Genomic DNA, 144,179 nt, shown 5'->3' on the forward strand with positions numbered 1-144,179 from the left:
GAGAAAGCTTCAATAAGTTACTTATGCTTTCTTAAAGCCAAGCAAGTGACAGTCACTGATGCTCAACACTACATTCCATGCAGTGTCCCTCTATTCTCTTTCATCATGGGATCCTGGTCAGTGACAATTTGAACACAAGCCAGCAGTGCCCTGGCAGCCAGGAGGGCCAACCCTGCCCTGGGGACATCAGGGACAGCATGGCCAGCTGGGCAAGGGAAGGGATTGTCCCACTCTGCTCTGTGCTGGGGCAGCCTCACCTCGAGTGCTGAGGGCAGCTCTGGGTGCCACAATGAAAGAAGGGCATGAAACTATTGCAGAGTGTCCAGAGGAGGGCAACAAAGATGGTGAAGGGCCCTGGGGGAAGGCGTGTGAGGAGTGACTGAGGTCACCTGGCCTGCTCAACCTGGAGAGGAGACTGAGGTGAGTTACAGCTTCTTCATATGAGGAAGAGGATGGGCAGGCACTGATCTCTCTGGTGTGGTGACCAGTGACAGAACTCAAGGGAACAGCCTGAATTGTGTCAGGGAGGTTTAGGTTGGATATTAGAAAATGGTTCTTCACCCAGAGGGTTGTTGGGCACTGGAACAGGCTCCTCAGGGAAGTGGTCACAGCACCAGCCTGACAGAGCTCAAAAAATGTTTTGGGCAATGCTCTCAGGCACAGGGTGTGACTTGTGGGGATGGTGCTGTGCAGGAGCAAGAGTTGGAGTCTGATGATCTTTGTGGACCCTTCCTGATGTTCTATTATTCTATGAACCTTGTCCCTTGCAACTCAGGATATTCTAAGATTCTAGGATTTCTTGAGTGACTCCCATCTGCAGGGCAAGACATTTACAGCTTTTTTTCAGAGTAGGTTCTTCTGCTCGAACTTCCTCTCTGGCTGCAGAGATCCTGCAGGATCACCTATTTATTTTGGCAGGAAATCTACTCTGGCACTCAGTTAAATTAATCTTTTCCTGAATCACCTTGCAAAACTGTTGGAAGATATGCAAAGAGAAGTTATCCGAAAAATTCACATTTTGTTCCTCCATATAGGCTTTTAAATTCTGCTACAAGATGCAAAGGGAACCATTACTATAAATTACTATACTACCATCTTTCTGCAGGAGTGAGGATCCCATGTGATTCTTGTCTGAGAAAGTGACTCTGGAGGATGTCAGTCAGAACAACCTTAAAAGGCAAAGAACCTCTGTGGAGAGGAGCCATACATTTGTATATTTGGTAAAAATTAAAATTCTCTTCATATACATTATAAAGCCCTTTAAGCCATGCAGATCTTTGCAGAATATTCACACTTACAAAACAGAAGCTACAAAAGTGATAAATATAGTCCTTGAGAGACAAACTTCAGGCAGGTGTTTAGCAAAAAGCATTTCTAGTTTCACTGACTTCTAGAGAAAAAAACATTGCAAAGATGATTAGGAAAAAGAAGGACATACAGAAATATAATTTCTTAGAAGAATAATGTAATGAGTTAAATGTTTCCTTCCCAATTAAACAACCTGGAAGACAAATTTCCAAGGAATGTTTGAAAAAAATAATTCTCATCTTCAAAATCAGAGGACCTTAACACCTCTAGTTCTTAACAAAGCCCCTTTAACTTTCAGAGCCTGCAAAATTCTCATATAGCCTAAGTGGAAAGGGAGCAGAAAGGAACTTGATATAAAAAACTTACTGATCTCTTTGTGCTTAAGTTCTGCCATGTACTCTCTCTGTGTCTCCAAGAAATAGGATGATTACCTCTCTGTCCAAATCAGATACAGACACTTAAAAGTCTTGTAAAGGAATGTATCCTTTTTAATTAATGTGTGAGCTGCTGGGTTTGTTGAAAATTAAAAATGGGATCAGATCTTCCTTCTTGTGCACAGTGTAGTGCTTCTAGCTGTATTCCTACTGTAAATTCTTGACTAGGCTTTCATTTTCAACCTCTCAGCTGAAAAACTATATTCTAGATTTAAGATCAGCCAATTCTGGGTTTCAAATTTTTGGACTTTGATCAAATCTATTGCTGCAAAATTTCAAAAAAACAATGGTTTAGAACAAAAAGCAATCTGTGGAGCCAAAATTACAAAAGGCATCAGGATTTTCCACAAAAATAACAACAAAGAACTTAATTCAGGATTCAGAAAAGAAACAAACCCCCACATTTTCAAGATCTCAGAATCAAGTTGGTGGTTCTAGAACTGCCAGAGAAAGGAAGATAAATCGTGGAGAATTTCTTACTTGTCCTCTCTGTCTCTCTAGCTCTGTGCTCTTTATGTGTTTTTCTTCCCATTATAGGGGTGTCACTGCTGAGGATGATCTGATAATGCTGAGAATGGTATGATAACGGTCTGATAATCCCTTATAAATAGTTCCTCACAGTTAGGAAATTTTCACTGATGCCAAGAGAAATTCCACAATAAGGCTGTGAAATGTTCTTGGAATTAGATGAAAAAGGTAGAAGAATAAGGCCAGGTTTCCACCCAAATGTGTAATACCTACTGAAACACATATCTGGAGAGTTCCTCCCATGCATGATGAGGACTAATTCCTAGCCTGACGGATTCCTTGGTGTCTGACAAACACAAGCCTTTTTGTTTGATAAGTACAGGACATAGCTCTGTGATGAGAGGTAAGATCTGTTCAATACTTGAAGTGTCTTAAGATGCAAAATCTCCTCCAAAGCCCTTTCTGCTGAAGATTATTACAAAGAATTTTCTACTCTGTACATGGTTTGTTGTTGAAAAAGGCAGTTTATCTTTAGGGAGCACATTCTACAAGGATCTTCTTTCTACTTGACTTTGATATCTTGCTGTGAGCTGGGCAAATCCCAAGTCTGCAGGCTTTTACAGCATTCCTTCTGAGGCTGCTGGTGTCTGTGGTTCAGTCACCTTCCCTGGAAGCATTTGAAATGCAAACACATATGGCACTTGGGGACATAGTTTATAGTGGACTTGACAGTGTTATGTTAATGGTGGACTTGATGGACTTAGATGTCCTTCCTAATCCAAGTGATTCTCTGGTTCTGGGACAGGGAGCAGCAGGGATGAAGGGGTTGGAAGGAAAGTTCCTGAGGATGTTCCTGCTCAGTCATTCTCTGACTGGTCTGGCACCATTACTCATGCTCCTTTATGTGGCCACAGTCTCCTGTGGGAAGACTAGCCATGTCTTGTGCAAATGACAGGGAAACAAGGTAGGATTCTGCACAGCAGCATGACCATGTATGGATGAACAATTAGATTAGATAAATTTTGTAAGAACTGTAAAACAAAGGCAGGAATTTTGAGATAATTTTATTTTTAAAGAATAATTTGAGTCAGATCCAAGGACTATTGGAATCTAAAAAGTTACTCCCAAGAGTTGCAGGTCTTGCCTACAGAATACCTATTCCTTACTGGAAATGCTCTGTGTGATTGCTTTCCATTTATGTATTTAAAAGGGTATTTATTAAACTAGAATTTCTTTTTTAAAGGCTTTTTGATTCACTCTCTTACAAATGTCCATTTATTTGAATGAGTTTGATTTTGTTAATGCCTCTAAGGACTTTCAAAATTCCAGCTGTACCTAATTTTAGTCATCTGCTTCAAATGACAAAATAACTCACATAGGGCTATCAAAATTGGACATCCAAAATCCTTCACTTCATGCAAACTACGGATGTGCAGCAAATTTGGGGGAGGGTTGGTTAGTGACCAGCACACAGCAACCCAGCTATGACCCAGCATTTATTGTGTGAGACCAGAAGATAGCATATGAGCAGACAAAGCTGTGTTTTTCTTTCAGCTTTCTCTTTTTTTCTCTTTTCCATTTGTAATATCAGTTAAAAAGCAATAACTATGCTTATTACTTTTGTAAGATTGCTATGAATTATTTAGCTAAGAAATAATTGAAGGAGGCATGGTTGGGAAAATTACCCACAAAGCCAGCAAAACTGCAAGTCAACCTGCTGTCATTGGGCACACAATCATCATTAATTTTAATGAGATGGGGGAGTTTGCAGTTCAGCAGGAGGAGGAGAATGCAGGCACTTCTCAAAAACCTGCCTGGCATGGAAGGCTGGAGGAATTTTACTAGCACTCCAGATCGATAGTGGAGACAGCAGTCAATATTAGTAGACCTCACAATCATCATTAATTGAAATCTCTCAGCCTTCACTTTGCATAACAAAACAGCTGGTGCCCTAATGAAGAATGTAATATCTTGCAATTCTGACCCCCTGAAACTTCCTCAAGGACTATGATGGCTGAAATAGAGGCTGTACCCTCTGCTGCTGTAAACCTCTCTCTGTATCTCCACTGCACACACGTGCCCCACACACATGTATGCATGCTCCTCATGTGTCAGCGTTATGTAGGCAATTAAATAATACCTGGAAATTAAGTATCTGAATTCAAGTAAAGTGAGTCAAGAAACTTTAAAGTGCAGCAGCAGAAGCAGGGAAAATAAACTGCCAAAGAGCCTCATTTTAGTTAAAACTGAAAGTATGGGTATTAGAAAAAAATTTTAAAAATGTGTAATAAAGTAATTTTCAATTAGAAAAAGAGATCGAAAAGTTGGAGATAAAAAAGAGATTTTGAACTGGAATAGCTCATATTAAAGCAAATTTTCTGGTTTGGTTCTTATTTCTCTCTCTCTCTCTCTCTCTCTCATGAAGAGTCATTTGGAAAAGATCAGGGAGGCTAAGACATAATAAGAATCATTTGCTAGTTTTCAGCCTAAATGTGAAGATGATTGAAGCCTGCAAGTGTTCTGTCCTGCCATATGTTAGTGTCCGTGTAAAAGAATCTGATGAAGATGATGAGATAACAATTTTCTGGCTGTAATGAGTAAGGGGACTAGGAAATTGCTGGGGAAATTGTGGGATTAAGGCCCATTTATGCCAGAAAATTGCAAAGAACTCTCAGAGCAAATGCAGGAAGGTAGTGGCTGAAGTATTTATTGATTCCACAAATCAGTCTTTTTTAAAAAGCCTAGCAAAAAAAGTCTTACAAGTCTTCCAGGTCTTACAATGTAAATCTATACTCACAATAAATGCATTAAATGTTAGTTAATTTCACCACAACACTTTCATTTTCCCTATTCTCCTCATGAAGAACATTATTGAGTAAAATACTCAGGAATAAATATCTTTTGTATTCCTGTTTACTTAACTACTTTCTGCTGTTATTTCATATGAAAAAAAGAAGGTATAATGTCCCTTCCAAGTTTCTACCATCTCTTGTGAATGATTATATTTGATAGTTATAATCACATATACGTTCTCATGACACTAGTTTGGAAACCTGAAGACAAATATCTGATTACAGAACCAAAGATAAAAGTCCAAATTCAAAAGGCTGCAGTTTTCCTTTTTTCAAATTTTATATCTTGCTTCTTGTCTTCATGCATTCAAGCCTTCCACAGCTTTTCCTTTTCTATTTCAGCATTTCTTTTTTTTCTGTTTCATCCATTCTTTATGTCTCTATGTCTCTCCTATAGATTCTTCTGCAGTGGTTTCTCACTTATGCAAGATTAAATATGAGAAATAGCAGACACGATTTTCTTGAAGCTGAGTTAACAGAATTGGGTTTACTCAGATTGAAAAATTGTTTTCAACTGCTATTGTTTTTCACCTTCTCAGCACAAAAATAATCCTTGCATTACTTTTCTGCAGAGAAACCAAGAAAGCTGCTATGCCTAACTAGCCAATACCCCAGCAGATCAGGTGCTCAGTGAAGTTGATCTGTGGGAATGAAACAACAAAGTGAATTCAACCTAATTTCAATGACTTGAGGCTTAACCTTCTGATAAGAAAATTGATAGTTCAGCAGTTTTCTCTGATGTTTCTTTATTCTAGATTTGACCTGGTACTACTAAACTTAGAATTTTTCCTAATCAGTTATATACATACTAATTCACAAATATATCTAATACTTTTTCCTAAGGTTATCAGTAAATCAGCACTGAGTAATGGAAAATTGATTTTGATGACACATTTTACCTGAGACTCAAAAATTACCTTGGCATTTTTCAGGGATGCTAAATTATATTCTTAATATCCTTCTAATTTCTGTATAGTGGGAGAGAACTAAAAAACCTAAAAACATGGGAAAATTTATATAAGACTGACTTGATTTTCCTCATTTGGAAATTTCCTGCTAGAGCAAATAGCTTCATTAATCTAGAACAGGGCAGCCCTCTTGTCTCTGTGGACATGAAGCACCATGATCCCAGGCAGACTTTGGGGAGGAGGAACAAGCTGGCATTTGTTCAAATATGCATTAAAGCAGGGCTGCCAAAAACTGCAAAATTGCAGAATCTACTCTAAGGGTAATGATAAGGATAGGAATTAACCATTTTAATTCTTTATTATTCTGCCAAAATGATGTAATTCATGTCCTTTCCATGTTTATGTTGAGAACAAATTCATGTATTCCCATTTTTGTTCCTTTTGGTTCTTACTTCAATCTTCAGTCACAGAAATGAAGTGAGATAAAATTGTAGTGACTAATATGGTCCCAAAGAAAAAAGCAGGCTGTTGAACTGGTTTGGGGAATGTGAATTTCTTTTCATTGAGAAAATTTTATCTTTTTATAATTTTTCTTGAATAAACTGTAGGCACCAGTTACTTCCATTTTGCCAACAAAATACAGTTTTGTTAGCAGTGCTTTAATTTCTGTGAAAGAAGATCATGGAGTCAAGGACAATATCCAGCATTACTGCAGAGTGCTGTCAGCTCTGGAGAGGGAATCAGGCTCTAGAAGGAGTCCAGGCAAAGATTATTATTGGATGTAGTTATAGATTTTTGCCTGAAAACCCTTTTTTGACACCCTTTTTTTTGTAGTAAGGTGATTGCTGACTAGGTTTCAAAGAGACTGTTAGTTTTCCATAGCAGTTTTTTATATTGAAAAACAAATAGAAAATTTGTATTTTTTTACATGTCCTCTGTATGTTACATATCTTCATGTGCTCAGCTTCAGAGGCTTGAGGATGCATTCATGACCTACTTTTTTCTTTTCCCAATGAGTCATGCTAACTACAGTGTGCAGTGGGGCTGAAGGATCTTGACCTCCATGAGATACTTTTTACCCTCTGAATTCATGAGATTACATGAAAGGTCTGCTCAAAGATCCTGACCTGCCTGGAAAACAGGTAGTTTATTATATAAATAATCTATTTTACTCTCCTTTTAATACAGATTTTTTGGGGTTGAAAATATTTTTGTTCTGGACTAATGTTTATGTAAGATTAAGATTTTTTCCCAGCCTTAATCAATAATTTCTGATATGCAAATTTAATCTGCAACTACTTCTAATAGAAAGTTTATTAAAATAGGCTGACTAAAGAAAGAGAGATAGCTCAGAATAAGTGAAATAACAAAAAAAAAAAAAAAAAAAGACAAACTGCTTAAGATGACTCTGAGCAAAAAAGAATTTTTACATAAACTTCCATGAAGACATCTATGATTAATATTATTTTTTGTCAGTGACTAGATGTAGTACTTACTCCACCAATTTTAATGTTACTTCCTCCATTATCCAAAGCTCTGGCAAAAGTTCTGAGAGGGTGCACCAACATATTACAATTATGATCATGATATTGGCAAAATGTCACTAATAAAATGAGTTAACATTGGTGAACACAAACATTTTTACATTTCTGCATGATCCCATATTACTTCACTGAGGGCAAGCTTTTTGTGTCAGAGCTACTACACATTAAGATGTGTTCAAAATTTGAAATGAGTGTGCCTAATTTTAGCTTTTCTATTTTGTTCCTCTCCCCCCACCCCCCTTCCAAATATGACTAGTTATAGCTACAAGTAACTTTTGGTTAAATTTGCTGGCAACCTTTATAGAGGAAATTACTATATTATTTTAATTTGATTTTACTAAAAAAATTAATATTTCTTAGCCTTGAAATTTGCCTGATCAAGGCTTTCATATGGGAATTTATTTAGGTTTTAAAACACAGTCTTTCACTGGACTGTATAGGCTGATAGGTGCAGCAAGCTACATACAAGGCTTATGGAATGAGCAGGTGCAAAAGCAAAATAGGATCAGAAGGAAAAAGTGCACTAAAGCCCTCAATGCATGGAGCAAGCAGTGGTCATTGCACAGACATTTTCAGCAGAGGTCAGCCCATTTGTTTGCTACTCCCTTCTCCTTCCTCTCTTTCTTAGTAAAAAGTGCAAATTGCACTCTGTCATCTGTTAGGAGATAATCTGCATGCACACAAGCCAGCTCTTTGGAACTGTGTTTCCATTATTTTAATCTCACTTTGCTCACAGAGCTTTACATTATGCTCAATACCAGTTTCCTTTTTTCTACTCAGCACAAGAGCTGTAGGGCTGGTAACTGCTAGCAAAACACTGAATGAGAAATATTTGTCATCCAGTATTCTGCACATGCTGTAACAAGAAAAAAGAAAAAGAAGATACACTCACTGGAAAAAAAGCATACATCATTAATGAAGGCTCTGAAGGACTTTGAAAGGGTTGCTTTGCCATTTTTCTTTTTAAAAACCCAATAACAGGATTCCAACAAGCACACAATTATCAGGTTTTGTCAATAAAGTTTCATGAAAACACGGTTTCATCTTATGACATATTAAAAGTGTTCATCATTCAGTGTGTCGGAACCTACCTCTGAAGAGAAATATAGTTGTATTTTTAGACACATTAGTTAATTAAGATTTTCCTCCAGAAAACGTGAGGTTTGATAAAGAATATGTCACATCAGTTGTGTATCTAGTGAAAAAGTTTTAGTAGCAGAAAAGATAATTTGCAGCAATCAAAGCAATAAAAGTATGTAGCCAGCAGTTTTCATTGTTTTTCTATAAAGTGTGGCAGCAAGATTAAAACTTTCATTCATAAGTATAATGCAAGGATTGGTTTTGCCTGCCATACTGGCTCTTCAAATTTTAAAGAAGAGGTTTTATAAATGATTTTTTTTTTAAGGCAGACGCGATAAAAGATTAAATAGATGTCTGTTCTGGATTCAGAAGGGTCACTGTTTTGAAAATGGAGCTGCCTGAAAGTCCTCAAAATTTATTTTGATTCTTTGACATTTTTGCACTCAAGGTGAAAGGAAGCTATGATGCCAATCCCATTTGAGATGCAGTGATTCTCCACTGCATCTGACATTAATTAATTCTCTTTTTAGCAGGGTCACCAATCAGAACAAAGACTAAATAAGTCAGGAGTATCTTTGTGAAAATCAATGAATTGCATGGAGGAAAATAAGCATGAGAGCAGAAAGAACCCAAATAAATGTAGTTCATTATTCATTTCACTTAATTGCTGTGGAAAATAAGTGCCTTTGAACTTTCTAAGCCATTAGCAGAAGACACTCAACTCCCATCTCAAAGAGAAGGGTGATTAATACTTAAGTGTTTCTCTGTATCCTGAAGATATATGAAATGATGGTCCCACCACTGGGAGCTTTCACCACTGGACTGCAATTGAACTGTTTCAAAAGGATCAGGTGGCCATGAGGAAAAGACATGTTTCCTGGAATTCAGAGTTAAAATAAGGCTTTAATTTTTCAATTAGTTTGCAAGATACTAAAAGACCCTGCAAAGGAATATCTAAGCTGAAAATAAATTCAATTAGCTGTTACTGCTCCTCACAACTGAACAATTTTTCTACCTGTAAGGAAAGTCTTGTCCTTCTCCTCACTACCCCTGACTCAGGTCCACCTTTGCCATTTGCCACAGGCTGGGGCAGACCTGATCCTCAAGCCATGCAGATCTTCTTAGACAGACCTGGACCCTTGAAATAAGGTCTCTCACATTCTGCAATCAACATGCAACTGCAGATGACAAGACACTACATATCGTTATCCAGTGCTATCTTTAAAATCTGGGACACGTTATAATGAAGATATTCCAAGTTACTGATGAATCTAGACTCTGAAGAAAATTTGTTTTCAAATCAATGCAAAATTTAGGCAAGTTCCTTGTTATTTCATGTGGATAACAAAATATTTTTAAGTAGAAATGAACTGCCCTTTATATGGAATTGCCACCAGTATGAAGTTGAGGAGATCGTTTTAAACTATTTAATTTGATTTCTGATGTCCCTAGTCTGGTTTTATGTTCTTTAAGTTTTCCAGATGATTTAATTGAAACTATTTTAAATATTTTAAAATTAATAATGAATGTGTGTTTGGGTCCATAAAATCTGAATTTGCAGCTGAATGTCTGTCTTCAAAATTCTTTAATGTTTCTTTGCATCTGAACGTCTTTAAAATGTCTTTAAAATTAAAACTATTGTTCTACTTCTCTACTAGGAGTTATTCAATCCATCTAGATAAATACAAAATGCTTCTTGATTATTCATAAAAACTATAATTTGTAGATGCAACACACTCATCTTAGGGAAATTAAAAAGGTCATAGGCAGAAATTTTTCAGAAATGAAAATTTTCCAATGCGTTAAAAATATCGCAAGTCCACTGCACGTTATCAGTGTTAATCCACAGTTTATAAGAACAACAAAATTTAATAGCCATTTATGGCAATTAAAGTATTTAATGCAGCATTTGACAATCCACATTCACCCTTGGTCTGTCAGAGGGCAAACCAGCAGAGAACACAAGAATGTTCAGGGACATCTACCTGTACTGCAGGACACAGCTTAGAGAAGAACAGTGATACATGTGCACAATTAGTAATGTAATTTCTTTGTTTTACTTCCAGTAGTAGAAACAATGACATAGACCATCTTGACCAAGCAAAACTTAATTTTTGAATTACTTTTCTAAATACAAAACATGGGAGTTAATAAATAGCTGAAAGAAGATGGGAAAAGATGGATTACAATGCCCAGCTGTCTTCTTTTCCTGCTGTATTGGTCTGTTTGAACACCAGCATAGCATGAAGGTATAAATCAACACTTTTTGACCACTGTTTACATTAAGAAGCTTATGTGCCTTAAACTATGAAAAAACAATAATTTTCTTCAAAAAAACCCCCACAGAATGATAAAATCATACCCCTGTTTAAAGAAGGGTCACCTAGAGCATGACCATATCTTGCTCAGGACCATATCTGGTTAGGTTTTAAATAGCCCTGAAGATGGAAACTCCACAGCCTCTCTGGGCAAGCTTTGCCAATGTTTGATCATGCTTACAATAAAAAACCTTTTTCTTATGATTAAATGGAATTTCCTGTATTACAGGAAATAGCTGCATTTGGGATAATGCAATGGAGAAAGGAATGTAGAAAGATTGTTTTCTAAGAGGAAGTATTTTTTGGACCAGGATATAAGCAGTTTGTAAAAGGAAAACCATAAACATATCTGTGATTCAAGACTGATATCTGCTTGTGGTTATGGATACTTGTAAAACATCCATTATAATATCTTTTAAGTGTATGTGTGTCTACACTATCATAAAAGTCAGCTCCCTTCTTTATTTCAATCTCTTGGTCATGCTCTCTGTGTACGTACTTCACACCTAAGCTCTCTTTCAGAATAAAGCAGTTAGACCTTTCTGGGATGAAAGTTGGTGGCAATTTCAAGAACATTTGCTCTGTTGGGCTGTAAAACACTTCTCACATAATTCCAAACATCTTGAACTAGGAAAACAAACAAAAAGCCAGACAACCATTCAACCAAAACAAAGAAACCAAACCCCAGCAGGTGGGCTAGCAGAAATGGCTCAAATAGTGCACACTTTAGATGCAACCAGTCTGCTCTTGTAGCAGTTAGCAGCAAGGTTCATGGCTATGAGCCATTCAGAATCACAGAGTTTGGGGATCAAGGACTGGGATGAATGTCCCAAGCAGTGTGGGTGTAGCTGTAGAAATATTAGATGCTCAGAAAGCTTTGAGATCAGGTATTTATCTCTTACGAGAGTAACAACTCTTGCTGAAGTCAAGGATTTTTTCAAACTCTTATGTTCTGTAGGGGAAGACAGACCCAAACAGGATGAAGGTAAAGTCCTTTGTGCAAACTGGCACATCCTGTGGGGTGTATGACCAAAGCAGTAAAATAATATAAAAAATTGAGGAGGAGCAGTTTTGATATACAATTCAAGATAACTCTGTTCCTATGCTTGGGAAACTCCTACAGGTTTCCCAAGGATTATAACATTTAGTTTAATGCAGTGATTGTTTAAATGTCTTCTTTACCTAAGTAACATTGCCAGTGAAATATTGCTAGGTTTCAAAGAACTTGAGACTCAACAGTTGTTAGTTGTGGTTACTGCTGACCCATTTGTGCATGGACTTTACTGTCAAAGACAGGTGGGTTCTCATTTAGGAGCCATTAACACGCTTGGACTGTTCCAGAATAAAGACAAATGTGAAGGTGAGACACCAAGATCATCAATGTTACACTATACCTCAAACTCTTGTTGCGTGATTGATTGTAAAAAAAAAATTAAACCATGTCTTTCCAGCTGTTTTGCTTCAGAGCAAGGCAATATGCCAGTTGCTCAAAGTGGAAAACAAACCTTTTGAGCAGTGAGCTCAAGACTTATGTCTGTAGAGTTATCAAAGTGCTACACTTGCAAAGTCATTGCAGCACATAATAATCATCTGATAATGCATCCTTCTCTATTCCCTGAATTCTGTTGCTTCAAAAGCTTTTTCACAGAGATGTGAAAGGTGGCATTGTCACCTGAGAAGTTTTGGAATGGCCTGGTTTTCCTAAACTCGGAATGTTTCAACCTGGCCTTCACTGTTTGTCTGAGGCTAAGGATGGAGCTGGTTGGGTTTGCCAAACAGTCAACAGAAGTAAGCACTGGAGATCTTCAACCTGCATAACTTTCTTGAAAGTGTTTTCTCTTTTGCTTTGCCTCTATGAGATTAGTGGAGAACATCAGTTAAGTGTCTGCAATTAAATGCAATTGCAAGCAAAACTTTGGAAGGAAAGGTGTCAAGAGGATGGACCAGGCTCTTCTTGGTCACACCAAACAATAGGACAAGAGGCAATGGGCAGAAACTGGTGCACAGGCAGTTCCACCTGAATATGAGGAAGAACTTCTCTACTGTGTGGGTGACTGAGCAACAGAAAAGATTGCCCAGAGGGTCTGTGGAGTCTCCCTCTTTATTCAAGAACCATCTGGACACAATCCAGTGCCATGGGCTCTAGGGTGTCCCTGCTTGTGCAGGGAGGTTGGACTGGATGATACACTGTGGTCCCTTCCAGCCTGACCCACTGTGATTCTATGATTCCAGTTCCCCCAAACAAGAGCACTCCATTTTATAATCTGTCCATTCTTTCTGGATTGAAAACTCTCTAAAATTACCTGCATGTTTTCCTCAATGCTAGAAGGTGAACAAACTAGTGAAGTGGCAGTGCAGAAAGAAATTTAGGAAAACCTATCAATGTGCACCCTCTTGCCAAAAAGATGATTTTTCAATAAAAAACAATAGAAACTATCAAACTTCCTAAGTGATTTTGAATTAAAAGAAAAATAATAAAAACAAAACAAAACTGAACTTGTAGAGAAGTTGTGGCTTTTGGTTAATTACATAACAAAACAGTACTTTCTTTAGACAGAATTGCTATTTATTACTTCTAATAAAATTGTTTATTGGGGACCAAAAAATTTCTGCTTTTACTTCTGAGAAAAATGAGTGAAAGAGATCACTTTTCAAAAAAAAGAATTATTTTGTTTCCCTTTTATTTTAATAACAAGAAATTGTGAACAAAGTCTGTATGCTTTGGTGATTCCTACATCCTTTCTGTGTCCTTGCCTTAAGCCAGACTAGCAAATCAGAGTTAAATAAAATTTATCCCATTTCTTGTCATGGCAGATGAAACAGGAGCCACTGCCAGTTCTAGCGTTAACAGCCAGACTAAAATCAATGTGAAAAGAGTGGGAGTATTTTCATTCACCTGTGTAGGCACTAGGTGGTGATTAGGATCCACATCTATCCCAGGCTGGTCCCTGGTCCATATGTCTCCTTCCAAAGCTGTCCCTGTCATCTGTGTATCTTCTAGTACTGTGTCGAAATCACAGCAATATCTCACTTCTAACTTCATGTTGAATCAAACAAAACAAAAATTGCCCAAAGTGGAGAGCAGCACTGAGCCAAAGCCAGTCTCTCCAAGTGTGGAAACAACTAGCTCTATAACCCGGTGCCCTGCTTGGTGCAGTCTGTGTGTTGAGGGTGCTGGGGAAGGCTGAGCAGCAGAGGAGCTGAGAGTGCACTCTGCCACAAGGAACTGTATTTCCAAATGTTTGCTAACAGGGAGAAATTCTGCTTGCCCAAAAGAACTAAGAATGTTTTGAGTCTGAAGTGCTGTTTAAGAAGTTAAATTCCCTTCAGGTTCTGAGTATTCTCTTCACTGAATCTCATTTCCTAAGATGTGGTATACACACAAAAGGACTAGATGTTTATACATAGACTGGGAGCAATTCTAGTCTAGCACCACGTATGGCCTAATTGTCTAAAAGGTAGTTACAAACATGTGCAAGAATTTCTCCAGATTCCCTAAAACCTGTCTGTACCACTTGGATTTAAACAGAATAAGAATTTAAAAAGTGCAAATTCAAGGAAACTCAACTTTCAGCTTTCCACAACTCTGCAGAATGAAGTATCCAGGGGAGTTTCTCAGAGGAGTTTCAAAAGACTCAGAACTGCACATTCATATGTTTTTTCTATTTCAACCATGCCCTGAAGTCTTCACAAAAAACTGGGATCCTGCAGAGTCTGGTATTGAAGAACCTGACAGGAAGGTATAGCTCATACACTGTATTGTTCTGTCTGTCCAGTCTGTAATTAGCTGTTCAACTCACCTACTAGTACTTAATACACCAACAGGTTTTTTGATTCCTACATGTTTTTAGAATTGCCATGATTGCAGCAAAGGCTGTGTGAAAGAAATCCTAAGAAAAAATGAAGCCAAGTGTCCTTTTGAGCTCATTATCAAATCTCAGAGTAATACTAAAAGCTCTAAAATCTCACAGAACAATGATGTCAACAAAAATGTTCTGTAAACCCTTTACTGACTCTTTGTGGCTACTCATAAGAGTACAGAATGATGCATCATCATTTGTTATTGCTTGGATTTTAGAAGAACCCACAATGTGCTAAAAGCTTCTGCTGTGCAGGTAACAACACAGTCCTTATGCAGAAAAGAGGGAAAGGACTAAAAGAAGAGAAAAAGACAAAGCAAATAGTGTGAGATATTTTACTTATTCTTGAATAACTCCAATACTACCTGGACAATCTGTTACTTTTCTTTCCCATAGAGTCTAAGACACTTTCACTGGCCCCTTTTTCACTAGTATTCAATCTCTTTTTTCAACTTGTGTTCACTCGTGGGATAAATGAAACCAATAAGCAAAATGGATTAAATATCATGGTCTGAACTCCACTGAAATCAATAAAAGACTTTCTGCTAAGTCCAGTTGGCTGCAGACTATGGTTTAATGAGCCAGGTGCATTTAAGTGTCACCATTTCCTTTAAATTAATTTTAAATACAGATAAAGAAAATTATCATAATTGGCCCAGATTCTATTTCTGGGAAATCCAATCTGAACACTACAGACTGAAATACCTCCCTGAAAAGAGATGAGGTTTTTGTGCATGGGGAAGAAATGGGAATCAGACAAGCATATAGTTCTGCTGATACTATTAAACTTTGTGCAGTAATATTAGCTATCTGTCTCTGAATTCTTCAGTCTATTAACTGCTTGTCCCCATGCACTTCTAAAGCAATTACTACTTTCCTGACACTTTGAATTATTAATATTATATTTGTTATTAATACATTTCCAAATAGTGTCAAAACAAATTTGGTGTCCTTCATACAAAAAGTGAGGTGTGGGCTTTTACTGTCACCAGTGGAGCCCTTTGCTGTGTTTGTGATTTGAAGTGTAGCATTGATACCAGCACAAATACCAACAGCAATGCTGCTGATAATTGTTGTGATGGGCAAGTGTCACATCTGACAAGTGAGAGTAGACCTTAGCTCTGCACATAGAAGAGCACATTATTTAATGAGTTATTTCATGTACTCTGTGAGGCTGCAAAATCATAACTGAGCTGCATGGAGAAAATGTGCATCACCTCTGCATGCACTCTATGGAAATCCTTCAAAAGACAGGAAGAAGCTTTAAGATCCTTAGGACTAAGGGAATTTCTGAACTAATAGAACAAGTAAAAAAGGCATGTCATCCTATCTCATTCTCATTCTGGCTAAAAACCACTAGAAACTCAAAAAGACTGGATCCTTGCCACCTTCCTTTCCTGCCTGGAAGTACTATAGGCCAGTCAGTCCACATCATAAAATATATTTTCTCAGAAAGATCAGAAACAGACATGAATGTCTGCAGTCCTTTGGGAATCAGAATTATATCTGACAGATTTTCCTCTAAAACAATCTATGTGTGGTGTGCTAGGAATCAGATATCTTATTTACTTTTTTCTTTATGGAGACAGGAGGTTACCAATATGCTTTTTACTTTTCAGCTTGATCATCTTTATTTCTTGTTTTTTGCACCAACAATGATATTTTTACTCAGTCTACATCTAGAATAAAAATTCCTGTATGACTTCACTTCAAACCATGACCAGGATGAATGATGGATTCTCATATTGCCAATAACATACACAGATTAACATATCTATCAAATGTCATATTAAGATCCTACAAATAATAGTTTTTTCTTCTTGTCACTCATAAAGCCAGCAACTATGGTTTTGTATTAGTAAGTGTTCTTCCTCTCCTCCTCTGCATGCTCCTCATCTCCTTTTGCTTTGGTGGGACAGGCACAAAAGTCTGAAGGCACAAACCATTCAATTTTGCACTCTCTTCTGTCTCATTCTGGAAAATGCATCAAGATGCATTTTGCACCTTGGACCTTCTGTCTATCTCATCTGAGGATCATTCCAGCTGGGAAACAATGACTCTTATAGAGAAAGAGAAATTGAATGTTCTATATGTGGAATATAGGGGATATAACAATATTAGCCCACTGTCACTGTTAAGTCCCCTTGCCTTTTTGAACAGATAGAGTCAGTGTCTATCTGGGATGGATGACTCAAGCTCAGTGGGTGTGCAGATGACAGTTCAGGCTTATGTGCACAAAACACCTTTTATTCCATGATTCAGTTCATCTCCGGTCTGCCAGTGTAGCTGTGGCTGCAGATTCTGTCACATCCTTCCCCTTAGATGATTTCCCCTTATGAGGTCATGCTGCTTCTGTTTAAAAAGAGATATCACAGAGAGATGTCTTCACTCTTTCTGAAGTCCCATCTTGGCCTGTGTTTGCTCTTAAAGTCCTCACAAACTGTAAAAAGGGCTTCAATTTTCAGAAAAACTTGTGCATGCAGGAATCCACTCTGGAAACAGGAGGCAGTGCCATCTTTATCTTGACCAGTCACAGCAGTCTCACACGGGCTCCAGGTAGTCTCTGTCATTGCAAGGCAATTGCTGACAACCATTCAGTGAATTTATGGTCAAATAGGAGATGGCCACTGAAGTCACCGGGGCTGATTCATGGTAAGACTGGTGGCCAGTCACTGATTTGTCCTTTAATGAGTCAAACCAGTTTCAGCCAGAAGGTGGTTTGTAATTCAAGGCTAGCCTGCAGAGGGAAATCTTCAAAACTTCTCAGTCATCATTTTTTAGGCTACTAGTGTCATCTTTAACAGCAGTGAAGGAACTTCTATGTTAAATATTATGGCATTAAGCAGAAACTTCTTATTTAAAGATGCTTGCCTTGTAAGCTGCAGGCAAGGGGTTTGCCAGTGGTATCTGGTACTCCCATGACTGACCAGGAATATAACCCTGTAGACAGATGTCCCACAGACAAGTATTGAATTACCCTACTACCGTCTGCCTTTTTAATGAAACATTCGCAACTTTGGGACCAGACAAATTTTATCCATGATTACTTCAACACAGGTCATATGAAGAAAGTAAGCTGAAAGACAGAAATATGTTTTGGTATTACTTTTAATTCCAGAAAAATACATCTATGCTAACCAGAGAGGTGCCACCCAGGGAGATGTTCACATCACGTGGGAGTTCATACACCAAACACAAGAATAATGGGCTCACATTATGAGTGCCAATGAAGCACTCTTCACTTTCACTCTTTCATGCCAAGGACTAAAAGCACTGGCTCTTCAATGGTAAAGCTGAAGCTACACCATTCCTTATCTGCAAAGGTTTACTCCTGTGGGATTTTTCATAGATTATATCACTGATTCATCAAACAATCTGTTTAGCTTTCTCCTTTTCATGTTATAGTAAAGGGCTTAGCCTTTTTCTCCTCACACGGGCAAAACTCATAATTTGCATGTCTACGTATATGGCACCATTGCTCTGCAGAGCATTTTCATCCTGCTTCTGATGAAGCACTAAACAGAAAACGCTTCTCTGAAACAAATGAGTACTGGCTTGGTTATAAGAAGTGACATTTCAGTCTACCCTGGAAAATAGACCAAGAGTCAGTCTAGTGTCAAAAAAATAGCAAACTGCATGCCTATATGAAAGGTTTTTAGTTTTGTTTTCCTTCAGTGGTAGGCAAGCTGGCTGAAAGTTTATCTCCACCATGAAAAAGGCCTCTATTTTGTCTTATTAAATGAAAGCTGAGCTTATCACTGACATCACAGGCTAGCCCTAATGGCTCTTACAATGGCCTTAATGGCCAGCCTGAGAGACTCCCTGGGCCACATTCTCAGGCCCTGTAAACTAATGAACAATCAGACCCTGCATTTTTAGTACTTCTTTTCCTCCACATGCCATTTTCCACCCAATAGTAAGCTACAACATATTTTCCACCCAATAGTGAGCATACAACATCTGAGATTTGGCCCCACAATTTTCATACAGTTATTCATTTTTAAACAAGTTCCTGCTTGAAATCTCCAACATCCAGGTTCAGAAGGCCAGATTCAAGGTGTTCATGAGTATAGCCTGAGCTTCCTACTCACCTTTGCCTACACCTGTTTGTAGGGCTGCGCCTGAGTGTGATTTAGGAATTTTCTCCAACAGCTTATCATTGGTTTTGTGGAACCCAAATTACCTTCATTTTCTTTGAATTTTATGGAAAGGAAATAAAACACAATAAAATATTGTTCCCAAAAGAGCAGTTGTGTAGTATAATCTGCATTTCTCTTCTATTTCAGGCTGCCTCATGAGGACAGTATGTTGCTGAGGTTATACAGCTATAATCATCATGTATTTATGCAAAATAAGAACTATGTGATAGTGCAACATTAAACATGACAAGATTATTTTCAAAAGGAGAATACAAATGAACAGAAGCCTTTTCTTCTAGTACTTCCTTTTTGTAGGAGTTCAAAGAGAAGCTTTAGCCGAACACCAGCATGTGTCCATTTCTTTATTGCTTTACCAGTGTTGACAGACTATGGCATTTAGTGTCTTTGCATATCTATCAAATATATAAATTTTTAGGTCACAAAATGCTCTTTGTGAGAAACTCAAATAAGCTCTAAAAGGATCTGTATTTTACAAACACACAGTGGTCAAGCATTCAAGAGGTTATAGCTGGAACCAACCACACTAAAACTATTGTTTGGATGGATAACCCATGTGTGCAGTATCTCCTAAAAATATCAAACTCCCTTAGCTTCCAATCAGTTACAGAACAGAGCACTTGACAGTTATCTTACTCCCTAAAAGCTCTTCCTGTACAGGGAAGGAGGAGGACCAGACTGCCAGATTCACTGGTTCCCACCTGTGCTGGCTCTGGGGACAGGGAAACACCCCTCTCTGCTCCCTAGCTCGGGATGTGGGTGCAGGTCCACACTACTCTTTTGTAGGTACAATGGAGATGCTGCCTTGTCCTTGTTGGAGCATAACAACATGTAGGACCACAAGGGCACCTCCCAATTTAGATAGTTTTGTAGTGCTGCAGAACATCAGAGCAGGTGTGCTGAACAAGGTCCAAACCCATCCTGCCTGCTATCCCACTCTGGCAGTGACAGGTGGCTGCCTGGGGCAGTACAGAGGAAGGTGGAGGCATGCATTGATATTTCCCCAAACACACTCCACCAGCTGAACCTCAGAGGCCTCCTGTGCCAAGTTTGCTTTCTAGGTGTTTCCATTCCTAGATTTATCTTCCTTGTTCATTCTCTCCTAGAATCTAAGAGAGCTCTGAGCACCAAAAACATCCAGCAAGCAGCAGCAAGTTCCCCTCCTTGGTTACATACAGTGAGAAAATGTAATTTTTTTTCTTTGTATTCAGCTTACATTTCACTCATTTTGGTGAGCCACTATTTTTTTACTGGGATGAAATGGTGAGGAAATCATCCTTATGTACCATCTCAACAACACTCAAAATTTCTTAAACACTTCTCCTACCCCTCTAGAATTTTTCCCTTTCCACAGTGTTGTCACCTATTTCATTTTCTTCTCACCTCCATGGAAGCTTTATACTCCTTTGGTTATCCTTTTTGCTCCTTTCTAATTTTTTTCCTCTTTTTTCTGACACCTGTTTTCATATGGGGAAGAACAGAACTGCTTTTGTAAGTAGAATATAAAATCTGCCAGGCCTCAATGCTCCTGAGAACAGAAAGTGAGGAATCAGCCCTTGTACAAGTCTCAACATCTCCATACAGGTTCTGTCTGAATCTGTTATCTTATGTTTCCAAAAGCAGTAGTTATGCAACAGATTTGGTTGCCTTTAGTCAGGCGTAACGTGATTCCTGAATGTATATTACTCCACACACCCAAGAAACCAGACTGAGACACCACATTATAATTTTTCATGTTGCAAAGCCAGTTTAAAAGCAGTCTTCCCCACCTGTGTTGGTAATCAGATGTGGCAATTCAACTCTCTGGATGACCATACTAAAAATTGGTTGAGTGGAATGATCTAAGCTAACAGACACTCTCTCCCACCCTTCTTCACATATTATTTTTCTTTGTTTATTAGCCTGCATCACTCCAGCTGTCAGCAGCAATACCAATGACACCATTACCCTTGCTGAAGGACTGATTAATTCCCCCACCAGAGGTGGGGTAGCAGAGAAAGGAATGAGCAGGTGAGAAGGAAAAAAGGGGATGAAACTTCTTAAATTGACTTCCCACCAGCAAAATCCTTATGTTAAACCATGGTCTCAGAGGTGATGGGTAGCTGCACTGATTTTATTAATTGTGGTTTTCTCAGGGAGGGATTCTACAGATGGGGGTGGGGGGGGGGGATTTGGGGAGTTCTTGGGTGAAAAAGTTTTATGTTTGTGCAGGCAGTGATGCTCTGAATTCTTTGTGGTTTCTCAGGTAAAGGCCCACTGCCCAAAGCAGCTGCCTTACAACATCAACAACACAGCATACCCCTCTATCTCCCCCTTAACAATAAAAGTAAATGAGCAGATTGACAGATAGAGCATGGAAAGATGGATAATATGGGGATGTTAAGGAGCAGTGAAATTGGAGGCTGCTTTTGGGACAGCAATCAGAGTTTTTAAAGTACCAGTCAGGAGGTTTAAAAAGATAGCACTGGAGAAAGCAAAACAGGAAAATGCAATTCCAAACTCCCAGTGACACATTTAAGTAGATTCTGCCCTCTTTAAACTTCGGATTTGCTGCAGTTTACATCACTAATCCTCACATTCCTTAAATGCCAATCTGGCCTCTCAAGGGGGCACTTGGGCAGGGAGGTGGTCTGGGACTTGCCATTCCCGATAAGCAGCAAGTACTTGCACAGATATTGGATCCAGTGTGCCTTTGTGGCTGTCAGACAAACAGCAGCAAGTCCTCAACCTAATGTGCTCAGCCAGGTCCTCTCCAAGTGCCAACCTTTACCTCAACTGAAACGAATTTATGCCAGGGAAGTTCTGGTCAGATAAGTTTCCAGTTTCCTCAAAAATTCTTCAGTATACAAACAATATTTTGAAACACTTCACTCTCAGAAGATGGTTGAGCTATTTTCTGGCATTTTTCATGAAAATTTCTGTCACAGTTTAATCTGATTTTTTTTTTTAATTTTCATGTATAGCATATATATCACATTTTTTTGAATTTAAAAAAAAGTCACAGAACTGCTAGCTCATTATTTATTTCAATACAAAAGCTCTCAGTATAGGCACATACAGAATCAGTTTATCTATAGGAATATTCATGTTAATACTAGACAATATCAAAAGAAATTAAAGAAAGAACACTTAAAGGTAGCCTTAACACTCCTTTATAACCTACCAAGCTAAAATTGCAGTGAACTTTGATTTGTTAAGAAATTTTAATAACCAAATATTTTCCTTGCAAGCACATGTTCTTTGAGGAAATATATCAGGTTTAAAGAGTTTGTGTTAAAAAAAAGACATCTTAAACAAAGGTTAAAAATTACACCATGAAAAATGAGATCTTTCTGGAGACCAGGTAACTAAATATCACAGGAACATGTTATCTTCATGGAGAAAATCTGAGTTTTAAGTGAAACCAGAGGGGAGCGGGTCAGGCGGCGTGACCCTGCAGGCATGCTAAACGAGCCTAACTCCATTTCAGACTCGTCAGTGACTGCTGCAGCGAGGTGCTTGAAATGGGGCTCTGTAGCTCGACAGTATTGTTTTTCCGTCTCCATTTTTCACAGGGAGCCCAGATGAAACCTCAGCACAGAAAAATATAAGTATTTGCACTTAGATTTTTTTTTTTTCCTCTTCTGGAATTAACTATCTGAATGTTTGGTGTTTTGATAAATCACTGCAGCCACTGTGCATTAGTATCTGTTCATGCTGATTAGTTCAATTAGATCTAAAAGTCTGCATTAGTTGTTGTAGTTAGTAGATTTTAAATTATAAATTTATTCTTATATATTTTAATAACCTTTATGTTTCTTTATTCCTACATGTTTCTCATATTTGTATTTTATTTGGTTTTCTTTTACTTTGTGGTTAGTACGATTTATTCCTTCATTTTGAAAGTTTTTTCCTAAAGTTTATTTTAGTTACTTATTTTATAGTTATTTGCCTTTCTTTTTTCTGTTTTATGTCAAATCTGCCTAGAGTTAGGGAAGGAATCTTTTAAAAACAGTGTTTGTAGCTCAAAACAAATATTTATTTTAAACATTTATTTTATTTGTAGCCATCTGTGGGACTGAAGTAAAACAATAAATTGTATACAATACCTGAATGTAATTTTCCAGAGTTCACTGTTAGCTTTGCCAAGATTTTGAGGATATTACTCTTTTTTTTTTTTCAAATTGCTTTATGAACGTAGCAAAAGACCAAAGACACTTTATAGCACATTAAAATGTTTTAAATTTAGATGTACATCAACATCTATCTTTGTTGTATGTGTCTTGTGAAGAAAAGTTATGAGAAGAGAGAGTGAGCATAGGTAGTCAGAGCAGCCTGCTGCGTTGTACACATGGGTGCAGATGTAAGGCTGGATACAAACCCATGTGGCCAGGAATTCTACATTTTGCAGAAGACAACTGCAAAAATGGAGTCACTGTGTTTTACTAAAGGCACCTCTAAGGTGTAGGAGAGAGTCTCTAAGAGAATTTAGAGCTGTTGGGGTTGCAGCAAGGTAGCAGCTCAAGGCAGGAATGGGATGAGATCAGCAAAAAATTGTCAAAAGGATTCTTTCACAGTGATAAGTTGATTATTTGCTTTGAGTTCTTTATGCTGCTGTTCCAAGTGACTGCAAGCCAATTGAAAAAAAAAAAAAAAAACAACCAAAACTGGGTTCTGTTCCATTTTCTACTCTGGCTCATGGATCTAAAAATCCTCGGTCCAAAGCAACCAAATGTCAGTTCTCATAAGAAAGCCAGTTGCCAGATGTTGTAACAATTGATGGTCCAGATGACAGAGGTCACCATTTGTTTTGGGCAGCTGTCCTTCAGTGAGCAGTGCCCCGGAGGATGGCGGGCAGACGCCAGATGGTCCTGGGTGGGTGCTCTGGCAGCTCCAGGGCCACAGGCTCTTGGCAGGGTCTGGGGGGACACAGCAGATTCCCAGAAAGATATCAGTCACGGGAGGTGGGATTTAAATCAGAACCTTTGAAGTCGATATAAGTTAATATGAATGAATTTGAGGCCAAGTATGATAACTGCTGCCACGAAGGGATGGCAGTAGCAAAGCTCTGCCATCTCACAGATCAACTAAACACCCAAATCATTAAGCTTTCCTGTGACCTGTATATCCTAGGTCAAATTCATATTGAGACTACAAAGCCCATAGGCTAAATTATGTATTTGAGGATCCAGCTAATCAGTCTTGCCTAATAAAATTACAAGGAAATGCATGTTCCAAGCTGACATCACCATAGACAAAGTGCATGTAAAAGTGCACTGTAAAACAATGAGTCTAGTGCTCTCCTCTCTAGCCTCAAACTGGGATGACTGGAGGGGAATCTGATAGAGAAGCTGTAAAATCATTAGTTGAAAAGAGAAGGTGAATAGGTAGCAATTGGTCACTGTCTTTTCGATGCAAGAGTTAAGAGTCATCAAAGGGAAACAAGAAGGGCTGCAATTCATGATAAACCAAAGGAAAAACTTCCTCACAAGTGTTGGTGTATGCTGCAGGACTGCTTGCCACAGGATAAGGATGGGACTAGAGGTTGATTAGTGGTCAGGAGTGGCTAAGTCCATTGCAGGCAAATCTGTTAAGGGTGCCTGAATACAAAAAATTGTGTGTTTTCCTTGTGCTTATATTCTTGTTCAATTTATTTATTATTGACTATGTCAGGTACAGGCTGGTGAGTTTGGTAGTTATTTGGCTGAGCCACTGTGGTCATTCCCAAGGTCTCACCTTCAATACTGTACAATCATAGAAATTTGGAGAGAGAATGCCTCTATTAAAAAGGGTCCATATGAGGTATCCTATCCAGATTAGCTCAGCCTAAGGAAAATGTCATATGGCCTCCTAGATGACTTTCAGAAGGTCTTTGCAGATGTGGTGATTTTCAGCTTTGCCCCCTCCTAGCAGGAAAACAGGCTGTAATGGAATAAACACAAGCTCATAAGAAAGAGATTTGCTTTAGTTCCTTATCTTTTCTGGCTGTGTAGAAGTAATCCATCAGCCACTAGAAGCCTCAGGTTGAAAATCAGCAGTTACCATCCTTGGGAGGTGGATTGCAGTCCTGGTCCCCATTCTTGCATTCCTTTATTTTCCTGGGTAAAGCTTAGCAGTCATGTGCCATAATCTCATGCTTGCTGCATGGCAGTTTCCAAGGAAACTCGCAGGCTGCACATGCTAGGAGTGATCCTGAGGGGATGTCAGCTACAATTGCTTTGGTGGAAGGTTTGCTTGGAGTTGAAGCTTACACAAAGTAGAGGCTGGGTTTGCCTTCCCAGACTGGGAATTGAGTGTTGGAATGTATTTAAAACAAACATGTATTTTTTTCCAGAGAGATGCAGGATTAATTTAATTTCTTTAGTGTATTTTTAGTGTATTTTTTTCAAACCATGTTCTACCTATTTCTGTAGCCTAATATTTGTGATCTGTGAAAGCTTGATTGCTTCATTGAAACTGTTTTGTGAAGACTATTTAATTTAAAATGGCAATACCTAAGAAGGGTAAAAAGTGGATTAGAAAAAGACAAGCTAAATAAAATAACTTATTTTCCTGGAAAGCATAAGCATTTGAAAAAATTTTCTATGTTATAAAGGAAAAAAAAAAATAGCTTAGAAGACAAGACAAAGGTCCAGCCTGCTAATGAGAGTTGCACCTTTTATCTGCATATTACATGCATCCAGTACTACCTGAGTAGGCTGAATGTTACCAGGCTGCTGCTTTTCAGCCTCTGAGATGAAGCCTGCCCATACTACACAGTTTCTGCACACCCAAATAGCATGATCTAGATTTATAGGGATATTTGTGAAAGTGTCTGTCCATGTACATACTGTTCACTTACTCATTTGTCCTGAAGTTATACAGAACACATATTTGGGGAGAAGATTATAGAATTGTTTTTCTCCTTTTCTTCTTTTTTCTTTTATTTTCTTGTTGTTGTTGTTGCTTTTGTTTTGTTTTGAGATCATGGGCAAACACTCATTTTGGCCCCCCAAATCAGTGATTTGTGAAAAACAAGGACTGTGACAAAGAAAACAGAGTACATGTCTCTTCTGGCTTCTAAATGCTGGAGGAATGTTTGAAAGAAATCAGTGTATAATTTAATAAAGATTTTTATTGTCCTTCAAGAACTGAATCTCACACCATAAAGCACCAGGGTTTAAATCCAAATGCTTCTTTCTGCCATGCACTTTGAGACACTGAACAGAAAAGCATGGTGATGGTGAGGAAGTCATGAACAGAAGGGAGAAGGTCAAAACTTGTGTCTTCTTATTCTAAAACAGAAAAGTAACAAAAAGAAATTAACCCCAGCCAACTCCCTGCTCTGCATTAAAATACACAGAAGAGAAAATAAAGGTTGGAAGATTAGAAAGCTACTAGATGTTACCAGTTATTTTAAACTGTTTTAAATTAGTTAGGAAATCAGTGCCATTTTATCACACAAAATATACAGTAGAGGCAGCAACACATCCCTAATTTTACCAAAATGCATTTGTTTCATAACAAAAATATGTATAAGAAGGAATGCGTATCCAATCTGGAAGCATGTTAGCATTTAACACTCTTTTCATCTCTGTGAAAATACTCCCCTTCTGGTATCTTGCCAAGAATGAGAGATTTTGACAGGCTGACTTCTTCCAGGGATACACTTCATGCCTAAACCCAGCTTCAGCTATGTCTCTTTTTCTACTGAATAGTAGCTGGCGTGTGATTTTCAGGTTGCTTTTTTTCAGGGTTTTGGGGGTTTTTCTTTTTATTTTTTTTCAAGTGGAAATAATTTTTTGCTTTTGAACAAGAACGCTGTAATATGTTATCTTGCAAATCTGAGCTCATCATGTATTTGGTAGCTACACATGTATAGATAGTCTGCACACTTTCAATCTATAAACAGTGACAGAAAACACACTCCATTTGTAAGCTTCTGCAATGCAAAATGTAACATGGAACAAAAAAAAAAAGGAAAAAAATCTCTCCTTTGTGACATTTCCTCCCATTTACAACACCAAGATAAAAAAATAAATTGACAAACAGGAAGTTGCTTCAAAATTATAGCTCCTTCTATGAAGCTGACATTCTTGGATGCCTGCTCTCTTTGAAGAAGAATAATTGAACAGGCTCTAGTTACAGGGGCCAAGCCTTTTGAAAGCAGAGCTCTCTAGGTGAAGGTTATTCTTTACTCAGGGGTTAATCAGGGACCTGGATTTCAGTCTCTATAATGCTGCCATGAGGAAAGGATTGAAAACAAATTCCTCACTTCAGAGCTGCTCAAGATTTCAGTCTCCAATGTTGATTGGCACTGATAAGAGCATCTCTGGTTTTCTTTCTCTCTTTAATGAAAGCATAATCGATTATATTTTAACTATTTGCTATTAGCTTCTACCTCTAGATAGTCTAATGATCTATGAAATATCAAATGCTTTCTCAAATCTCTTAATTCAGCAAGTCACTCTAACATGTGTGATCTCAAAACCTGTGAGCTGCTCACACTTGCGGTGTGTTGATGCTGCAGTGTTACAGATGAAGATAATGGGAAAATCTGACAACATAAAAAAGTCCTTGTATTGCAGCCTGAGCCCAGACTTCTATTCTCTGACATATGGAATGATCTGAAAGTCAACCTCCACTTCAGGAACCCAGAGTGGTGAAAATGCTCATCATACACAAAGAAACAAGAAAGAAGAAAACAGTTGAGATGGATCAGAAATAGCCAAATAATCTGGTGACAGAAAGTGAACCAAAATAGAGTTGAATGTACTGTGGGAGATCATGTGGGAGGGAAATCTGGGTTTTGGTCCCATGTCTAGGAGGGGATGAAGTGAGGAAAGGTACTCTCACACCAGTAATTTGAAATGTGCTGAGGTTACAGATGAAATTAATTAACTGTGTCTTTTTAGTATCTTCTACAATGTCTGCATCTTCTTCAGTCAAGACAGAAAATGTCTTTTTAAAATTAAAAACATTGACTATGGAAAAATTACACAGGTGATGAGAGATATTTCCCCATCAAAAATCCCCACTGCACTACATTATTGCCTTCCCTGCTCTAGGACTCAAAGCAATCAGGCAACCATTCTCCAAGCAGTCAGATAAAGCAGACTGGCCCTGCTGTCACACTTTTTTCTAACTCCATGTGTAAAAAAAAACCACCAGCCTCTACACCCCCCCCCCCCCAAAAAAAAAAAGAAAACCAAAATGAAAGCTAAACAACCCACAAGAGAGGAAAAAAAGAAACATGAAAAAGGTGAGTAAAGAAAAGTCCTTGGTTCATCCTTGACAAATGAGTTTTCCTTTTATTGCTGCCCAGCTGCCCAGCTGAAGGTTGCTACCTGAGTTGCTAAACTGCAGATGATTTGGCTTCATCTGAGCTGGTGATGTTACATCTGCCTAGAGGCTGACTTTATACAGACTATTTAATCACATAAGACATACTGCTTATTTTAATTCAGTGCCTTTATAAACACATTTTTGTATTTCCGAGATGGTGGCTGCCTGGCTGCTTTAGGCACTTTTCTTCCCTTTTGCATCGCCAGGCTTCTCTGCTTCTGGCTTGGAGACTTCCTCAAGAGTCTGTTCCAAAGAGAGCAAGGAATATAAACAGGAGAGCCCCATCAAGTGCAGCCATTCTACTGAGGTGCGTTATTCCATAAGGGAGTACTGCAATACTTTGCAGTCCTGGTTTTATTTATTCCATTTTATTCCATGGGGTGGGAACTTCATACACAGAGAAAGTGAGGAAGGAAAATGGCTCCCATAGGTTACCGAGTGCTCCACGAGAAAGGAGTGACATTCCCGGCTTCCCCCGATCCTGTGGAACTATTCAGCAGCATTGCGGGAGGAGCTCGGCACCTGCAGGCAGAAGCCGTGAGCAGCTCGTCCGGGGTCAGGGGACAGCCCGAGCGCTCCGGGGCTCCGCTCCCAGCTGTCAGCATGGCTGCCGAGCTGCTCACAGAGATTACCTGCGCCTTGCCTCTTTACAGCCTTTCCCACTGTTTGTCAGTCCCAGTTTTTGACATCTCATTTAAAATTAGATCCTAATTTTGAAACCTGATCTGCGGCAGCTCCGGCAGCTCCAGCGAAAGTCAGCCTGCGCGGAAAGGCTGCTGGGACGGCAGCCAAGGATCGCAAGCGCTCGGGGCTGGGACGCGGCTGGCGGCTTTGTCCCGCATCCCGCTGGGATCGGCCCTGGCAGGAGCGCGGAGCCCGCGCGGTGCGCGCCCCCTGCCGCCCCCGCCGCGCCCGCGGGGCCGCGCACGGAGCGGCTCCTGCTCACGGCTCCGCTCCCTCCCCTGCCCGCAGCAGAACAACAGCGCGTCTGCCTTTTGCAGCTCGCCACAAAACCAAGGCATCGGTGGGAGTCGCAAGAGGAAAATCCCCCGGCCTCTTCCGCTAGTTTCGCACTGTTGTCAACACTATCAGGGGATATTGGTGGCTTATTCGGTTTTGTCCCTGAAGAAAAAGCGGAGTTATCTGAAAAGACCTATCCGGAAGAGAGGGTCCTTTAAGAAATGGTACATGGCTTTTTTTTTTTTCCTCGCAGGTATTGTCCACATGTAGGAATTTGCTCATGTAGGACATAAAAGTGTGTCTGAGCAACAGGCCAATAAAAAAAACCATTCAGAAGTTTATTTTACTGCTAAGAAACCTCTATTCACCCACAAAACTCCAGCAACAGTAAAATAAGTCAGTGGAGACTGTCATAAGCATTCCTATGTCTTATGTGCCAGTCTGAAAGACAGATATACCAGAGAAGATCCAGCCCACTCCAATTCCATCCACTCTGGAGTGTTAGTACCTAAAATTAGTTCATGTTCAGAATAGGGTTACAAATTGCTCTGCAGACACAAAATCCATAAGATTCTTCTTCATGGATGAGATTATCATACCCTTTCTTGGTCACACAAGTTCAGGGCTTCCTAAAGCCCTGCTACATGAAATTCATCTGTGTTCACCAAAAAACCCTAACCAAATAAACAACTAACCAACCAACCAACCAAAAAAAAAAAAATGCCCCAAATAAACAGGACCAAACCCACTAATTTGAACTTTGATTAAGTTCAAAATTAAGGCCTGTAAATGTATTTGTTTGTAGGCACAGAATATGTCTGACTTCCCATTGTGGTAAATAAAAGCAAAACAACAATCAGCTATTCCTAGCATAAAAGGCTTAGGGTACATTTTACTCACCTAATCATCAGTATCTAGTTCCACCTGGGGTCCCCTTGTGTTATTTTTTTTTTTTTTTTTTACATTCAGAAGGTGTCCATCTTATCTGCTGTCCTCATGTGGATATATTGAGTAAATCTCAAAATGAATTGTCTTGTGAGACACCCCAAGTTCAGGCAGCTGGACTGAGCTCCAGGGGCTGAACCTCTGTGGAGGCTTCAGTGACTGCAGTGGAGACTCAGGCAGTCAGTGCAATCCTAAGGAGGGAGTGTTCCTGTAGACTTCCGTACCAGCATTCCAAGGAATGTTGGTATGGAATATTTCCAAGGAAGTTCAGAACAGGCATAGAATCACTGAGGTTAGAAAAGACCTCTAATATCAGCCTAACCATCAAGCCAGCACCATCATATGCACTAAACCATCTCCTCAAGTGACCCATCCACGTGTTTTTGAACCCTTTCAGGGATGGTGATTCCATCAGAACTGTGCCAATGCCTGAGCACCCTTTTAGTGAAGAAATCTTTCCTAATATCCAATCTAAACTTTCCCTGGCACGACTTGAGGCCATTTCTTCTTGTCCTGCCACCTTACCTTCATGAGGAGGTCTAAGGGCTCATACAGACAAGAGAAATCCTGCTTTTGAGTCTGCACCTCTAGACAGGATCTGATATTACAATGCAGACAGTACAGGAAAGGCTCCTCACCACAGTGACAGTAATGACCTCGGTCCTGGATTGAGATGATGAATCTTGAAGTCTTTTGTGCTGTTGCAAACTGCCTAAAATCCAATTGCTTGGGATCTTTCTTAACAGGGACAGTGAGGAAAATCAATCCAAATGCACTGAAGGTGTAAATTTAAAGTGTTAAAACTCACTCTTAGTGTAAGAATAAAGACAATTTATTACTAAATAAGGGGATTCTCAAAGAAGCTTAATGAGGTTTTGATAATCCACTTGAAGGAGTGAATCTCTCTTGAATTTTCCCTATGGACAAGCCCTTAATCTTTTGTCATAAATTCACTATTGTTTTTCTTGTTTGCATAAGTTTTATAAAACTCATGGGGTCAATGCACCAAATAATGTCCACCTACCTGCTGCTCAGCCACACACAGTCACACTGGAGCTGTGTGAGAATATTACTGACTTTTTTTGAGAGTATGCAACTGCTGTCACATTGGATTCTCTCCATACTTTCAGTGATTTGATTTAAAAAAAAAAAAGTTATTTGTTTTATTTACATGTTTTTTCCTCTCCAGCTACCAGCCTTTTCTAAACCTATGACAATTCCTTAAAACTGAATATTGCTTCTACCGGGTTGTAATCCAGAAGCAGGAGCTTAATCTCAGGCCAGCGTTGCAAGGAAGCAGAGCACAGACTCATTAAATGCAGGAGCTGTTCCCATTCCCATTAGAGACTGGTGTTTAGTGCACATATCAAGAAAACACAGGACAAGGAATTATTTGTTTCTTCCTCACGAGAGGTTCTGAACCCAATTTTTCCACTTGCTCAGAATGCCCAGCTCAGCAGGTTTCTTTTTTTTTCCTTTTTCCCCTTCAGGAATCAGGAGACATTCAGTGCTAACTCTATCTATGTTGAATTAACGTGTGCAAGAAAAGGCGCTCTCTTTTGGGGTGAGACCACCATGGGAAGCCGGGTTTTAAAGGAGAATACGAATGCCTCGGGGAAAAAAAATCAAGATGTGAAACCCCAGGCAGAAATCTTGAGCTTCTTTTTCCTTTCGGCAGCGCAGGTCCCGGCCCGTGGCCGTGTCCCGCCGTGCCGCCGCAGGGCCAGGAGAGGGAGCCGGCGGCTCCGCATCCCGGCCCCATATCCCGACCCCGTATCCCGACCCCGCATCCTGCTCCCACATCCCAGTCCGCACCCCGAGCATCCCCGCATCTCGTCCCCGCATCCCGGCCGCACAGCCCGGCGCCTCCCGCCGCCTCCCGGAGCGGGGTCCCGGGGTGGCCCCGCTGCCAACACGGAGGGTTCGGGGGCTGCGAGGAGCCTGAGGTTCGCACAGACGGTGTCGGCGGCGGAGATCGTGGATGGTCTCTGGGGATGGCAGACTGGCAGAAAGGGTCAGGATCTGCCTGGATGGGGCTGAAGAACCATCGCTGTTCACAAGCTGGGCAAGCTGGAGTGTAGAGATTTACACTGGGAATACAGAGGAGAAAGTGTGAAGAGAGGAAAGAGAAGGTCAGCAGGGAGATGCAGGGGTTGTGGACTGGTTTTTTATCCTGTCCCCAGGGTTCAAGGCCAGGGTGAATGGGACTTTGAACAACTTGGTCTAGGGGGTGGCATCCCTACCCATATTGGGGCTGGAATTAGATGATCTTAAAGGGCTCTTTTAACTCAAACCATTCTATGATTCTATGAATTTTAAGCAAAGCATGCAGGGTGGTGTGGGCAGGAGACAACTTGGAAACAATGAAACAGCCTGCCTGCAGGACAGGCACATCAATGCTGAGAGGGTGGCACACAAGGAAGCTCTCACACCCCTTGGGGAGCCAGCACAAGAAAGGCTGGGTCCGAAGTGCCTACCTCTGCACATGGGGAGCGTGCAGGGCTGTGGTTTAGCGGCACAGACAAGTGGTGGGATGGCTCACACAGAAGGAGTGCTGTGATGGAAGGGTAGAGGCTCTTAAGGATAGGCTGGGGTGGAGAGAAGGAAGATTTGCCCTTTAGGTATGAGAGCAGCAGTGATGTGCAGAGCTCTACCTGCAGACACGTGATGACTACTGAGAACCTTCTCCAAACAACTGGAAGAAGCCTCAAGTTTGTAGCACCTAGTCCTCATAGGAGATGTTACCCACCCTGTTGTCTGATGAAGTAACAATACACAAGGGTCCTCGTTAAGTGAGGAACACCAAACTGAATACCGTACTCCAGGTGTGGCTCACCAAAGCCAAATAAAAGTGCAGAATCACCTCGACCTACTGGCAAGACTTTCCCTAGTGCAGCCCAGGGTACCATTGCTCTTTTTTGCTGCAAGGCCAGGTTGCTGGCTTGTGTCCAACATGGTGTCCACCAGGACCCCCAGGTCTGCAGATCTGCTTTCTAACTGGATGGCCCAAGGCACATACTGGTGCACAAGGTTGTGTCTTTCTTCAGGTGCAGGACTTCTCCTAGCTGAATTTCAGGAGGTTTCTGTCAGCCCATTTCTCCAGCCTGATGGGGTCCCTCTGGACTGCATCACAAGCCTCTGGTGTGTCTGCAAACAGTGCTGATTTGCTGATGGAACACTCAATCTGCTGTGTTTGACCCTCCTTTGGGGAGGCACTGGGTGATCTCCAGAGGTGCCTTCCAACTTCTGTGATACTGTAATTCTGTGCTACTCAGCAGTTTTCATACCCCAAGTAAATTACCACAATGAATAAACAAGGGAGAAATAAAGGGCTAGTATGAGTGCAACACGGCATGAGTACAATCAATATTCATCAAATAGAAAAAGCAAAAAATCAATAAGGTAAAAATTAAATAGTAAAAGAAAAAGAAATCTTCTCTTTCAGTAAAAGGCACAACTGATCTCCACTGCCACAGACCATGGATTCTTTCTTGTTCTGTGCATACTTTCAGCTAATGGATCCACATACACAGCAGGGAGAATTAAGGCTGCAGGGACAATCATTTCAGAGTTGTTAGGTGAGTTGCCTTCAAAATCTGACATTGTTTCCATATGGTGACTTTCCCTTTATGTGCATAATATGCACCTAACATATATATGTAAATGAGTATCTATATATACACACACACATACATTTATACATATATACACACTCTCTCCTGGGAAGTGTAAATATGTCCTCAGGACTGAACAGTGGATATTAATAAATTGTTGTTGCTCTCTGTGAGAGCAAACATCTAAGAAATCAACAGGAAATAGCTAAGGCAGATATTTCAGCACAAGTATGTAGTACATAGATGCTCTTCTTACAATTTTTTATTGAGACAAAAAATGCTGATGAAGTTCAGGACATGTCTTTTTCACAAGGTGAGTTCTGGTTTTTCTTTGCATGTTTGTAAGGAGGTTAGACACACAGAAGTTTCAGAAAGGAAAATAGGTGTAGTGTGGAGCTGCCTGTGTCCATAACTCTGGTGCTCTTCCAGCTGCCTTTGGGACCATGACAGGGCACAGAGATGGTGGGTGGCGTGGAGCTTCCTTCATCCACAGCTGTGGGGACCCTCTAGCCACCCATGGGACCATGATGTGGTAGAGAATGAATATATGTGTGTGAAGCTGAAGCTTATATACCTGAAGCTTAGGTAGATGTCCTAGCACAAGTTCTCTGCAGTGCTCTCCAGCTGAGTGGTGAAGGGGGGAGAGGACAGACAAGTGCCACAATCTGGTTGTGGCTCTCTCTGGGGCTGTGGCTGTCAAAGACAGCAGAGTCAACATATGGAGCAGCCATCCTTTGTCGATATGAGAAAACCTTTCCACCCTGGAAGTCCAAGGCTTTCCCAGCCTCACCCCAGGACTGTCCAGCCCATATTTCCCTGTCAGTTGCAAGAGCCTCCTCCTGGGCCAGTCATGTCACCAGCCCCACTCTAACAGGGGCCACCACAATCATTCTGCCCACTGTGACATGCTACTACACTGTTAGGGCTTGGTTTCATCTGGGGCCCCAATCCTTGTCCAGGCAGGGACAATGGAGCTTCTTCCCATGATTGTGGGAAGTGTCCAGACCCCTGTAAGACAATGACAGGGTGCCTGTCTTGTAGAGCACCAACAACTCTTTGACTGAGTGGCAGGGGAGAGAGAAGGCAGGAGCCCGCTATGGTCTGGTCACAATCCCTGTCTGAGTGTGCAAGCGAAGCAAGGAAGGAGCAGCCTCCCTTCATTGCCACAGGCAGACCTTGCCTTCCTCCATTGCCACAGGCAGCCTTGCTTTCCTCCATTGCCACAGGCACACCTTGTTTCCTCCATTGCCACAGGCAGCCTTGCTTTCCTCCATTGCCACAGGCAGCCTTGCTTTCCTCCATTGCCACAGGCAGACCTTGCTTTCCTCCATTGCCACAGGCAGACCTTGTTTCCTCCATTGCCACAGGCAGACCTTGCTTTCCTCCATTGCCACAGGCAGACCTTGTTTCCTCCATTGCCACAGGCAGACCTTGCTTTCCTACTCTCCCCAGTCCTCCCTGCCTTCTCCTTTCAGGCTTCTTTCCCCTGTGTCCTCCATGGCTGGACTGGGCTGGTGCAGGTCTTTTGGTGCCCATCCCAGGCAGACCAAGATTCTGCTCTCTCTGCCATGGCTGCAGCAGCACCAGGGCTGGTGCCCAGAGTTAGTGCTCTGTCACTGAGACACAGATATTATCTTCCTCCATTCAAGCAAGACAAAACAAATAAAAATAATAATAACCAAACAAAAATGACTGGGAACGCTGGGGAGGGAAATTAAATAGCTGTAGGAGCAATTTAAAGAACAGCCACTCAGCAAAGGTTAAAGGGAATTAAAAGCTGCAGGTCTTACCTACTGCATAATTTTAAAATTCTTTGTGGTAATTTATGCTGAGATGTGTGAGTATAAGTGTTAATTCTGGAGAAAAAAAAAAGCTTGTTGAATTTAATAGATGTAATATTTCACAGCTTTGGAATTAAAGATGTCTAATGCTAAATACAGAACCCATGAGTGGTTTTCATGTTTCAGGATGTTTCATCTTGAACTGCAGGACTTGTGTCTTTCTTTCTCACAAATGATTTTTCCAGTAACTGTCCCGTGACACAGAGTTTGGTTAGGCGCTAGAACAAAATCCATAAATTAGCATCCCTATGCTTCATTCACCACAGGCCATTACAACCTCTTTAATTGGCAGGACCAGAGGCAGTGGGTCCAAACTGAAACACAGAAACCTCTGTCTAAACATCAGCAAACTAGTTGTTACTGTGAGGGTGACCCAGCTGCCCAGGGAGTTTGTGCAGTCTCTGTCCTTTGAGATACTCAAAAGCCATCAGGGTGCAGTTCAGGACAACTGGCTTCAGATGGTCCTGCTTGAGCAGGAGGGTTGGACCAGATGCCCTCTAGGAGTCCTTTCCAACTCCAACCATGCTGTGATTCTGTAATATATATGTATATTGCAGATTGTAACAACCAGAAACTTTCCATTATACATCCCTATATAATTTCCTGAAACTTTTAACAGCTTACATGAAAAATTTCCATGCTTTGCCTTAAGATGGAGAATGTTTTCTAAAGTGTTTCAGTTATTTTTGAACACAGTTATGCAAACATGTAACTAGAGTGCAGTGGCTTTTTATGAGAAGGGAAAATGGAGGAAGCAGTGTTAGGAAAATGTTAGCAGTCTTTTTCACCTACATTAACTTCCATATTGTTTTGTCTTATGAGAGTATGGCAGCAACATTAGCCTGTAGAGGAATGGCTCTTTGGAAAAGAGGAAGGTGACAGGTATGGCAGAGGCTTGATTCCCAAAACTGAAGCAGGGCATCAGGCATCCCAAGAAGTAGGATCTGGAGGAAGTGTGAAGTTGTAGAGCTGGAGCATGGTCTTGGGTGCTCCTGCCCATCCTGAATTTCAGCTCTGAGGAGCAGTTTGCACTCCCACCACATGACTCAGGTCAAGGAGAGAGGGTACAACCGCAGTTGTCACAGGAGACTGGCTCTGTCCTGCACTCCAATGTTAAAGCACTTCTCAGAGTCTTTTCATGAAGAAACCTTAGATGCTGGAAGCATTGCCTTCACTGTTGACTAAAAGCTGGTAACAGCATGAGAACTATGTCTTATGTTGTCTCAGTGTGCTGTCTGCTCCAGTATGCCTAAATCATAAGCAACTAAAATACTCTGGCTTGTTCATGATCTTTAAAGATATCCTGAAGATGACAGCTACATCTTCTGAGGTTTCTGTTGGCCTTGAGCATGCACCTACTCCTGTGTGCCAGGATTGTTCCTGAGTCATCCTTGCCCTGCAGTCACACAGCATTTCTGAACACTTCCCAAAAGCAGGACCCACAGTGCCTTTGGACACATGAGAAGTATTGCAGAGATAGGGATGGGAAAAGAAAAAAAAGGAAAGTGGTAGCTTGGAGGAAGGATAAATGCAGTGATGGGGAAGCAGCAGCTGCCCAAAAGCAGAGGCAAGAGCAGGAGGAAGCAAGCAACAGAACAGAGGGCAGAGCCACAGAAGTTCAGGGAGATCGAGCCAAAAGTCCCAAGCAATAGAGACAGGAAAGCCTGTAAGCAGTAGAAACATTCTTGTTCACAACCTGCAGAGCTGCAGTGAGTTGTCCCTTGCTGTAGGACAGCCACCCACCAAAGCTGCTCTATCACTGCCTTCTTCATCTGGGCAGGAGAGGAAAAAAGGAAAGGCTCAGACTGAGATAAGGAGAGGGAGAGACCACCAGTGACTCTCACAGGCAAAACAGACTCTTCTTGGAGAAAATTAATTTTGCAACAAAAAATCAAAGTAGTATAATGAGAAAGGAAACAAAATTTGAAAACACCTTCCCCAAAACTCTCCCCTCTTTCCAGGCTCATCTTTATTCCTGGTTTCTCTGCCTCCTCTTCTCCAGTGGCACAGGAGAAAGAGGATGGGAACTGTGCTAAGTTCATCACATTATATTTCTGCTGCTCCTTCCTCTTGTTGGGTCGCTCCCATGGGAGACAGTCCTGCACAAACTTCTCCAACAGGAGTCCTTTGCACAGGGTGCAGTTCTCTGTGAACAGTCCCAGCACAGGTCCCTTCCACAGGGTGCACCCCTTTGGAACAGCCTTCTCCAGCATGGGCTTCCCATGGGGTCACAGATTCCTTTGGGCATCCCCCTGCTCCAATTTGAGGTTCTGCCCAGGCTGTGGGTGGATCTCTGCTCCACTGTGGATCTCCATGGGCTGCAGGGGCTCAGCAGGGGCACAGCTGCCTCACCATGGTCTGCACCACAGATTGCAGGGGAGTCTCTGCTGCAGTGTCTGGAGGACCTCCTCCCCCTCCTGCTGCACTGACCTTGCTGTCTGTAGGGCTTTTCACCTTTCTCTCTGCTGCTGTTGTGCACTTTTCCCCCCTCCCTTCTCAATTATGCATTGTGGTTTAGGTCTGGTATTCTCCAATTTAGTAATCCTGCTAAAACCACACCACTACTCGCTCCTCCTTCCCCTCCTCGTTCCTGCTCTGGCAGGATGGAGTTGAGAATTGGAGGCACAAAAATAGAAAATCACAGCTTGAGATAAGAATTATTAACTGGAAACAACAATGAGATAAGAGAACAAACAGCAACAACAAAAATATTACTAACAAAAGGTATGAGGCAAAGAAATTATTTACATGGAAAGCTGGCAGCAAATACTGACCAGCTTCCCCACCACAATTTTTCCCCCCTGGAAAAGGATTGGAAGGGAGAGAGTTTCTTTACTTATCCCTGGCAATGAAGTGAGATGGGATTGAGTAAAATCAGTGTCTAGCCATGCTCCCTTAGCCATGTTTCTTCTCAGCTATTGCAAACAATTAACCCTGTCCTTGGCTGAAACCAGGACGGCGTTACCCCAGAGGTGCTACCACTGTCTCTGATGGGCTCAGCCTTGGCCAGAGGTGAGCCTGCCTTGGTGCCAGATGCCATTGGCTCTGTTGAAGCTCAGGGGAAGCTTCTTATCAGTTTTTGATAGAAGCCAGCCCTGTAGCCCCTCTCAAAAATTGTGCTATGCAAAAATACAAATGAACATAAATTTCCTAACTGTTATTAGATAATTCTCTATTGTATTGATATTCTGGAAATGGCTGAAAAAATGTGTTAATTCTGCTGCAGTAATAATGACTGCCACAATATATTCTGTCAAAGATAATAGAATGATGCTCCTGCAGTTTCAGAAGTGGCAGCTGAAGTTATCTTCTAATCTCTGGTGATGCCAAAGGGTAGCATTTGGCCTTGTTGTAGAGAGCTGTCTCAGGACCCAGGGTATTCCAGATAGTTTATGTAAATTTCCAGTGTACAAGTCAGGAAATGTATACTTAAAGTTAGGAAATGTCAGCATATCCTCAAGAGCACTATTTTCTTTTTGCACATTGGTATGCTCTGTTACAATGCCAAAGACCCACAGTGCTAGCTCTCCTGCATTTCTTATGCAGTAAATTGCTTGGTACTGTGGTGCAGTGAAATGAGAAGCTGTAGCTGAGTGGTTAAAGAAATGTGCAATATATCCAGCAATGTCAGCGTGTGCCCTTGCTCTCTATGAGTTCTTGTTATGAGTGTTAGCTTCCTTTTACCTAACTGAAGCAGCTAGGGAAAGCTTTCTTCTTCATTTCAGCTGGGGAATCAAAGAGCACTGAATTTTTTGTTAGCCACATTGTTCTTTTATCTGCCAGTGGCTACTGAAATTGGAAATATTATGCATCATAACACAGCAGGCCGTATAGCCCTGGGTGAACATACAGCCACCACTGTGAGTCTGTGTATTGATTTTATTACCAGGCTGTCTTGAAGAGCTGGTCTTATATCTGTCAGCTGCCAGGGACCTCGGGTGATAATGACTTGAACTTTGTGGGTTTCTTATTAAAAGCCTGTGGCACTCAGAATGTCATTTTGCATTTAATTGATATTTTATCAAATTTCTCCCATCAAATATTGCTGATTTGTCTTATTGAATTGGCTACTGATGTAATCACACAAATGCAAAAACCAAAATGTGTGGTGGTATTTTCAGTACTGTATGTGTATTGAGAGCTCTGGTATCTGGTAGCATGCATCATAGATGTCAGTGAAAATTTCTTTGATCTGTCAATACTAATAAATAAAACAAGGCCACAGACCACTGTCATAGTCTTAGGGCCCAAGGGTCTTATGGGCATCCTCTGACCACTGTAACATCTCTGAAGTTATAAAAATTATTATTATTATTATTATCATTATTATTATTATTATTATTAATTTCTTTTTTTGCTTGTAGGTTGTGAAAGGACATGAAGACTGTTATCTCCCATAGTAATGTTTTTATAGGATGAAGCTGTGAGAATGTGCTGCATGAAGTGTCATGTGGCAAGAGGAGTGTTTGAGGGTACAGCACTAACTGCTGCAAAGTGAAGAGTTGGGTGGGGGACACCCAAACCACTACATTCTTCTTTTGGGAATGGTCCTGGCACAACTTATCCCCTGAACTATGCCCAGTCATTGTCTTGGAGAACTCTTAACTGGGAAAGGCAAAATCCCTGCCAGGGAATATGCTAGCAATTATGCATGGCACAAGGCTGGCGGTCTCATCCAATGCTGAACCTCACTGCCAGGCACTTTTTCATTTAGCAGCACAGATATGTGCTGTGTTTTATAGAATGCCTTTCAAAAATATTATGGGATTAGGTTATAAACAATTCTCGTACCTCTAATTCTTCCCAGTCCCCCATATCTTTGAATTGCTTTCTCCAGTGGAGGACCATGTCAACATTGCCACTTCAGCTCAATCAGTGGTGTATTTGCTCTCTGTTAATGGCTATTATAATGTTGGCTCTTTTTCCCTTGAACAATTCAGCTGTCCTTGCTGTTTGGAGGCATTTCTCTAGCTCTGTCTCCCTCAAACATGCCTCCTGCAAACTGGACTATTTTTTCCCAGAGACAATCCTAAATTCAATTATGGAATATCTAATGTCTATAAAGTTACACATATTGTTTCCAGTTCTGAATATGTGTTCAGTCTTCATTCAGATTTTCAAATTTCTGGATAAAATTAAAAAAAAACAACAAAGCAAAGCAAAAATACTCTAGTAGTTCTCATTTCTTATGTAGTCACAGTATAACACCTTGTAAAACAAATGGAAGATAACAAGACTTCAGAATGCTTCTGTCTTTTACTGTAAGTAAGGGTCTTCATAGAACAGCTGTGATAGAAATGTTTACTATAACCATCAAATGCAATATCTACTTACTAATTCTAATGATGCGATACAAAATTGTGATGGTATTTTGCAAGAAATGCATAATCAATAATAATTGGTTTAACTACAATAGTGCAATAGTGCCTTGTCCTACTGATTAAAGATTGATGTAGATTTAAGTAAATACAGTTTCCCACCTTGATACACAAATGCAAATGTCATTAGTAAACTATTGGAATATTTCCAGCCTAAATACACTTAAAAAAAATATGGAAAATATCTGTAAGGGATGATTTCTCTGAAAGTGAGATAAGGTAGTTATTGATGGTGCGACCTCTTTTGTAAAATTAGGAATAAGGATTTAGAAGAACATATAGATAAAGATTTGATTTATTAGATTGAATTTTTTGTATTCTTTATTTATATGTCTTCTACATATATGATGCTAAGTGTTCCTGCGTTTTTCCATGAGATAGTGCTGTTACATCAAGGAGAGAGGAAAACCTTTAGGTGTCTGCATAGGTAGCAAGAATGAAATCCAGGGGTCAAACCTTATAAATAACCATGCTGTGACCTAAGGCACCAACCTGATTCAGTAAGAAATTGATTAGTTGATATTTCTGTAGTCTCATTCTGTCTGGAGTTATCAAAAGTCTTGCTCAGCTGCTCCATGCTTCAGGCATTTCTTGCAACAACAATGTCATTCTCATATCTCTTATCTTCCTAAAGGTAGGATAGTTAGAAAAAAATTACTTCAATTTCAAATTTTTTCCCATGACCTTCTGCTATTTTTCCCTTCTGGTTTTGCTGTCTGAGTTATGACTTTTCTTGCCTGTACACAAAGAAGAGAAACTCATTGTTTTGCTTAAAATGGAATAAAGCTTTCTGGCTCTTTTTACTTGCCTTTCTATTTAGGAACCCTGGGGAAGCTGTAAGGCTAATGTTTGACCATAACAACAAAAATCCTGCTTTTTACTGTAATAAAGCATGGGATTATCTTGAGTCTGAGGATTTAGTCTTTAAGACTAAGCACTGATTATTACTAAAACTCAAGATAAAAACAATTCTGCTGATTTAGAATAAGCTCTGCCCTTCCAGAGCTGCAGAATAAGACCAGTAAACTGAATATTAGCCAGCAGGAATTACTACAGTTTTGCAAATATTGAATTATTTAGTTTATCTTTTGAGATGTCTTGATGAAAGAAACTGCAATTAGGGTTTCAGAAAACTTCACAGATAAGCTCCCTTGCTGGCCTCTGCACACTAATTGTGGTTTCCTTATCCTGTATGCTCTCTTTATATTTCACTGACTCACTGCAAGCCTGTCTTTACATATCAGGCTTTTCTGCTTCAGTGTATTCCAGGATTCTGCCCACTGGAGAGGCTGAGCCAGAGAAACAGCTAAATGTGCATCCTTCTGATGTCAAATGTAAACGGGAATGGTCTTGCCTTGTTTATTCTTAACAAGGCTTGACAGTGGCCCCTTGCAAAAAGACAAGGTTCTCTTAGTAAATGTGTTCGTGAAAAACTTGTTTTGATTGACAACAGCGACAATACCCCGAAGGGATGTCATACTGTAAAGGAGCTCTTGCCTCCTTCTCACACACAGCAGGAGTAATGTGTGCTGGGGCACCTGAGTGGATGCCCCTTTCTTTCTAAATAACTTTGGGGAGGGGGAGTGGTTTGGGAGGGGGTTGTTGTTCTTTTTTTTCTAGAAAGCATAAATGTTGTTATAACCTGCTTTGGAGAGAATCGTTGAGATGCTAGAAAACGTGTAATTGAGATAGATCTGTCATCTGCATGTTTGTCTTTTTCTTCTTTAAATAAAGCACAATTCCTGCTACTGCAGGTTTATCTTTTGCAATATACATTAGTTAGTTGCTTCTTGCAGTGTGTTGTATCAATACATCATCAAAATGACAATTGTGTGAATCTGTCACTATACAATGTAGTAATAATTGTATTATTGTCTCTGTTGTTAGAATGTGTTCAGGACACGGCTGTGGCATCTCTACTTCTGAAAAATCATCAAACATGAAAAGTCTCATGACTAATAAACCACTGCAGACAGCATATGTATGTGGATATGGTGCATATATATGGTACATATATATGCTGTACAGGTGTGTATTTATAGTAACATGCTGTAATTATGGTAAAAGTTCTGTCAGCATTTCCAGAGCAAACATAATTTTCAGGATTTATTATACATCTATAGGTTAGATTTCAGATAGAATTTGGCAAATGAGGCCTCAGCCTGGGTAGCAAACCTTCTATAGATTTCTTTTTTAAAGTGTTGCTTCATAATGTATACAAACACAGAGACAAATGTTTTGTGAAGTTTTTGTGATGCTGTAATTAAAAAGCAATACAGGTTTAAGAAGAAATTTACTTCACAGAAATACCTAAGTTAAAAAAGAAAAAAAAAAGGGAGAAAATAAATTAATGACTCACCTTGCCCAGCACAGTCTATTTTTTCACAGTGTCCAGCCTAGTCTACTTTTTTCAGTGTTTGTTTTTTTTTTTTCCTTTTGATAGTGATGAAATATCATGTCTACTCTTTTATTCTTTGGCTGTTCCAGGCTTCCAGGAGTCTGAGAACCGCAAGAACTGGTGTACTGCAATCCTTGGTGATATTGGAATGGCATGTGAAATAAGGTTTCATGAATATCTCAACACTTTGCAGATACAGTAGGGATTATGACATGTTCCTGTTGGCACTTGGACTTAAATGATCAGATTCTGTTTTATTCTTGTGTTCCACCACAGCTGGTGGAAAGACCCTTATTCAGATGAACATGGTCTGTGAAAGAGTTTGGCTGTGAAAGACAGGGTGCCTTTGACCCTTTAGGGAGATGTTATCCATAGCAAACCTTCCTTCAGCTCTTTCTATCCTCACAGACTCCCCACCTTGCTGCTCCAGTACAAGGTTGTTGGGCTACTTGATGATGGTTTTATTCTCATTTACCTTTCCCACTTTTAGACTTAGGTAGATAGTTGGGGTTTGGGGGATTATTTACTAGAATTAAAAAAAAAAAAACCTTGGTTGCAATTCTATATACAATAAAAGGAAGATGAATGAAGAGTATTGCAGAAGAATGACCTGGACCTGTTACAACAGGTCCATAGGAGGGCTCCTAAATTGGCCAGAAGGCTGAAACACCTTCACTCTGAAGAAAGGCTGAGAGAGTTGGGTTTGCTTGGACTGGAGAAGAGAAAGCTTTAGAGAGGCTTTATTGCAGCCTTTCAGTTTTTAAAGAATGCTTGTAAGAAAGATGAAGAAGGACTTTTTACTGTGGCCTGTAGTGACAGGATAAGGGACTCTGCATAGGATAAGGGACTCACATTAGAATTCAGCAGGGTTAGCTTGGAGAAAAGAAAGAAACTCTTTACTCTGAGGGGGTGAGGCACTGGAACAGGTTGCCCAGAGAAGATGTGGATGCCCCATCCCTGGAAATATTCAAGGCTAGGCTGGATGAAGTCCTGAGTGCAAGGATGAGCTGCTGTGGCAGGGAGTTGAACTAGATGACCTCTTGCAGACCAAGCTATTCTATGATTCCAACATGAAGAAAACCACAATTTTCATTTTAAAATGGTCAAAATGAAAGATTCTTCTAGTTGAATCTCTAAGTGGGGGGGGAAAAAAAGAAAAAGAAGATTATCACATCAAGTTCCTCAAATATCTTTGTTTCAGCAAGAAAAGAATTCCACCTAAAACTAGTGAGATAAATTACATTATGTTCCTACTTAGCATAGTTGAAGTTTGAACCCAATCACCTTTAACCAAATACTAATTTTACTCTCTCTGTCAAAGAAAAGATCTAAAAATATGTCAAAAAAGATAACATAAAGCTACAAGTGGGTATTGTCAGGCTGACTTTAAAGTATATTCAAGATTTCTATTCTCTTTACATACAATAATGTACACAGAGAGAAGTATGATATCAGAGAGGTCATACTTTAAACTGGAGCTGTGTAAAACAGGGCCTTTGAGACTGGCTTGTTATTGTCACTCTTGGTACTGATGGCAACAGATGGTTTAAAACCAATTGTCCAGCAGCAGCCAGGGTTTTGTGGAATGTCTTTATGGTGGATACCTGAAACAATAGAGCATAATTAAAAACTTTGTGATTTTTTTACCAAAAAATAATATATCGATGTACACACAGTTAAATAGATTTAAAAAAGATCTTATGAATCATTCTTTGTACAACCATGTTATATATGAATGTAATAATAATAGAATATATTGATTCAAAATGTAGATTTTACAGAGTTTCCTTCCTTCATGCCATCTGATGCACTAATAAGTTCATCATTAAGCTTAATAGAAAAGGTAGGGTGGAAAGCACTAATCTCTGCTTGTATTACAAACCTTTATGAATTGAAGGTTTTCCTGTCATATAGCATGAGACTTGTAGGACTAATGCCCTTTAACTAAAACCAACCATAAATTTGCTCTGATTAGTTCAAGAAGAACAAACAAAGCCTGGCTATGTTCTTGAGATTATAATCAAATTTGCAGGTGCTTGCTTTGAAACTGTAGCAATGAACAAAACCACAAACAAACACACATTATTTATTATCCATACAATAGAGCTGCTTGTAAAGTGTGTTTCATGGTGATTGGTCTCTCTACTTCAAGTTAAGAGATCTGATATGTTCATTTATGCAATCATTATGAGTGGAGAAAGGCAAACTACCTTGACAGTAAAAGCTGACCTTTCAGTTATTTTCCTCAAATCTGAACTATCCATTTGTCAGCTATGGTGTGTGAACCAATTCCTTTCTATCTATACTAAGGTGCAGCATGCCTTCAGTTTGAAAAAAATTAAGGTGAATAAAGGTCATCAAATCTCTTTATCTGATTGTAGCCAAGAAAATTGCTGAAAGCAAGCAAGTATGCTGCAGGCACATTGGTGATTTTTCACAATGCCACTGACTAGAGCCTTCAGATTTGGTGCAGTTACAAATCATAGACCAGAATGCACACACAAGCACACACATAAAGAAGGTTAAAAAAATAAAAAAGAAAAAAGAGAAAATTCAGATTTCAGTGACACAATCACCTCACAGGACACCCAGTGAATGAGCATTTGATTTTGTTTGCCAATTCATCATTTTACTCTTTCAGAGTGTCATATTTTTTAATCCATTCCTAGTTTTACTTTATTTTTATACATTATTATTATTGTATTTATGTATATCTAAGCTGTATAAAGACACCCATAGAAAACTTATAGGTACACATAAAATTAATTAGATTTACAATTCCAAATGATGGCCAGCAAACAGCATAGCAATAATCCCACAGAGAGAGCAAATTAACTCAGCTAGCTATGTTTTCTTTTTGACCTTCATGAAATAAAATCTGAACTTGCCCAAATGCTTTATCATATAAATGACTCTTCAAAGATGCTCAGAAGGTCATGATGTTTGACTGGGTGGTCTGTTTATTTTTTTCATAAAGAAAATAATTAAATACATCTTTAGTGTTTGTGTATGTTATGTGTCCTGGAAGGTATGACCTTGTTAGCTATCAAGACTCAAATATCTCTGATGTCACTACTATTTATCACATTCCAGTGGAGAATATAGCCACCTATTTATTAATTGGTTGAATCATTATCAATAATTACAGTTTTGCTAATTTTGCCTTTTAACCTCTACAAGACAATGGGTGATGAATAATTGCATATTTCAAGTGGGAATGGGTGACCAAAAGCTAATGTTCTATGTCAAAGTACAGGGCAAAAAAATCATTTCTCACAATCTAATAATAATGTCATGGTATAGTCCCATATAAGCTCCTGGGTGAAGGGACCATCATTTGTTTTATCCACCAAAGAAACAGCTGACCTCCATATCCCAAAATGACAATGTCTTGTTTTGAGCTCTGTCTTGCATCTCTTGAAAGCATAATGCCCTCCCAATGTGGTGTGCCTCCCATTTCTTACCCCAGAATAGGCAGACAGACACAGGTATCTACAGAATGTAATTCAGACTTAACAGGTGTCCAAATACCAACGATTTTGTCAATCGCTATTTTGTACAAGGTGTTGTGAATTAGAAAGAGAAGTCTTGGTTTTCTTCAATATAAATGTTACTACCAATGAGAAAATGTATAATATGTGCTATGGAAAGCAATGTACTAGTTTTTGTTTTTTTCATGGTGGTTTAAGACCTAGCAGAATTACTGTGTCTTCCTATAATTTGTCAAATGAGCATTTGAGAACAAAGAATTGACATTTAAGGCAAAAGTGCATCTTCACTGACCCAGGGCCTTTCTTTTTAATTCAAAACATTTGTGGCAAATTTGAGTGACAAAATTTTCCAAGGTTAATAACAAAAAGTGATAGCCAACACTGAACTCTGTTTCTGCTTGCATGGATGGACCGCTATCCAACCGCAACTTGAATACGATTAAAAACATAATTTGACTTTGAAATCCAAACATATCTAACACCTTCCTCCCTAGAGGATCAAACCAGATGTGCCTTGTTTTTATCCTGCTGGCAGCTAAACATAATTTCCTAGGTAGACATCCACAGAAATCCTGTGATATCTTAAAAAGTAAATTTAATCAGGGTAAACACATCTCTAAAGCATTAGACCAATGAAATTTTAAACCCCATCTCACAAAGTTATATTTCACAAAAGTGGAAAGCAGTTTTTATTCCTTTTTGCTGCAAATTTTGTGAACATATGGTGTAATGTGGAAACATGGATAGTCAGAACAGTTAGCAGTTGCTGTGGTACTGCTGGCTTATTTCCACTTTACAAATTCATACGAAGCTAAAATATCACGCTGGTGACATATGCTTACCGGCTCTCCATTTACTGCCTGCAGCTATGGGCTCCTGTATTCTAATGGTAATTCTACAATCTGTTCACTGACAGCTCAGGGGGCCAGATGATATGCACACTACTGACAGGGACATCACTTTCATGAAACATTTACTTCTCTGCACCTGAATATTGGAGTAATCATATAGAGAGTCGACACACCATGAAATAGAGTTAGACTGAAGATTCTGAGAAGAAAATAGCAGACTGTCACTCAAAATAAAGTTCATTTTATACCCAGCAGAGCTAGGTTAAAAGACATTTCCATACACTGAAAATGCTTTCCATCCTTAAAGCTGCAGTTTAAAAGAAAAATGTTTTCCCCATATTTTTCTTCAGTGGCTCTGGGGATAATTACACTCCAAGGCTTGCATTTAGGAATGAAGTCAGAATTGTAGTGGGTGGATGGGCGCTGAAAATTCAACCCTGCCACCTTGTCAAGAGCGCCACTAAGCCACCCCTGGGCAACTTCATTTTATCTGCTGCCAGGCTGGCTGTGAGGTTTTGAACACATGAAGCCCATTTGCATGAAGCCATCCCTCGGATCAGATCCTCCCACCTGACTGAGGCAGCAGCACAGGTGCAGCTGAGCTTTCACTGGTGGATTGGCCCCAAAGAAATGCACAGCCAGCATGGGATTAGGTGGCTGGTGCTGGGGAGACACATCCATGAGCAGCCAAAGGAGTCAAAGGACTCACTGCAGGATTGGGATCAGCTGCTCAGAGTGAGAACTGGACTGTTCTTGAGCAGACACAGGCAGGGTTGATAAGAAGTATATTCAGGTGAGACCTGGCAAAATGCAAAATGCACTGCGCAAATGCTACATTTTACAGAAAAGGTAATGATAAATTCCAACGCAAAAGGTTAATTTAAATTTGCAAAAAAAAATTGTGGAAAGGCCTAAAAGGCCAGATAACATATTTTCCCTTGGTCATTCCTACCAGAAGACAACAACCAATTATCTCATATTCTGAAAGAGGAATAAAGGAGTAAAATAAAACAAAGATTATTCCCTTGCTAATATAGATAGGTCAAGGACAAAAGTGTAATGTATGACCCAGCAGTTGGTAAGCATGGAAATCACCTTTCCAGGATCCATATGACCCATGAATAGAAATATATTGTTGGCATTAATGTATGTTCTATGGCCCTTGTAATTGTGAAAGTAATTATGAGCAGAGATGGCACTGGAGAAGAAATTTAAACATTATTAGGCAGATGGGAGTAAAGTTAAAAGTTGGATGGAAGACACAGAATGAAATACTATCTGAAAAGAAAAACAGTCATGAGGGAAAAAAGCTACTATGAAATCTTTCCACATTAATGTATCACTAAATATGAAACATCACATGAATTCAGAAGGAAAACGCACAGAAAACAAAATGGAGATTGCTGAGAAGTAAAGCTTGTGATTGCCCCTGCTGGTGATCCAGGATCCTCCCTGTCAGTCCCTTGTGATGGTCCACTGATAATCTGATTTTGCTCCAGTAAGGAAAACTGCCTTGATTATGCTCTGTTGGAATTATCATATGCTAGAACAATGAAGACTGGTCAGAAATCATCAAAACAATGTCTTATCAAATTATCTTGCCATTTTCCAAATTCTGATCTTCTATGTATCCTCAGTAGACAGGTTGCATAAAACACAGTCCATACTATTAATGTCAAGTTTCAAGGATTTTTTTTCTATAATACCTGGTGCTCTCAAGGATTTTTCTCACAGTATCTCATAATAAACTTACATATGCTCCTTGTGACCAAGGAAAGGCTACCAGAGGTTGTTTCTTTAGGTTTTTTCTATGGGATCTTTCTTTGGGAATGATTACATGGATCACATGCCCTTGAGATATCCTGTGTTCAAGATTTAAACAGCTTTCATTTGTGTTGTAAAGACATAGTGCAAGCAATGCACTTTGGGTGCATTGATTAGAACTTTTTTCACCAAAAGGTATTTAGATGCAAGGTTTTTGTATGAAATGCCTTGTTTTGTAGAAAATGGAAATGTCTGGATTTAGTTTTTGAAAAAAAAATTGAAAAAAACGGAAAAATATTTTAATCTAGCTGAAAAGTTATTTTTAAACAAAAATTATTTGGAAGTACAAAAAACCTTCTGTAGTTGTTTTTGCATTCTCTTGCTCAAGCAACTATAAAGTACACAGACAAATAATTGAAAAAAATTATTTCCCCCCCCCAAAAACTTTAAAGAAATAAAATACAAAAAAAAGAGACATAAGAATACTTAAAAGATTGAAAGATACCTCCTTTTTAGTCTATTCCAACAATTCAGAGAAAATATACAGCATTTTCAACCAAGGAGAGTAGCTATATTTTATGGATTACCTGGAAAATTTCTCTGCTTATACAACAGCAGGTATGGCTTAGGGCAATGTTACCAAGTGGCTGAAGCCTGTTACAGAATGTAGGAAAATGAGTATATACATTTCATTCTTTAATGGAACATTTATTTATACATCTCTTGTTTTTCTTTATCCAAATTTACAGTGGCATCTTAAAATTTTATTGTAAAGAATGCATTTATCTTATAATAAAATATCCTCTGCTTTTGTTGGAAGATGAAGAAACAGAGCACAAAATTTATTCATTATTTTTCCCCAATTTTAAGTTCTTTCAAACACACTGCAGTACAACTCTTTTTTTTTTTTTTAAGCACTTGCAGTACTTCCTCCAGAGTGGAGATGCCATAAATGCAAAGAGAACGAGTAAAGGCCATGTAACTGCTGTCCCAAACCTGGACTGAAGGGTAGCACTGTGACTGTATTTTTATGAGGTAATTAATTTTACATCTCGATTGCATCAGACTTTTAAAAACTGAATTGCAGCTTGAATTTCAGGGATTAATATACTGAAGTATAAAGTGTGGCAAACAAGATATTTTGCTGTGTTGTTAAGAAGATTCAGGTGGATTTTGAAGAGGACACCTCTCTTCACTCCAGTTTCCCTGAGACACTGGAGGAAAATACAGATTTCCACGTAAAATATACAGACTGTTCATATTTGAAACTTTTTGAATTTCCTTCTATGATAAGACAGTTTTCCAGGATCCTTTTGTTAATCTGTTGGACAAAACCAAAAGGAAAACATATGACACAAAAGATAATTCAGGGGCTAACCTCCCAAACATGAACTCTCAGAAACCTTGAAGCAACCCAGCTCTTTACCCCAAACCTCCCCTAAGTGATGCAGCCAGAGGGTGGCATGTGGAAGAAGTTTGTTTGTACCTAATACTGTGCTCTGATGGGTCTCTGCTCTGTGTGCTTGTCACTTGCAGTGACTTTTTCAGCTGCTGTCTCATCCTCTTCCTGCAGCACTGGAGCTTCACAGGCTGGAATTGAACTCACTCAGGTGCAGCCAGCAGAGGCTTTTCCCTAATGCTGTCTGATGGCAAGTCCCACACTGCCCCTCTCCTCTGAAGGGGAACTGATGGAGCTGCTCTGTCCCAAATATCATGCTTGGCAGCTCCTTTCTGCCTAAAATTTTCCGAGGTTACGCTTGCACTAGCAAATGTTTTGGACTGATGACTTCACATCAGTGTTGCTCTGAGGCTTCCTTTCTAGCACTCAGGCCTTAGTGTCTGGACAGTGAAGCTTGGGGATGGTGCCTCATTTACAGTTTGCTTTTTCACATATATGCTCTGGAGTTTCTGAACCTTTCAGGCTTTATCATTGCTTTTATTGAATCACAGCCTACCAGTGGGTATGGCTTTGAAGAAAATCACCTATGAAATGAAGGCACCTGTTGTTTTCATCCCATGGAAAATGTAAAGTAAACATTTTTTAATCAAGCAATACTTTAAAAATAATTTTCTATGTCCTCTTTCAGAAAGGGAATCAGTGATAAGCACAACATATTTGGATCCTAAAGGTTACATACAAAATGAATGCTGCTCTTTATTTCTGCACAAGTTGCTGAGGCTTCTGGGTGTCTGGGTTGTTTTGCAGAGGACAATTTGGCCCTGATGCTTCATGGCACAAAACACAGTTTTCATCTCTGCTCCGCGGCAGGCAGCCTGTGAGAGCTGGGAGGGGACTGCCTGTGACTTTGTGAACCACCTCCACAGACACCACCCATGGTGAAATTTGGCTGCTGCCTGATTAGGAACCCAAAGACATCATTTAACTTCCAGGACACACTAACTCTGCATTCTAAATAACTTTGCACTACCACCTTGATGCTTCAATGTCCTTTTAGTGTCCTTTTTATGTCACTACAGAACTTTTTTGGTCCAAACCAAACAGCGCCTGACCAAAGGTATCACAAATGTTAGCAGGGCTAAATGGCCCATCCTGTTCATCCTGACATCATGAATCAAAAGTTACTTTGGACAGAGATAAAGCAAGTAGACCTTTAAAGCAGGCAGATACAAAAATATAAAGTTCAGTTAAAAGCAGTAGTTCCTTGCACTAAGTGTTTTCTCAGAGTCTTTTTGATTGTTTGGAGACAGCTCAAATGCTCAGTTTGTTTAGAGGTTTTTTTACCAATGCTTGGCTGCTGATTCAGTGGTGTCAAAGGAGCCATTTTGCAAGCCAGGGATTATAATGTCTCATCACAATATTTATCTGCCCATTTCTGCTCAGCTTCCTATTTTCCTTCAGCTCCAGCTGTAGGTCAAAACCAACCAAATATTCCTTTTCCTAATGGTGAAATCCTGGTCTATGACATGACATATGTGTGGCACCCACCCTTATTCACCCTGCAACTGAAAGATCTTTCCTCTTTTGTCCCTTTCTTTCTGGTAAATGTTGAAAAACAGCAAAACAGCATTAAATACTCATCTCTTTTCTTCCAGTGCTTGTAGCAGTAGCACGTATTTTTCCTCTTTCCCTTTTTATTTCCATTAGGGATTTTTGCTATTATTTTCTCTTATACATCCCCAGGGATACCTCTATATGGACTCAGTATTTGTCTTTTTTTATTTTCCTGACTGCACAAATTGGATTTCTTCATGTTTGTTTTCAGTGATTGGAGAGTGGTACTAATCCTCATTTACTCCAGTTCTTGGCTTTGCTCTTGTATCAATGATACTATTTTCCTTATTGATAACTTCACTAAGTGCAGCATCATTTCACTGCATTTCATGTTGGGCACAACATAAAAAAATTCCTCCTTCCTTATAAAGTTAAAGTGATTCTTTTTTTACAAGACACTAAAAAATAGTGAAGTCCCAAACTGACCTCTTCAAATGCTTCTCCAACCAAATTAAATTTTCATATTTGGGTAGAAAATGGCAATAAAGCAGACTAAGCTCTAATAATTTATGTAAGAACCTCTACTCTACAAGCTTCAGCTCTGATTCACAATTCTTCCTTTTCTCAAGACAAAAGTTACTATGAAGAGAGGCTTTTATGAGCCCACTTCCACAAGCCTTTGTCCACCACAGAACCAGAATTGATACACTTTCTCCAGCATTGCACTCCTCAGGTCACATAGTCACTCGGGTGAGTCCAGCTAGGCTGCTCTGGCTAATCTGGATAGTCCTATCATCTATTCTGGAATTGATGAAATCTTTGGGAAGTTCCCCTTCAGTCAATCCCTTTACTGTGTTTGAGACACTTGCTGTGATTGATTGTCCCAAAACCACTTCCAGTTGTCTTATTTACCCACCTATTAACTGCTTGCTCCTAATCAAGCAAAGAGCTGGCAGCCCAGCTTTATCCTTCAAGAGCAGAATGAGTCACAGGACTGAGTCGTGTGTGAAGGAATCATCGACATGCATGACTGTTCATGTTTAGAAAAAAAAAGTTGTGCTGTCCAAAACCTAAAACTAGAATTGATAACAACTGTTTTAACAATTGTTTTTTCTTCAAATTTCTCTAGAAATTGCTTGAGGTCTTGACAGAAAGATGATAACTAGTGATGGACAGAAGATAATAACCATGGGAAGAGAAAGGGCTTGTAATTAGCTTCCACTCACAACATGAAAAATCAAAACTATCAATCCCCTCAAAACCTAAATGTCCTACTTCTGTGTCTCTCCCTATCACTGCCTGCCTCTTTTCATGCTTGCAATCCCAGCAAGGCAGATACCTTGCCTTTGCCTCCATTCAAGCATTTTTAGCTCTGAGATGATAGGAAATTCTAACCATTTTACACAGTCTAAAAGACATTTTTCTTGTTTAGTCTGAGATCTGTCAATTCTGCTTTTTTCTTGAAATAGGTCTTCTCTTCAACCATGGGCCTGGGAGGTGTCAGGTGCCAGCTCAGAGAGTCACTGACTGGTCTCTTCTCACCTGGAAGGGCTGCTCCCAGGGCACAGAGTCCAGTGACTTCACTGTCACCTTCACCTTCACCTACTGCTCACATTATGGCTCATCCCAAATGTGGTATTGATGTGTCAGGCTTTAGCTTTTATATTTTTCAGATTCTGTACTGCTTCAGTGCGTACTTCTGAGCATCATATTAAGGGATGGTGAGCTCTCTTCACACAGTAGGTAGACAAAACAATTCCTTCTCTAGCTGGGGACCAAGGATAACTGATCTAAATTTCAGGTCCAAGAGCATAAACAACAGTGAACTGAAGAGAGAAAACCAAGAAGGATGGGACTTCATGGGCTAAAACTGTAACTGGACAATTAGCTCCAATATGCAAATGGACCAGAACTTATAAAAGTGTGAGACCTCGAGACTGGTTGTGCATTTTGTGACCATGCTGGGCTCACCTGCAGTGTAGCCCTGGCTGGGCTCTTGTGCTGCCCAGGGTGTATCCACTGAGGATATATAAATACCTACTAATAAATACCTACTTTATTCTTTAGCTCTATCTAATCTCTGTTCTAGGTCAGCCTTCCCAAGGCATCAGTAAGGCCACTGACCTGCAGGAAGGTGAAGCCCCTGTGCACAGGGCTCAGACCCCCTCTGTGTGTGTGCTACAAACCCAGGCCATCTGCACTGAGACCCCTATCCAAGAGTGGGTAAACTCCATGTGGAGCAGGCTCATTTATATGTAGCACCGAAGTTTTAATTGGAAATGTTAATGGACATAGAAATAAATAAATGGCAGTAGATTTTGATGGAGCAAGAAGTTAAAGTAACTCTGGGGCCATGTGGCTGCTACAAAGTCATCCAAATTCATTATAATTCTGCTGATTTCATTACCAGTATATCTACAGAGAGAAATAATTTCAGACTCTGGCATAGTAGCTTAAAGAGGAATAGCTCTTCTTGCAACACTGTGAACTGATGCACTTAATTTAGAACAAGGGAATATTTTGCAATTAAATCTAAAATAAAGTAAGCAAACTCTGAATAAATTAGGATTTCTCTAAAATATGAGAAATCCTTTAGTGAGTTATTCAGGTCTGGCCATTCCAGAATGGGTCTTTCTACAGAAAAACTAGTATCAGGTGTGAGTTTTGATCCTAGATTGGGTAAGATCTTGAGCAAAGTACTCAAATTCTCAGTTACACTTCTTTTTTTAAGACTTTTTTTTCTAAACTCTTATTCTTTCAACAGCTCATACAGTAGATGGCTTTGAGGCTCAGAAAGTCAGTATTTTAGAATAACTGCTTATAATATACATAATAATTTAAGCATTTAGGGCTTGAAAACCATTCCCTTTGGAGCCCTTGAGAGAAATGCTATATATATGCAAAAATGCAGATGTTAGTAGGAGCAGCATGCACATATCCAAGAGTAACATTTGGCCCCCTTAAGTCAAGTGAAAAAACTTTCATGCTTACATGCACACTCACAAACCCACCCTGCTGTGAAACTAGATATCATTTTCTGATTAAATGCTTACTCAGTCTGTCTGTACCACAGAGTGAGTGCAGTAGTAATAAAGCTCTGATGTGGCATAGATTAAACCTTGAGGACTTTGTGGTGGTGTATTTCTAGATAATTATATAATCAATAAGAATAACACTTATCTCTTACAGACCAACTTTTATCGTAGGATTTTAGGTTGTGCCAGCATGCAATGTTTAAATCTGAAAACAAAACAATTCAATTTAGTGGAAAAATGCAGTTATCTCATGGAAATGGACTTTCTGCTGTGTTCTATTTCTTTTATGGAGTTGAAATTATGGCTGTCTTACTCTGTGCAAATGAAGGTGATCCTCAGCAGAGCAGGCGTAAATGAAGAGGACATGAAGAGATTGTGGGTGAGGCCACATGTACAGACTCGTGGTTATTGTTCAGTATGCAGCACTAAAAAAGGCAAATCCTGGGTTCTGCTGAGGCACAAAGGGGCAGCAGAGAGGTGAGGAGCCTCCTCTCTGCCCCCAGGCCTGGATGCTGAAGAGGCTGTGAGCATTCCAGTGCCTGGTGACTGCAGGGTGAGGACAAGGAAGGAGCTCCTTGGTCCCTCTGGTCTCCCTTGTCCTCAGCTGGGCTATGAGCCACGTACGGAACCCTTCAGAGGGTGGTGTAACATCACTCCCCAGTGTCCTGGAAAACTTGTCCTCCCACAGCATCTCCCTCTGTGCCCTGCAGAACAATCTCCTGCAGGCAGAGGAGGTCTCAGTATGGTCAGTGGAGTTTTCCTGGAAGCTGGAAAGGCATGGAGAGGTGGGCAGTTTCCTGTCTGGTACTTTTTCTTAACTGATAGCTTCTCTGGCACTTGTGTGAAATTCAGAAGTTTTACTTGCATGTTTTCCTGCTGGAGAAAGACACTTTAGCAGATGATTGAAGGCAAAATTTGGCAGTTTTAATACTTGCAAATTCAAATTTTATAAACAAAGCTTTTAAATTATCTAAGTCCTACACATTAAAAGGTTTCAAGACAAAATTATGGACTGTGTCTAGAATTATCTTTTCTCTAAAAGAATTAGATAATCAAGAGGGTAAAAATACATTTATTTTAACAAATTAAAAAGGATGAAAAATCGTTTCATTTAATCTGGTTTATTTATTTTTTTCAAACAATTCATTCACATACTTTTATTTCCCCTCTAATTTTGAAGCGCTTTAGATAATGTTATAGTTAGGAACATATTTGCCCAGCTTTATTAAGTAATATAGAATATAAAGACTCTTCCAAGCCCTTTCCCCTAGGTATGGACTCTTCCCAACCCCAAATCCATCTCAGGATTAAATCTCATCTCCTCATGTTCTAATCTGTCCAGGAAGAAGTGAGGCCCCTGGTGTGGTTGCTCATTTGCCACTCTTCCCTGGTTCTGGCCAAGACCAGAAAGGGTCTGGGCATGTTTCAGGCTTCCACATTGAAACCTCTTAGAGACCCCTGGGATCTGTGTGAGCTGTGACTTGGGCTGAGAGCATTATTACACATGCAAAATGATGACTGAAAAATGATGATGAAATGTGAGAAATGTGATAATATGATACAATTAGGATAAAGTGATGGTAAAAGGGAATTATAAATGCTGTCCTTCAAGAGTGAAACAAACAGTTCAGTCACAACTCATCAGCTATTCCTAGGAGACATCCTAAACTGGATATTTTGATAAAATTTCACTATAATAATATGGTTATTCTCAGTCACTAGCAGAGATGCTAATATAGGATTTTTTGAGGCCCATCTGGTTTGTTCATTGGTAAAAAAAGGAGATAATTTTATCTCTATTACTTTGACAGACCACTAATTTGCCTATGATATATTTAATGTTGGCTCAGCACCAGTGAAACTTTATTAAATTTAGGGGGAAAAAAATCTCCTGGCTTAAGACACTGAAAACCAGTTCAGAATCAAGACTACAGCTATAATACTGGGATTTTCTGTCACTGGTTACAAGAACAAAATAGAATAAAAATATTTATACATATGGATAGCAATGTGTATTGAAATTCAAACCAGAAGAATTCATGTGTCTTCCCTTTAAGTTATAATTTAGAGTATCTGAGCAAAACATATGTTTTCGTAAAAACGAAAGTCCACTAAAAAACAGGGAGGAGCAAAGTGTGGGATTTCTCATCACAGCAGTTTAATTAATAATTACACTTTTAAAAAGAGGTCAGTTTCCAATATTTTCTAAATTGTGACTAGAAAAACTGTTCCAAAGAGAGAGTCCAAATTATGATGATTTTCTGCAAGAAGCACTTCAACAGTGGCCTCCCACTCTCCTCTGACTATCAAGGAAAGTAAATGATATTCACCTTGTTAAATTTAACGTGTACCTCTCTGTTTCTCTCTTTTGTCTTTCTAGGAAACTGCCTCTAAAATGTTAGATGTCAAGAATCTACTGTTGTAAAAATTCCCTAAGACTTCCCCAAAACTGTCAAGTAATGATTTGCAAATTAACAGCTTTTATTTGATGTTCCATAGGCAGAACTCCTAATAGCCTTCCCATGGAAAGAACTTGTGGAAATAGAAACCCTGGTGGTTTTTTGGTTGGTTGATTGGTTGGTTTTTTACCCAAGGAATTTTATAGCAAGGTCAAATTCTCACATTTCCATGCTAAACTGCCTGTTGAAGATTTGTTTGAACAGCAAAATACATCAAAATTAAAACTTCAAAAGAAATATGCTTGTCCCTTCATTCTGTTACTGCTATCTCATTTTTCTTTGGGAATATAAAAATAATTTCAAAATATTTGATATGAAAAATTAATGAAAACAAACAAAATGCTAAACCAGCTGTCAGGAGGAGCAAGAAACTATGAATGTAGGTATTTCAGGGATGAATATACAAGGTAATTGGTTTCCAACATGCAAAAATCCCAATCAGACCAAGAATGCACCTGGAAAGTACCTGGACACATTGGTAACAGGAGAGACTGGGGCCTGTATCTTGCCAAACACCAAGTGAGTTCATGAGTTACACCTCATCTGGAAGTGAGAACAATACTTTTTCCAGTCTTCAGAGAGAATGAAAGTACTATTTAGACTGAAAAATTCCCAGTTCAGAAGGAACATATTTTTGGTTTAGCATTCAAATGTATGAATTTTGTGAATTTCAGAATGCTAATTACTAATACTGATTCCCTTAATTACACAGATTGTTAAAGGAGTTGAGAATATAAAAATATGGAAGATTTTTTTCTGAGCACCAAACACAAAAAATGATGCCACATTATTGTGCTCTTGAAAAAAACCTATAGATCTACTACTGTGTTAGCTACTGATTTCTGCTGTGGGCTCTTTCATAGAGATATAACATTTATCTGTTGGCAGTAGGTGTCTGGGTATCAAAAGAACAAAGATGAGAAACATATTGCCAGCTAGCTGCTGTAAATATAAATTCAAAATAAAAACAAAGTCAAGTGGGAATGCAATTAAATTACATATATTATTGAAGGACATGAAAGAATCAATTCTTCTAATTATGATCAGGCTCACAGAGATGAAGGATAACATCACAGATGATCATGAATGAAGAAAACTAATTTGACACTAGTCTGGGGAAAAATTCTGAGAAGGAATCATAAAGAAGGTCTTGACACATCCTTATAAATGAGAATTTTCACAGAGGACAAGAGTTTTACTTGCTCTGCTGTATAACCCAGGTGTTCTCCACTGAGAAATTCCCCTGATTTTGCCCTAGGTGATTTAAACTGCTGTTAAAAAATTAGTCACAAGAGATCTGCTCTCCTCTGTATTCTCTCTAGAAATTGTTTAATTAATTGTTAGAAATAGGACATTTTAATTAACTGTGGAAATTCTTGGGGTTGGGTTTTACAGGAAAATTCTAATATTTCTTGTGATAGACTTTATAAAAGATTTGCAGCTGGCATAAGAAATTAATAAAAACAGCTAAAATGAGGAAAGTCAGTACAACCATGATGTCTGAGTCCTGGGTTATTTTTTTTTTTTTTTCCACAGACACAAAGCACAGTTCCTCTTAAAATGGAACAGAGAGACAGTTCTGCACAAACCCCAGAGGTAAAGTCTCCTGACACACCTTTATAATGTAAATCACGGGCAACTGTCTGAGCTTGCAGGGTCCTTCACATCCAGTTTCCATCCTGCTTTCCATTCTCAGCAATAGGATTAGACTTTCACCACCAGTCAAATGATAAGGCCCTTCCCAGCCCTTAGTATTTCCAGAATATGCATTTATTCTTTCTCCATCATGCACACTATGGAGGAAGTGCTTTTCACTTTCTCAGTGGAGTGCTTTTGTAGTAGAATTCAGGTTTTCTCCTGCCCGCGTCCCTTGTATTTTCCTTGGGACAGGGAGCATCGATTCCTGGGTGTAGGTGAGGTGCACAGCACAGCAGGAGCCTGGGTTGAAAATGGGCCTTTCTGCTTCAGATTTCCACTCCATCATGCCATTGACAGAGGAAGTTCAAGAGGGTTATGCTGTCTGAAGCTCCACAAGGGAGCTTCTGGTATTGACAGTTTTGCCCCTTAACTGTGAGTGCAGGCAAAGTTTTGAGTAGCAGGATGGACATAGTTCAAGACAACAGTTATATACAATAAAACCTGAATGCAGCAACAGTAAAACTCTTGTTGTTTTAGAGGGCCTTAGTAGGTTTTAATGGTGGTATTTTTTCTCAGGGATGAGTATGTAAAAAAAAAAAAAAATAGAAAAAAATCTCCAAATATCAAACAGAAAGAAAGGAATAAAACAATGGAAGGAAGTAAAGTTTGTACTGGTTCCCAAAAATACCAGTGAACACTGTCCAAATCCCTAAATATTTGTTTTAATCATCATTATATTTCTGCCAGTTTCCTATTTCTAAAAAGCTGTTATTACAACTTTTATGTATCTGCAACATGTGGAATTTTCTGATGTTAAGGTTACTGACTTAAAGGCAATGACACTAGTTCATGAAATGGAGACATGAATTAGCAGCAGTCAGATATTGATGGGCACATATGTATATGCCTGTAGAAAAACAAGAGATTATTTTCTCAGGGCATTCTTAGATAGCCTACATCTATTTTCATCCTTTCCTGTTGTACTCACTTGAGCACATGCACACTGATGACTTGCATTATCATGAGATATTCTCTGGCTATCTTGGGAGCTGGAAAGCACTGCAGAGGGAACCCTCTCAAATTCCTCAACAGCTTACTCAAGCTGTTTGAGAATGAAAATAAGAGTGCTTTCTGTATTGTAAAAATACTGTCACCATGCCTGACATTCAGCCTAACTTTGGTGTTCCCTGATTTTCAGAGCCCACAGCTATTGGTATAATTAATCTGGTTTCAGTCAAATTGTGTCAGCAGAAAATACAGTCCTCACTGCAACTTCCACCTTGTTTTAAAATACTGTTGCATTTAACTTTGTAGATATTTTAAAGGCAAAAAAGAGAGGAAAACACATCAAATCTGCATGGCTTAAAGAGTTTATGATTTGTACCCACATCCTGAATTATCCAAAGTTTTCAGAGGAGTTTAACACACCACTGTTTCTCTTTCTTCTGTATACTGACTTAGCTTTGCCATGACCAATCACTTGTTTACTTGGTCTAACCTCCCATGCTCCAACTTATTCCCCAGACTGTAAATCCTTGAATATAATTTCAAAGCAGTTTGTGGGTTTTTGGTTTGTTCGGTTGGTGGTTTTTTGTGGTTTGCTTTTTGTTTCGTTTTTTTGGGGGTTATTTTTTGTTTGCTTTCTTTTTTATTTTTCTTTCTTTGAATTCACCTTTTTAGGTAATAAACTCTTCATTCAGTATGGCACAGCTCCTTCTAGCCATCCCCAAATGTTTGGAGAGTAATGGCTGGAGGCTGTTTAACTGCGCTTTTTCCTTCTGCTGTCTTCAGAACTGAGGTCTGAGAAAGCCCCTATTACCAGATGTACTAATTATTAACTAATTCTGATTGATGTTTTAATTTCATTGATTTATATCTAGATCTCCTTATATAGAATCTGAAATGAATGGTCATACATTGATCTTAACATTGATTTTCTTTTTTTTTTTTTCATTGGGACAGTACTTTTTTGAGGATTCATGTCATCATGATCTAAAAAAAAAAAAAAAAGAGTTATATTCTAAGCTTTAACCTAGTTTGCAGTAGTCCTAAAAGAAAGTCTGAATTCCTAGAGGCTTCTTGAGGCAACAGGTTTTCTGAAGTATTCTATTAGAGCAGAAGATTTCTCTAAGATTTCTGATTAAAATGACTTTCATCACTTAGGGCAGTATAATATGTTGAGGTGAAGAGCAGGTAAGCTGATTGCTGTAATTACAAGTTCAAAAAATAAAAATTGAACAATCTGCTGTAATTTAGAAAGTTTAATGCGATGCACAAAATAGTATCTTTTATTTGAAGGCCAGATTGCATGTAGAGACATGCAATTAGAGAATCAGGATTTAAAATCTGAATGAGAAGAAATTGTACTGTAATTGTTTTCCCATAAAAGAACAAAGAAGTATCTAAAGCATCTCTGAAGATTTTGAGAAACTCTGAGCAGAGCTGCAGACTAGCAAGGGAAAGCTACTGATGCTGTTTATTTCAGGCTTGTTAAAATAAAAAGTTTTACAATTCACTGAATGCTTTTTTCCAAGAAAAAAAAAGAGTGAAAGATACCAAATGTTTCCGTATGCAAATATTTGGGGTCCAATTTACCTTCAGGAAATTTCTTGGGGTTTCAATGAAGTTGCATTATAGATGAATGTTGTCCTTGCTCTTTTCAGTTCCTCCACACACCCTCTTATGAGCCCAAAAGCCAAGATTTTAATTAAAACAAGTTTTCATTGATTTAAAGAACTTTCATTTGGGACCTAAGGGGTCTCTGTACTTCAACAGAAAAAACAAAGTGCAGAGCACTGTCTGCCACCTTCATTTACCTTTCTGTGTGCAGCCCTTCTTGGGCCACTTCTCTGGCTGTGTGTCAGTGACAGACAAGTCCTTATGAGCCTCAAAGCACCCAGGCATAGATGCCTTTAAGAAAATATATACAAGAAAGAGAAAGGAATGTGTACTAAGTGCAGTTTCTGCTATATTTGCCCAGGACTCTGGTGGTGCTCTGAATTGATTCAACAAGAATGGAAAGGGATTTTTACTTCTACTTCTGCCTGTTATTGTGATACTGGGAAAATCCTTTTATTTCTCTGTTTTTTCCTTTCTCTTCTGATGTTTTTCTTATTTGTCCTATTTGTTTAGAACATGGTTGCCTGTCTTGACTATTTACTTTCTTGCCAAATTCAAAATAATTATGGGAAGACTAAGAGCACACAAAAATCTGAGCCAGAGCCCAGTAACAGCTCCTTCAGGTAGGTGGGATCTTCAAGCAGTCTTCACCAATTTTATGTGCTGGGTTAGGGTGCAGCACACTGCGCCTTGAGCTCAACCGGGATTGTTACAACTATCCCAGTAAAATATGGTCATAAATTACAAATAAAATACAGTAACAGTCATGGAAAGGCTTAATAGACAAATGCCATCAAGGCATCAAAGTCCTCTGTCCTTTTTTCAAAATTTCTTCTTTCTGCATTGTGAAAAACACTGGGCACTGGGAATCCTCAGCAGGTGGTGTTCTTTGTGTTTGGAGCAGTCATTTCTGTAAGGACTTTTTTAGTGAAAGGGTTTTTTGTTTTTTGCCTTTCAGTTTGCTCACAGCAGAATTGCTCTCTGATCACAAGAGTTTTACAGAAAATATGACAGATCTGAATGGCTTTTGTGACCTTTTCTTTGGTTTTAGGATCATGTTTATAGGTATCTAATTCAATTTCCTCTTGCCTACACATGAAGAGATCACATCACCAAGTTCATACTCAGCTTACATATGGTGTCTTCTATCACTGAGTTTTCCCTTGGAAAATTTGACTACAAGCTCCCAATAGTCCTTGACAGAGTTGTTTGCACAGTTAAGCACCTATAATACACTCCATAAAACCCTCCTTCTGGTTTCCATTTTAACCCTTACAGAACCAGACAGAATGAGATTTTTATGGCCTGATCCTGTGATTTCAACACAAAATGTGCATTGATAAAACAAAAGTCTATGGGCATCAATCACTGGCCTGCATTTATGATCCACTGAAGCAAAATTCTCTCTATGCAAACTTGCAACTATGTTGTTTCAGCAACAATAGGCACTTTTCTATTTGCTGGAGGAGATCCTTAAGGAATTTGACACTTTCATTGATTCTCTGTAGTTTTCCTACTCAAGGGAGAAAATGTATATATCTGCAGTCCAGATGAAAGGAATGCTGTATCTCTGCCTGTGAGAAAACAAAGAGACCTTGAAAAGTTAAACTTGAGAGGAAATAGTACCTTCTGACCACTTTCACAAAATAAGTCCTATTTAATCATCCTACGTATATATAGGTATAGAGAGACATACATACATATATGCATACAGAATTTGAGAGGAAAAATGTCTTTAAGGTTATTGTGACATTTGCCACATCACTTTAAATAGATGGTGGCACTAGTTCAAAAACAGTATCTTTGACTTTAAGCAAATCACTTCTGACTGGCTTCATCAGCTTAGAGATGGGGATATGCTAAAAGCCTTGCAAAAAGGATATTACCATTAGAAAGAAAACCATTTAGAAAAAAATCTTGCATGGGTGAAATGAAAAGACAAAAAGATGGAACGAAAAAGGATGCATTATTTCTATCCAGTCCTCATTTTGTTCTGAGACTTATTTTTTTAACAAGAGATAAAAATGTTTATATAGATTTTTTGACACACTGACATCCTTTTCCAACAAGTTATTCCTTGAGGAAATGTAGATATTTTTCCTACATTTTGTTGTTTCATATTTCTTTGTAAGATTTTAATTTTCAGAAAGAAAATTAGGGTTACATGTACAAAGAGCTGGAAAAGGCCTGGAAAAGTACATTTGAGGTAATACCCATATTGTCAGTGGTATGACTGCAGCTTGTGGAGATGGACTCATGTTGGATATAGATCTGAGTGCTCAGCTCAGGAGGTGCCTGTCCACCAGGTACCAAGGTACCAAGGCTGCCCCAGCACACATGCCAGCTGCTTTCATCTGTCACAAATTTATCTCCACAAGTGAGAGATTGTGCTGTGTTGCTAATTTCAATAATGTTTCTTCTTGGTGACATAATGAATAATATATCAGAAGAAAAGGAAAATGTTCCCTTTCAAGTGTCTGGCACAAAACTTTCAGCTGAAAACAGAAGCAAATATCCATTGGATGAAGTTAATCAAACAGACTCTGCATCAGCTGTCTTTGTGTCTCACCAGAAGATGATGTAATATCTTGGGGGGTACAATATGGCAGAGCAGATCCCATAGAAGTGAAATACCAAAATCTAGGACAACCCCTAAATAACTTTCATCATTTATGGCATTGACCATGGCACTATGAGAAGTAAAGAGATTTGTCTCATTGTCTGGCTGTCTCCACATCTTTCAGCAGCAAATAGATCTCAAGCGAGAATCAAGGTTACACCATATAAAAAATAAAATGCTTGAAAATTACAAGCTGAACCAAAAGATAATGAGATAATGTATGAGCAATGGTTTTCAGATTCAGACCTTTATATTCTTAGTTACATATCAACATGTACATCAAGAACAAAATACTGAAAGAAAAATGAAAACAGTTCTTTTTTGTTTTTCCACAGGATCTAAAGTTCAAAATTTGTCATGTGGAACAAATTTACTTTGATTATAAATATTTAGAATGTGACACACCAAACAGGAAATTAGAGCACATTATAAGTACTGAAATACCAAAGGACATTAAGTGATGTACAGGACCTGATCTATCCTCCCCCTCCTAGGTAAATGGGCCCAAAGCTCTGTGCTATTAACCAGAGGCAAGGGAGATTTATCACCTCCAATCTGCAAAGCACACTGTGCCAAAAGAAATGCAGGAGGACTAAAGGAAAAGATAAACCCAAGCCAAATAAGAAATTGAGTACATATACTGCTTTGTCCCCTTCCCTCCCAGCTCCACAACTGTCACAATGCAGGCTATTAAACTGCCAAATATCACCTCTTCATCCTTCATTATTTCAGTGTTAGAAATGGTCATAAAACTCACCAAATGCTTAATTTTTTTTCAAAGTAAATAGGTGTGTGTGGGGGGTTCACATTATGGATTACTTTAGCCTAAACCACCATAAATGTATATTTTAGAAATTACTTTGGAGTGCAGTTTTTTGCAAAGCCAACTGAAATTTACCATAAATTCTATTTTCCTTGATTATTATGATTGTGATAATAGATTAATCTTTTGTCATTTTTCTCAGTCTTCCAGAAATTTTGCTATACTACCAAAAATTATTTCACCACTCCAAATAGTGGACAATCAGGAGTAAGAGGTGGATTTTCCCCTCCATGTGCCAGGAGACCTGTACAAGATACCACCTTCAGCACAAGGAACCACTTAGTCAAGGCAAGATTTTAGCTTAGGTATGGGATGCTGTTGTATTTTCTGGGACCCCCATCACTGGAAGGAATGAATGAATCTGACTCCATGTTCTTAGAAGGCTAATTTATTATTTTATTATCTATATGATATTAAAGAATACTAAACTAGACTATACTAAAGAATACAGAAAGGATACAGATAGAAGCCTAGAAGGATACCACTGAAACTCGTGACTCCTTCCAGAGTCCTGACCCAGCCTGGCACTGATTGGCCAATGAATGAAAATGCTCACACCAGAAACCAATGAAACAATCACCTGTTGGTAAACAGTGTCCAAACACATTCCAAAGCAGCAAAACACAGGAGAAGAAATGACATAATATTGTTTTCATTTTTCTCTGAGGCTTCTCAGCTTCCCAGGAGCAAAATCCTGGGCAAGGGGAGATTTTTCAGAAAATATGATGGTGACAGGATACTTGACAATGAGGCTGAAAACACAGTGGAGACTCATCTGAGAAAGACCATCTATGGAAATTGTATCAGAAGGAGCATATCTTTATGAATGTTTGGAGAATGTGATATTCAGACTGAGACTAAGCATGCTGAGAAAGAAAAATATCTTTGAATCACTAACTAGACACTTAAGACTCATAAAAGGTCATCTGAACAACACAGACACTCAGACAAGAGTTTTAGTGTTGGTTTTGGCTTACCCACACCGCCCTCCCTTCCCCATCACCCCGTCTCAGCAGATCTAAATATATCCTGAGCTATTTAAGTCTGCCCTGTGTGTATATGTGTCCACACACCACACTTGTCATCAAGAAACAACAAAGAAACAGCGACAAAGGCCAGCATCTCTGGGTAAATTAGACATTAGGAAAGCCTACCACATTTCTTTTCCCCTTGGCAACAAGTGTGCCAAGTATGTGCTTTGCTAGGCTGGCAGGTCTAGATCTTCCTGGAGCCCAGCAAAGCCAAAGGCACCAAAAGAGTCTCAGCTGGAGTTTCAAGGAGCAGGTTGGGGAGGAAACTGGTCAAAGTTTGCAGCAGTAACCATTGCACAGCTTTTTCTTTAGCCATTTTTTCTGCTATGATAAGGTATAATTAAAATACTTGACAAGCAAGATGCATGTCTGACACAAATTCCAGAATTCTCATATTACTTGTTTTATTGTCCTTTCTTTTTTTAAACTTAGCTTTGTCTACAAAGCTTTTGTAAGTTCTTGTTTCTTTTCTCCTACCTTCCATCAGATGTCAACTCTAACCTTTTTCCCTCTTACTATCGAAAGAATGAGGCCTATGACAAAAGTACTTTTCAGGTGTGCTTGAAGAGCAGTATCTCTGGTTTTAACTTAAAAATTATGATGACTTATGCAGTCTGAGGTTGGGATGGAGAAAAAACTTGTTTTTCAGCATCAGAGTTATAATCATGGGTAAAGAATGCTTCCTAGACATTAAAGGTGGCTAGAGAAGTGAGGCTAATAAAATAGAGCTCTATTTTAAGGTAAAGATATTTTCATCAAAGGGAAAAGGAACAGAAAAAAATAATCCATTATAGTAAGCAACAAATTATTAAATTAATAATTGAATGTATTGTAGCTATTTTTTTCTCTTTCTAGATCTAAAAGAGTGTCCTTTTGAGCATAGGTTGGAAGGACATGCCTGTAATAAGTGCAACAAGAGGCTGTAGAGTGTGTAATTATAAACAGAGTTTTATAATAAGTATGGAGATGAACCCATGAAGAAGTCCACTCCTGGGATCTAAGATCATTACTAGCAGAAAGCCTCTTAATGGATACTTAACATATGTATGAGAACTACAAGGGCAAAGCAAATGCAAATTATGACTGTGAACACAATTAAGACAGCAAAGGTTTACCTTAAAGAAAATTTCTTTCTTTAAGATGTTTCATTATTTTTCCTTAAAATTAATTTGATAAATTGGATTTTTTAAACTATGATAAAATGTATATTCCTGGTGCATGTACTGAAAAGTATGCAGATCTTTAGTTCTAATATGCTGCAGTAAAGATAAAAAAAGTATCTCTGTCCTACATTGCATTATATCTAGTCCTCAAGCAAGTTTTTTATGTAAACTGGAACAATGTCAACCAATGAGCAATTAAAATCTCCAAGAACATGAGTGTACAAACAAAGGAAAAAAAACAACTTGATAAAAATTATATTCTAAAGCAAAACTTAACGTGACATTTCTGCTAACTTGGTGCTTGCATTTCACTATTTCTAATTTAGCTATTACTGCTGAAGTTGTCCATATTCTGTGAATAATAGTGACTAGTACCTGACCCATTTTTTCCTATGCTGTGTGAGTTGATCAGTCAGGTGTGAATCTTTCTGCTTTTCAGACTGAGCTGAATCAGACTCTGCAAGAGTTTGCCTCCCTCCCTTAACTGCAGGAGCTATGGGGGTGACCAGCAGAGATTCAGACACCTCCAGTGTGGATGCTGAAAAGAATGACACCCCACACAGTGATATACAAAGGGAACAGGCTAAAGGCATTACTAAATTCTTCCAGAGTTCCACCATCTGTCAATTTGAATCTAAACCTTATTTTCCTGAAGAGGCACTGAGTCTTCACAATGTTTGGGGACAGTGATGTGCAAAATGGAGCAATTTGAGAGCAGCCCTCTGGGCTCCATGTGCACCACATAGTGGCATGTATTTCTTGGAAATCCCATTCAGTGATGAAAGTGAGATCAAGTATTGCCCTTGTGTACTTTGAATAAAAAAAATTCTTTGGGATAAATGAAAATAGTCTCTAGCTTTTCTGTAGGAGGAAGAATCTGATGAGAAGGCAGTGGTTCCCACTGCACTGACCACAGAGCTGGCAAGTCTTGCAAAGAGAAACACAATTGCATCTGGGGATAAAAGTTATTTAGTCTGTTGTGTACAACCACCTTTCATTAAACACAGAAGGATGTGTTGATCTTCCTTAAGTGTCCAGAAGGTCAAATAACAGCAGATTCACACAGAAAATTGGTACACTAACTGACCTTTCAACTAGAGGGACCAGATACTTGTCCAGGAATAACTTGGAAAATAAAAATGTTTAAAGAACAGAAGCAAAAATAAAAAGTACACTCTCTAGGAGATTATTTTGCAGAAATATTTTGTTTCTGATGCTAGAAGGAAGCAAAACACCTGAAAGGAAGAAGCTCATAATAAAAGTAGGAGACTTAAGTGGGGAGAGTACTGATAAATCTCATCAAGTAGGATCACAACTAGGGGAGCAAGAGAAAGGCCACATCTTCCTTAGGTTTCATCTTTGCTGGGGAAAGTCACAAGACGTCCCTTGAGCACAGGCAGCACTTGCCCACTTCATGGTGGACATTGGTGAAAAGGAGGCATCCCCACTCTCTCGCAGAGACTGTGTGGGAGCAAAGGCCTGAGCCCTCCTTTTCCTGGGAAGTTCCATACAGCAGCTGGCTGGCAAGGAGAGGAGTGAGCTGGTACAGAAGGGCTGCTCTCTGAGAGAGGAGAATCAGCAGAGAAGGAGGAAAAAACTGATCCTTCATTGTGTCAGCAAGAAAAAGGGCAGGACAGGATTAATTTGGAATAAAATCAACTAGACCCTCATTTGAATGGAGAGACAGGTAAAGCTCAGAACAAATGAAGTACCCATTAAAATTAAAACAATGCAAAAACCCCATCCTTTAAGACCCAAATAAAAAAACCCACATTCTGTCCGGAATCAAAGCTCATGATTTAAGAATCATTGGTATTTATTTCTGCACACCACAAGACATTTATTTAATTAGAGAAATGTGCTTTCATTGCATTTTGAGTAAATTAAATGGAAAAAAACATGGTTTTTATACATTTTGAAGGTTTTGTAAAACCTCCACTCTCTCTGGGTTCTCTGATCTTTAACCTTACTAATTATGTACTTTGTTTTCATTGTGAATACCATTTAAATTTCACAATCTCCTCTTACTCCTTCACTTCCAATGCCATGTAGCTTTTGTGCATGATTGCCCTGCTGTCACCTCTTCAATGCATCCCCTGCTCTGACTTTGGCCACATTCAATCACAGCTTTCTCTTGCACTCATTGGACAGACAAAGCCCTGTGGATCAGGAAGAAAACTGTGTCAGCTGATTGTTCATGAGGCGTCACAGGGATCCCTTCCCATTACTTGTCCTGCTTGATTTGGGGATGGCCAAAGCCTCAGTCTGCTGCATCACCTGTGCTGTGTATTTTCTAGCAGAAACAAAGCCAGCCCTCCTGAGCTTTGCAGGAAATGAAGGAGCTAACTACATGGCTAATTTGCATGCACCCATGTAGCATTCAGTCTTTCAAGCTCACAGGATAATGTATTGAAACAAATGACCACCACTTTCTATATCATAAATGTAATATTTAATCTGCACTATTTGCTCAGACAAATTTTATTATGTACTTGTCTTATACAAGGTTTTAATAAGCTGTGGTGGAGAGCTGTACACAGTACTTAATGCATGCACTGAAATGTGTAAAATCTAAGATCAGGGACGACAGTATGTATTTATAGCAGTGTCTGGGAGATTATATGTAATGAATACATTATACCACACACACACCAGAGGCAGAGTTAAGGATGCTCCTGAACCCTGCAATGTGGCATTTCCTAACTTCTGTGTGCTCAACCGTTCAACCTTAACATTTCCTGAACATTCTCCAATGGAATATCTATCAGCCCACATAATCAGCTTGCAAGTTACTCCCACAGAGAAAGATATTTCAGATTGTCCTCTTCCAAGAGACATTCATTAATGCATTTTCATTTTGAAATGCACTGCTTTCCAGCCAACATGTTCTCATGATGTTTAAAAAGCTTTAAATCTTTGTGGAGTAAGGCTCCCCAGGAAGGTTAAAAAAATACTCTTTGCATCCTATTTCCTTGGGGCTTCTCTTTTTTGCCCTTCCACTATAGCTATTTTGCACAGCTTGAATTCTGGGAAGGCATGATACTGTTGAAATACAAGTAATTATACTATTCTCTCTCATTTTGCCAACTATTATTTTCATTTTTTTCTCTTCCTTTTACCTCTTTTTCAGCTGTCTTTATCTGCTGCAAACATCACTTGAAGGTTATTACTTGCAGAGAAAATGCCAGCTGAAAATTGATGATAGATTGGTGAGATGTAAATTATTGCATATTGGGGGGCCCAAACTAAAAAATAGCTATTTTGGTAACCAATTTAATCTGAATTCTTGCATGCTGGACAGTTCCAAATTATTTTAAGAGGTTTTGTTCAAATTTTCCCTATGAAATTACACCTATATTGCATTTTTCTTTAATAAAAGCATACAATGTAATGATGTGAAAAAAATGCAGCATCCTTGGTAGAGCTAGCAAGAAGTTTTGGGTGGCACCACAGACCTTGTAGTAAAAGCTTACAATTAAGGAATTGCAATTGGATGTTAGTTCCTGACTCAAATACTGCCCTGGAATATTTAAAGATAGATCCATTAATTTCTAACAACCAGAACACAAAGCAGATCAAGGAGGCCAGCATATAAATTCATATTGTAATAAATCTATATTATGAATGGGGTTTTTTTTGAGAATTATGAATATGTAGTTCTTTGAAACAGAAAAATCAGTTGCCAATGCACTTTAGATTTTTGCTATGCGATAAAAATCATAAAAGAACATTGTGCTGCCTTTTAATTTTTTTTTTTTTTTTCTAATAAAAGGAGTAAATTGTTTAAACCCACTGTTTTCAGAAAAAAATGGCACTGGAGAGAATAGAGTGGATGAAATGGTAAAGCTATATTTTTTTTATGCCCTGCATTAAGGTAAAAATGGCTTCAGCAAAAGAAGTTCAGCTGAGAAATCTAAATGTATACAAGTTTGTGGGCCAAATAAGAATCCAGGGAGTTACACTGCTGATTAATTTGGCCACCTGTGTTCATAAATCTTCCAAACCCTAACAAAAAGAAGTAGTTAGTAAAATAAAGACTGACTATTACAAGCTGTAACAGCCTCAACAGCAGCTTTTGAGACTTGATCTGGTGACATTATTGCCTGAAATAAAAGTCCATGCTGCTTTGGCTGTGCAAAGATCCAGAGCTGGACAGAAGCAAATGCCATGGAATGGAAACATGCACCTCAGCCACAGTCCATCCATCAAGCATCATCTGCTCTCGCAGACAAGAAGGTTACATTCTAACATGAGACCATCAGGGCTGACTGCTGGCAGCCTGGCTGCTCTCAGTACACTGTCTCAGGGGGGGACAATGATCAGTTAAGCCATTTGACAGCACCAGTGAGACTGCTGAATGAAATGGGGCTGGTACAGATCAGAAGCAGAGAGGCAAGATCTGGGCAGTTAAGGTTTCTGCCTCTTTGTGTCAGAAAACCCCCATAATATCCAGTATTATTATTTATCCTGAAGAGCATTTTATTCTTCTTGCTTTAAGGTGTTAGGAGATATTGGGGAGGAGTACAGGTTGACAGGACACCTCCCATAATTGCCAGGAGATTTCCTTAGGGAAAAGATGTTTTGACCATGTTTGAATTTTCCTGTAAAGATGAATGTGTGTGATTGTTTTAAAAGGATTAAACTGAGACTCTTTGATGTATCTTTACCAGGTTTTATGAAAGCTTTGACCAAACAGTGTGGGTGATAAATTCATTAAAGGTGATAAACTCATTATAGTGATAAACCTGGTATGGGTGATAAACTCATTACAGAAGAGCCCTAGTATGGCGAGGCTGATGCAAGGCTTTCTATCACTGTCAGCAAAATTGCAAACTATGAAACTTCAGCTCACATAAAAGATGGTCTTGGCATACTCCTCTCTTCCATCTCACCCTGTTCAAAGGGTGAGCTTAGACACTCACAGAGTTTCACTTACTGTTTTCAATCCCACAACTCACAAATCCCTGCATATTATTAACAAGTCCAGGTTCTCAGCTGATTTCTGACTTTTCCTCATTCCAGAGGCAGACCAGAAATTCCAGCCTGACTTCCTTCTCTTTTCCAACCCTGCCCTTTCCATAGATATTTCCACCAGACCTCTTCAGATGCACATGATGGACAGGTGGGGAAGGACTTTCCTCCCTCTCCTCTCTGATCTTGCTTAAGGAAGTGCTGTTTGGTCCCACCACCGTGACCACCTTGTTCAGACCAACATCCTGTTTCTTCTACAGCCTTCCATATGAACCTTTGCTGAGAAAATACCCTCTTGAGATCCTTCACTTCAGATGCATTTTTGCTTTAGCTTGACAAGAAATTTCCACCTTTAATGGCCCAGCTGAATGCTAAAACAAATTACCTGCAACATAGGTATTGCTCTAGATCTTTCCCTCCATCCCTCCAGCACCTGTAGAACAACATGGGGATACATACTGCAAGAAAGGTCATGTGAGGAAGAAAAGTAATGGCATAATAATGGCATAAGGGCATAATAATGGCATAATGCATCTGGGAAATGTATTAGTAAAAAGAAGTCCAGGTCTTTCAAGATGGGACAACTTGATTGTTCAGATTGCACAGTCAAGGGGGCTCCTTGACCAAAAAGTTATGCATTTGAACATGTTGTACTCAGCTGAATCAAAGTTTCATGTTCACTTCTATACTTGATATCTTTGCTCATCTGAGACCTAGGAGCTTCCCTGGTCCCTATCTGCAGACTTCAGACCAGGCATTTACTATAATGTACAGGGAATTGAATCTTGAAGAAACCCTACAGTCTGTTGAGATCCAAGTGTCTTTAGCAGCTGCAGATGCTTTGTCTCTCTAACAGAAAAAAATACTAAGACAAGTAAATAAACCCTCATATTTGATAGCAAACATACTGCATGTAGCAGTTCTATCACTCGGTAACATGACAGAATTATATTTGAAATGGATTAAGGAGGTTGGATTGTGATGATTTTATTTTGGTGCCAAGGTGATTTCTCTGAGGGATAGTTTAGTGATTAGCAGAATGGCTCAGTGCCAGAGAAAAAAAATTCTCCCGATTCTATGCATTGAGCAGTTGTCTGCTAAATTAATGAATTGAATGGAGAAAAGATCTTACAGATAGCAAAAATGGCACAAAGGAGTTGTGGGAATTTACCTTTCCAGCGTAAGAGCAGGACAAGGAGAGCTACAGCACAGGATTGCAGGGAGAAAGCAGCCCCTTTTGACAGCTCTGTGTACTGTTGAATCAGGCACAAAGATATAATTTGGGGATTTAGATTAAAAAATTTAAAGAGAAAAACATTTAGAGTCGACAGGATCCCTCTACAGGGCAATATTTGGTTTGAGGAAGTTTTGGTTCTAAATGTTTCCATCTTAACTCCTACTACTTTTCTGGTGATATTGCAACAATATTTACAATGAGTATCCTCTATACAGTATATTTTACAAATTCAGGAAGATTACCTCTGTTATAGTCAGCCTAAGCTCAATGTCCTCAATATGCAAATTCCTGTATATGGAAGTGCAGTATTCATATATTTTTATATGCATCACTACAGGCTCATAGTTACAAAAAAATAAAGTTAAAAAAATTAAGTTAAAAAAAAAGTCTCACAAAAAATTTGAATTTCAAAAAGGAGAAGAAAATAGCACTTGCAATGGTATGGCCAGCTGGTGACTGTTTCATAACAAGGCCTTTTTTGTCCCTCCTTTAAATATAATTTACTGGAACTTTACTTAGACATGCAACAAATTAGCAGCTATTCATTTTGTAATGAAGAAGGCCTCATGAAATCTAAGCTGTGAATAGGCAATCAGAATTTATTTGGATATAAAGGGTTATTTACCAGGCTAATATTTCAATATTGAACTCCATACTGCTATCAGTACCACCATAGATCATTGTTTTAAATCCTTATGTCATTGCATTGCCTCTGATTCTGCACAGCACCTGTAGCTATTTTTAATCCCTGCATGAGAGACCACAAAAAAAGACAAATTTCTTCTTCTTTGCATAATATGTAGATTTAACTCATCTCCCCACAGGTCTGAACAGTCAAAAGGAAGCTTTTATTACTCTGCAACAAAGTTCTGTGGATTCACCAATATGCATGGGATTACATGTAGTCTTAAGTTCAAACAACTATTAAGAGCACCAAAGAAAACCAGCCTTGATTCTTTTAAAGCCACTACAAATATGCACAGCTACATCAACTCAACCTGCCAATTCAAATGCCTTCTAAAACCCGAATAATTTTGCACTTCCATTCCATCAGTTAACCTTTAGGTGAGCCACCAATAGCTCATTGCAGTGATGTTTTCTATTATGTCCAGAAAATGTTTCCCACTTGGCAGGGTGCTGGTGATGTTGGTTGGTAAAACAAAGGGCTGAGGCTTATGAATTATGGGCTCTTGTTGCTACGCCTTTTCTTTGCCCCTGAGCTTCTTTCTCTGCATGCTCTCTCCTTCTCTCTCTCACTATTGTTTTGAAGAAATGGTGGCCAGTTAGATGGGCAATTGCCTTATTGGCACTGAGGTTTCTGCAGAGTTTTGGATGAAATTTGTCTGACTGCAGAACACAGTGTACATGGGCAGCAGGAACAGCAGGTTTGTTGTGCCAAATCAGCTGGAAAACAGGTAACCTGGATCCTGAACAGTGGTATAAAACTTTCAAAACCCAGAACAGAGCTTTTAATTGTTCTAATATTTTTCTCATTTCACAAAGATGTGGGGGGGGAAATTTAGGTGTATGAGACCCCAAGAGCCTTCATGGTGTCTGTGTGCATTTTTTCCTCTCTGAGGGTTGTCTGTGCTTAATAAATCAGTGACTGTGCTCAAAGGTACGTAGTTGCCTAGTTTTGGATAAGCAAAATTTGAAGTCCCAAAATCTCAGCTCCCAAGAGGAACCTATGCCTATGACCAATTTAGACATCTAAAAATTAGAATCAAGTGGGAACTAACCACAAAAAGCTCACTTACGTCATTACAGAAAAACTATTACTCCCCAAGGTTAGGAAACAGGTATCCAGCTGAATCTGGCAGATCTCTGGAAGAAGAGATCTGGAAGAAAAGGAAGCTTTTCTCTCCAGTGCCTCTTTTGTTGCTAGCACATGAGACAAGGAAGACATTATGTCTTTTTGGGCAATGGGTCCCTTCCCACATCCTGAAAAAGTTCGACACACTTTAGAGCAAGAGAGACACAGTGCTCCATGTTGTTAGTCTGGCCAGCAATAGCACAGATGGGGCAGCAAAGAGGTCCTCTGGGTGGTAGAATTTTCTCCCACATGTATTTTTATCAGTCTGAACTGCTCTGCATTAGGGTTTACTCCCAGCTGTAGCTGTACTTTAGTCTGTGATTCTCTGTACTGGTCTTTCATTGCAGAAGGATTATTATAACTGTGCTGGAGTCACAAGGAAGAAGCTACGTGGGTATTAGGTCAAGCATTTTCTTAGCAAGTTATACACATGTGGGCGTGTAACACATCCCCATGAGCAACAGCCTCACTTCTTGCTTGTTTTAATTACTAAATAAATTAACTGTAAGTATCAAGAAATATTTTTAAGTAATGAATGTACCAGATCAGAGAAAATATTCAGTAGGTATGAAGGAAGTGAAAATAAGTTGAGCATGTGCTTAAGTGTTTTGCCACTTTTGCTGAGACTGATTTTTCACAGCTATGCATTTATATATTTCACTCTCATTCGTCACCCTGCCCTCACCCAGGGACTCAGGGTCCTGCAGAATGAGAGTAGGAGCCCTAAATCCCTGTCAGCCAGCCAAAGCCACGCACTCTGCATAACAAATCTCTTTTGTCCCCAAAGGTGGCCTCAAATAATTTTAATAAATCTTTAGTAATGCATTTCAGTATCTCAAACATGTAAAGGTCAGATGGTGCTATTCTGACTGACCCTGACCCACAGCTATTTTCTCTGTGCTTGTAGCAGGATTGCTCAGGAAGTGATATACAGCAGTAGTGGCCAGGAGAGGCAGTGCCTAGCTGCTGAGTCTTTCTGCTGGTGCCAGGCGATGGTCGCTGCCCCCCAGCCAGGCTGGATTTGCAGTGCCCGGGGGAGGGGGAGGATTCTCACCCCCAGGGTCCAGCCCAGACCTGCCAGAGTGTGCTGCTCACACTGCTTGTCTGAGGATTTAATGGAGCTGCCTCTGGTTCAGCCAGAGCTTTTTTATACCATTGCTTCCTGGCTCCCCCTCAGCGATTTCCTTGTTTAGCTTCAACATTTTAATTTTGCCAAAATATTAAGGCAGCGCTTCACCTGCTGACTGGGTGTAAAAGCACCGCAGCAAATGGAGGAAAATAAAAAAGGTGCTTAGCTCAGCTGAAGTCCCTCTCTTGCTGCCATAAAATTAATTGTTATCATTATCTAGCTGCTTTCTGGAGACCATCAAGTTACCTGCTACACAAACTGTAACGGCAGTAACAGCAGCTGAACCTGACATACAGCCCTGCCCTTGGTGTATTAAATCATTCTGATGTAATGTCTCACAAACCACATGACTCACCTATTAAACCTTTCCAGGGGCATGTGCTCTGGCAGGAGGAGAGAGCTTTGTAATGAGGCCAAATGCACAGAGGATAAAAGGAACATATTATGAAAACAAGCTATTGAAGCCATGCATGCTAATTTGAGAGAATGCATTTGGACATGTGAGAGATTTGCTGTTTCTGTGTAAAATATTTCCAATTCCTTACTTCCCATTGCAAGGCTGATTGAGTCAGCAGCAGCTTGCCACTTGCATTCCAGGTGGCGTGATATGTCTCCTCATGCACTAACTCATATAGGTCATTAATATGCTAAATAAGTTGTAGCCAATTGGCTCCCATGGTGACAGTTCCAAAAGCTTCATGAATAATCAATGGAGCACCTGGAGGCATGAAATTTTCATACAAAGAGTTTCTAGACTTTGCATTAAGCTTTGAGCAGGGACAGACAAGTGATAGACATGACTGGCACTTTGAGAAGTTTCAAAAATAAGAAGTGTTATTTTAAAAGAAAATAGCAATCTCATTTAAATAAGAATAAATCTAAAACTCCATCTCCTGAAGCCTTTATAAAAAAGGCACCTAAAGTGGTTCCCTTGCCATCTTCTGGACAGAAGTATGTCATAGATTTGGTGTGGGTAAGTGGGAATACTTCAGCTATTCTATACAACCTCCAATAAACTCATCAAAGAGCAGTAGGGATTCACTGACAGAATTAAACAGTGGCAACTTTAGGAAATTAATAAATGATTACTGCCTTTACCTTTTTTTTCTGTAAAAAATGATATGCCTAATGAGTTTCTGAGTAAAAATCACGTGATCTGAGTACCACTGCCAATTGTTATGAGCAGGGTCTCAGTTCATCCGCTTAAAAGTTGGCATCTTTCTGACATTGTTTCCTTTTTAAGAACTAATGTATAATCACACAGACCCTTTCAGAAAACTTTGTTACTGAAAGAAGCATACCATAGGCAGGACATATTTCACTCTTTGATTGAGCTGATCAGAACATTATTTAGGCCTCCCATAGGAACTGGGATGATGGTAGGTATAGTCCTGCCCTATGCTTTCTCCAAATCAGCTTGTGCCTGACATGTTCCCTGTGCTGGCAAAGAAGAAATTGGAGATGTGCTGTGCAGTCAGTATCATGGGTACAGAGATAGCTGTGAGAAAAGAGGCAGCTCCAGTATTTCCCCTTCCACTTGAGGCTGCTCTGTGCAGGAGTGTCTCTTGAACGGGTCTAGGGACGAAGGAGTTGTGGACCCTGCCTCTCCCAAGCTTTGCCCTACTGTCCTGTTCTCTGTTGTGAATATCGATTTCTCATGCAGATGGCACTGGCTGGAGCAATGAACTTCAAGGTATTTCATCTCTGCTTTACAAATTTCTCACACAACTGCTGAGAAGACAGCAACAGACACAGTCTCTTCTTCTGGCATTACTACCAGCTGTTTTCCAATCACCTTCTGCAGAACCTACAAATTACATGTACTTCAATCTCAGCTATATTTGGCGTGTTTCAGATGAGATCCTCAGCAAAATATTTGTGCTCTTTACCATCTATTCTGACGTAATGTCAGTTTTGGTCATCAATACAAGTGTTGGAGGGTTCAAGCTGTGGAAACACCATGAGCTGCACCATGATATACTCATGTGCGGAGAATTTTGCTGGTGATGAAAATCTACAGATGTTGGAGTTAATCAGAACTGGCACAGCTAGTGCTGGATGAATAACTTAAAAATGTTTGGTTTTCCATCTTGAACACTTCTATAAGCAATAAAAAAATGAACATGAACATATCACCAACATGGCCCCACATAAGCAGGAGCAGCCCTTACTTTGGACTAGTGAGGTCTGTCCTCATCAGAGCTCATAACCTTTCTTTGCTGTCTGTTTTAACAGTGACATGCAGTAATAGTATAACATCAGAGAGGCAACCTATAGGGTTACTAGAAGGTAACATGTTACTGGGAAGTAACATGGAGAAACTCAAAAGGAGTTTCAACAGTTTTTTTCCCCACTAAAGTTTAACTGAATGCTCTACAGAGCTCTTGTGCATTTGTGTGCTCACACAGCAGAAACTGTGCTCACCCAGGAATGCATTGATAGGCAAAGCTTGATCAAACATTAACAATTAAAAAAAAAAAAAAAAGAAACAAAAGAGAAAGAACAAGGTCTTTTAAAAGTATTGGCAGGTTTTTAATGTTTTCTAAGTAAAAGAACTACATATTGTAATTTTTTAGTACTATCTTGATGATGAATAAGATAACTTATTCATCTGCTCTCAGTTTGTACAATGTTGTTCTCCTAAACATGTGGCATTATATGCTCTGGCATACAGATAAAAATTCCCACATGAAAGTTCACTCACACTCACATGCACACACACCAGTCTACCACACAGCTTTCTCTTGAGATCAACCCCCCATTAGAAAGCATGGAAGATGTCTTTGCAAGTGTCTTGGCTTAGACAAAAATATCATGAAATTCTCTAGTTCTTTCATTGATAAAGGAACAGAACAAAGTATCTTCTTGATCAGCTCCTCAAGGAGAAACTTGAAACCTCCACCATCAGTAGTGATGGCATTGACTTCTGTGGGCTGTAAGAGTTTGTTCAAATCCTCCAAAGACAGTGATTTCCAAGGCAGTGCACAATTGCCAGGCTGGTCAATTCTGTTCTTCATATAGTGAAACAATCTGGCAAAAGTACCAGTGATGCCCACATTATCTTCTTGCAAACTTCCTCCATACAGCATTGTATGGTACTGTCGTTATACCTTGAGCCTACATCTTGGGTGGAGACAGCTTGATGCAGTGTGTACTGGGCAGGATAATATCATCATGCATTTGCCTTCACAGAAATGGGATTATTCATCCTTAGATACTGTGTTATGAGAAGTGGGGAGTAAAGTTGGTGAGTCACAAGAACTCTGCATCTGTATTGACTTGGGCCATGGTGCAATGTTTTGGATTGTGATCAAAACAAAATCCAGAATGTGCTAGTGACCCAAGGGATGATCTATACAAATTACACTGCTCACCAATAAGTGCTGGATGAAGAAGGAGGAAGAGAAGACATCTGAAATTATGATATTTATGTTCCCAATCAGCCATTACACAACTCCTGCTTTCCTGGAGATGCCTGAATACTGGCATGCTGATAAGTAGTCTATGAGTTTCTTTTTCTCCTCTTCTTTGCTTTTTCTTTACCTATTAAACCATGTTTTCTCACTCTTACCCTCCTGATTCTGTCCCTTATCCTACCCTGGGGGAGTCAGTGAGAGGCTGAGTGGGGGACTGAGCTGCCCACCAGGGTTAAACACCACCACTACCATACCTCAGAAACATCTGGAGTGCATTGAAAAGCTCCAGACTCTCAGGACTGGTTCAATTTCTTTTCCTCCTGGGTTGCTGTCTCCAGTTTTCCAGAGATCAGTGTAGAGGAGGCAAGCCTTAGAAAAATGTCTTCTCTCACATCTTCTTCCTTCAGGATTCTCTGTGTAAACTTTTCTTTTGTCCAGTTTGCTTTCAGGATTCACTGTGCCAGATTTATGAAACTTTGCAGCTTTGTAGCCACATCCAGAATATTCAGCTTGGAATCCCACATTGATTGTCTGCTTAAGAAATTAAATGCCACTCTATATGTTAGTATCTTTTTGTTTGAAAATAAAGTGCACAACTTAGAGTAAGGACAGTAAATACTTGCAATGACTGATGGAAAATTAGGGAAGTGATGCAATTCAGACATGGGTTGTTATGACTGTACATGTTAAGCCTTACAAATATGTTACATGAAACACCATCTATAAAGCATGCTCGCTTCTGTTTAAACTTAAACTCTACACTGTGTGAAAGAGTCACATGAGATAATTACTAACAGGGATAAAAGCTTGACTTTGACATTTTGAACATGCATCCTTCTAAATTCTGTTAGAGTCATTTGTAGTATCTAAGCAGCTATAAAACAGATTGGTGGCATCACTTCTGACATATTTTATGTGTGCAAGTCCTCTGTGCCGTAAGACCAATGCTACTTCTTGTGCTGTTTTAATGCCTTCCTAGATCACAGCTGAAAACTTGCCCCCATAGAAAAGGACAGAAATGCCACTGAATTTACTTAAACCAGAATTTCTTCTTATATATCTGTAAAACCTGCTCTGATTGAGGGTTCAGTGGAAGTCTGAAGATAACTGTGTTGGTGATTAATCTGTCAATTTGAATGATATTTTAAAAATATATCAGAGTAGAAGAATTTTCTTCCACACAAGAACAGTAATATCTTCTGTGCTCTGCCAGGCTTGAGTCTTGGGGTCACCTTGGATAACACCTTGGAAGGTGCAATTACTGACTCAAGCACTGGAGCTGGGACTTGGCTAAATCTGCTCTCTGGCTTTGCAGTAGGATGAGGCCCAGCCATTCCCATCCAGAAGCCACTCCAGAAAGTTCTTCGGCCTAAATGAGCTGAGGATTAAGGCAGCAAATCAGTGTAGAAGTAAATAACAAGGATCAGCAGAGGCACTGCTGTTGACCTCGACTAGGTCTGAGACTAATTTTCTCTGCTACAAATCAAAAATTCCTTTATCTATTTTAACACTTTTATAATTTTGGATAAAAAATATAGAAGTAAATCATGTTTGTAGTTTATTTGATACAGAAGATGCAGAAATGCTTTTTATCATGAGGGCAATTTGCTGTGTCTGTTGGGTATCACTATCCTCATTGTTCCTCTCAGATTACTATTAAGAAAGAAGCATAAGAAAAAAATATTAAAAACCCATAAGTGGTTTTTTTTTTTTTTAATTCTGTTTTCAACAAATTTCAAGAGAATCTCTCAGGAAATGAAACATATCTTGCTGTCATAGGGGGCTCAGTCTGCAGTCCTTGTGTTCCACCATGAGGCTACTAAACACTCTGAGAATTTTTCTGGCCTTACATTGAACACTGCAAAGAGTCTTTGCAGTGCTTACCTGAGTGAAAATCTGGAGCTCTGGAGTTTCCTTGTATCTAGAAGTTTTAGAGCTTACTGTCCACTTCCAGCAGAAATCCCAGTTTCATAGATGTTTTCAGTAATTACTTAGCTGATGTTGCAGGTTCTCCTAAGAAAATCAACAGCCATATTTTAGATTATAGAAGGTAAGACTTTTCAAAACTGGTAAAAAAAGGAGCGTCTCTTTTCTAGGCAGCCTCCAGCCACCAGAAACATTTTCATTCAGGAAGTACTGATATTTGAAACATTCCATTTTGACACATTCCATTTGACTTGGAGCAGGTGTCCACTTTCAACCAGCAAGTTCATTGCTTCAAGTTTAATGCCTGCCAAGTACTGCATTTTTGGGGTTCACAAAGTAATTATTACATGTTTGCATTATTTTGCACATAGTAAACTTTTTTTTCAGGTATCTCACAGACTCAATCCCACAAAAACCCCTGAAATTTCATTGAGCTTTCCACTTTGCTTTGGAAATATATGGGGAACTGAGGTAGGAATAGAATATTTGCTATTTTCGGACAGTTACTGTCAGATGTATTCATGCAATGGGTGTGTCAACAGATACATTTCTTAGGTCCTCTGTAAGTTAATGAAAGAAAAAGAAATATTTTAAGGGTCTGGTTGATTTGAACCACCTTAGATGCATGCTTAAGGATGAGGTCAGTCATCCCTTAGTCCCTTTTTATTGTCTCAAAAGTGGCCAAAGTTGAACAGTTATGGTATAGATGCCCAACCCATAAACAGCTACATGTGGGGAGATGAATCCTCATTGCACATTTTATAAATCAAAACCACAGAAAAATCAGTGTGATGCAGGTATGTGGATGATACATCTACATTATTTAGAAGGTGGTCTCAAAACATCATCTTTCTTAATTGCTTAGGTAATCATAGTAATGCTATGTTTTATTGTGATCTTTTCAAACATAAATGTAAATAATAGTGAAATAATATTTGAATTTCTAATAGCTAGAGCAATTAGGTGGAGAAGAATTCTAAATTATAGAGGTACTTTTGCAAAAACTGACAAGAATATTCTAGAGCTTTGTCTCTGGTGCTGGTTATTCCTGGATGTCATCTTATCCAGTGGGATAAATACTGCTTTTATAACTGTCATGTAAAAAAATCTTAGATATGCTTATCTAAGACTTGTGTCAGTTGCTTGTTTATCATCATCGACTATTACAGCAAATGCTATTTAAAATCTACTATTTCTGGAAAGCACTTAATCTTCTAAGCTTCAAAAGGTAAATAATGTTCAATAAGAGGCATCAGAAATCCTAACCCTGGTAGCAGCTTCTCTCAGAGTCTGTAACTTGGCCTGTTTGTTTGCTTTTTTAACACCCATACCTGAATCAGGAAGAAATGGCCTGGATCTGTGAAAAGACTCAGAGGATGACACTGAACTGGTTAGATTCAGTCTGGCAGTTTGAACGCGGAACATCAGCACATCACGGACTTCAGAAACCAAAGCAATCACAGCCTGCCATCTCATGTGACCCTCTGCATTTCAGGTGGTCTTCTGTCACTATTAACTTCCAAGACATGTGATCAGTTCAGGAACACATAATTTTTCAGTACTTTTTCAGTAATTCCTGAACCTGATCCTCCCCTTTACCAGTACTTTTTGCTGCCTCTAAGCAGGTTGGTTGTTCTGAATGTGGGAAAGGGAGGCCACCACAAACCCTCTGCTGAAGGCCAGCTCACAGTCAGCTCTTGGCAGACAGATGGCCCCTCTATTCCTCCACCATGTTTTGAGGCAGAACAACATGTCAACTTCCAATAGACTAGACTGGTGTGTGGCCACAGCTGGAGGAGCCTCCTGAAGCAGTGAGGTGCCAGGAGCTGTCTCCATGAAGGGCTGGAAGTCTTGAGGCTGTGCTGGCATCCAGCAGGTGAGAGCAGCATGCTCTCTGCTACCTGCACCTGAATACTTTGCCCTTCAGCCTGAGATTAGCTGCCTTAACATGTTTTCCTTATGTCCTGTGTTTCAAGCAGTAATTTTTTACCTGTAAGAATAACCGGGGACATTGCATCCAAATGTTCAAATAATCATATATCTTTTTATCAAATTCTGTAGAATTTTCTCTCATCCTTCAGTGCACGATGACTCAATATCAAATTTGCTGCATGCTCTCCAGACTCAGCTGTGAATTTAGGCCTTGGGAACCAGAGACTGAAAAGGTTTTATTGCCACACCAAACTTCTGTTCTCCAGATGATTTGCTCCCCCTTAGGGTACTGCATATGGCCCTGACAGACGAGACCCCATCAACAGAGGACACAGCAATGCAAAATTACTGTGAGACTTCTGGAACCTTCATCTTCTCTGTTCTGTGTCATGTGCAGTGTGGTGTCACCACAGCCTCTTTCTCACCTATTTGTTCCTCGTGACTCTCTGATCTCTGTGTGAATACATACACAAAATTCTTTCCATTGGCACTTACCTATCCTGCCATACATGTAGTTCTTGGTTAGAAGGGGACTATATTCCACTTTTTAGTGTGGAATGCATGTAATGAGCCTGTTCTCAGCAGAAGATGTGGGATGGCATAGGTGCATAGCCCACATGTGTACACAGGGTGTCCATGTTCACATCAGGACCTGTTCTGATCACTACTGAAGCAGTCTGGCCAAATATACTAAAGGAAGGTATCATTTCCAGAAGTATTTAGCTCCAAATCTTAACTGACCCAAGAGTTTTACAGGCTTTTAGGATTTACCAATATTTGATTGGCTTCTCACATTTGCAGTAAAGGTCACTTTTGTTTTACAAAGATGGTCTCTTTGTCAAATTGATAAATCACAGCAGCGTAAGAGATGCTCACCAGAAAATTTCAGCATGAGGAACACAATGTGTTTCCCCTCAGCCTTTTTCCCAGACACAACTAAATTCTGCTCTGGCATTCACTCCTCCCTCACCCTGCTCTTTTCCAAAGAAGCAACCTGCTTTGGAGGTTTACCATTTTCTTTGCTTGATGAGAACTGTCAAACAATCCTAAAATAGGCACTATTATCAACAGCCATTATATCCAAGGCAGCTTACTCCAGTAATGAATAAATATCCATTCTCCTTCCACGCACAGGTACACACCTGTCATTAGTGACAATCACAAACCATGCAACACATTTCCGTGGGCAGGACCTTAATTATTTCTCTCAGTTTCCCCTTGCACCTCCTTAGAATACATGCCAGTTTAATTAGTTGTGGCTGAGTTGGAAGTGTGCTGATTTGGAAGGAAAGAGGCTGTTAAAGGGTCTTTTGAGAGATCAGGCACACTGCAGGTGTAGAGTTAGAATTAATGGCATCTGCGCTGAGGTGTGCAGTAGCTGCCACAGCTGTGACAGATGTGGTGCAGCAGCAGATTACAGGGTGCAGTCACCCTGTGTCACGTGTCCAGGGCATGTGTCATCCTCAACAGCTTTATCTGTGCAGGGAAAAATGCCTGGTGCTAAGCCTGTCCTAGTTGTTGCTTAAAACCAACTAGATTGAGAACCACCCCTAAGGTAATACAGTTTTCTAGTAAGATCTAATTACATTCCAAGGAAGAAAATAACCCCACAGCATATCTTTAATATTGAGAAGTTTCCTTGAACTTGTCTCAGCACAGTAACATCAGTGTTTTTCTGGCCTGGCAAAGAATATTTTCTCTGGAGCTCATTACAAAGAGGGGCTGGGTCAGCAGTAAAGATGTGGCTTTATGTAAAGACTTGAGAGAAGGGAGGGCAGAGGAGTTGCAAGCCAGCTCAAGAAAGGCACTCAGTGTTAAGGGGCCATTGAAGAAGAAGCAGCACAGACAGTCGCAAAAAAATTTATCACATAAAAATATGTGTGATGCTACACAGAGCGTGTGTATGTAATATTCATAAGATCATCTTTTAGACACACTCTTCCTCTAGATTTTGAAGCTGTCTGAAATCTGCCGAGTTTCAAACCACTTAAATATAATAAAGCCTGCACTGATTATATCATGATTGCTGACATTTGGTGTCTGTCAGTCTGAAATAACTTTTCCTCCTTGCTATAATTTCCTCTAAGAAGCAAAGCAGAGTCAGTGATTTTCCTCAAAATGCTCTCCAAACAGTTCCTGCCTGAATGTCTTGGTGGTTTATTTCTGAGGTCAAACCTTATTGCCCAAAAGCTTTTCTTTTCTTCCCATTTTTCATGCATTTGTTTGTCTGATACTTCTGTGTCTGATGCTCTTGACTGACAAACTGAAGTGCTACCTGTGTATAAAAGAATGTTATTAAAAATCTTAAAAAGATCCTATTAATATTTTATTAGCATTTCTTTTCTTCCAGAGACTGAATGACAGCTTACCCAAGATAGCTGATTTTAATTATTTTTTTCAACCTGTATTCCTCTTGTCACTGTCTACTCCAGCATAAATCCAGTCAGATGTTTTTCTTTATTATTACCATAAGGCCTCAACAGCCTATAATTACTCTAAAGAATTTCTTATCTTTTATTTCTGAAGCATAGATTTTTTCCCTTCTTTTCATTTTCTTTTTTTTTAAATATATTTTGGTAAGATGTGTAATTAACCTTGCAGCTGTTGATAGTCTGCTGGAGGCTGTAACTATTACACTTCATGTAGCTTCTTTCTGTCTCCCCCTCCACCCTTTTCTTGTGTGACTGCAGGTGAAGGGCTGGTTGCAGTAATGATATTGCTGTCTTCAATGCAGTGAACAAAATGTACACAATAAATTCTTTTTGGAATTGCTTTCAAAAATCCATTTTTAATGTTAAAATTATTAAAATTCTGCTCTTAATTGCACACAGTGCACATTTCCAGACATTTCCAACTTGCAGTTTCCCTGCATTTGCCAAGGATGGGCAATGCAGAGGAGGTGGCTGCATGGTGGTGTCTGTGTGGCAGCCTCAGTTCCTCAAGAAGGGAAGGATCAGGAGCCCTACACCAGAATTTTGTCTGGCAGGTGACCAGGCCTGTGCTGACGCTGATCTCATATAATTGCACAGATCACATGGCTACTCTGCTTTCACTGGGAATGGCTCTGCCTTCTACTCAGGAGGTGGAATTACAAGAAATAAGAGAGAAACTGTTTCAGATCTGTGATGAAAAATACATAAGGCTATTCTCAAGATACACTGCCTTGTCATTAAATAAAAGGCTTCTTTCAGGCTACTACATTTCTAAGAATTATGATTTGTAAGTAGAGTAAATTCAGATGCAATTTTTCCATGATAATTGTCCTTTCTTAGTTTTTTACAGAGGTACACTTCTCTTGGGCAGACTGACTGACATCACAGGGCCTGCAACATCCCCAAGAGATTTCTTTTTGAAAATAAGTAAGCCAAACCCAAACAGAACACATTAGAAACAATTTAGTTTAGGCTACAAATTTAGTGAAGACACTGTATCAGCATTTTAAGACTTCAATTTAACATTTTCCATGGACTACTGAAAGAAAGTTAGTCCTCCAGTGATGGAGAAAGCAGGTAGAAATTGTTATAGATAAATCTCTAGTGTAAGTACTCTCCTTGAAGTCTTCTACAACGACCTCCACCATGACATGCAGAGGCCAACTATTTTATGAGTCAAAGCTCACTCAGACCTTTCAAAACCTCAAGGTGTGAATCCCTAAAAAGGGATTATGGATTTTGAATTAATGTATGTAATGATTTTAAGATGTACCCCACAACACAAGGATAGAACTGAAAGTCCATTTTTGATTTCTCCTTGAGTAATACAAAGAATATGCAGCTCTTTGTGTGTAGATTGCTTCCTAAGGTTTAGAGCTCATGATTTAAAAAAAGACACTATATAAAAGTCGTTTTTTAAAGCAGCTATCACACTACTTGTATGCTACTCGAATTCTTTATTTGTTTCACTGGTTGGGTTACAATATCTTTTAAGGGTTCTTGGTAAGGAAAATCAGAACTGGGAGAAATTAGAGCAAAGGACAGAAGTCACCTTAGCTACCTTTAACTGTTTAGCTACAGTGGAAAGTGGTGACCTGAGTTCACCCTACTGCTGGTGAGGAGAAAATGGCCCATTTCAGGAGCAGTTCATCCTGTCCTAAGACAAGTACCCAAAAGTGATGAGAAAATTTGTTTTCCTCAAGGTTTCTTGTATAAAAAGCACAGATAAAAGAACTTTTAGCAGGTAATTTCACATGTGGAGTACCTTTCCCATGCAAATAAGAGAGAAGCAGTGTTGAAATTCAGTTGGACCGTCGATGCCCAAGCACTTATGTCACTGATATTTATATATTCCTGACACAAAAATAGACATAGAAATCTCTCAGTGAACATCTGTGAAGTCCTTTGAAAAGTGTCCTAAACAGAAAAAAAAAAAGTAAAAATAACCAAATGTTGCAAAAAAGTTCTTTTAAAATTGTTATAAAAAGCAGACAGAGCAAAATCCAAGAGTTCTGTTTTAAACACAGCAGCTCTCTGAGCATCATTTGCTGTACTCAGCAGTTCATTTCAATGCACACAGTTCTTTGGGACTGTAAAATAAAAGAGGAATATGAAAAATCCCATAACATGTTCCTTTTCTACATGTGTCCGGCAGAAAATTCATTAGTTCTTCCTTATTGTATCCTAGGGAACACGAGTCAGTCTAACTGTATTGGGGTTCATGATAACCTGCAGTGGAGATAAACATTTTTTCTACCTCAGTACAGACATAAGTCTACACTACATTTCATTCAATGTTGCTGCTCTAGCAACAAATTTATCTTTTCTCTCCCTCCTATCTGGTTTCTCTCCATAGATCATGTAAAATTCTGGGATGGGCTGTGGCAGTCAAACATTTGAATTCTCTCCTTGAGGCTGGACCCATACTGGGTGTGAAATCATGATGTTCAATCATTGCATTTTCTGGTATCAGGCAACTCTCCAATCTGTAGCAATGGCATTTAGTGAACAGTGTCCTTGAAACTAAAGGACCTTGTTCTTGTCAGCTAACAAGAATTAACCTCTTAAAGAAAAATGTAACAAGATGAGGAATTCCAAATGGCAACTGGCATGTATTTATGTTTTGCCAGATTCCTTCCATATTACCCTGATTATTAGCCTAGGTACCTCTGTCTCTCCTCTCTCAAATTTTTATCTGTTGGGAAAAAAAACCCCCACTTTTTCCAATTCAGGCAGGCTTCTTTCTTTGCCAGTGCTGAAAAAACTTTTCTAGTTTTAAGAACAGCTGATATCAATGAAAAAATTGTCAAAATGAATAGTTTTGGCATTGTCAAACAAACAGGTACAGTCAATGAAATTATCAGGCAGCAGGTTGAAAATAAACCAAAGAAAGTACTTTTTCTAAGTGTATAATTAAATTGTGGAACTCATTGCCAGAGACTGTGATAAAAGTCCACAGAATGAATGTTTTAAAGAAGAGAACAGCCAAATTTATGGTGGGCAGTTTCACAGGGGGTTACAAAATGCAAGAGCCAGATTTGAACTTTCCCCAAGCACTACTGACAACAGCCAACAGCAGCTTTCTTGGAATGGGTGTGTTCTAGTTCTGGCTCAGCATTGTCAGTCCCATTTTCTTGAATCCTTGAATTGTTTAGTTGACAATAAATTTCAATAAATGAAATATGACTATCTCAGGATAGTCATATTTCATTTATTGATGAAATATGACTATCCTGAGATATCATTTTCCATCTATTTTTTCTAGACAGACCTTTAGTGGGTCTAAACCTTTGAAGAAAGAACTTCATATATACCAGTTTTGTTCCAATCCACCAGTTCCCCCTTTTTAGTAATTTTACAGTCCATTCATTGAAGTCTTTACATACAAGCTCTACCCTAAACCAATTCAAAAGATTATATGCTAGGTATATCAGTAAATATATAAACAATACTTTGAGGTCTCATGTTTAGAAGGAAGACTCATCTCCTTCATTCCCCAAGATCACAGAAAATATATTAATTGCAATGAAAAAAAATCAAAGTTTGTACTCAAACAGTGTTAAGTTTCAAAGAATCAGAGATGGAAAAGATCAGTTAAGTTTTTGGCTTCAGGCAGGTTCAATGTAGGATCCTTGATGTTAATTTTCCATTGTTTCAACCATTTTTACCGGTGAATTGCTTTGCCTGCAGAAAACGAAATCTGAAAGAAAAAAATTAAGTGCTTGAATCTGTTGCTACACAGACATTAGAAGATGAGTTTTTAGTGGTTTTAGAAATACTAGTTTTATCTCCTTTGGCAGGAGAATTCTTTGGAAAAGCAGAAGAGGGGATGGAGACTAAGACAGCTCAGTCTGCTGAGCCAAGAACTTAAATTTTCTTGACTCCAAAGTTCAGAGCCATAAGGAGATAGAGTACACTGTCTGAAAAAATGCTGCTGTCCAATTTTGTCATCATCAGAACCCCAATGAAAGCATAATGCATAATAATTACTTACTGATTACAACACTGACTCACTACAGTAAAGTATTCCTCTATGTGGCTTTTGTAAATATCTGTCATTACACAGTTTGATGATTCCTAAGTATTCCAGGTTTTCTTTTAGAAGGAAACAGTACAGGTCCCAAGACAGTTCCTGTGTCTTATAGATTATCATAATGTTGTTGTTAACCACAAAAGCCCAGAGTCCCATTTTTGGGGATTTCTAATCCATCTCAGGAAAGAAAAACTCATATTCTGTCTCCCAAAGATATTGCAAACTGGTGTGAAATACAAAAATTTGAGACAGGCAGAGTCCATAAAAGAAAGGTGAGTTTTGAAGATGGTGAAGAAGGACACCAGCAAGAATACAGTCCTGTAGTTACATCCATTAATTTTGCATGCAACTTGATGGTTGATATAATATAGGTTTTTATTTTATTTCAGCTTTGTTTGTGGGGGTTTTGTGTGTTTTAATAAATAAGTACATGCTTTGCATCTCTAGGGGTTGTTCTGCTTTAGCGCTTTGGTGAGCCTGGGGTAGGCACAGCAGATGTAGTGAGTTCTTGGGGAATCCAAACTGAGCAATGGACTTCTGCATTAGATCTATGATTAGACAGTTCCTTTAAAATAAAGCTACATTTGTGCAGTTTCACTCATCCATCTGGAGAGACTGAAAATAACTGCTTCTGCTTCTAAGTGTCTTGTTATAATTCGAAGTGTCTCAGAACTATCACTCTATTTTAAGCCTCCTTAAAAAAATTAATTTGGTGTTCATTAAAGGCTTTTTTCTCACAGCCTCCTTAGTGAAATGCTATTGTCTGGCTGCTTTCAAAAAGTCAAAGATCATGATAGAGCTCTTACACTACCTTCTGGAATCTCAGCCATTTTACCTAACAGTGAGAAATGAAATAGGAGATCAACTGTCACCTTGTTTTGTTTTTTTTGTTTTTTTTCTTCTCTATTCTTGCTGGTACAGGAAGATAGACTCTGATTTTGTACACTTAGGTTGACACCCACCATGTCTTGCAAGAAAACAATTATTCTGATTTTATCTTGGCTTAAATAAATTCAGAATTTGGAAAAAAAAAATGTTATTTTTGTTAATCTTTGCTTTTTTACAAGTTGATATGCCTACTACTGTTTTATTATTGTTCAGTCACATGATTTTCAGATTTCAAGTTTATCATCCTATTTCTGCAAAGGATAGGATTTTTTCTTGTCTCTTTCTCCAGTGTCAGAGCAGTTCTATTAAAGTCTTCTCCATACAAGGGAGAAATTTCTTGCCATCAGAACTAAACACATGAGAAAATAAAGGGAAATTTGACCAGATATTATTTCAGGAAATCACAACAGAAGGACTTAATCTATTCTATGCTTTCCTTTACTGAGTCACAGTGATTTTTCACTATTTTTAAACTAAATATTTTGGTTTTAAGCATGAATCGCTGAAAAACAAACGTATGCTTAAACAAATGTAAGCTTTCTGATAATGTCTTTTTTTTTTTTTTCCTTAGTTACCTCTCACATCTCTCAAGAAACCACTCCCAGACTGCTGGCAGACCACACATCAAAAATTACTTTTCTGTAAGAAAGATAAGCTTCTATAGCAGTGTGTTGCTGTTTGAGAATTTCACTTTTTTAATCTTAAGCCATCTTCTAGGTTCTTTTCCACATGCTTAGTATTTCAATGGAACCCTCTCCTGGCTTCACAGATACTTCCATTTGTGCTAGTACTCATTTGAAAATGATGGGGTTCCCACAACCTCCTTTTTACAGGAGTGCTGGTGTGTGACATGGCAAGGGCAGAAGTTTCATGCTCCCTACTCTGGATTAGAAATCAGGAAGGAACAAAGCCAAAGGGGAATGATGTTGGAAGTGCTGTAACTTGCTTAGTTTGAGCACTTCAGCTGGACTCCTTAATGATATATTCACAGTTCGTCCCCAGGCTCCTTCTGTCTTTCTTACATTTTCTCAGCAAAGCAATGGTGACATCACTTTTTTTTTTTTTTTTTTTTTTTAACGTGGATCTTTGCCCACTCAGTGCTCAACTGAAGTACTTAATATTTTTCATCTGAAACTCTCATCTAGTGGTTTGGGGATTACAGTTAATTCCTCTTTTTTTTCTCTTTTCTCCCAAGAAGCCATCAAAAGAGAAAAAAAACAAACCCAAACAACTGAGAGAAGGAAAAAAGTTGTACTTTAAACACGTGTTGCACATGATAGTAACAGCTGCAGGCCTGTTGACAATATAATACCACTGCAATCCCCAGGATATAACTCAGATACTGAATTTTAGACTGCAGAGGAATGGTGCTTGAGGATCCTTGAAAAGAATTATGTTTGGAAGGGAAAAGAAAGATTAAGTAAAACAGAGGAAGTATGCTGGTGGTCCTGTGCAGAAACCCCCAATAAATATTGTTAAAAAAGAGAAAAGTTAGTACACCCACAATAAACACATTTAGCTGATATGTACATTTCCTCCACTATAATCTTAAGTTTCAGGATTTGTTTGTTTTTAGTGCTATTAGGGGCTGAAACACATGGTGAAGGCTGTTGCTTTTGTATTGATATGATGTTAACAAGAGACGAACACATGCATTTAATAGAGCAATGGCAGGAATAAAATTAGTATCAGTTATGAAAGAGAAGGATATTTAGAGAAAGATCCTTCTTTTCTATTTCTCTTCCTTTACAATAAGCAAATGAGCAACATCAGTTATGAGGCAATTTTTAATCCTTTTTTTCTTCTTTAATTACAGTGATGTTTGTCTTTAGAAAGAATTGATTTCAAAACATACCTACTGCAAGAAAGAAAAACATAGACCTTGTTCCAGTTTCTACTGTGAAGGAAAGTTTCTACTTTGCTCATACTTCATCCCCTCAAGAAAAAAATAAATTAAAACTATTTGTTTATAGTCTGGTATCTGCTTCTTCACTTTTGCTGAACCCGTTAGTTTTATGGCATAAACAGTTCTTTGGGAAGATAAAGGACTCTGTATAAACTCCTTGTCTCCAGCAATGCCAGCTGTGTTCAGGCTCCTTGTTGCCTTTCCTTAGGAAGAACTGACACAACAGCAGAGCCCTGTCTGGGACCAGTGCCTGGGTCCCCACTGCTGAGCAAGGACCAGCTGGAGGGTCCTCATGGCACCTGCCTCCTGGGCCAAACCCCCAGGGCCAAGGGAGAAGCTCAGGTGCAGTCTATTTCCCAAAGAGGACTTTCAGCAACACCTCCTTGTCCTGCATGTGTGCTCTGGTTTTCTGTGTGTGGTCTGATGGAAGTTCTGTCACCTGCTCATCACAGCCTGGTCTGAATTCCCTCTCAGCAATTTTCCATTTACCTACCAAAGGACAGACAGAGATCCTGGAAATCTTTTTTCAGCCTTCCTACATGGGAGATGCAAGCACATCTGGTGGGATTTGTATCAGCCTAAATCTGAACTCTTGTAGAGGAATGAGGTCATAGCAGAAGGCCCTTGTTAGAGTTGTGGGGAGAAAAAAACCAGTTGTAGAGCATCAACTCATTTAACCTACTTTGGTGTCTAGTTTGGGACTAAGTGAACCACATAATGGAAATGATATACCCTGAAGGTATTGTAAGAAGGTCTGTCCAGCCACTAAAATCAACATTATAGGTTTCATCATGGGCCAGATGGTTCTATGCAAGAAGCTAGGCTTCAGGAGGAACCCAGATTTTGTTTCTTCACCAAACGGAGGTGTATCCATATCCAGAGATTCACCTTCCAGTTTAAGTAAGAGAAGTAAAAACACAGACAGAAGTATGTTTAGCAATGTAATGTCTCTGTGCAGGGTTCACTGCTCTCCCATCAGTGTGGATATTCTTTACATAGCAAGTGACAACAGGACCCAGAACGCTCCCAGGCATGGAAGCAAGTGACTGATATTCACCAGCACTCATGAAAATACTAAAACAAGATTGTATGTGACAGAAAATCAGGACCTCAGAGTTAAGCACTAAGTTCAGTACATTCAGATATCACTGTCAGACTACCCCGTATTTGAAGACACTTTTCATATGTCATTACACATGACTCTGCCTCACTGCTCATTTAAGTTCCATGGAACAATGAAAAATGTGAAAGAGGATAAAAGGAAGGAGAGAATTCACAGAGGTTTCTACTTCTCCAGGTTAATTTTCTCCTAACACAAGAGTACCAGAGTAAGACAGGAACACCAAAAGATACCCACAATCAGTCCTGCAGTAGTGTTTGAACAAAGTCTGTCATATTTAACACAAAAATGGACTTTCAACACTCACATCACCCGTCCCTACATTTTAAGTGAATGACAGGTGTGGACAGATGAACTGGACTACACAGAACATTTTTTGGATGAGGTTGACCTGCCCTTTCTTTAGACATGGGCAACCCTATAGATAACCATGCTGACCCTGAAAACAGTCACCAAAAATTTGATCAATGCTTGGAGATATATTACAGATGAAATACATGCTTGTTTTTAAAATTGTGGGTGTTTTTTTGTTTTGCTTTGTTTTGTTTTGGGTTTTTTTTTTTCCATTTTTCACTTGTCACTTTTCTCCTTTTCCTTCTGCTCCAGAGAATGGTGGTGAATGTTCTTACCGAAACACACTTTCTGCCCTCTTGGCCCACTTAGAGCAATTTCAGTGGAAAATAAGATAACCAACACATACTCCTTCACAACTCAGCTAGGTCAAGCTACTCAGACAGTCATAAAAAATTAAATTATTCTCTTAAATCCTCAGAACTTTCACATATTTGAAGCCATGTAGCCTCCCTTTGTGTATGCCATTCATATAAGTGGACATTTTTTCTAAATCTAAATGGATAGCAAGTGTAAGCAAAAATAATAACAACATAAGAAATAATAATATAAAAAATTTGCTCTTATTATTTCATGGTACTTTGACCTCCGGTCAATATTACCCAGCAGTATTTATTTTGATTGGTATCTGAGCCTGAGCTTAGATTGATTAGATGGCAAAATCTTGCTAAGACATGGTAAATTCAAACATAAATGGTTGGGAAAATGCTCAGGCAAACTTAAGCTTGTCGTTTAGGGAAGAAGCTTTAAAAGATTGAACTTGCTGAGACTAATAATATTCATCCCTTCTTGAATAATATTTCCTTTCCCCGCCCTCTTTTTCATTTTCTTTTCTTTCGTTTTTTTTTGTTTGTTTGTTTGTTTTGTTTTTGTTTTTCTCTTAAATTTTCCTCCCCCAGAACAGTTAAGCTGCAAATTTAATGATTTTAGTCAGCTTCTGGAAATCAGTATCAGAACATTACTTACATTTTGAAGCCAAGCCATGTCTGGAGAATTTCAATCTATGAGTTTCTACAAACCGAATACTGAAAAGTCTACTGTGGCACTTTTTTTTAAAGCCAAGTAGGAAGGAGAGGAGAGGAAAAAACTCAGAAAAACAGAGAGAAACTTTGCACTATATATGCATGTTTCATTTTTTAGTATTAATAATTCCTCAGTGCACCTGTATTAACATGATACTGCTGTAGATTTGATTTAGAACAGCTTTATATATAAGCTATGCTCTGATACTGAATTTTATTTCACAGAATCCATGCTTAATCTGGCCTTAATGAAAAAGAAATATTAGCAAGAAAATAATCAGATGTACAAGATATTCTTCACAGCTGTAGAGGATGTTTCATGCCTCATACACAGTACAAAGAACAAAAATTTGTGTTCACTGTAAGCAAGCATGGAGTCTGAACTAGAAGAAATGGTCTCAAAAATGTAATTTAAGAGGGAAAGTTTGCAGTATCAAGTTGATGGATGTAAAAGAGATACAGAGAAAACACTATTAAGTTGTTGTTTAACAGAAAGTGATAATTCTAACACAAAGAATTTAATAATTGACGTAGCAGATCTGTGCCACTGCCACCCATCATCATTTACATTACTTGAGTGAAAATAATGACTAACAAATCAGTCAGGCAGAGACAACAGTTTGAGAATGTCCAGGTGCTTTGCCATTGCTAAAGAACTTTCACCCTGTATTTTATTAAAGTGGTACGGCCTGTTAATGGAAAAAAGATAAAAACCACATTTGCTTCTGAAGTAATCTTTCCAGTCTCATTAAAATCAATGAAACTGCATGAAGCAATGAAAAGCAAAATTTGTCCTTATATATTCCTCCAGGAACAACCTATCCAACAGCAGAAATGAAGTCCCAGCAGACATTAAAGTTGTATGTCTTTTCCTGGTAGGGCCTGATTGGATGGATTCAAATTAAATCTTGCTACTTCTATTTTTTGCTGTTAAGCTGTTTGACTTTGAGGTAATTGATAAGCCTGTCTGACGACTGATATATTGAAAATGGCAGCAATATCTCAGAATGGGCTTTTTTGTTAAAGACTGATAAAAAGTAATCACTGGAAGTGGATGTGGTTAAAGGTTAGAACAACAGGAATCCCAGGAATTCTGTGGACTGTGATTCTATGCTTATTGTTGTATCTAACAATAAGCATAGAATCACAGTCCACAGAATCCTGACCCTGCACTGCAACATCCCCAAGAGTCCCACCATGTGCCCAAGAGCACTGTCCAAAGGCTTCCTGAGCTTTTCAGTCCAGTGTTGTGGCCACTTCCCTGGGGAGCCTGCTTCAGTGCCCAACCACCCTCTGGGTGAGGAAACCTTTTTCTAATATCCAACCTAAACCTCCCTGACACAACTTCAGGCCATTCCATTCCAGTCACTGGTCACCACTGAAGAGAGATCAGTTTCTGTCCCTCCTCTTCTGCAGCCTCTCTCCCGCGGCCGCAGGGCTGTACGGAGCCCGGATGGGTGCCCCCAGGCCTGCCGAAGATGGCCACACGAAGTGCCATTCCTGGATTCCCTCCGGAACCCTGGGGAGTGGTTACCGTCTGTGGTGTGGGTGACGCAGGCGGGATCTCGGCTCCGAGGTACCAGAGCAAAGGAAGGAGGAGGGACGCCTATATAAATACCAAGGATCTTTTAATCTTCCCCGGCGTGGTCGGGGACAGGCACCAAAAACAGGGTCGGGGGGGGGGAGGGGGGGGAGGAGGGGGGAAGGGGGGCGGGGAACGCTGATAAAGGGAGTAGGTGTGATAGGAGGAAACACAAAGCTTACCAATAACAAGGACCCAAGGAGGAGCATGGGTTACAGCTAAGCCACTGAGGATCACACAGGGGAGGGGAAAAACCTCAGGGGCAAATCACACATCGAATAAGGAAATGACTGACACAGAATTCTCGAGATAAGGGGAGGTGGTTACCATGACAGGCAGGGGAGGGGGGCAGCTCCAAAAGGGAGGAAATAGGGAGAAACCATTGAGAGGGAAGTACACGGGGGGGGGGGGGGAACCGAGGATCAAACCATTAACTGAGTTACAAAAGGTAACCGATTCTAAAAACACACAATGCCACACTCTTCCCCTCAGGAGTAAACTAAAACTGCAGTGAGGTCTGTCCTCAGTCTCCCATCCAAGCTGAACAGACCAGGTGACCTCAGCCACTCCTCACATGCCTTCCCCTCAGGGCCCTTCACCATCTTTGTTGCCCTCCTTTGGACACTCTGCAATAGTTTCATGTCTTACCTTGTGGCACCCAGAGCTGCCCCCAGCACTGGAGGTGAGGCTGCCCCAGCTCAGAGCAGAGAGGGACAATCCCCTCCCTTGCCCAGCTGGCCATGCTGTCCCTGATGCCCAGGGCTGGCTCTCCTGGCTGCCAGTTTGCCACAGCCCAGGACCTCCAGGTCCCTTTCCATGGCGCTGCTTTCCAGAATCTCATTCCCCTGTCTGTTGGTACATCCAAGGTTGCCCTGTAGCAAGTGCAGAATCCAGCACTGGCCCTTATAAAACTTCATGTTGTTGATTGCCCAGCCCTATAATTTATTGGGGTGTCTCTGCAGAGTCTCTTTGCCTTGATAATTTGTATCTTCAGTGAAAACATTGAACAAACATGAATAAGTCAACCATTGCAGCCGCGTTCAATTGTATTTGTCTTTTTTATAGTTGAGAAAAGCAGAACAAAAACAAACCATATATTATGCTCAGCATTGCAGCACCCAAAGACATGGGCTTCAGACTGAAAGAGGATAGTCCTAAATATGAGGAAGAAATTCTTTACTGTGAGAGTGATTACTGTGAAGGCTGTAACTGCCCAGAGAAGCAGTGGATGCCCTGTTCCTGGAGGTGTTCAAGGCCAGGCTGGACAGGTCTTTGAACAACCTGGTCTTTGAAGAACCTGGTGGGAGGTATCTCTACCTACAGCAGGAAGTGCCTTCCAAACCAAATAATTTCATTAGTGTTTCCACTGTTTCTAGATGAAAAGCCCTGATACTGTTCCCACCCATGCTACAATGCCTTTCAGTTGGGATTTTCTGCAAGTTCATGTGGAGCAGGGAAGAGAGGAGTTAATGCAGCTACACCATTGGCCCTTTCTGCCTTTCTGTGTAGGTGCTTGAAAGTCACAAGGTAGATTATCAACATTACTGTCCTTCAACTTTGTTGTCTAATCTTAAGCCTGTAGATTTCTTAATTTTCTGACTTATGACTGACCATGAAGTTCTGCCCTCAGGTACATGAAAACCATGATGCTGGCCAACAGCTCATGTAATGCTTAGGTTGCATCACAGTCTTTCCTGCCTGTGTTGCCTGGGAGGATTCACATGGGATTGCCAAGTAAACATCTAATTCAGGCAACCATAAATAAAGTTATGATTTTGTTGCTGATGGCAGGAAAGAAACTCCTGGGAGGCAGGTGATGGACAACAGTGCAACATCCTGTGTGTGTCTAGGTGCAGATTCTCTTGGTAATTTTACAGATACATCTGAAGGTGAGATCCTGACCCTGGCTACCATTTTCTTACACTGCTGATTGCTACCCAGCAATATGGCCACTATCATCCAGCCAAATTCTTCTGGGGGATCTGCTCCACAAGATACATGACCATACAAGCTCATTGACACACATCTCTGCTGCCAGAAGACAAGCTGTGCAGAGAGGAAGCATGGCACTACTTCATTTCAAAAGAAGCAGAAGGGAATGGACTGGCACTTGGTGTTGGTAGTCCTGCTAGCTTTTTCTGCATCTTTACTGGGACGTTACAGAATGAGGCCACGGCCTTTCTTATGAAGAGTCTGTCTTCCCTCTGTCCTTATTTTCCCAAAAGTTCTCTTGATCCACTGCTACCCCCAAATAAGATACTATCTCTTTATCCCAAAAATCAATTTTTCCATTCTGCAGCCTTGAACAGAGAAGATAGAAGCATATATACGCATTTTTCACTTCTTTTCTGTCATAAAGGTGCCTCTTCAGCACACTGGTGAGCAGGAGAAGGTCTTCCTTTAAATTAGAGTCAGAATGATCACATATGTATTTCTACATTAGAGTGGTTTCTCACTTAAATTATGTCATATATATCTATTTTAAAATAGATATATTTCTGTTGATAAACTGGCCCTCTATATGCCCATCAGAGGTTGGGATCCTTGGATATTTTTGTCTCTCACAGACACAGTCTGGAGGACACAGACTGTCTCAGTGTCTCATATCTAGGTAACAAAATTATGGGAGGGTAACAATTGACAGAAGTTTCTGGCTATTCACATAAAGAATTTAACTGTTTGGCCTTACAGAAGCTTTTCATTTTGCTTGCTTGACTCAGTTGTAACACTGCAGATATTATAGATCAGAAAGACTCATTTATAAGTCTCACAAAAGTAATGGATGCTTTAAAGAGATATCATTGTTTATTGCACACATGGGTGAGGGAAGAGAGATGTGAATTCATGTATTTATTTTTTTAATAGCTGTGAGAATTGGGAGAACTAATTTACAGTTTATCTGCATGGTATTTTATAGTAGGGAAATATGAGAGGAAGACACAAGAGAAACATAATTCATATTTCTTCATTTTCTCTGTAAGAGGAGTTGGAGAGTAAGGAACTTTATCAGTATTTTAGCCTTTGTGAGGAAGGTTTCAGAAAGGCATTTTTATATCTTATACATCATATTTGTCTACATTGTGTTTAGCAGCTGTTTTGATGGCCATGAGGGTTCAAGAAATGCTTCTGGCTATACTGTCTTAGCCATGTGCAAAAATTTTACTTTAGCAGTGAAGAGGACTAAAGAAAGCCTTTCAGCATGTGTGGCATGAAGTGCCCTAACACAGAATGTGCCAGCATGGAATGCATACATGGGACACTCCCACCACCACAAACTATGGTAGGACACAAATGCAGAAATTATGAGAGCTTGAAGGCTTATGTGCAGAGAGACAAAAGAAAGGGCTATGCTATAGCCATCAAACAAAGACTTGTGACATGAATACCCCACATGAAGAAAGGCAGTTCATTCCAGAAGGTAAAGGCATTGAGCAGGACACATGAGATGCTCTGACTGCACTAGGGGCTAGGGGTTCCCTCCTGGTATGAGAGTGAAGGCATATCCTAAATACCTTCTAGGTTTTCATGTTATGGGTGTATGAAATTACTTTTATATGTCTGTGTCTCAGGGATTCACTCATCATCACACAAAGGTCCTCGAGAGCTCCAGACACAGAAAGTGTAAATTAACACAAGAAACACAAAGCTGCTCTCTTTCACTCCATTTCACACGCATAACCATAAATCAGAGAGTGAGGAAAGTCACTGGAGGCAGAAACCCTCATTTGGCTTTAAGTCCAGATTTCAGCTCTTTTCTGTAAATTTGTTATTGTATCTGTCTTAGTAATATGAGCTGAGAGGAGCTGTAGAAATCCATGAGGGGAAGCTTTTCCAAAAATGTTTTATTCCTTCAGCCTTTTAAACAGCTGGTTTCTTTCTGAGGAAAAGCTGACAACCACACCAGACTCTGTTGAATTATGTATTGTACATTTGGGGAGCAAGCTGCAATATGCAGTGCAGTGTGCAAAGCTTTCCATATGCATTTGTCTAAGGATAAGACACAAATCCAAGTCCAAGAGGTGATAAACCCAGTGGTTTGTGTTCCAATCAGTTATAGCTGTGCTCAAAAATAATACCTTGTAAGTGCACATTAGGGGCAATGGAGCAAAAAATTATACATGCAAATGCAACTCAAGACACTGAGCCTTGTTGTTGGAAAAACATCCTTCTCTATTGTAAAAGAGCACTGAAGAGGAGAGCTGTTTGCAGGGTTACTGTGCATTCTGTCCTCTGAATTATGATCCTTATTGACAAAGAGAGCAGGTGGAAGAAAGTTGGAACTCAGGTAAAAGAGTGAAGTATAACAGCGCTGTAGGGCAGCATTGAACCAGAAATTCTTTGGCTACAAAAAAAATCTTCCTAATTATGAGGATCCTTATTACTCTGTAAATGGAGAAAAAGTGAAGGTTAGGCCTTGGCATTAGTAGTCATGTTCCCCAATATTAATCCCAGCTGCTCTTCCAATAACACAACATTGTACAGGTGCCTTGGTTTCACAACAGCCATCAGACAGGCCCCACGCAGCTACCCACTCACTCCCACCCATGGGATCAGGGAGAGAATTGGAAGGCAAAAGCTGGAAAGTTCATGGACTGGGACAGCATAATAGGGAAAGCAAAAGCCACTCAGAGAAAGAAAACAAAACCAAAGGAATTAGATCACTGCTTCCCAAGGACAGACAGCTGTTCAGGCATCTTCAGGAGAGCAGGGCCCTATCACAAGTAACAGTGACTTGGGGAAGACAAACACCATCCCCCTAAAAATTCCCACACACACTTTCTTCCTTCTTTCCCCCAATTTAAATGCTGAGCATGATGGCCTGTGATTTGGGATATCCCATTGGTCAGTTTGGGTCGCCTGTCCTATCTGCATCTGTTCCCAACTGCCCATGCACCCTCATGTTCCCTGCCAGGATGGGAGTACAGAAAACAGAAACAGCCTTGGCTCCTCTGTAAGCCCTGCTCAGAAATAACAAAAACCTCTTCATATTATCAAGCTTGTATTCAGCACAAATAAAAACCACAGCCCTGTACATGCACAGTCCTAGCCAAAAAATGTACTCTACCCCAGCCAAAACCAGCACAACAGGTAACAGGTTCAATGTCAAAACACCAAGAAGTGGCTAAAAGAAGAAATGTTTATGCAACATCCCCACTCCACCTTGGTAAACTGCAAAGCTAAGCACAATAGATTTGACAAAGTTGTTGGGAGAGTAGAACACCTCTGCAAGCCTCAGGATCTTTCATTTACACAAACAGATTCACAGTGCATTGCTCCCCTACCTTTGTATGTAGACATCTTGATTCCCTGCCATGAAACATCTGGCCCTGAACTTCCTGACTCTAATTAACATTCTATTTCCACTTGCTATTTTCCATCACCTAGAGCATTTCTGAAATAATTTGCTACTGCTTAATGGTAAATGTAGGTCCTTAATACTTATAAAGATGCCTGGTAAATTTAGCCTCTGGATATTCCTTTGAAAGGTGTTGTTCAGGTTAAGCATATGCTCTGTAGTTGGTTAATTAGCAACAATCAAGTTGTCTTCTGGATGCTAACAGTGATAATATGTTAACACAGTTCCAGAAAAACAAAAACCACCAGACAACTACTTAATAGAAATTTTTCAATGTTGGAAATTTATTATTACTAAAACCTTCAGATATTTGTAACACTGATGTCTCAGAATGGCTGTGGGCTCTGCCCTGAGGAGCAGACCACAAGCCCAGGATTTTGTTATTGACAGAAGCTGTTTGTGTTAATTGAATTAAGAACACAGCTGACTCTCTTAAGAAAGACAAAAAGAGAGTGATGATTGACATTAAGATGGGAAAATGGTGCAAAATATGAGTGAAATGAGAGCAAAAGCATTGAAATGAGAGGAAGACTGATGGCAGGAGATGAGATACTGAGGAAACTGAGACTATGAAAGGACAGGTCTAAGTGGATTCTGCTCTTGTGGACTCTGGATGAGATGCTGACACAAAAATATTAAAACTGTAGAATTGAGGATGTATTTTGGTTGAAAAAATATCTTCAAGGTTATCAAGTCCAACCAGTAACCCAAGACTTCCAAGTCCAGTCCACCCTAAGTGCCACATCTACATGTCTGTTACATACCTCCAGGGATGGTGACTCTATCACTACATGGGCAGCCTGTTCCACACTTGACAACACTTTCTTTTAAGAATTTTTTCCTAATATCCTATGTAAAATGACACTAGCTAATTTATTTTCTATTTTTACACTTTCTTTGACATTACATTTGAAAGTATATACCTACTAATACAGAGGAGTTTTGGCACAAGGACAAGAAAGATTTGGAAGGCTGGCAGCCTGGGATGGCACATTTAAGTTTTGCAGAAAGATAAGAGTCACTAATAGGAAGGCAATTCCTGGCTGTAATCACCTCTACTGCCATGCAGGTGTTACCTGAATAGGGTTTCGTTTGTGAGGATAAAAGTTACTAAGTCTGGCAAATGAACATGAATATCAAAATAACAGACACATGCTTCCAAATTTTTTCTAATTTTTTCCCTTACAGAGAAAAAATTTGGAAGGGCTCATTTTAGGAGGTATGGGAGGGCTCCTGCAGATTGAGCAGGATGTATGGGATTGCACCAGCAAAACCCCTCCTTGAAGCACTGGCACAAGAACAACAAGTGATCCTGACAGGGTTAATGACATTTCAGCTGGGAGAAGACAATAGAGGTAAAATTCCACTAGATGGACTAGCTGAAGCAGATATTAACAGGCTGTGTGTGGAAGGATAACTTTTGGGTCAGCACATCCTGTTATCAGCTTTAGTTGGAAAAGGAGCAGAAACAGTACATTTATGAAGTCTTCCTGTGTCAAAGAGAACATTTTTACCTAGGATTGTCCAGATTTAGGCATATTGTAGCATTAGTAGCAATAGTTTTATAGGTACATTAATTAAGATTAAAAAAAATCGGATTGAATCACTGTTTCTTTAATTAATTACTTAAAATACTAATAGGCAAATATTCTGTTTTGCTGTGACTTACTGAGCTACACGAATCTGTTTTGCAATGGTGAAATTAGGTCCAGCCATCTCTCCAGTCAGAGTGGGGTGACAGACTAGAAGCCTCCTCCATCAGCCAGAATGTTTATCAAAGTACTCAGAATGTCAAGTAGACCTGGCAGGGTAAGAGCTTTGTTGACAGGGAACTCATGACTACACTTCAGGGTAAAAATGCAGCAAAGGTGGACTACAAAGGAAGAATTAAGAAATATTGCATGGTAGTGGGGGAATGGTGGCAGAACAGTAAAATCCCAGCTGAAGATAAGACTTGTAAGGGATACTGAGGGCATCAGGAGCTTTATCACTGTATTAGTAGCAAAATTAGGAACAAAGGAAGTGTGGGACTTGCTGAATGGGGCAGGGTGAAAGTGGATACAAAGCTGAGATAACTTTGGGATGAGATTAATAGGCTTTGAATTAGGATGAGAAGAAATGGCCTCAAATTGTGCCAGGAGAAGTTTAGATTGGATATTGGGAAAAAATTATTCACTGAAGAAGTTATTGGAACAGGCAGCCCAGGGAAGTGGCTGAGTCACCATCCCTGTGGATATTTACACTTCTAGATGTGACACTTGGGAACATGGTTTATTGGTGGAATTGGCGGTGCTGGGTTAAGAGTTGAATTTAGTGATCTTAGAGGTCTTTTCCAAACTAAACAATTCTATGTTTCTGTGATTCTACTTTTAAGGCTCTTCAGTTTCAAAATGCAAACACTGTTTTCAATATTTGTGAAAAACTGAAACAAAGTATCTTGCTGAAAAGAGAGAACTTTTTCTTGAAAACATTTATAGAAAACATTCCAATATTTTCAAAACTTTCTTATGTTCTCTTTCTTCTTAAAAATGTTTACAAAAAGAGAAAACTTTGAAGATTTGTTTGCTAGATGTTGATGGGCAGCTGCTACTTTGCAACTACTTTTTTTTTTCTCAGTTTATTACATTGGAAAACATTTAATCCTGCTTGAGGGCAAAGCCCAGATGTGTGAGAACTGTGTCAGGGTCTTGACTCTCAGGGATAACTTCAGGGGTCACCATAGGACTGTCTGGAAAAATACAGAGAATTCCTTTCAGTAGTTCCCACCTCCCCTTGAAAGCCTCCCACTCTCCACCTTTTGTTGCTGGGATTTTTGACACAACATCATTCTGGAAATTGCAACCCAAGGTTTCCGTGATGAGCAATATGTCTCACTCTGTTGTGCACCTGGTCAATAGTCTCTTGTGTTGCTGCACTCAGGGCACAGATGGTTTACATAGCTGAAAGATCCACCACACTCCTACTGCAATATGACCCACAAGTGGGATTTGGTTCCTTAGGCAGAAGACATTAATTTTTATTTGGCAGGATGACTAAAACACCCTAATGAATTTCAAAGATCCATTAAAATCTACTTAGAGAATATAAATATATTCTGAATATTTTTTACAATGAAAAAACTTTTGGAACACTAATGCATATGTGTTCCATAACTTTTATAGAAGAAGCTTTTGTTACATCACAGCAGTTTTTCTCAAGTCTGGATTTCCTGGATATCATTAGAATTTTAGAGTCAATAAAAGATGTGAAATTTACTACAACACATTAAGTCATATTTATTCGACTGTTCTTAGAAGTTGACCTGGGGGAGAGGCACTTCCAATAACATTCAAATCTGAACCCAACTCCCAGTTTCATCACTGAAAGTCATACAAGCATATTAAATGCATAAATGTCTTCCTGACCCAATTACTCCTAATGGAATATACGTAGTAAAAATCAATGTCACCATCTTCACCATCTTCATCTTTTCAAGCATTCTGAGTGCATCACTCAATGCACTCAGAATGCTTGAAAATTAACCTCTAGTGCATTCATTCATTTTCCAAACTTTGGCCTACTTGTGTAACTTTTGCCTTTGTGAATTAAGGCAATCAATTATCACTGGGTAAGCACCATTCTTCTGCAATGTCTCAATGAGTAATAAGGAGATAGGACAATTGCACTACAAGCAAGGCTGTCACATCAACTTCAGGAAGTGGTCTGAAGCTGTTCACTTGATGCTTGCCAGGGCTGAAGATTGCTTAGAGGAAAGCAAAATGCCTTAAAACAAACTGAAAGTGAGCTTTGAGGACTTGTTTTAGGGTTTTTGCCCTTTCCACTTTTGTGTCAGAACTTATGTCAGGTTTTGAGGAGTAGCAGCACTAGCCACAGTGATTTCCAAGCTGATATCTGAACTTCCATTGCATGAGCAAAAGTCAGTCTCAACAAGGACACAGAACATAAACAGGACTTGTTAAATGTGAACTCAAATCCTCCTATGCCACCATTGTGACAGGGATGGTAACTTCTGGCAAGCTAGTGGAGCAATTAGATAGAGATAGAAACCACTGCAGAGAAATTTTCAGAACAGACTCCTAAATTCTTTCTCTCCATGTAGGAAACTGCCAGCTGCTACCTGAAAAAGGACATTTCTACTATCTCCAGCCATAAATACTTGCAGTGCTGTGGCTCAGCTCCTTGGCTGTTCACCTTTACTGTCACCAATCTGCAGGCACACAAATAGTGGCACCTCTAACCTCAGTGTAGCCCAGTGTTCCCAGTTTCAGACGCAGCATTTCCCTGCAATGGTTTTGCAATCAGTTCTATCTGACATGTACATGTTTTGTCTGACCTTTACAGGTTCACTTCAGGAATACTGTGCTTCCCCTGAAGAAAAGCATTCTGGATGAGTAAACATTAATAATGTTATTATATAATTATTTTTATTGTTTTTATATATTTTTGTGTATCAGTTAAAAACAATTTTCACTTCAAATCATTGATGCTGGGGTGTTCTTAAACAAGCAGAGTTTAATTTTATTTACAGTTAATCAGTGTATAGTTTATTCCACTCAGGTTTTCTTAGACATTGCAGGGTGACTTGCAGAACAGAATTTCACTGCTCCAAGTCTGTCTTCAGTTTTACTTTCTTTTTCTCTCTCTTTCTTTCTGCCCCAATTCTGATGTTCAGCAATCAGATCTCATTAATAGCTTCAGAATATTCACTCGATTAAAGATACACAGATGTTGACACTGATGTTTCTGAAGTCAAGTTTCAAAATTAGTCTTATGGGAAACATTCTTGAAGCTGATGAGTATTACAGTTTTTGCAGAAACTTTCCATGACTTGATGTTCATCTTGGGTAATTATCATTACCTCCTACTTTTTTACAGGTGTTTAATGTTTTTCAAATAATGAGCTGGAATCCATACAACATAAGCTAATGTTTTTTCAGAAAATTAACATAATTTGTGACTCTCATTGTGACCTACTTTTTTTACATATAGCCAACATTTGGTAACAGTTTAGATTGTATTTATATATACATATGATATCCCTTGTTACAGGATATTTTCCTAACCATAAAGGATGTTCAAATCTAGACCTGAGATGTCATGTCTCATGCAGAAGCTGAGCTGCTGAACCAGGAATGGAAAACTCAGGGCTGTAGAAAAAAGACGACAAACTCCAGCCCAGCTACACAGATTAGTAGCAAGATTGCTAAGACAGAAGGAGATTCGAATCTCCAAATGCTAAACCTAGAAATATTTCCATTTCCTGGTTGCTGATTGCATAATGAGAATGCAGTGGCCAGGGAGCAAGAAACAGAAGTTTATAGATATTATAGTCAGTGGATTTATGATCAGCATCAATTCCATGTACAGTGGTAATTTTGAGAGCTAACTTTATTCCTCATTTCAGCAATGAAATTGTTCAAAAAGGACTAGGAAAGTAAAATGTAAGTTTTTTCCAGAATCAAACAACTACTAAGGGTTTTTCAGATAAGGGTGCTCTCTGCATTAACTGCTAGTTAAAACAAATTTTCCTCTGCTTTAGGTGTAAGCCTGTGATGTCTTTTCTTTCCCTCTTTTAAGCATTTTAAAGTACCTATTAGCAGTGCTTGATTAATTGACTCTTAATTTTAGTACTATAGCACTTGATTAGTACTTAATAGTACTTAATTTTAGTACTATTCTATTATTAGAATAATCCTCACAATTTTTCCAAGAATAACACACTATAAAATACTGCTTCTTAAAACAGAAAAAAACGCACTCGAGAGTATGTTGCTTTTCAATTTCAGATATACCACTGTTTACTTTTTTAAAAAACATTGATTGGTTAATAACAAACTTTGCCAGGTGGCTACCCATTCATGAAGATTTCAGAGAGCAAAAGACAACAAAGTAAAAGCTCAGGTGAAAAGAGCCATCGAAGTTTAAGAATAAGAGGAACACAGTCTTCAAAATCCTCATAGACCTGTAGGTAAGGTGTAAAAAAAGCAAAACTAAGAAACTGAAAAACAGGTGATACCAAAAGTGGAGATGGAAGCTGGGTGGGATTTCATGCAGTGGCCCAAGCATTGTATGCGTGGTAGTGCACATGGTAGTGCAATTTTGTAGCAGTGGTGAGAAACCATTAAACATGCTGTAGCTTTTGTTTCCCACTACAAAGTACCTAGGATTAGCATGAATATGAGTATGTGTCATCCTAAATATTAATTAAACATTTGCTGCTCATTGCTGTGCTGACACACATCTTAGGGTATGCAATCATCAGTGCCTGAGCAGTGCAGCTAAGAGCACACCTCAGCCAGTGCTCCTCCAGAGCTTCCTCTGCTTTTCCTTTGCTTCTGCTGAAGTGAAGGATGTGTTTTACTAGCACTTATACATCTATCAGCAGATGTATTTTACCTGGCAGTTAGTTCTGACAGTCTGATTAATTAAATTTTCCCATTGCTCTAAATCTCTTCATTTTATGCACATTTTAGTTGGTTTCTTGATCCCAAGAACATTACTGTACTTTCCAGGCCTTTGTTTTACTCTTCCCTCTTTGATGATTTGGTTCATTTTCAGGTTAAACTCAATGGGACAGGAGACCTTTTATTGTACATGTTTGCTCAGAGGCACCTGAATTCTGACTGACACCTCTAGGTACAACAGAAACACACTGGTATTTGTTCTTTCTCAAAGAAATTAATTTAAAAGCACATTTCCATTTTTACTTAGATAAAAGCTTGCAAACTCAGATTTAGTTTTTACTTTTTCCCTATCCATTTCAATACAAAGTTATTGAAAATTAAAGGAAAATATGACCGTAGATTTCCTGAGACCAAAGTTATTTGAGTTAGCCAATAAAGCACTATATCCCCACCACCTAATTAGACTTGCACTGTAGCTTCAGGTGCTAACAAAGAACCAGGACTAAAATAGATAGAGATCTGTGCCTGGTCAGCAGATATCCCCAAGAGAAAAGCCTGTTGCACAATTTATACAAGACAGCCTCTCAGGAGAGCATTCAAGAGCATTTGCCTTTACTGATTAAATAGGATGTACTTGCTTGAGGAAGATGGGTTCTCAAGGCTACGTACCTACACTTGATTAGATTTGTTGGGACAACTTTCTGTCACTGAAGCTGATTGACAGGGAGCAGCCTGTGTGCAAGTTGTAGTCAGCTCTCTTACCTTCCAAAACTGGAGAGCTTCCTTTAAAACACCAATGGCAATTTTTTATCCCACCTAGGTTCTGCCATTATGCAAATTCTTCAAGGGCTCTGTTTGAAAAAGTGTTAGCTGTCAGAGGAAAATATTTCTAGGATCATTCCACCAATTAAACTCTATAAATCTTTGAGTCCCTGTCTTAGTTCCCATCCAGACTTTTTAATTTACTAGCAGAGGTGTATCCTACATTTTCAAAAACCTGGAGCAAGTTAGGCAAACTTTTTCTATACAGAAAGTCTACCCCAGGCACAGATTTAGCCAATCAATATTCTCTTTTTGAATAATGAGGAAGGCAAGAATAAGATGTGTAGGCTGCAACCTGAAAAATGAGGGGAGTTCTTTCTTTTTATAATTCTTGTACTGTATTTTGAACACTGAGAAATAGCTGCTTGGAAAAAAAACTTGGTTAGCTCAGATCATTGCAGAAATAATAACAATAAATCAAATATAAATATTAAGTACATAATTCCAAGAAAAATTAGGTTTAGCAGGTTTCAAAAAAAAAAAAAAGCGACTATCCAGTTATACTGGTTAACATTTAAATGGAATGTTGGGAGTGATATAAAACCTGATATTTCAAGTACATCTTAAATTTTAAAGATTAGCATGAGATCTTCCTGGCAAGTAGATGGGGACAGATTATCCCCCATGTGACTGCTGTGGAATTTCCTACATGTTTTCTCTGAATCATCTGGCACTGGCTGCCATCTGAAATAGGCAAGACTGAACACTCCAAGGTTTTCTACACCTCACTCCTCCCCAAATGACACTTTCTGTGCTTCCAAATCGAGATGGAGTTGATTGCTTTTTGCTGATTATTTTCTCCGCACCATTCTGCACGTACACTGAGATTTATGATTTCTGGGGCTCCTTTTGGTTGTCATTTTCCATGGTTTTATTAAAGTGTTAGCTCAGGGACCATTGCAATACGGGTTACAATCAATAAATCTTCAGCTGTTTGTGCTTGCTTTACCAGAAAAGTTATATTTCTCTCTTTCAGTCCCCTGATTCCTAGAGCTTACTTTTCCTAGAGCTTTTTTTTGGTGTGCTTATTTTTCCATTGTTCCCTCTTGCTTTCTCAACCAACTGATGTGAGTTTCTGCCAAAGTGCAGGGGGGCTAACAGGGAGCTAACAGCAGTCTCCCTCGGTGCAGCACCACTTGCATAGCTTCTGCTGCTTTAAGGAAACACATGCTCAGGTATTTTGCAGCAGAAACTAGATTGTTCCCTGAAAAATAGTCCCACAATCTCTTATCAATTTGCTGACAGATATGAGGATCTGCAGCTTCAGCAGATAAATATTCAAAAGATTTGTTGGGTTCCCAGATTACCACTATAACTTCTTGATTATACTGCAAAGAAGCAATCAAATGATGCACTATGTGATGAAGAATTTTGCAATAGGATTTGCAATAGCTGCTCTGGGCTTCCTATACCTATACATCCTCACCTCACGTGCATAGAGTAGAATACATAGACCAGTAGAGAATTAAAGACAGAACTGTTGCAGGACCTGTCACTTTGGACCTATAATTTGAAGTAAACAGAAAGCAGAATAAGAGTCTCTGAGTTGAAAAATAAAAGATAGAGGGTTGACAGCAATACTGGAAATTCCACCTCCTGCTACATTTACCCAGTTACCTCCAGGCCTTGTGTATTTAACCACCAACTCCAGCTGTTGGTAACAGTTTCTTTTCAATTCATGGCATCCAGTTCAGCATTTTGGAACATATTTGGAGTCCATGGAAATTAGAATTTGGAGGTGAAATTCCGGCTTGTTTTTCCTTGTACTTCAATAGCAGTAATGTTGCAGTTTTGTTTGGCATTTCTATTTACTAGCTGTTCTAATACATCCACATGCATGCTCATCCTTTTTAAGCAAGTGAAAGAAGAAGTTTACCCAGAAGATAAACCCAATTGATCATGTTTCTTTAGGTAAGATCTTAGGCTCATGATGAAGTGACAAAGCTTTGCAGTGGATTCAAGTTACACACAGGAGCTTTAAACACCCTCTTTGGGGGGTTTACTCTTGGCTTCTGCAGTCTCAGCTTCTCAAAATACATCATAACCCCAAGTGCCAAATGCAGTTGTCAGCATTTGCCATTTTTCCAAATTTTCAACAAATGAATGGGGTGGCAGCCTACTGACCTGTTATCTGATGGAGAAATCAGAAAAGCAGCAGCTGGTGACAGAAGATGTATTGCTACTAGACTAAGAACCTGGGGAATGTCTTGAATAAAAGAGTTGCCTGAATGTTTGAGGTTTCTACAAATCAGAGTTGATAAAGTATCATAAAATCAATCATCTGGTTTGCAAAGCATTTGCAACCAATGACAGCATGTGCCTTGCACACTGTAAAATGCAGCTGAATAAATCATAGAATGGTTTCAGTTTGAAAGGACCTTAAAGATCATCTCATTTCAAACCCCTGCCACTAGCAGGAATACCTCCTCTTAGATCAGGTTGCTCAGAGTCCCATCCAGCCTGGTCTTGAACATTTCCAGGGATGGAGCACCAACAGCTTGTCTGGGCAACCTGTACAAGTGTCTCAGTACCCTCACAGTAAAGAATTTCCTCCTAATGTTTGATCCAAATCTACCCTTTTTCAGTTTAAAGACATCCCCCCATGTCCTACAAGCCTGGCATCCAGAAGGGCTGAGACCAACAGGCATCACAAGGTACAAATGTCAGTCTGAATGTCCACTGCCACCACCATCATTACAAAAAAAAAGGTTAATAATTTGAAAAAATTAAGTTAGCAGAAGGCCTGTAAGATTTCCAAAATGCAAATGTGAGTTGCATTTTGTTGTGTTTTTATTACAGAATGTCTAAAAATATGAAATGTGTAAATAATTAGCAAAAGACTATTAAAAAGGAACAGAATTAATCAATACTCCAGGTGGGATGGGTCTCTACCACCTTAGGTGCTTAAAACTTAAGCTGTCCAATTCTTGGGTAAATTCCAAAGGTGAGGAACATATTATCTTCTGATAACATCTACTTCTTTCTGTACATAATAAAAGGAATCTCTGTTTGACTAAATTAGACAATTAACTTGAAGGCAGCTAAAATTAGATGAGGAAAATCCCACTTTATATGACCATGCTTCTGAAGTAAAATTAGCACCTGTTGGACTGTGGGGATTTTTTCGAAAACAAAAGGGAAGAAAATTTCTTTCCACATAAATACTCAAAAAAAAACCCCACTACAAAAAACACCTTCTGTAAGGCTTTTACCTCAGATTTCCAGTGGATTACTGGCCTCATTTCTAAAGCTGAGGGCTACAAGAAGTCAGGTTAATAAAACAGTGACTTTGTCTTGGCAACGAAGAACGTGATAAAAAGAAAGCGACCCTTAGAAGCCTCAAACATAGATGGTGGAAGTGAGAACAGATTCATGAGTTGAAAGAACAGAATATACCAGCTGGGATTTCAAGAGTCTTTAAGATCTCGGTGCTACCAGCATCTCACTGGAACACAGTCAGCTGACAAGTTAGATTTTTATTATTTTAACACTTTTTTTTCTTTCTAAATATTTCTGTTCCAAATACATTGCTTTAAGGAGATTGTTGCTTCTCTGGCTGTAATTGCTATTGCTCCCAGCATGAGGAGTCATCCAGATGATGGATATGCCAGAGGTGCTGGGGTAATTGCTGTCAGGCTCCATAGGATTTCAAACTCTAGATCTGGCCTGAAAATGGGAGAGCTGTGTACAGCTGAAGTGGTGGTTAAACCTCAGAACAGGTTACACTGAATGAGACCAAAATGACAATCAAGTGGTAAAACCCTCCAGTCTCAACTGGAATAACAGCAGTTCAAGTATGCAAAGAAATTACAGACTAGTTCTGAGATGTAGAGAGTTGTTTTCCCACTTATTTTTAAGACTAGTCACTTTGCAAAATCTTCAGTGTAAAGGTAAGAGCAAGCACTGGCTGCCTCTGAATTTGGAGTCTTTAAGGTGCATCTGGACACAGCTCTTTTGAGGCCTCGTCACACTGTCAAATTGTTTACTGATAGCAACTATTTAGATGAACATTTCCAGTTGCATTTTCACTTTGACATTGGAATCTTTCCCTGTCACTTTATCTAGGTGACATTCTGAGATTTTTTTCCTCTCAGACACCATGGTAAAACCATTAATTACTTGGAGTAATTGCTTTTTATCCATGTGCTTTTTTCACTGTTCCTTTGATATATTGTACTTTAATGATAGTTCCAAACCATTCCCTGTACTTTCGTTAATCTTACAGAACAGATCTACTCTTGCAGACGGCTCCTCTTATTTGTATGCCAGCACAATGTTAAGCCCTTGCAGCCTGATCTGAGTGATTGACAATTTTAGTTCTTTTGAGCAGTCTGGGAAAACTGATTTGCCACCGTGGGTGTAACTGCTTTCTTTCCAGCACTGCTAATTTACCAAAAGAATTGTGTTCTTGTACATTTACTGAAAGTAACAGAATTTGGAAGTTAAAATTATGTAATTCAGTTGCAAACTTATTCCTAATATTTCACTTAAACTGTTTTTTGTCATTGCAAAAAGACTCCATGTCCTGCCATTAATTAAGATGTAATTTATGATAAGGATCATACTTTTATTTCTAAGTAAATTAAAAACTCCCCCTCTGACGTATAGCTAATGTTCATGGAAAAATCAGTACTATAGCAATAACTTCCTGCACATGTCTTTTATGATTGCTTTTCTTCTTCTTCTTCTTCATTCTACATAACTACGAATGAAACTGCATTAAAGCCAAAGTATTTGTAGTTAGTACAGGATTAATTTCAAATTCAGGATTTAACTGAATTTACATTGAAGGAAAACAAGAGAAATTTTGACGTAGTAAATTACTTTCATCTGCTTTATTTCAACAAGTTTAAATAAAGCAGATGAAAGTAACTTTTTTGGTTTGGGGTGGTTTTTTTTTGGTTTTTTGTTTGTTTGTTTGTTTTGTTTTTTGTTTGTTTTTTGTTTGTCTTGTTTTTTGTCAGAAGCAAGAGAGGTATGGCTAAGAATATAATGTTCTATTGAAATGTGGAAACAAATGTTCCATTAAGTACCATATGAGCTTGAAGAGCTCTCTGTGGCCTTGCTATGCTTAATATGAGCTCTGTGCTCCTAAGTAAGTAGGAGATAACTTCCTTGGTTTGCAGTATGAATGACTTGAAATTGAACAAGTCCAGTTGGAGATGGACTTAAATCTTTGTTGAAAATTCCCACTTATCAAAACCAAAACTGTTTTCATAATGGATTGAGTATCAAGGTTTTCAGTTTTATAGAAAAATATTATAGATTTTCTTTATTTTTCATTTGCTATAATTCCTGTCATTTGGTAAAGACATTCTATTTCACAATTTCACATTGTTTTCTTATGTACTAACACTTTTTTTTAATAGAAAAAATACTCCTTTTTAGATTTGGACTGAAATTATATATGGAAAAGTAATTTCTCTTCCTGATTGCTATATATGTCCAAGTTACTCAAAACAACTTTAGATTACTATGACTTTAATTTCCTTGTTAGTGTACTGTGAAAACTTTTCCCCAACTTTTTTTCTTTTAATCTTAATTTAGATTGAACATTTATTTTAATGTCAAGTCTTTTTCATTTTTATCCAAGTCTCACTTTTAGTGTGTCACTAAAGCAATAAGAAATCCCTGATGATGTTAGCAGAGGGAGTTAGTATATAACTACCTGAAAGAGAGAGCAATAAAATAACTTCTTTTGAAATTGCTAATAGAAAAATAAAAGTTGAATAGTGAAAAAACTAACCAAACTGACCACCTAACCTCCATATATAAATCATGCTTTATTGAAGGACCAGGTAAATATTTTAAAGCAAAATGTAAGAAAATTTTTAGGGTATTCTCAAGGTGTGGTAAACCTACAAAACTGCTGAGGAACACTAAAGGGAGAAATTGCCACGCTCTTACTATCAGTGCTCTGCTGAGTCCATTGATATGAGTAAGTGGGGAACTGGGCCCAAGATGTTCATCCCTTCCAGGCAGCTCCTCTGGCCAACATCTGTCAAGCACAGTGCTCCATCTTTTGAAGACATGCAAATGTGGCCCTTGGGGACATGGTTCCGTGCTGGACTCGGCAGTGCTACATTAACAATGGGGCTCAAGGATCTTAAGGGTCTTTTCCAACCTTTTCCAAACTATTCTATAGCTCTGTGATATCCCAGAGAACACACACCTAAAGGCAAGCACCAAGTGAGGGTAAGTGCATTTAAGCCTGGCCACTGGTAGCTGCTCTGAGGCAGGAGGATGAGCTCCAGGAACATGGCAAAAGAGTTTAAGGAGCCAAAGCAGAATTACTCAGCGTAACAGGCACCCTAGAAAACACAGCTCATTTTTAACTCTACAGCACAAGAGAGGAAGCAATTTCAGGAACCCTGCAAGCATCCCATGCCGGGAGTTTGCATTGCCATGTGTTTGCTGTTACCATCAGCCAGCTCCTGAGATAACACTGACAGTTTGCTTTAACTCTGGGATGCAATCACCCATCTGAGCAGGACATGGACTCATCTCTTCAAAGGAGTTGCTTTATTCTTCCTAATCTCTGTGGTGTCGAAGAGGGTCTATCCCAGTGCCTGCTGGGCTGGCAGCCCACTGCTAAGTGAGCAGCCAGGGTAATGGCTATGGGCAGTTGCATCTCAGTGCAGGGTCAGTTAAAAGGCACACAGCAGAATGTTTTGAAATGGACATCTGGCATGCAGTAAATGCATTTAGGAAGCAATAAACAGCTCATTTTGAATGACTTCTGCTATTGGTTTCAACACAAGCAGTTGGTGGAAAAACAAGCTTTTAGAAAGGTCATTTATTTCCATACATAACCCATCTCTTCCAGTTAAATTGCTTAGCAATGTACAAAGCAAATCCCAGCCCATTTCTGGTCTGATAATTAATAGAGTCTTCTACTCTAGCTGGAGCTGCACAAAGAAAGTGAATGTTGTCCTTGTTATCTTGACTTAATAATTCACCATTTGAGTTGTCAGTGGGTCTTAGAAAGAAGCTGATTGTTGAAATCTAAGTGCAGTAGATGTGAAATATTGTATATTGTATCTTCAAGATGAACATGGAATTCACATGCTTTTAGTCAGTAATAGATTCCTGGCAGCCCCTGGAAAAGAAGAACATATTTTTGATCGTAAGGCATGGCACTGCAATTTTCTTGCTGATGTTCTGTTCAAACACTATAAATACAATATGAATGCTAAAGAATTAAATTTTCTAACCCTTACGAGAGCAAAAGTATTCTCCTCCCCTCATTTATAATTGGATGCAATAAATGAACAGTGTGGGCATTGCTAATGTAGGTTTCCAGTGAAAAATAGAAGGATTTCTAAACTGGCCAGGAAAATTGACAGTGATCCACTGCAATTATCCTGAGAGAGGCTGTTAGTTCCCAAAATAAGTAAATATATTAGAGTTACTAAGCTGTGGCTTCTAGAGAACATTGATTCCACATGCTCCATGGTCAAAACTGATCATCTTTACTCCTGAAAATCAATATATTCAGTTTGATTTAGATATATCAAGCCTGTATGTATATAATTGAATGCAAGTAAATCACATTTCAAATTGTGCACCAAAATTGCACTGGCCCAGGACAGGTTATTCTGATGTTTTTGTGCTTGTAAGATTGTCATGAAGAGAGTTTAGTGATATGTCTCAGATTATTATTTTATTAACTGAAAACATTACGGTGTCAGCAGCTCTTCATGAATCTACTCCATGGTGAATAAAAACAGCAAAAAGAGAAGTGAATTTTGGAAAAGTTTCATATTCTTTAGGGAAAAAACATAGTGCACAGTCCTGCCTGGGCTTGGCTCAGAAAGAATAATTTCATTTTGCCAAAAATATCAATATTTGAGACTTTGTTTCCATTTTGTAGAGAAAGGCTAAGAGCTTTCAACATTTTAATTAAAAATTCAGGAGAGCAGTGCTGTATCATCATGGCATCACCTTGGTCCTTCCTCCTTCTGGTGTAAGGACAGTGGAGTGTTCCTGGGCAGCCTGGCCCAGCAGCCACCCAGTGCCTGCCATGCTCCAGCTGAGACTGTGCTCAGAAAGGCCACTGTTAGGTCCCTCTAACCTGAGCACCTGAGAGAACTGCCCTGTGCTAGTTGGAGGGTGGTATTTGCTGTGAAGTGGTATCACATTGGATAAAGTACCTTTGCAGTGATGAGCAGAAATAGGAATGACAAAACCTAATTCTGCCAGTGCCCTTCCCACATCCCCCAAATTGCAGGAGACTTCTGCTGAAAGCACCTGTGAGGAGGTGGTTAAAAGTGACCTTACATGGTCATAAATAAGACTGTAACTTAATAAGCTGTTGAATCCAGGAATTCCATCTCTACTTCTTCAGAAACTGCTATTCAAAGTCTTCTGTCTCGGAATCCTGCCACAACCTCACATAAGGTATGATGGCACTTGTGCCTTCTGTAGACACAGCCAACTCTAATCTTGCTATTTCACTGCAAATAACACCAGAGAGCTCAGCAAGGACCAATCAGTCAGATATTCACTCAGGCTGGCACTTCAGACCGTGGTTCAGCAGAGCCACAGCTACATCCCTGGCCTGCTAAGCCAAGTGGGTCAGGGTAGGACTGTAAAACAGAGACACCACCTGTGCTTCACAAGTCCTAAGAGTCTCACGTTGCTAGGAGATGGGAAAACACACTGCACACGTGTTTCTCTGTGCTAGTCAGGGCCTCATGGTCCTTCTGACCCTTTTGGTTGGTGGTGGGACACAGCACTAGCTGGTGCTGCTTGCTGTCTGATCTTCTACAAAGGTCTTGAGTACTTCCCTGGCAGATATATCTCTAAGAGCATCCAGCTCTGGACAGAGATATGAACCTATTATCAGAGCATTTAACTTTCTGATGAAGCTCTTAAGGGCTTCAGGGTGCCAACAATAATATTTACCCCAGCACAGATCAAACACTGGTGTGCATACAAACAGGTTATTTCCTTTCTCCTTGTTTATGCCTTTACTCTTCATCCTTTAATAATCATAGCCTGCCACACAGACTGATGAGACACAAAGCTGAGAGGGAGCGTTCACACACCAAACCCCTTGCAGAGGATTAGTGCTGTTCAGGAGCTGGAGACTGCCTGTGAGGGGAAGATCACCTGTCTTGTTGAAAAAGTAAACATTTCACTGAAGACAGAGATTAGAGAGTGGTGCATGACATGCCGGGGACTTATTCACACCTAGCTGAAAGTTTATATGCATTAAATCATCCTGCACTTCTCCCACTTAAAGGAGAATCAGGTTGAGCTGGATCCCTTTCAGAGCAGAATGTATATTTCTGACTTAGCTTAAGATTGTTCTTTCTTGCTAAACCAAAATTTGAAATATTGAGAGCGCACTAATTGAATAAGGACACAGTTAAGGATCATGTTTGGACACTCCAGCACCTTTGAAATTTTATGATACTTAAATTATTTAGCTGCACAATGGTTTTGGTTGAACATAAAATAAATTATATTAAAAAAAAAGCTTATATAAAATTGAGCAATATCAGAATTTAATTGTAATAGAAACTGTAGAACAAAATATTTAAAAAATAACAAGGCGTATTTTTATAAGACAATTTTGCTTCTTGCAGCCCATTGTTGTGACACCAGCACCTTGATTCCAGCACTTGGTTTCCAATGCTTTCAAAAGACTGTTTGTAACCAGGGAATTTGGAGGGGGGAATGTGGGGACCAGCTGACTTTTGTCCTTATTTGGGGAGGGGCTACATATATATAAACATATGTATATGCATGTATACAAACAGGTTGTATTCAATTTCCAGATAAAAATATCAGCTTAAGGTACTAATGGATGAGATTATTGGAAGAAGTTATCAGCATTATGATGATTCTGTCCCAGACACTTTATTGACACCTCAAAGGTTTCAGAAAGCATTTTGGTTGGAGAAATGTCTAATTCTCACTTGAGGAAATGGATGCAGGTAAGCCAGGAGTAGCATAGATCTGCTTAGTACAGTAGGTGAAGAAATTTGAGATGGAATTCTTGCACAGCAGGTTCTCACACTAATTACAAAATGAAAAAAATAGGTGTGAGAACAGTTGACCTTTGAAAAAAACAACTCAGTTTCTTCCACTCTATTAATTCATCCACAGTTATGACTCCTCTAGATCTTAGAAATAAATAATAATTTTATGCCTGAAAAATAAAAATCTTTTTACCTTAGCTCTCCTAGGCACTACTGTTGCCTAATCCTCTGTTAGCACCAAAACAGCTAATAATCTCTTCTTTTTCAAAAAAAAGCCAAGCTTTTAAAATCTACCTTGATCATTTGAGGGAGACCTTTCCTCAAGAAAGTTGGCATTATTCCTTACCTTCAAGAATGGAGTCAAGGAGGCTCCTAGCTGTTATCAGAGCAACCACCAGCCTGAATTCACTATCTGCACATGACAAAGAGATGCAGGGATAAATATCTTCTTCAGACTGGGATGTGTTGGCCATTCCTCAGCCACCTTCCTCAGCAGAAAGTTGGGGAGAAAATCTTACAGGCCTGACATGAGGGATGGTATAAAATCATAGGTTTGAACTGGCTTCAAAAAGAAAATTAAGGAACATGGTTGTGTTCATATGCCTTCTAAAGTTGTCAATCCCCAATTTTTTATAAACACTTTAAGCAAAGAATGAGCATAGAACAAATTTTCAGCATTAAAGATGAGCCTGCAGGGACATACAATTTAACAAGAAACAAAGCACAGTGAAAGAGGGCTTTGTTCTCAGTCCAATCCACACAAAGCTGTCTTCCCTCAAGAAACAAAGCTCTGCAAGGAACTGATTCCTGATTTCACTCTGACCCCCAGGCAGATGTCACAGTGGTCAACATACTGAAAGTGGCTCAGTGTGCAAGAAACGAACTAAGGATGCATCAAAAATGTGAGAAAGGACAGTAACAGTTATATTGTAATTCTAGTTAATGATTTGATGGTACTCACTGGTGTTCTAAAAGTTTAATCCTACATCAAGTCAATGGGTGATTGGCTCATTACCCTGTGGAGGGACACTCAGACATGCTTGGCATACACACACAAGGCTTGGGATGCTCCTGGCCCATGGCAGATATCCTTAATATGACCTACCAGTGTCCCAAACCAGGCATTTGATTCTCACTTAATAATCAAAGAATAAAAATAAGCCTCTTTACCATTAAATTTAATAAAAAAGAAAAAGAAAAAAAAGAGAGGTGTACCATTAATCAGACAAGTTATTGTTAGAGGAGACAAGTGATGCTAGCTCAGAGATTTTGGCTCCTTGATGCAGAGACAGTGATTCTCACCATCAGTGTCTGGATGCCTGGGCTTCCCAAGAGGACCAGATCCAGCAGATCCACTCAGCATGGAACTAACTCATGTGGAGGGCACTCACCTGGCTACAGAGGGCAGAAGCTGTGGTCACTCTAAATATATATACATGTTGGGAACTATCAGCAATGACTTAAACTTATCACTTTAAGCCTAGAGAATTGGGGCCCAATGATGGTGCAGTTTATCAGCAATCCCTCTCCCCACATCCTGAGCACAACCTTTGAACCCACCAGTCAGTCACAACTGGGTAGTGTGTGGCCACTCTCAGCAGCAGCTATCCTGTGAGCTTTGGTGCTTTAATGAATTAAGACACTGTTTCAAATATTGCTCTTGCTGTCAATGCAGTCTCAAAACACTTTTTCTTTTTTTTTTTTCTTTTTTTTTTTTTAATGAGGGATTCTCATGTCTCTTACTTGAAAGCACCTTTTTTTCTCCTTTAACTGCTGTCAGAGCTCACAGAGGGATTGCTCTGTTCCTTCTTTGGTCTTCAGGAAGGGCACAGAAACAGTGGGTCTTCAGTTCCTCTGCTGAGTTACTGGAGGAAAGACAGAGAAAGGAGAAGAGAAGCAGAGTAATTAAAATTAACTGCAGGCATATATGATTAATGTTATTTATATAATAGCATTTAACCAACAGCAGCACCCTCATAACAATAGGTGGTTTGAGAGAATGTTGTGGCAAATGGAAGGAGCTGCTGTTGGTGGATAATAATGTGCTTCTGCAAAAGGCTCTTTTTATGATTCATGTTTTAGAATTGCAAAAATAACAATAAGGGGAAAGAAATAGCTCCTGGGTGCAAATATCAGAATGCAGCTGAACCTACACAGCACCTTTATGAATATTACAAGGACATTGACATCACTGTTGTATTTTCTGCATAACAGTCTTCAAATTGCTAATAGGAGTACAGGAAACTAGCTGCAAGCTAGTTTCTCTATCTGTATCCTACTGTAGTACCTAGACCTTATAAAAATCACCAAAATAGTGTTTCAAATGTTTAAGCCTGAAGATATTTTGGCAGAATTATCTTTCTGTACTATCTTCTCCAGTAAAAAATACAAGCAAAAGAAAATTGCCCCAAATATTTTTTTCCAAAGGCTAGAGAAACAGACAGCTTTTATTCTAAGTGCTTGCCCTGCTGTTCCTCTGCAGCCTACAGGAAATCAGGTCTATGAGGGTCACATCCTTAAGTCATTTTTCTATGGCCATCTAATGATTTGTTCAAGTCAATTTTCCATGCTGGTCCTGGGGAACGTTAGAAATGTTCTCTTACAGAAGCTATGGCTCCAGCCCTAGAGAGACATGTGTGATTTGCTAAATTTAACCCCCTCTAAGTCTTGCTGGCTCTAATGACATTATTCATTTGAGCAGAATAGTTCACTAATGTTATGGTTAACCAGACAGGCAGCTAAATATCACCCAGCCATTCACTCACTCCCCCTCAGTGAGATGGAGAAGAGAATCAGAAAAAAGGTTAAATTTTGGGTTGAGATAGAGACAGTTTAATAGCACAGAACATGAAGGGAAATAATAATGATAAAAGAGGAAAAAATAATGATGATAAAAGGGAAATAATAATGATAAAAGAGTACGCAAAAAAAAAAAAAAAAAAAAGAAATATGCAATTCTTCACCAGCCACTGACTAATGCCCAACTTGTTCTTGAGCCAAGTGCCATCATCTCTGGCCAAATCCCCAGTTTTGTTGTTCAAAATGATGCCATGTGTTCGGGAATATCGCTCTGGTCAGTCAGGGGCAGCTGTCCTGGTTGTATCTTCTTCCAGTTCCTCATGCATCTCCACACTCTTCACTGGCAGGGCAGCATGAGAAGCTGAAAGGTCCTTTGTGTCTTAGTGCAAGTCCTGTTCAGCAACAACCAAAATATTGGTGTGTCATCAAACTTTTGCTCACTCTAAGTCCAAAGCACAGCCCTGTTCCAGCATGCTTTTAAAATCTTATGATCTGATTTAACAGAAACCGATGTGAGGGCAGGGTTCTTCATTATACTTTTGAACTTAGGATTGTACCCAGATGAAAAAGAAGCAAAAATATAACCATACTGGACAATTACATGGTGTCTGGAATGGGAAAAAGAGGGTTAAAATAAAATAATACCTTCACAGAAGCAAGCAGCATGGTTTCATTTCTTCTGCTCTGTCAAATATTGGCCATTGTGAATGAAGGCAGAATTTCCAGCTGATTTTGCTGGCAGCAGCAGACGTGTTTTGGGGGCGTATTTGGTTCACCATCTTTCAGGAGGAAACAGCAGATTTCAGGGGTTAGAATCAATGAAGTGTTGGAAGTAACACAAGTCTGTAACATCCTAAACTCCTTCAGTGCTTGGTTCCACCTTCTCTTACAGCCTGCAGATACATAGATCATCTCTACACTGATAACATTTATTCATTAAGAATTCACTCCAAGGATCACAAGAATGACTTTTCAGTTTTCAGCCAGATGGGATGATGGCACTTTAGACAAGACTTGGTTCTACATAATATTTCTATTAGAAGTTATGATCACAGTGATTTTAGAGAAGAAATTTTTTTCAATATAGATGTTTCAGAAGGGGTATTTGTAATAATATTATTTTAAAAGTATTATTTTATTTCAGTGTAAATGAAAATGGATTGATTATTTTCTGTATAGATTTCATTATTATTGGCTGTTCTATCATCCACAGGTGTGTGTAGTTATTGAAGTCTTTCCTTGCAACAAGCTTATATGATGACATGAATAAATTAAAATTTATTCTGCAAGAGAAGTAACACCCTGCTAAGAGTTTTTTACTGTTTTAGTGATTTTGCTGTTGTGGCTGATTCTAAAAAATACATGCAGTATTATCTTCAAGCTCATCTAAATGCCAGAGAATACTGATTTTATTTAGAGGATTGCTTGTTTTCTGGTATTAAGCACGTTGATCTGTGGATTATTTGAATATTTTAATTGTATATGATAGGTCATATTTTCTGTATTTATTGTGGGGTCTATCAGTTTAATGTTGGTGGACCACTAATGGTACACCAATTTCTCAATGAAATTAACTCTAAAACCCTAATTTGGAATTCAGTTGCATCTTAAGAACAACATAGTTTCAATTACAAAACTACAAATCTAAAAGGATCTGGCTTTAATGGATCATGGGAAGAGTTAGATAATGAGTCTGAATCAGTTCATCACCCAGTTTTTATTGACATTGGAGGGTTGTCCCACCAAAGGTTGTCTTCAGCTTTGCATGGGCTCTCTCCTCAAGCCAATTAAGGACCCTTTGGATGGCATCTTTTCCCTCCAGCAAATCAGCTGCACCTCTCAGCCTGGTGTCACCTGCAACCTTGCTGAGCGTGCACTTGAGCCCTGTCTGTGTAGCTGACAGGATGCTGACATCCTGTAGGATGTCAGGTAGGAATGGTCCCAGCATGGGCTCTTGAGACACATCCCCTGCATTGCTGTTTTTCACTTGGACACTGAGCCATTATCCATCTAAAAATCCATCTATCAAACTCAAATCTCTCCAGTTTAGAGGTAAGAATGTTGTGGGGGATGCTCTCAGGCCTTACAGAAGTGTATGTAGATGTCACCCCTTGTCTGCTGACACAGTCACTCTACCACAGGCTAGACCAACAGATCAGTCAGGACTTCTACACTCTAGGATGGGCCTATGACTTCTCATGTTTCTCTAGTGGAGATATCACTGTTACTTGTGGTAGACTGTCCTATTCTACTTTATTAAATTTGAGGAGCAAGTAAAAAGTTCATATGGTGGGAGTATGAGAAGGGGTTTAATAGAAAATGACTATGCTGACCTTAGCAAGATAAATGAAAAGACAAGTTAAATGTTTATTCTGATTTGATTTACTTTTCCTCCATGCTTTAAAGATTGCCATAATAAAAAAAAAAACAAACAAACTAGAGTCTTATAGAGTTAAAGATCATTACATAAGCAAAAGGAGAGTGCTAATTCTATGTGTCAACTCCATTCTGGCACTGCATAACTCCTGTACATTTGGTATTTTTGCAACTGTGAGATTATATTGCAACTTTCTGTACTTAATTCTGGATGGTATGCTAAGAATTCAGTTAATATGCTCTGAAGAGCATGAATTAACTAAGAGTAGCTGGTTTAAAACCTGAAATTCAAAACTTCATCATACCTGGAATAATTATGACAGGAGGGATAAAGACACACCTTTGACACCAAGACAGCCTTTTAGTTTTCCAGTTCCTGCTCAAAAGCTAAGCACTCTTCAGGCTTTTCAATTTAAACAGTCATAGAAATAACTTCATTTAAAAACACAGGGTATGTGTTCCTGGAAAAAACTGCTTTCTTGTTTTAACTGGGGTTTGTTTGTTTGTTTGTCTGTCTGTTTGTTTGGGCCATTTTGTTGTAAAATCAAACTGTGGCAGACACCAGGCAGGGAAAATTTTAATTGCAAACAGACAAAGTCAAAAAATTTAAGGAACTTAAGCCTTTCTATCAACATATGGGACTGATAGTAGGCATCACAACATAACTCATAGTACATAGGCAAGTGACCTTTCAGTTAATTAAAAAAGGCTAAGCTTCAAAACCAACAAATGTATTTTAAATTATAAATTGTGCAATTAGACTGGGTAAGACATCACCACAGGGAATTGTTAAAGTCAGATTCAGGTAAAATTAAAAAAAAATTTATATTCTGATTCCAGTAACAGGGCTGCTCAAAATTAATTTTAGTATCCTTTCTTTTTAAATCAGGGACAGAAAGATTCAGGGATGGGGTCTAATATCTATCATATTTTACACTTGCCTTTCTGTATAATTATTTCTACTAATTACAGGAAAAAAAGTTGGTGGCATCTCACCCCTTACAGTAATTGTCCTGCTGTGTAAAGTACTGCTCAAGATAAATAAAGTCAGTAAAATACGAACATACTCTGTCTCTGAACTTTGAAGAAAGTTTCTGGTAAGAAACCAGAATAGCTAACATGCACTCAAATATTGTGCTGGGAGCAATTGCACATATTTACCATATTCATTGAGAGCTCTAGTAATTGCTTCTTATTGTACTTGATTTACTTAGAGAGTTTAGTCTTACAAATATTAGGCTTGTGCGTATATACCAATGTACAAACACTAATTTTTTATAAAAACCACAATCCAATGGGTACATCTGAAAAAGAATGAAGAATGTATTGAGCTTTTCTGCCATGGAATTACTGTTTGTCACAGTATCTGGTACGAGGCTATGGTTTGGATTTGTCCTGAAAGCAGTGCTGATAACAGAGAGAGCTTTAGTTACTGTGAGCAGTGCTTGCACAGTCTAGGTGCTTTCTGCTCGTTGCATTCCCTGAACAGGTGGCAGGCTGGAGGTGTGCAGGAGACTGAGTGGAGACCCAGCTGTAGCAGCTGTCCCCAGCTGACTGAAGCATTTGTCTTCACTAGCCACCATTGTGGACGACAAAGCCCTGCTGTCCTGGCTACCTCCCTGCTTGATGGGAAGTATTGCATTAATTCCTTATCTGCTTTTCTTGTATGTTTGATTTTTGCTTTGCCTACTGAACTGCCTCTCTGCTCACCATTTTTCAGGTGAGAGTGAGTGAGCAGCTTGGTGGTGCTTAGCTTTCACCTGGGGTTAAACCACACCACGTCACAACATTAATTCCTGCTCTTCTGCACTTTGTGAGAGCACTGGCTCCAAACGGTGCAGCTGTTGCAGTAAGAAATGTGTAAAAATACTTCTCAAACCCTAGCTTCATTAATTGTTTTTTTTTAAAAATCGTCTGAATCTTTATGTTATGAAATGATGGAGGATAATTAAAGATGTTTAAGGACAGACCAGGTGTGTGACTTGGAGAATGTGTATGTGTCTGTGTGCCTGTGCTCCATGATCTATCTTCAGGCACAATAGCCATGGGTCATCCAATCCTGAGGTGAACAAACCTACCCTGTAGGTATTTCTCAAGGAAAGATGACAAACTTCCTAGGAAATGAAGGAACACTTCAGCACAGACTCACACAAAAATACTCAGAATATGTTAAGAAATCAGAATACACTAGAGAATCCTGATTTGGACTAAGAGGTTTGGTTTTGGTTTGTTTTTCTTTTTAATTTGTTTTTGTGTTTTACTAAGAGAAGTTTAAAGAACAGAAGAAATTAATGCTTTTCTGAAGAGAAACCTAACTATTGCAGATCTGGAGTATTCCAGTAAAACATTCTTTTTCTTCTTCACTCCAAATGCAATTCCTTACCCAAGGAGATTTACTCCTTCTTGCAGTCACACACAGTCGTTCCCAATATGATTTCTGTTTGGCCGCTGTAGTAATAATAACAACCATAATTACATTGTGCCTTCTGACCCCAGTTTAACATAACACATTTCAGTTCACATACTAAGTAAAATGTTTAATCACGAGTGTGCTGAGGGAGGAGCAGGTGTTCTCAATATCTCACCTCCAAATGCTTGCCCTTTGGCTGGTTTCCTCTTACACACCCATTTATTATAAAGCTGATGGAACTTGCTGCTCCTGCCTCTCTGAACTTCTTAAGTAGCACCTCCGGCATCAGCATTATTAAAAAATAAAATCAAATGTGAAAGAAATGGGGCAACTGGATGGTCATAAGGACTTGGTGCTATTTGGATTACACAGCTCCTTAGGTATGTCCGTACGTTTAACGATGAGCATTTGGTACCTGCAAGTATATAATCACCTAAGCTCATGTCATTACTTGGTTTAATAGCTAATGCTTAAATCATGGTTCTTGATAGATTGACAAGAGAATGCTTTTCCCTTCCAAATAATAAAAAGGAGAGGGATCCAGGTTTCCTTTTTTTTTTTTTTTTTTGAGGGCTTTTAAAGGCTGCTACGTTCCTGAACCTGCAAGGGCTAGTCAAGGGGTTTCATGTAATAATGTGAGCAATGTACTTGATGGAGATCTTGTGTCATTTTGTGCAGAAAGATAAAGCAAAGATCACTTTCATTTTAGCAGAGCAGAACTATTCAGTGCAAAATTAAGCCGGACTATCATTCTGCATCTCTGAGGCTCAAAATAATTGAAATGAAGTCCTTGAAAACGTATTAAAACCCAATGGAGGCAGATGCTTGTTATGCACAACTGACATTTTGATGAGAATTCTTAAGAAATTGCTGCCACTTGTATGTTTGCAATATAGCTGGGGCTTTCCCAGAGCTGACCTATATTTTAAGGTCCAAAATGACTGCTATCCCTGCTACCTTTAACATATGATATGACACAAAAAGGAGAATATTACTTGGTAATACCTGAATAAAACTCATAATTCCTGGTTGAGATAGAACAGCTGTCTTTTTGAAAGCTATCCAGTCTTTGTTTGAAGAACTTAGGCAATGATGAATGCCTGAAATGCTTATAAAATTAACTGCTGTGAGAATGTGTTTTTATTTAAAATTTCATCATTCAACTACTAAATTGTATGTTATCTGTTCGGATTAAGAGCTTTTTTCACTCAAAAACTATCTCTCAAAGGCTCTACTTGTACATTACAAACAAGTCACCTTTTAGCCCTCCCTTGGATGCACTAGAGAAATCAAACTTTTTTATCCTCCAGCTGAAAACATGTTTTTCCTGGATGCAACTGGGTTTTATAACTCTTGTCAGCCTTTTCTAATAACCTTTAACACAAACACAAGAACTGACAGTAATGCTCTCATTAATGCCAAGGAGAGCCACACTACTACTGCTTTATAATTTTCCTTGTTTCCACTTCAAAAGTTCCCATGGGGTCTTTCCATGCTTAATAGTGCTGGAAATGGGTGCTCAGTTGGTTGGCTGCAGTGACCCTGTATCCTCTGCAGCATCACTGATTTCTAAAATAGAATCTTGCCCTATAAATATGACCAATTTCCTTGTAGTCGAATAGATTAAAATGTGAGTTGCTAAGTACTGTTTATAATGAATCTCAGATCACTCTGTAGAACTGGCCACATCTTAGCATTATTTACTGTTCCCCAGATTTTTCTTTAGCTGCTAATTGTCTATTTTGTTCAATTAAGCATCAATGTCCCATTAGTTACCCCTCAGACTATTTCATGACCCATCTGTTCGCACCAAAAGCAAGTTGTATTCATCTTAGTCGTTTTTCTTTCTTAAGTTCATCTATTACTTCTATTAATATTCTTTTGTGAAATCTGAAGTCTTTCTTCTTTCACTCCAGGAAGCCAGGCTTGAGTGCAAGGACTGGCAAAGGCAGTGATTGTAATGGGTGCAAATCTGTTTTGCTTATTTTTAACTTGCTTTTTTCCCCTCTGCAGCTGTTCTAACTGATTTGGGAATGACCTGCAGGCAGTCAGCAAGCACCCCCTATCCCTATCCATCATAACTTGTCCTTTCTTTTATTCTGTCTCATCAAGTCCACTAAAGCATTTTTCAAAGGATCAGTCTTTTTATTTCCAAGTATTTTCCACATGGCAGTGCAGTAATAAGGCTGGCACAAGACCCACTGCAGGGAATGAAACTTGTCCTAAACCCAACTAAGCAGTTTTCACAGACCAAAGCCTAGCCAAAAATTTATTGTGAATCCTCTCTGCTATTCCATTATCTGCACAGTTTACTGTAGCCCCTGTATCAGGAAAAGTCTTTTCCCTCACAAGGGAAAATGTCATAGACTAAGAGAGATGCTGCTTTGTACTGCACAACAGGAGTACTTGGAGATGTTCCATTTCTGTCTGTAGTGTAACACTCTTTGTCCTAGCCAATAATGTAGCCTTTTACCAGACATTAGCCACAAAGGGATTTTTAAACATCACACTTGGGCTACTGAGAAGTATTTGACCATGTGTCGACATTCAGACTGCAGCGTCTTGCTCATATGCCAATGCTCGCACACTTGGCTGAGCTGATGAGCTGATGCTGCACCCAAGCTGAAGCCATCCTTGCCTCCCCTCCTCAGCTGTGCTCACAGAATGCCTCACCTCCCACCAAAAAGAAAAAATCCTAAACAAACAAAAACCCAAACTAAACCAAACCAAGGAAACAAAAAAAAAAAAAAAAAAAAAAAACAACCAAAAACCCACAAACCCAAACCAGCCAACAAAGTAACAAAGAGAACACAACAAAAAAAAAAAAAAATCAACTACCTCCACCCCTCCCAAAAAGACACCCAAACCAAAACAAAATAATCCCAAACAGTTGGGGGGTGTTTTTTCTTACTCCAGAAATTGAAAATTTTCTTGTTTTGAGCAAAGAATTTGATTCCAAATTACAACAGGTATTTTTAAAAGTCATCTTCTGCAGGGCTTCTTTGAATGTCTCTTTAAGAAGGGGCTGATGCTCACATCCTCATTCCCAGGAGGAAGTTCACACTCCTGGTTGTAGCAGGGCATCTCCCTGACCTGGCAGGACTGCCCTTCTAAGCAACAAAACATTCATAGCTTGTGGAAGGGGCCCAAAATGACCAAAAAAAGGCCAATTATAGCATGGAATCTGAACTGAAAGAAGTAATCCACATATCTGATCCCTGCTGAAGGGGAAGTTCATACATGTTATTTTATGGGTTTTCTGTGTAAACTGCAGAAACAAGGATGCAAATCATTAATTTTGGTAGCACTGGTCTGTGGTCTGTAACAACTGTAGGTGTCTTTCCTCAAAACAAGGTGTTGAACTACAGGAGGTACAAATGCCTGACTAAAGTCCTTGCTTGAGGTATTCAAAGACTGAAAAAGTGACAAATTTTACCCCTCTGTGCTGAACATTTCTTTTCATTGGCATGTAAGTGACCCTCATTCAGTGTGCAGAATTTCTATTACTGTTTTTCATTGGTATTCCTTTTTGAGCAATTCTGAGCTCTGGATGTTGTTCTGGGGCCTCGAGATGCTTATAAGGTAAGCACTGCAGCACTGACATGGTGACAGCTGCCCAAATCCTGTGCTAACTCCAACCTCAATTAAAGCAGGACAAGTGCAGGTCAAGGAGGGGTAGTGGATCTGCCTCAAACTGGGGAAAATTATGATTATGAAGGGTAAGTCCCTCCAGCTGGGATGCATTAGGGCAGAATGATGTAAGGATGAGACTGAAATGGATTTTTTCCCAAAGAAGGAATTGAGACACAGCAGGAAAAAAAAATAGGTTTCTGATTTTAAGTCTTTTAAAAGTCACAAAGGGGCATAGTAAGGATCTAGGTAAGAGTATCTCTCATGATCCTATAGTCATCTGAGTCACAGAATGGTTTCTGACAAAAAAAAATCCGTTTTTCTTAGTCTGAGGTGGTCCAGGGGTCAAAGTCTCTTCTGTCTCCATAGTCCTTAAATGGTTCTTACTGCTTGCTCTCTCTTCACTCTTTCTGTTTATCCCTAACAAAGCCATCTGGCCCAACATTCACAAGGCTGCTCAGTACCTCTCTGGGTAGGGCCTCATACTCCCTTATTCATGTCAAGTTTTTTGTCAGACACCATTTATAGGGCTTTTTGCTTATAAAAATTACTGAAGCTTGGAAACAATAACTGGGGTTTTTAAAATGTTTTTGCTATTGTAATAAAAATAGCAGACCACAACAATAAAACCACCCTACATTAAATAAATTAAAGAAAAACAGTTATGCTCTAATTAAAACATGGGGAAAGGGAACCTTAAACCTAGGGCTGAAAATGTCTGAGTCCAGATGATTTGACTGAGACTGAGTTAATTCTTTGTATTAGGGAGCCAGAATATTTTTTAAAATGTCTCCAACTCTGAACAAGAAGAGGATCTGAGTTTCTTGGAATTTGCGTTCTCAAAATGGTGCTTGGTATTTTGACCTTAAGCCAAAGGTGGGTTTAGTTGCCCTTGAAGTGCAATAAATTTCTTTGGCACCTCAGTTTCCTACCAAACCTCTTCCACCTCCCAAAACTTCCCTTACCCCTGTCACCCCTGGCTGCATTTGTGGAGGTAAATAAAATATCATGGGACTGCTTTTGGACAAATAGTATGGAAAGGCTCACATCTATACAGTTTAACTCTCTTAACCCTTCCTCAAACTGTCCATGGAGAGCATTTTCTGGCCTGAGCTGGCTCTCAGATCGTCCCCATTGCAGCACTACTTGGCTGAGACCGAAGGTGTGTGAAACTTTTCACAGTATGAATGGTGGCACTCATTCTATACTCAGGCCTGTGTGCTGACCTGGTTTAGTTTATTAGTTTCACTGTAACCTTTGTGGCCACATTGAATTGTCTATTGGCTTCTTTTTGACTTTAAGTAAAGTTGGTTTTATATACCCAGCCTTGGATGTGAAGTTGCCTTAAGAGCAGTCCTGCAGTCAATCTTAAAAACAGATAACAATAAATAAACACTCAGAAAAAAAACCAAAAAAACAACAACAAAAAAAAAATAAACCAACCAAAGAAACAAAACCCCAACCCAAATCCTTGACTCAATATATAATTCAAGTCTTGTTGGTTTATGTTTTGGGGCTTTTTTACCTTTTTTGTCCTTTTGTTTTAAGATTTTATGACAAGACAAAACAGCCTCAAGTTGTTAGAGGAGGTTTAGATTAAATTTTAGGGAAAATTTATTCACTGAAAGGCTGTCAAACATTGGAACAGGCTTCCTAGAGGAGTGGTGGAACCACCATCCCTGTAAGTGTTCAAAAATGTGTAGATGGGATACTTGGGGACACAGTTTGGTGGTGGACTTAGCAGTGCTGTGCTAATTGTTGGACCCAATCATCTTACAGGTCTTTTTCAACCTTAAAGATTCTTTTATTATATGATACTATGAATGTTTTAAAATTTAGATCCTGGAAATCAGCTGAAAAGTAATATCTAACAATTCTAAAAATAATTAGTAATAAATATAGATGATACATGATGAATTAATACTCGAAACTAGGGAAAAATTACTATCTGTCATATGAAGCATATTAACAAATAAAACCCACTAAAGATTCATTTTTCCTTGATTAGACTTTGACCACTCTAAACTGAGTCCCTGAAAGTTCTGTTGAAATTATCACACAGGAATATAGCAATGACAAAAACTGCTTTCTGTCTCACCAGAACTGATCTTAAGGAGAGACTGTTGTCAGACACTGAAATTGGATTTTCTTCCTTATCTGCAGAACTGGCTTCAGCTTCGTGAGTGATATGACACCTGCTGAACAGGGAGGTGGAAAGGCCAAGTGGACAGAAGTCAGCTTGTATCATGAAAGAGGAAGCTTGATATGACTAAAATTGCTATAACTTTGTTTTTACAAATATCAAGGGTTTTTTCCACTCAGTCTACAAGCAAAATCTTGTAGCACAGACTCCCATATGTAATTAATTCTTCTATTTAAACAAATATTGGTAAGAGATTATTTTTCCTTTTACTTTTAGTATTTCCTTTGAAAAGAAAAATACTGGTACTTTGTAAAAGAAGAAAAAATGCAGCAACTACCTTGCTGGGTATGGATAATGTGATTTGAAGTCCTAAAAGTCTTGGGGAAAGTTGATTTTCTATATTGTGGGGCCATTATTTAATTGGTATGTTAAGATATGAAAGCCACAGGAAAGGTACTGATACTATTGCTTCCTACTGCAGTGCAAAGCAGTTGTGACCATCTGTGAGGAGTATGACAGCTTGCTCAGTATTTATTTTGGGGGTGTCTCTTTTTCTTGCCCTTAATTTTAAAGACTTTTCATAGACAGGTGTGTCTGCTCTGGAGAAAAGTAATTTTCTTTTACCTACAGTTCTTTTTCCGTTCAGCAATAGAAAAGCATCCATCAAACCTAACCTGTGTGCTCCCAGTGCAGTAAGCCCAGAGTCAGGACAGGTGCTGGGCAGCGTGGGTGATCTGGTCCCTTTCTGTGGTTTTTAACCACTAGCAAAGATGACAGAGAGAGGGTGACAGACTTTCCTATCCTAGCCTCATCATACCTTAGGTATTTTGGATCAGAGAAAATGTTCTTCTCAAACCTAGGTCCCACCCTGCCCAGGCAATGCTTTAAATATTATTAGGCTACTTGGCTTTGCAAACATGCTTTGGGAATCCTTTGTGGCCACCTTCAGAGAGAAAGTGTCAGAGCATGTCTGCTACACCAGATGTGGAATAACCCTTCTCAGTTTATGAAGCCCAGACCTGAAGTGACATAGCTGTAGTGTATTCCTGTTGTGCTGTGCCCTTGAAATAATGATGTAAAATTCATAGTAGATGAAATAAGCAAGTAATAGTTATTAAATAAATGCTGCTTTGAAGAATGATAAGGCTGCAAAACACTAGTGAGAGCTTTGACTATTGTACAAAAATGCAGAGTTAACTATACTGTTATTAAAAGCCAGACCTTATTTTCCATCCATTTTTATTTGTGAGGTCTCCTTGAAATGCCTTATAAAACTTAGGAACCCAGGCAGCTTTTCTCTAGGGAATATAAAACTATAGCAGCTGATACTGGTAAAATAGGTTATATGGAGCCTTAGAAATGACTGCTTGATTTGTCCAGTATTTATTGCCTGAGTAATGTACAGAAACAGTAAAACAGAAAAGCACAACTTCCATCTGTGCTGCATTATGCCATACATAGGAACTATTTTTCATTTCAAATGGTGGCATCCCCGTAGGCTTTCTTGCTTTGATATCCTATGCTACCACACATGATATGATAGAATATAAACAGACTGACTATAAATCTGAGTCTTTACAGTTTTGAAAACTGAAACATTCCAGTGTTCACTTCCCACCAAACTGGCCTCCTAACATGTTGCTGGGGTCAGGTGTTTGGATTTTTTTTAAGCGGAGGCAAAGGCTGTTACACAGAAACCTGAAACCAGCTAAGAAAACATAAAAAATTGCAAAGACCAAGCAAATAGAAAAGTGTTCCCATCTGGTATACAAGGTGCACAGCCCAAAATCTCACCAGAACATAAGGGAAGGGTTTGCTGTTTTAAAAACACAGCCTTCAAGCATTAATTTCCCTTTATTCTCTAAATCTCTGCTCATAAGTTTGCACACCTTAAATGCCACCAAAGTGTGAACCTTTGTGACACTGGAGGAACACTGTCTGCCTTTATCCATTTGAAACCAGAGAGAGACAGCACGTTAGAACAGATGGGCTGGTAGCCTTAAAAGAGGTCAAATTTGTTATTTAGCAGGAGGCCTCAATTTTGGTGGGGGTTATTGGTTTGGTTTTATTTTCCATTGCATGCTTTATTTATTTAAAAATAAAAGTCAGAACTCCTATAACTTAACTTTCTGGGATGTATTAAATTTTGTGAATTAAACAGTTCTCATTATTTCAATGTTCTATACTATTTTTCTGACTTGAACCTTATGTGATTTGATATAAATATGAAATAGGAAACAATTTCTGGTAATAGGACACTTTGGAGCCCCAAAAATCCTTCTGATTGCAGTGAGGAGGGTGGAAGGTGTTCTGAACAAAAACTTTCTGAAGTTGACAACGGAATCTGTGTATGGAGCTTAAATTAAGTAGCTACAACAAAGAAGAAGCCTTCATGTGACACTTTTTCAGCAAGAGGAAATACAGCCTCAATAAATCTCACTAAAGAGATAAAGAGAGGGCAGGAGTTGGTGAAATCCAGATGCTTTGACCACAATATCTTGTAATTTCCTCGAGATATTTTAAATTCCCTTACTGAAGGAAACTGAGGAAGAGTGGGTAAGGAGGCTGTCACATTCAGGGGGACCAGGGCAGTGGGGACAAGGTGTGTTTGTGGACTCAGCTGTGGCAGGGGACATGAGCCCATTTCCAGTCATCTCTACAACAGAGCCAGGGCTGGAAGGAACCAGATCAGCTGATCCACCACCACTGAGCTGTGTGTGTGTGTGCAGCAGCCCAAAGGCACAGGCACAAACTGAAACCACACAACTTTGTGTTGTACCTTTACCAAGAGTCCAGGTGCTTGGGAGAAGAAATCCTAAGGGGACCCACCAGCAAAGCTTAGAGAAGCTACTGCACATTATTAAAGGTGTGCAAGTCCTGGAAATGCTAAAACTTCAGGGAAGAACAAGAAAACCCAGACATGTGATTGCATCTCCTGTCCATTCTGCAAAAAATTTGGAAGAAAATGTCTTCCTTTTTAGGGGTTTATTCTACAAAACTACGTTTATTTCTTTCCTGAAGAACTGTGTTGCATATAATTTTCATTACAAAGGAAGTACTGCTAGGTATGTTTATGAATTATAGTGAAAATTCTTCCTTGGATTGACAGGTATATCTGTGTTATAAATGGGGTTTTCTTGCAATTTAGAGTATTTATACATATATATATAGTGTGCATGTGAGTGTATATACATATGTATGTGTATATATATAAACCTACATGTATTGATATTATTTATAAAATGGGAAAAAGTTGAAAGTAGAAAGTTATAACATTTGTGAATAGTAAAAAAAAAAAAAAAAAGAATGACTTTGAGATCAGAGAGTCTTCAAGTTTTATAATTTAATTATTTAAGAAAATACATTTCCACATGAAAAGCAGGAAAAAATACATGCTCCTGTCATTATAAAGTAGCCCAAGGGAATTACAGATACATGCACCATATACATTCTAGGTATAGTGGAATTACAGTTGCTTCATGTTTTAAATTAAATTTAATTTTAGAGTTGCAAATGAAATTTAATTTCAAATTTTTATGTAGATTAAAAAAGATGTTTTAAATGGCTGAAGCCCAACAGCTATGTCATTTTAGACTTCTAAAAACTTTGAGTGCTGTAGAAACCTAGAAGATGGAGAGACTAATGTGCCTGCCAAACACCAATAGCCAGATAGCTGTGGAGCCAACCAAGGATTGTTGGCAGTGGCATGCTGTGAGAAAGGAGAGGATGTGGCTGGAGAAGTGGCTGTGCAGAGGTGAGGCAGAACTTTCCTTGTTCTGGCTTCTGGAGATAAGCCCAACTCAGTGCCATGCAAGTGCAGAAATGAGGTCAAGAAGTGGACATGGGCTGCTGTGGAGAGAGACAAGATGGAATAGGGCTGCAGGCTCTGGGATGTGCCTGCAGAGCGCCGTGGCCGTGCAGAGGGGCTTGTCTCTGTGTGGCCTTGTGGGGAGGAGATGCCACAGGGGGGCACAGAGAGGAGCCTGACAGACTCCTAGATGGTGCAATCACCATGCATAAGGATGTTCAGAGAGTGAGTTACTGGCATGACAGTGTGTGATAGGTCACTTAGTGAAAATACCATGTAAGGAAATACCATGTCTTGAAGAAGTGTATAAAAGCAGCTTCTTGTTTCTTTGAATGAAGGTCTCAGATTCCCTGCCAGTCTGAGTCCGTGCCTTGTTCCTTACAGGCTCTTGACAAAAAGCCAACCCAGCAGAAGGCAAGCAAGACCAACAATGACCTCTGTAGTCCTGTGAGCCATTTCCAGAAAGGTCTAGAGGAATAAACTGCACATGATAACTAAATTACATAGAAAGCAAGTAACTGATCTCGAGGGTGGGGAAAACTTATCTTTAAAAAGGTAACCCCAAGAAGCCCAAGAGCTTGTGTAGCCCACAAACTGCATCAGCTGGATTAATACTGGAACCAGGACTGGTCATCTTTCTGGTTTTCTTCCTTTCTCACTCTCCCCCTCTTTAATTCATCTCTCTCTCTCTCCTCTTTCACCCTCACTCCTTTACTTGAAACTCACTGCTGTGTGCTTATACTAAGAGATAAAGGACTGATTTATACTAACTTCCATACCATGTGTATAATTTACTAATAAAACTTTGTTAAGCTTCTGCACATCCTCTGACTTTTGCCATTCCTTTCAACCATGAGCATCTACAAATCTTGGGTGCTCACTTTCACTTAAGGGGGGGGATGGCACAAGTGCCCATTTAAAAGGAAAAGGAAAATTTTTTTTTTTTTTTTTTAAATTTCGTTAATTTTTTTTTTTGTTAAATTTCCTTATTTACTCTCAGTCCTTGAGTCTGGGGGAAAGTAGTCTGTTCCTTCCTTCCCCTACTTTCCCCAAGACACAGTTTCTCAATGCTGCAGATGTCATCCTTGAAACTGTCTGTACCACACCAGATTTTTATCTCATGTTCAAACAAACCATTCTCTTAAACCCAGTCCCAATTCTGCAATCACTTACTAAAAAGCTGTAGCAAAGCTTCCACTAAATGCAATTGCTCTCACAACCAAATATCCTCCTTCTTTTTACCAGCAGTTTCTCATGATTTCCATTGATACAGAGGGTACAACAGAGCTTTCTGCACATCTCTGCATGGGACAGGCAAGTTCTGTAATTTCTTTGTAAAGAGGAAAAAAATTGTCTTCCTGAGTAGGTGAGGTATGCCAAGTTTTTATAAGCAGTGGTGTCACAGGCAGATGTTTGACTTTGCTCAATTACTTGTAGATAATTTAGTGAGTGGAGGAGAGAAATTTACAAATTTGAATAAAGTTGTTCTTTTGTTTGCCTTGTCTGCTGAAGGTGTGCATGGTTAGTTGGACTTAGTGCATGAATCTACCCTGACTGCTGGGGTGCTCCAGAACTGGTCAGGATCCCTCCTGCCTCAGCTGGGGGACAGCTGGAGCCCATCTGCAGGACCAGGCATGCCCAGCCTAGCCTGAGGGATGGTGTTAGTTGGGATCCTGCCAAGCTGAGGAGGTGGACAAGCCTTGGTGAACATCCCAGTGATGCACATGAAGGACACAGGCCTCAGTGCTTGGCAATCTCTGCAACACCACTCGGAGGGGAGTCTCATACACCCAGCACTGCTCAGCTTCAGTTGCAGCTATCAAGGAAGTGAGGGAGAAAATGACTGAAAACTTAATGATCAAGAAAATCTCACTACTTCCTATGTCCATTCCACACTGACACCAGACTTCACAGCTTGGATGGATCAGACAGACATTTCCATTGTTTGAGGAAACACATTAAAGCATCTCAAAGCCAAGCACTAGCACGGCTTTACATGCATACATTTTGGTTAATCTTTTTCCCAGAAATCCTGGACATGATTTTTTCTTTGTTACTTGAAACATGCTGTCACTGTTACAACTCTGCAATGATCCTGTGACTTGACTAATCAGCTTTCAGCCCCACATCCTTGTCAGAAACAGAATATTTTCCCTCAAGTCTCTCTTGTCCTGCAGATCATTAACTAAGATCACTATGGTATCATGAGCCTGGCAGTCCAGAGGATAGCATCAATTTCTTAAACCTGTTCTGACTGTCTCATAATAAACTGTCTTATGAACAGTACAGATCTATTAAAAATCAATGTTCTTTAAAAAAAAAAGAAAGAATTTGTGATACATGAACAAGACTAACCATAAGACATCCTTTTCTCTAGAAATGTAAGCTTTCACATCAGAGCTAAACCACTAATATCTTGATTACCTAATATGTTTGACTCAAGATATTACTGAAAATAATATGAAAAATGTAAAATATAATGTGCCATGGCAGAAACAGATGTGTTTCTAATTTCGATTCTAAACTGATAATTCAAAATGCAAGTTATTCAGAACATGATAACTCTGATTAATAAGCAATTAGGAATCAATCAGTAATCAATGCAGTACTATCAGCACAAAAAGAGGTGACATAATAATAGTTTACATATTTTGCCTTCATGAAGTATACATATGCTGCATCCATTAAAGCTGACTTCAGTTACTTAACATTCAATTGTGCATTTTGTGGAGTGAGTCAATAGAGTGAATCACTAGCCCACTGCAGCACCATATGGGAAACTTTCCCTCTCCCGAGCAGATGGAGACTAAGAATGTCACAGACAAAATGTGTTTTGTCTCTGGAGAAAGGATGTTGGCTGCTTTGTTCTTAGACTCTTCTACATGCCAAGCCTTCTGCTCACATTGGGAGTCCTACACTTTGGGTCTCATGGATATTTCAGCATATCTCTGAAATGCTGACCTGCAGAACACAGAGAGAACCAGCCAATCCAGGGGCCTGCAAGTAAAACATGACAATTGCTGTGCAATCCAAGATTTAACTGGAGGGAGAAAGCAAAAAAAAAAATCACTTTTGCTATCCTTTTCACACATAATCCTCTCTGAGGGAGGCAAGTAGTTTCCATTTCCCTGTGGAAGACTTAGATGAAGGGTAATTGAGATGGAATTACACTTTGGCAGGTGACTGAGGCCACAGAAACCCTATTTTCTATTCCCTTTGGCTCCATCTACCTAGAACTTAAATTTTTTCCTCTTCCTTTTTTTATTTTTTTTTTGCTGCTGTACTTTTCCTCATTTTTCTGTGCACATCCTTCTCCAACTGAAAGATGATCACATCCCTTTGAAATGTCTGAAAATAGCAGAAGGAAAATACCAAGAGGCATTACAATTTTACTTTCTTTCTCAAAGAAATATACTCAGGACCACATATATCCACCCTAAATTTTTTAAATCAGCAAGGGTATCAGGGATATGAATCTGATTCTGCCACCCTTCAGTGGGTAAAATGACCAGTTAGCATATGCAAAATATAAGTGGTCTTCTGAAAGTATCTGTCTACTGCATGCTGATCATGTTGAAGCTCAAAGCAACCCCTAATTTAATTGCATCTGGAGCTGTGTGAGTCTGAGTTTATGTGCAAAATGTTTGATCCCATCACATGACTAAATCGAATGTAATTCCTTTAGTTATTTCTTTACCAGCATTCCTAGGTTCAAGAGCATGCATTCTCTGCTTCTGCAGGGTCTATCACAGAGAGTCCCAGTCTAACTAGTCTCTTGATTACAGCCACTCTATGACTCTTGCCAGATGCAATCCCAGATGGGCTTTGGCTTTTCTAACCCCACGTCTGCACACTGGACAGAGGCAGGACCATGCCTCTGTATCCCTTCTCAGTCAAATTTCTAGAAAAGCATCAGCTTCTGTTTAATTGTTTTTGATGTTTAAATTGAGAGGTTTTTGCTCATCCATGCAGGTCTCCTGCTGTCTTTTTTGGAACAACCATAACGGTGGATAAAACTTGAGCTTGTGGAAAATAATCCTTTAAAATCAATGAGCTCTTCATGACCCTTCTTCCTTCTAACCTTTTTTCAAGGTCTCTTCTGCCAGCCTTTACTCTGTGCCCTCTTACCAATCCAGTCCACAACCTCTTCAATAGGGTGTGGGTCTTCACCATCTCCCCTGCCTGCTCCTTTATTCCTAGTCTAAAGCTCTCCTCCCCAGGCTGGCCAGCCTGTTAACAAAGATCATTTACCTCTTGGTACTTGCTGCAACTGGTCACGTGGATCATATTTTTATCACAGACAGCATCCAAAGCTTGTAAAAGATTATCCCTGTTGTCAACACTGGCTGTACAACAGTTTGTTGACCCATGGGTTCCATCCATTTTTCATCAAGCCCTTCCCTGTTACTGGAAGAACCAAGGAGATGCCAGCTGGGTCCCTGGGCTCTTGCCTTCTACCTCAAATGCAAAGTCATGCTAGAGTTCAAGTTTCCCCTACAAATACTGGTGCCCACAGAGAAGAGCAGCAATGGGGGATAATCTGAGGATCAGATTATTGGCAACCTTGTGCCCAAATTCCTGACAAGCTGCAAGCATCCCTAGACACCACATCAGACCAGGAGATGCTGGTGTCCATCCCTGGCAGCAGGGAATTTCCATAGCTCATACTTCTGCTTCCTTCTGATGCTGCTGCAAGTCTTAGGCTCAGCCTGCCCAGATGCTTCACTGGACACAGCTGTCAGCCCTTCGTGTGCAACCTGGGCACTGAACCCACACTGTAGCTACAGACCTGCAGATGGCACAGGAGTTATCCTCCAGTTTGAGAAGCCACAGGACTCCAGCCTTTACCATCATGGAAATCTATAGTAAGCTCAGACTTGGTCTACTCCTTTCTCGATGCAGTTAGGTCTTTGTGTTTGTGAAGAAGAACCAGTCAGTGTTTTTCTCACCTCTGTTGCTACACTGCCTGGTGATCTCCCACAGCTGCTCTACTAGACTGCAGAGCCCCTTCCCCAACTCACACCTCCTGCAGCCAAGGAGCACAGCTTCCCCAGCCCGAGAAGGTGGATGGTCATCCCAGCAAGCCCAGGACTCAGGCATGCATCTTCCCTCAGGAGCTCAGTTTGAGTTCAGCTCTGGCACATCAGGCAGAATTCCAGCAGTCAGTGGGGACCATGCTCTTGAGCACTTCACCTTCATCACCGTCAGCACACCCATACACTGTGTACAGCAGCACACCCATACACCGTACACCACACTCACACACTGTGTACAGCACATCCATTTACTGTACAGCACACCCATACACTGTGTACAGCCGCACACCCATACACTGTGTACAGCACATCCATACACTGTACAGCAGCACACGCATACACTGTGTACAGCCGCACACCTATACACTGTACAGCACACCCATACTCTGTGTACAGCAGGATACCTATACACTGTATACAGCACACTCACTGTGTACAGCAGCACATCCATACACTGTACAGCACACCCATGCACTGTACAGCCCACCCATACACTGTACAGCACACCCATACACTGTACAGCACACCCATACACTGTACAGCACACCCATGCACTGTACATCAGCACACCCATACACTGTACAGCACATCCATACACTGTACAGCACACCCATGCACTGTACAGCACACCATACACTGTACAGCACACCCATGCACTGTACAGCACACCCATACACTGTACAGCAGCACACTCACTGTGTACAGCAGAGCTTCCCCCACCCTTCTGTGCCTATTTCTCTATTTCTGCACAGACAGTTCTAGAGGACTCTCCTTTGCACCTCCTGGGAGGGTGCTTGGCTCTTCAAAACCAGGAATCAGCAGCAAAGAGAAAAGCATCTTTTGATCAAGAACACCTGACATATCCTGTTAGAAGTGACAAGGTCTTGCTAGCCAACTCAGTTCACTGTGGCCACCCTTTCCCAGTCGTAGTAAACATCCCAAAATTTCTCAAAAAATTCTTAGAAAGCATCTCTAAAAGATCTGGAAGCAAAAACCAGAAACTGCTGCACAAACTGCTTCATCTACTGGTTATTTAATGTCAGAAATCAAGCTATCTTTTTATTACCCTGATTCACAACAGACTATGTTTCCGAAAAGGGACCTTCTATAGAATGTGTTCAAAATGTATAGACATCAGAGCTGATAGCTTGTATTGAGCTTCCCAAAGTTTAATGAGACTCCACATATTTTTTTATCTTGAAATACGTTATTGCAACTCCAAGGTTAGAAGTTGCTACCTTATGGTCAGAGACAGGGGTCAAAGAAGTGCAGCTGTCACAAGTTTCTTTACCTTCACCAAGAGGCCCGTTCACAGCAATTCACAGTCGTGCTGCATCTGGAGAGCGTGGTTCCTCCATCCTGCTTGTGAATGACAGCTTTAGTGATGAGACAGGACCAGACTGAGCCTTCAGATTTCACTTAAATCACTGTCACCCATAAATATTTGCAACAGCAGAAAATGACAACTATGGCTAATCAAAAAAGGTTTTCAGAAGGTGCCTCTAAGCCTAAAGTACCACCAGTGACATCACACAGAGGGATGTAAGAATTTTACTCAAAATCTGCTAATGAAGGATCCAGATTTTAAGTGACTACTATATCTCCTCAGGGAGGAAAGGTTTTACAGACCATGCATTTGTGTGTACCCTGTGAGCAAAACAGGTCAACTGAAGTCAAGTAAACTGTAAATTTTTATAGCTAGAATTTTGATTTGTAATTTTAGTGAATGCACACAAGTATAACTCATTGAGGTGCCTAACAGTGTTGGCACTTTTTAAATACCCACACATACTTTTTAGTGAAACTATTAGAAAAATATAGAATAGAAGTTTA

The sequence above is a fragment of the Serinus canaria genome, chromosome 3 (assembly GCF_022539315.1).
Source record: "Serinus canaria isolate serCan28SL12 chromosome 3, serCan2020, whole genome shotgun sequence".
NCBI classification, from domain to species: Eukaryota; Metazoa; Chordata; class Aves; order Passeriformes; family Fringillidae; genus Serinus; species Serinus canaria.